Raw genomic sequence first — 112,383 nt, 5'->3', positions numbered from 1 at the left:
GCAAGTATCCCAAAAGCGTTCTATCACCTACTGAAGGTTGATGGACAATAAAGTCTAATTGTTATTCAGACGCTATTTGAAGTCACAAAAAGAGCAAATAGTTGACATATTTTGGCAAAGCCAGACAGCAGACAAAATGGGGAAAATGATCGATTTCCAGTGAAAGAAAATCAGCCTCCCTGTCTTCACAAAATCAGGAATCAGAAATATACAGACCGATATGAAAAGCTGCCATAGGCCTAAGAAAATAAAATAACGTATTTTGGTATTTTGAAGGCAACACAGAATGTCCAACTCTACAGAAATTTTGTTTGAAGACAGCACTGCATTTATTTTAAGTACCATGTCTGAATCTGAGAGGGAAAACAAAAAACAAAACAAAACAAAAAACAACCAAAAAAAATCTTTTTTAGGAGGCATTTGCTAACATCTATGAAGTTAATATCACCTGCAATAGATTGATTTTTAAGTGATCAAGTGTAGGGCAGATGAAGCCATATTTTATCTAGATATGTTGGGAGCAGTTTCTCCTTGGCTAAGGAAAATGATGCCCACATTCAGCTCAATGGCTTCTCTTTCTGTAACACAGTGACTTACGAACCCTAGTATAACATGTCAAACTTTCAGAAAATAATCTATCAGTTCTCTGTTACTGATGAAATCCATCAACTTAATGGAAGTTACAGCTATTTGAAATGAACATGTATATTTTTATACATTCATGGGGCCCATTTATACATTAATATCTGCCCACTCTCCACTGTCATGGAGGCTATTACAATGTTAATATAAAAAAATATTCAACATTGAAGGGATCCTATCTCAGAAAGAAGACTAGATAATAGCCAAACTATTTGTCAGCAGAAGAAAAACTTTCTGTGGAAAGAAAACCCCTTATCAAGATCAAACTTAAGCTGCAGAACAAAATCTGATATGCTTTTGTCTTCTTAAGACAATGGTAGACAATGACTACTTCTTATATTCATGTATTTAGTAGCCTATATAAAGATATTAGTTATCATTACCAATATTAAGAGAAACAATTAGAGTTGCTTTTTGTGACATGGATAAAATACCTTGCTCCTGATTTCTTCCAAGCTGCAAGCTACATAAAATTAATTAATAAGTTGCTTCCAGGATGCATCTTACTCCCATTCAAAACCAATGAATAACTAAATTTATCCTATTTCATGACCTTACTGTTTAAGTGAAATTTGACAGATATGTGAACAGCAAAGACACCTATAAAAGAAAAACAACAACAATATCCATCACAACAAAAAAAATTTGCATTAAACCACGGAGAAAAAAAAGAGATTAAACTCACAAAGGCCTTCCAGGCCAGCAGTGCAAGAGACAGCCTTTAAATAATTGAAAACCAACAATGCTGAAGACTGGAAGAGATTCTGATAACTGATAATCTTGGAACAAGGAGTCAACTCCTCTAACTAATTATTACAAAACACTTTCAAACAGATAATTTGATTTTCTTCTCCTGATTAGAGCCTATCTAGCATTCTTAGTTATGTTGGTCATAACAAAAAAAGTTGCTCACATCTCAGTATTGGTATCATTTATTTGCAGGTATTTTGATATATTAAAAATAATAGTGAAACTGGAAGCTTTTAAAATATACACTATTTTTAACTTATACACTAAATCTGTATTTTCAGTCTTTGTTTTACAAAACATAATGCCCTCTCATTTCCATTACAAAGTAATCTAGATTGAGTAAAGATGCAGTTACCACATCTTACCGCTATTTTCCAAGGCTTATGTTAGCTATTTGACCACCGTTAGTGCAGCAAACACAGCCGTAAATATTATAAATAATTGTATTAAAACAGCAAGTCCCAGCATGCAGACCACTACCGTGCAGTGTCTCAGGGAAGAAATCTGGTTCAGTTATAACAAAATGCTAGTGTAACTGAACAAGAAGAGATTGCCACAGCTTTGCAGAAAGCCCAAGCAGTTGTTTCCTATGAGCAAACTATTTCAGAACAAGTTCAGATCATCTCTGCCTTAATAGGATATTACTTATGCTTAAATATGTCCACTTACTTCTGCTCTTCTTACTGTTTCCCTTTCAAACTGTGGCTGGCCTTTAACCTTCCGGAGTGTTTAAAATCACTCAAGTTCAAGGCAATTAACTATTAAAAAACAGTACCATCCAAAATTATATGAGTTCTCACTTGGTTGATATGTGAATATTTTAACTTTTCTGTTTCACTGATCTACACTTTCATTATTTCTTTTCTTTCTTCTAGTTTATTTTCATAAAATAGATATGAAAATAATCTCGTATCCCAAGACAAATCAACAAACTTGGTCTGTGATTTCCCTGAAAATGTCTGGACTAGCATGTTCATTATCAATGTTAACGTGATACATCCTGGGAAGGAGAGGAAAAAACAAGACTTCTCCATTTGAATAAAACAAGTTAACGCCCTTCCCCCAGACATATTTCATTTCACTCACAATAAAACCTGAACTCCCTTTATGGGGACACTGGCCTTGCTAACTGACATTCTAATATTGTCATAGGTAGAGAGAACATTGCAGCATTTTCAAATAAATTGCTGTTTAACTGATAGTTTGTATTATGAAACACCGCTGGAGATCCATTATTGACTGAAAAAACGTTTTTGACAATTGCACAGTAATGAACTGTCTGAAAAGTTACATTAGATGACATACTTTTTAGTAAATTTTTTTTAGTAAATTTCTGGGAAGGAGCTGAGAATAAGTCATGTCTATGGGGTTCCAAAATTATTATTTTTTAACTAACATTTCTTAAAGTTAACAAATTACATGTAATTAGAAATTACATGCAAACTCCCTCTAGTTAACCAATCCTTCATGAATACCAAAGTATTAATTGTCTTTTAGTTCTGGAGGGGGGAAAATATCTTTAAAAGAACAGTGCACCAGCAATACTGCATGTTTCATTGCCTGCAACAGGAATAATAACAATATTGTGTGTGGACAGAAGCCTTGCAGTTTTCTGTTATTCCAGACAATCCAACTTCTCCCACCTTTCTCTTTTTCAACTTTGTGTCAGTTTTTCTCCTACCAATCAGCCCATGAAGGTAAGATAGCTGGTGCGTAGTACTGTTTTCTCAAAGTAAGAACCCACTGGGAGCCTGTATTCATAAAGCAGTCTTTCTGTACAAAGTATCTCACATTAGTTTTGTAATTCACTGTGTCATTTAAACACACAATAGAACAAATCTATTTGAGGTTATCTCCCGTATGTTTTCTGAATACTTTAGGATATAGGAATCTATACTCTTGAAAGTTCTGAAGAAAATCTTGTCTATGAAATCTCACATCACACAGAAAAAGATCTATGGATTAATTTGGACTTTCCGAACAAAAATTCATGGGCTTTCACTTGGAGCTCACTTTTGTCCACAATAACGAAAATACCTGAGAGCACAGCAGGAAATGGTATTTGAAATTCAATGAATCACAGAACCATAGACACCTCCCTCTAGACCAGGCTGCTCACAGCCCCATTCTTGAGTGCTTCCAGAGAGGGGGCATCCACAGCCTTGCTGGGCAACCTCTGTCAGTGTCTCACCACCCTCACAGTAAAGAATTCCTTCCTGATATCTAGTCTAAATCTACCTTCTTTCACTTTAAAGCCATTTTCTATTTTACTTCTGGCATTGCCAATATTTTAGTGATCACACAACAAACTGTCCTTCCAAAGCCACTGGTGTCATCCAGCTGAATGCAAAAGATAAAAACAGTGAAAATGACTCTATTTCAAGTATATCTTTTGTCCACATGTGAGATTTGTGCTAGAAAAATTCAAAATTTTAAATCGAATATTCAGAATGTGAAAGTAAAACTAAAATGCATTTTAACTGCTTTTAAAGAGCAACAGTAAATTGATTTCTACGGTGAATATGCAAGAGTTTTTCCATATTAATATTTAAATGGTTGAAACACTCCTGTATAAGTCATAAGTGTTAAAAATAACCATTTATAAATATTCTTATTCCCTTTGAGTCTAAAAGATTTTAAATAGCAAATTAAGTATACATGAATATAAATTTTATATCTGACTTTAAAATGTGAAACATGCACAAATTGCTAGTGAAACTTTAATTACAATCAGAGAATCACAGAATGGCCCAGGTTGGAAGGGACTTCAAAGATCATGAATCTCCAACACCCCTGCCACAGGCAGGACCACCAACCTCTACCTTTAATACTAGACCAGGCTGCCCAGCGTCCCATCCAACCTGACTTTGAACACCTCCAGGAACAGGGCATCCACAACCTCTCTGTGCAGCCTATTCCAGCACCTCACCACTTTCATAGTAAAGAACTTCCCCCTGACATCCAACCAAAATCTTCCCTCCTTCAACTTAAAACCATTTCCCCTTGTCCTACTGTTATCTACCCTTTCAAAGAGTTGACTCCCCTCCTGTTTATAGGCTCCCTTTAGGTACTGAAAGCTGCAGGAAAACTGAGAATAATAGGAAAGCTTAAAGAGATACAGAAATTTCTAAGTTAAACATTCTCTAGTCTATTCTTATTAACAGTTTAAATAGTCATGGGAGGAACTGTTCACCAAGACTACTCTGTTCTACCATGGATGTGTACTGCCTTAAAATTAAAATGCACGTACCTTAAACACTGGAATTACAGATAAGGAAAAATAACAGTACTACACTGCATGCACATGATAAAACGAACAAGCAGCAACAACAAAATCCCACCAAAACATCAAAACCGTCATATTAGAACACACTGGAACCAAAGTGTACTTTATTTACTGACATATATACTGCAAGTTGGACTAAGTCCAACATCTCCAGTTCAAGAAAAGAAGAGATGGCTTTCAGAAGCAAAAGGAGTACCTGAGATAAAAAAGGGCTTGAAGTTAAGAATCCAAGAAAGGTCAGAGAGGCAGGTCTGGAGAAAACTGAGGTTTTCCTTAGAAGAAAAGAAAGTCTTAGCAAGAGCTTTGCACAGAAATGCAACATGCAAGTTTTATATCAAAAGAAGAGAGAGAATTCAGCTCTGAGGGAACCATGAACATATAAAAAACAGCGTTATGTTTAGAGAACAAAATAGATGGTTAAGTCTCAAAAAATACCAGAGCTGAAGATTTGGATTTATTAGTTTTTCTGATTAATGCTCAAGAAAGGATCAGGAAACTTGCAGCTTAGACTGATGGTTAACTTAGGTCATGCACTCACACAAATTATGCTCACCTGAGAATTTTTGGTTCCACTACTAAAAGAGCTCAATAAAGGAAAAAGCACATACAGATTTCTACAACAAACAGAAGCTTGATTTTGTGACTGTGGCCCTCAGCACACTAGTCTCAGTCTTTTTAACTGAAGGATTGCTTAACCTCTGGGGAAAGAAAAGAAAAAACATCCACCCACCCCCAAAAATACGATCTGAGAGACCAGTTTGTGCTTATTGTGCCAAAGTAGTCACAATGGTTTTCTATTACAGACAAATAAAAATGAAGACTCAAAATTTATCCAAATTTTTATTATGGCTGGCTTCCTGTTCAACGTTTCTCTCTCTCTCTGCTCCCCATTTTTCAGTGGTTAGTAATGTGCAATTCAGTGATGCAGCTTTTCCTTTTTTTCTACAGTCCTTCCAAAAGAAGGTTTCAACTCTAATCTGCCATCTATTTTCTCCAAGTTTGTAGGAATTTAACAGTCTTTGAAGACACATTTGAAGCTGGCCACTGAATTCAAGTTACTATGGAGGTGCAAAGGCATTTGGTCAGTGAAGACACATGCACTCAACACTGATCTTGCTTCTATGGAGAGTGACACTGACATTATCATAGTATCATAGTATCATAGTATCGTGCGAGTTGGAAGGGACCTTAGAGATCATCGAGTCCAACTCCCGGGTTTCGAGCCCCCTGTGTAGTGAAGCGGCACTTCTACCCCTGCACCACAGGGGGGGGATTCGAACCCGGGCCCTCCAGTGCCGCAGGCAGCAGCTTAAACCACTGCGCCACTGGGGGCACACTATTATTTTCCATACTCTGAATTTATTTTTCCAAAACTCATTGTCCATTTATTGGGGATAAAAGAAACAAACACAAATTCTAGCTACTGAAATATGAACATAACAAAACAAACTATTCGTGTCCCCTTACTTAAATGCCCTCTTAACCTCATGCCTTCTGGACAGTACTATTCCCTCCCCTCCTACAGCTCCACACTGGCCAGTTAAACACTCTCACTATTCTGCTGTATACCACTTACTTCCATAAACTATGGGTAGAGTTCCTCATTCGACATTACTTGACTCATCAGACATTTAATAAGCAACACCCAACTTGCAATTATCTGCTCCCAACCTGTGCCCTGCTTCTAAGCCAGAAGTGCAGACACGCTTCAGAGCAGCAATCCTGCATGAGGCAAGGATGTCAAATAAGGACCAACATTTCTCTGCTACAATTTTAAGTGAATTCGTATTAGTAAATTTCACACTATTGCCAGTGTGAAAATAGCACTTGAAAAAAAAAAAAAAAGATACTATATGTTTTGTCTGCATCTCAAACGCGTTCATGTAAAATTTGTTTTTCTAACTTTAGAGTAGATTTCGCAGTAATAGATTTAAAACAAAGCAAAGGGGTATGTTCCTTACAATGGGAGATGAGATGTACTGGTTTGTAAACAATTTATTTTCACAAAGTCTTCTGTTCTATGATGCAAAGAGACAGCCTACCAGAAAGAACACTTTCACAAGTTGCTTTCATTGATTTCTTGGATTTGGCACACAGAACTCTATGCTTACATGAAAAAAAGTAATAAATTTATTGTTGGTTCCCCAGTGCCTCAAGGATGAATAACAGATCTGAAAAAAAAAGAAAATGTCATGGTATTGAAATCTACTCTCAAAAGATTAGAAGATGCTTGTATAGGGGAACCTACACTTTATGGAACTGCAGATGAAAATCAGTGCTTCCTACCCCTGTGAGTTGGTCATTCATCCTCTACAAGAACAACTTCTGGATTAACTTTTTTTTGGTCCAGCCACAGGAAAAAGATTCTCATTTTATTTCCAAATTTCTAGGTAAAGTAACTAACATTGTCTAAGAGCAGAGCCAAGCAACTTTATTGATTGCTATGAACTGGAATCAGGTCTTTGCAATTTGTCATTTTTTAATTTCTCCGCAATGCTGCTTAAAAAAGTGAATCATTTTTATGCAATCCATCAGCAAATTCTTGCTAGGCATCAGCTATCACAGACCAGATAGTCTTATTGTGTCAGATATCGTGTACATAACAGTAGAACCTGTATTTCACACCTTAAATATGAAGCAACGTAAGCATACCTCAGAGAGATGGGAAGAGATATTAAAGAGTAGATAACGGGAAGGTGCTGTACCTACTGTACAATACCCCTAACCATTCCAAAACTAGAAACTTCAAAAATATGCAGAAAGAGTAATTAACATTGGATTCTACTTCCAGCATGTCAAAAAACACATACTACCACTGGAGAAACCCCCGTCCCTTAGTTGCCATATAATTAAGATATTTTCATATGTTCAAGATACATTTTATATAAATATGTATATAAATAAAATATAAACATACTACTTTTGGATAATAACATACAGTCTACTTTCAGATTGTAACAACCATGGAATCAAAACAAGAAATATGAGGAGATGCTGACAGTGTGCCAACAGTTCAGACATTCAGTTGTTGCAGGGAGTGTTTATTGTACTGGAACAGGAGCCAATACTGTGCATTGAAAAGCCATTGGTTACGTCTGAATACTTTTGGGAAGGACCAAAGCCTAAAACTCTCCAGCTGTTCCAGCTATGTACCCTAAATGTAGTCTTGCATTACTTCAGTGTGTCTCTGTGAATCTGCAAAGAGACAATATAAGAGCAGGTCTTGTGGTTGGTTTGGGTTTCTGAAGCTGAGGAGGGCACAAAACATAGATTCCCTAGGTCCCAAGTTCTCTACTCATGATGATATTGTAAGTCTGGTGATCTCCGCTGCTACGTTTCCCTCTGCTTCTGTCCTTACAATAACTTCTATACTTCATGTTGATTTCAGACATTTGTATACTGGGTATACCCTAACCATTTATATCTGACCCAGCCCACCACAAATTGCAGCTGATGTACTAACTGCTGTCTGGATCCCAAACTCTGTAAGTTCACTAAGAGAAAAGACACAACTCCAAGCAGTGGACACTCATCTTCTGTAACCTACATTTTGAAAAAAAAAAATAATAAAAAAATCCAAAATCCATGTCTGTTATTATATATACCAATACATACCAATTGTTAACCATGTCAGAAAAGATTTAAAAACATTTAAGAATAGAACCAGTGTATGCTGGAGTCTATTTTGTAGATATCCATCGTGAATATGACTTTTCCATAATTCTCCTGACTTTGCAAGGAAAACAAATTGCAGAAATACACCCAAGAAGACACAGTAATAATACTTTCAATGGACTTAGAAATGACTATCATATCAAGAATACTGCGTACAAATGACTCCTCTATTGTATTTTATATAAATCTTTATGCAGACTTATTTGTAAAGGTCAAACTTTGGTTGATTTATGATTTGATAAGGCTTATGTATTTCAACCCATAAAGAGCAGAGCTTTAGGACACAAAAGCAATCGAAGCAGCATTCATTCCTCCCAGGCCTTCAGCACTCTATGATAGAAACTATAATCTTTACTGACTGCAGCATAATAGAAAAAAATAAGGTAATTATCTTCAAAATGAAGAAAGCCATGCTTATACTTCTTGTGACTCTTAACAAGCATAGCTCTTAAGTATAATTTAAATGTTTTCAGTGACTTTTCCATGTATGGATTATGAACATTATGTGTATACTTTTACTACCTATTAGCCCTAAAGCTGGAAAAGTTCAAGAAGTTGAAGAATCTTGAGGCTTTATAAGACAATTAAAAGCAAAATTCTAGCATTAATAAATTTGTGACATTTTGCTTTTGTAAGGGTATCAAATGCCTTTTTAAGAGAAAATAATCCTTGGAATGTCACTACTACACAGAGTGAGAAATGTACAACAAAGCTTCTTTTCAGACAATGAGGAAGAAGGCCAGAGAAGACCACAACTTATGTACAGAGTATTGTCTCAAGCCACTGCACACTCTTCTTACTTCATAAAGCAAGAAGGAAGAGCTTTGTATTTTTATATGTGTAGACTATTTTGAAATAATAATGCTCATACTTCTAATGAAATGTCAGCATCAGGTTATTAACATGATCAACATGGAAAGCCTAGGAAGAGGAGAATCTCAGGAGTGGAGAAATTAATAGCATATGTACACAGAGAGATATAAATGGTGCTGTTTCCTTTACTTCTCCTGTGCTGCTGAAAATGCAATGCTGCATCCAGCAAAAAGCTCCTCAATATATTTTTTTATCCATTAAAATTATTGCTACCTAAGCATACTGGCATTTTTACTCTAGGTTTCAATTAGACTGCTTTACATCAGATCAACCAAAAAATAAATAAGTGGGAAAGACAGGTGGAGCTTACTAGCAGACCATGATGGATTATAAAAGTAGTTTGTTAGAGCACGCTAGTACCTAATTTGGGGTCTGAAACAGAAGCAAGACTGTAGTTTTCCTTGAATGTAATTTTTAGTTTATGAACGTAAAATGGTATTTATTGAATTCAGTACATCTGAAAACTGAAAAGCATTGCTCATGATGAACCTTGCCAGATAGCAGATCGCACCTCCTGTTAGAACTGCAGTGTGCAAAAACTCAAACTCCTTCAGTTTCCAGGGAGCTCTATCAGTGAAAAGAAGAATCATAGAATATCCTGAGTTGAAAGGGACCACAAAGATCACTGAGTCCAACTCCTCTGAGAGCTCTGTCCATGCACTCTGTCACTACTGTTCCCTTGGGCCCTGCTGCTGTCCTAGAGAGCAGAGCTCAATGCTGCCCAGCTGCTCCCTGTGAGGAGCTGCAGCCGCCATGAGGACTCCCCTCAGCACCTCTGCTCTGGGCTGAGCACACCCAGGGACCTCAGCTGCTACTCATACACCTTGCCCTGAGATCCTTCCCTGTCTCCATAGCTCTCCTTCGTCTGCCCTCTGATAGATCTGATATTGCAACACCCAACTGCACCCAGTACTTGAGATGAGGCTACACCAGTCAGAGAGTGGGACAACCCCTTTGAAAAGCCCAGTCTATGATATTTCTTAAACTTTACAGAACACCGTTTTTCCCAAACTCTGTGGTTCTCCTATAAATCCTGCAACAAAGAATGAATAGTTTGGAAAGTAGCACTTCTATCTGCTTGCTTCCCTTTTGTTTCCCGAAGGAATCCACATGCACAAATCAGACTGTTGGCGCTCATGTTGTTTCTCAGTAACAACAGAACTGCTGGCAGTCACTTCAGGGTCTCACACTGCAAGCTTTTGTTCTTTGCAATTAACAGCGGCGCTGGGTGTTGTGACACATCCTCAGAGGCCTTGTTTACACCCCGAAGCCTGTGTTATCACCACGTTAGCAGCACGCTGTAGGCTGTGTGGTGTGAAGCTACACTGACCCTGTCTCATGCACGGGGGCAGCGCAAGGCCCTGGGGGCAGCTCCACGCCCTTCAGCGGCGCCTCAAGCCCAACTCGGCGCAGAGCCCAAGGCGCCGTGCGGCGAGGGAACTCTCACTGTTCTAGTGCTACTGTCAGCCACCATCCCCCTCCGAGCTGTTCCAAGGGAGGAGAGGTGGGACGTGAAGGGAAGGAGCCCACGCGTGCGGGTCCCGGAGGCTCCGACACAGCAAAGTATCGCGGCCGGAGCAACCACCTCCCTTTATCGCTCGCAGAGCTGCTGGGTGCGCCGACCCCGCGCCTCCCGGAGCCTTTTCTGGGCAAGCGATTCAACCGCAGCCACCCTTATCCGAGCCGTGCACGCTGCGCACGGACACCACCTCCGTCCCAGAGCGCGGCCCCTCCTCCCCGCGCGGAGGGGCTGATTCAGCGCGCCCGGCTCTCTCCCCGCCGCAGCGCCCGACTTGGTTCAGCCCGGGGCAGGCGCTCGCAATAAGCCCTGTCCCCTTGGAAGAGCCTCGCTTCAGCCTCTCTTTTCTCCCTCCCACCGCTGCTGCGCACTGCTCGGCTCTGGCTGGGCCCGGGCGGCGGAGGAGGCTTCCCAAGTTCCTGCTCCCTGGCCCGGGACGCGCACACGGGGCTGTCCGGCCGGCGGGGGCGCGCAGGCGAGTGCCGTGCGCGATCCGCCGATGCCGCGGTGAGATGGCATCATCCTGCGCGGCGGAGCGCGGTGCGGAGGGGTGAGCAGCCGGCGGGAGAGAAAGGAGAAGGAAAAGGTGCGTGGAGGAGGCGGCGGCAGCAGCTGGGAGGCTGCGAGCCACGGTACGGAACAAAACAGTGCCGCAGCCATTCCGCTGTGCTGTCTGGGCCGGCCTGAAGAGGAGGACGGCCGCAGCTTTCCTCTTTCCCCGAGTCTGCAGCGGGGGCCGGGGGCTGCCCTGTCACGGCACGGCGGGAGGAGGGCGATGGGCGTGGGGGGAAAATGGCGAAGGGCGCCGCGCCGAGGGCTCGCTCCGGCTTTCCGGCGTTAACCCGTCGCAACCCCGCGCCGTGCTGCAGGGCGGCGGAGGGGCATATGGCGGCTCGTGCTTTCCCCTCGGTGCTCGGCGAGCCGCGTGCTGGCAGTGTCTGTGTGAGGGGCTCCGGCCCGGCCTGCCCTCGGAGGGAGCCGCTGTCAGCCGGGCAACGGCGTTCCTTCTGTCCGAGGGCTGAGCCCTGTCGCTGTCAGCGCTCGGTTGGGATGGAAGCGGGGGCGGGGGGCGGTGTGACGGCCGGGTTCACCTTCCTGGGGTGGGACTGAGGAGGGAGACGAGGAGCAGCGCCTCTCACAGCGAGCTGCTGTCACCTTCCTGCGTGCGCGCCGGGGGAGGTCACCGCTCGGTTATATCTATGAGCCCGGCTGGGGCCTCCGCGTGTGCGTTCAGCTGGGCCGGGCTGTGTGAGTGCCAGGCCTCAGAAGACCTGTTTCTGCCACTTATTTTTCTTTGTGTTGTGGCATGAGATGTTACAGCTTGGTGTCATTGTTTGTTTACCTGGATTCTGGGGTGGTTTTTTGTTATTTTTGGAAGAAGTCATATTTGGAACGGGACCAGTTCTCAGCCAAGTTAAAGCAGGGTGATCTGCCTCTGCTTCCAGATCTGCATGTGTTTAAACTGTACATCAGAGAGAAAAGGACTGAATGCCATCTGATTTTAAGGAGAGCTCTCCAATGTTTGCATGAAACAGAAAGAGCTTTTCATATTTCTGCTGTATCTTCACATGGGACCTGTGTCATATTGAAAATTCTGCCCAGGTTGTGCAATTTTACTGTCTAGTAAGCCAGTTTTATTACTGTCACTAACCCCAGATGGCTGGGTTATTTATAAACATATGCTTGAAAGACAATATTGCTGTGGTAGTTATGTGTCTCCCCTTAATTTAGTTTAATCCTTTTTTTTTATAAGTGATTAGTGATTGGCTGTGATAATTCTTCACTAACTTGGCTTCTTTTTTATGTGTATGCCCACTGCCTTTGGTACGGTATGCCGTGTTGGCAGTGGTTTAAACTGAATTATTATTTTAACAATATTTTATTTATTTTAATAAAAGTTAAAGAAATGTCAGTAGGAAATATCTGAGGATTTTTCCTCCACTTGAGATACGTTTAGCAGTTGTAAAAGCACAGCTTATCTGGAAACTTGACAGAGGTGCTTTCAGATGGGGCAGCTAGAAAGCTGATGATGCTTGTGAAACTGTTTGGAATGCTTTTATCACTTCTTTGATGTGTGTTTTAGTCTTAAGAGTAAAGATGTGATTCCGTAAATGCATGTAGCTCAAATAAGCTTACCATTATCAGTAATATTTTTTTCAGTGATACTGTAGGATAATTCCCATAAATACATAATAATACCTGAAAACATGAAAGCTATTTTATATATCTGAGACACATTTAATCTGTCAGCATGGAACAGCTTGCTACTGAAAGGGTATACATTCATTTTGTTGGAAAGATGATTTATGTTTGTTGTTGAACATCAGTGAACAAAACATCGTGAGTTTGGATGTTCTTGTTTAAGGATTGTCAATAAAGTTAAAATAATCACCTGTCTAAAGGTGCTTCTTAAGTCTCGGGAGTATTGACAGAGCTCAGAGCCAATTTAGTTTCCTAATTTCTTGGAAGGAGGAGGAATGTCTGCTCGTTCTGTTGCTCAACCTTTTCCATTTCATGTGAAATTGAGAATTTTGGTAATTTGGAATTGCTGTGCATTTTCCTGTTTTTATTTTGTTTTTCCTCTGAGAAGAATGTACATAGGGAAGGAGATTCTCCTTTTTCCGCCTGACTCTTTTTTGTTCCCAAAATACAGAATCTGTCACACAAAGCTGGTATTGCATTCAGCTTTTTCATGCTTCAGAATCCTTACGCTGTTAAAACACTGGATTGGGAATTCAAGGAACTATTTAAAAAAGTTAATGACTTAGCCATTCACAATTAATAAATATGGCCTACTTATCCACTTAAATAAAACACTGTTAGCTTAAAACCAAAAGACTAACAAAAAAAACCAAAAACGTGTCCATCTGCTAAAATGCAGAAATTGAAGTGGCTTGGAGTGGGAATGAATTGAGTGATGGATAAATGTAGGCACCTGCATGTGTGTCATGCCTTCCTTCAATCAAAACGATTCTTACGTGACTCGTGGAAGATACTTTCAATTTGGGTAAAAATATTTCCTTTCTTTACAAAACCAGAAGAGAAGGGATAAATATGTCATTATCTTTTAAGCTAGGTTGGTACTCTGCTCACCTACTTTTGCACAGCGTAGCATTCACCTCAATTAAAAAGTGTCTTCGGAGCTCTTAACAAATTGCTTAAGACTCTAAGTCAGTAGATAAGCGGCTCCTGTGTGCCTTCTGGAATAAAAGTTTGTAAATTGGGGGCAGGGTGGCAGTGTTGTTCTGCGGTTTCTGTGGTAGTGTCAGATTAAGCAGATCATGTCATTTTTGCTGTCGTTATGAAACTTGTAAACTAGAACTGCTAAACTTCCTTTGAATTCTGAGTTACACTACAGTCACTGACATTCTTTAATTGTTTTGGTCTGTGTGCAAATACAGAGAACAAGGGCTGGTTATATCCAACGCTGTCTGTAAAAGTTTGTGTTCTTTGCATCTGTAGGCTTCTTTCTTTCTCTGTAGGTGTTAGTTCAGACTTAGGATAATGTGTTGATGTTCTCACGTAATGACCTAAAAAAAAATCATGAGTGAGGACCGTTAAACATTTCAGAGATCTCACCTGTTTTCTCAAGACATCGTTTGGCTGAAGGGGAAGTCAGCAGGAATTGATGTGATCCAGAAGCATTCTAAGGTCTTGTGGAACAACAGGGAGGGTTTTTTTGCTTTGTTTTTATTCATTCTCTCTAAGTGGAAAGTTCTAATTAGTGCTTTTGGTGTGTGATTTTTACTGTTTTTGAGGACCTGATAGCTTAACCAGGAGCATACCTGAGTTGAGCTCTGTCTTGCTTTCCTAATGCTGTGGACTCCAGGGAAGCTATGAACTGTCAGAGTGGTTGAAGTGGTGTCACAGTCATATATCACAGTCATACACCTGGGATTGTGCTGTGGTGGTTTTCTTTTGTGTCTTTTTGTTTTTTTCCCTTCCTTTTAACTTTTTAGGGAAGTTCTTGTATTACGTGTAGTTCGTGGTAGCTGCTGGACAAGTGGAATGTAGTATGAAGTAATTTCTGATTGCAGGTTTGCATGAACACATACTGCTATAGCTCTGTAACGATAGATAGGTGGCAGACAAGCTGTTTTTCATTCCCTTGCTCCTTAGTCAATTTTGAGGGTTATGTAAGTTTCTTGTGTAAAGTTAGGCTTGATAATTCAGCACTGTCATAGAATCATTTGAATTTGAAGTGACCCTTAAAGATCATGTAGTCCACCTCCCCTGCAGTGAGCAGGTACATTCACAGCTCCATCAGCTGCTCAGAGCCCTTCCAGCCTGACCTTGAACATCTCCAGGGATGGGGCACATACCACCTCTCTGGGCAACCTGTGCCAATGTCTCCCCACTCTTACTGTAAAACAAACAAACAAACTTCTCAATTACATCCATTCTAAATCTGTCTTCTTCACTTTGAAACCATTTCCCCATGTCTTGTCTCAGCATGCTCTGCTAGAGAGTCTGTCCCCTTCTTTCTTACAGTTCATGCTCTAGATACTGAGTGGTCGCTCTCAGGACTCCTCAGAGCCTTCTCTTCTCCAGGCTGAGCAGCCTGTTTTCCTAGGAGAGGTGCTCCATTCTATGGGTTATTTCTGTGGTCCTCCTCTGGGTGTGCTCCAACAGGTCTGTGTCTCTCCTGTACTGAGGACTTCTCATCTGGATGCAGTATTCCAAGTGAGGCCTCACCAGTGCAGAGAACTCATGAAAGCACTTCCAAAATCTTTCTTAAAGAAAATATGAATTCAGATTTAACTTACAAGTTTCCAGACTTGGATGCTTTATTAAGGGCTTTTGACTAGAATGAAGTCTTTAGTAAAAGCTGGAGTGAATCATGTTTAACAGAGCAGATTATCTGCTCAGGCTTCTAATTTTTATTTTGCATTTTTTATAATTTATCTTATTACTGGAATATATTAAAGATGTTTATAGAATCATAGAATCCTAAGAGTTGAAAGGGGCCTTTAAAAGTCATCTAGTCCAACTCCCCATAGTTCTACTTCAAGTGACTAGAGTCTTAACATACAGAATTGTAACTAGTTCATAACCAGAAGAACTTTTAACACCTTCACTGTTAGGGGCATTAACTTGGAATTATGTGACTATTCTGGCCAGTAAGTTTTTCTTCTCTAGTAAAAATTCAGCCTGTGAAGTCTAAAGCAGAGAATTTTTCATTGCCTGAAACCATTTCTGAATGTTCCTGACAACGCTAGCACACTCCCTTGATCTGTCTTGATATAAATGGCACAGAGTATGAAGAAACACTTGTAGCTGACATTTTCAACTGAGAATGAGGTACTGAATTGTTCTGGTTTTTTTTTTTTTTTTTTCTGTTAGAAATTCAGAGTTAACAATAATATTTTGCTCTATTTATTTGTTTCTTTTTATACTTTCAAGCTTCATCACTTCATAACCTGAAGTAGGCAGGAGAGAGCTCTTGTCTGTGCTTCTGTGATACAGGGGAAAATGTTGAAAATAAGTTTTGCACATGTTTCTGGGGCTTCTAACCATGATTTTTTTTTTTTTTTAATAAAACACGTTTTAATGGAGATTAGCAGCGGAGTCCTTTAACCAAAGAACAAACAAAATCTTTTCTTTGTTTCTCACATACTCGGCTGAAAAAGATGAGAAAGCTTTGGCTGCGTGTGTACGTCCTGTAGTAGGTGATACTTCTGTATAAGTCAAATAAATGAGCTACAGTTTTAAAACAGTGGAAAGCAAACAGGAAGTAGAATGTTACTAATCTGTAAAATTGCACAATACACTCAGGCATCAGAGCTGAAGAAAGAACACATGTCCAGTTTTGAAACACAATGCTTGTTTTTCTTGTTTTATTTTACTGCTCTTACTGACCTTGTTTTTCTGACTGGTATATTGAATTTACGTCAGTGTTCTTTAGTGTGCATGTTGACATTAAAGTATCTATGCATAAACATAACAGTCAAAAAGCAATATAAAACATAAGAGTAAAGCGAAAATGAAGAGCAAAAGGATTGCCATGTTTCCCCTTTCCCCTCAGGCTGGAAGTCTGGGAGCTCCTTTTTCTTAAATTTCAGTTCTCTTTATATCCCCTTTCCACCCCTCCCTTTTTCTTTTTTCCCTTTCCACTTCCAGTTCCTGGCTTACAGTATCTTATCAGAAAATGAGTTCTGCCTTATTTCGGGTTCTGGAAAACTTTCTGTTTAAATAGATTGTATAAAGTGTGTGTTTTGACTTCTGGATGCAAGCTACAAGGATAGGAGAAATTAAGAGCCTTGAAAATCAGGTAGAAGATCAATGTAATTCATTTGTCTTTTACAAATAAAAAGTAATAAATAAAATATCCCTATCTGCCTGTCTTCTAAGAGAAGTTTCTGACAAAACTGGTTTGCCATGATATGGTGAACGAAACTGTTTTTGCAAGGTAAATACTGGTATGGAAACCTACTTGGGCGTTTTGCTTGTAATATGACAGAAATTTTGCTTAGAATATGGTAACTCATATTCTTCTGTCAGAGAAAGGGACTTAAAAGCGAACTGGCAAAATCTGAAAGTGTTGGAATTATTTTTTGAGCAGTGGAAGTGGGAACATGTGAGGGTCATAATAAGCAAGCTTAATGATGATCAGTGCTTTCATGTTAGCATAGGAGACCCAACGTATGCTTGAAGGAGTAGGTGGAGATATCCATTAAAATGGAGTGTAAATTGAGTATGTAGTAATAGAAGCCTGACATGGTCATAGATTTCTGTATCAAAACATCTGATTAAAAATGTAAATGTTGGAAAGCGTTAGGAATATGACATACATTAGCTTGCATGCTATTTTTATATTAGTTTTATACGCTTATTTAGAAAATGCTAAATATTACTGTAGTATGGCAGCTGGCCTTGGTATTATTTGGGGATCTCCTTGCTTTAAGTCTTGTCATGTGTCATCTGTTGTACTTCTTGGTTATTTGTATTGAAGATTTGAGTAGGGTTGTCTATCAGGAAGATACAACTGGGTTGACTGGTGTATGATTCAAAATTACAGAATCATTAAGGTTGGGAAAGGCCTCTAAGGTCATCAAGTATAACAGTCCAGTTACCACCAATATTGCCCACTAAACCATGTCTCAAAGTACAGCATCTAATCATTACTTAAACACTTCCAGGGATGGTGACTTCATCAGCTTCCTTGAACAGCCTATTTCAATACCTCACCACTTTTTCTGAGAAGAAATTTTTCCTAATATTCAACTTAAACATTCTCTGATGCAACTTGAGGCCATTCCCTTTTGTCATTAGTTACCTGGGAGAAGAGGCCAACACCTAACTTTGCCACAGCCTCCTTTCAGATTGTAGTTGAGAGCTCAGTTCTCCCCTGAGCCTCCTCTTCTCCAGACCAAACAATCCCTGTTCTCTCAGCTGCTCCTGAAAGGACTCCTTTTCCAGGCTCTTTGCAGCTTCACTGCCCTCCTCTGGACATGCCCCAGGGCTTCTATGTCTTGTAGTGAGGTGCCCAAAACTGATTACAGTACTCAAGATGTGGCCTCACCACAGGGGGCAATCACTTCCCTAGTGCTGCTGCCTGATCTATATCCGATGCAGGCTGGGTGTCTGTCCTTTTTGGCTCCTGAGCATGCTGCTGACCCATGTTCAACTAAGTGTCAACCAACACCCCCACATGCTTTTCCTCAGTGCAGCTTTCTTGCCACTCTGCTCCAAGAATGTAGCACCTGCATGGGGTTGTTGTGACCAAACTGCAGTACCTGGCAACCGATGTTGTTGAACTTCATCCCATTGGCCTCAGCCCAGCAGTCCAGCCTGTCCAGATCCCTCTGAGGGGCCTTGCTACATTCAGACAGATAAACACTACCTCCTAACTTAACTTAGTGTCCTTTGCAGACTTAGTGAGGGTGCACTGAATTCTCTCATCCAGATCACCAGTCGAGATATTTAAATACAGAAATGATTGTTATATAGTCATGGAGAGCATCTGTTGCTAAATAATAGGTGTTTCAATGAAAAGATGATAGGCATTAAGTCCAGACCATTAACTAATTATGTTTAAACACTTCCTATGAGGAAGTTATTTTAGGCTGTCTGTTATTCTTGACTGCCCACTACAGGCTTTTATTTTTTTCTAGCCACCTGGGTCAACTTGCTGTCAGAAAATATTGACATACTCACCTGTGTTCAGTAAATCTATTATCTATAGCTTGCTTCAGTTTCAAACCTTGAAAGGCCATAAGAAAGTAAAATCCAAGGGAATAAATTTTAGTTTACAAAGGCATACTGTTTGGGCCTATTTTTCTGTGTGCTTGAGAATTGCGTTTCAAGCACTTTCTACCCCAACCATAGAGGAAGTAAGAATGCTTTTTTCAGGTGTTGACTGATACTGCTTCTCCTCCCAGCTTAAACGGAGGATGTTCCAAAGTTTGATATAGAAGATGTAGGAATAGAATAGAGAATAAAACAGGTAACTTAATTTGTGCAACTGGTGCAACTCTCATGCAACATCTCTAATGTTTTGTGCATTCTTTTGCTCGTTCCCGATGTGTGCCTTGTCTCAGGTCACGTATAGTAGAGCTGGAGAAGGTACAAGGAACAACAGTGATGTCTCGCTTCTATGGATGAAGACTTACAGAATGACTGAGTATTCTTAATGTTCTTCAGACTGGAAGAAAGATAATGAGTCATGGCTGATATAAACAATGGAGTGGTCAATTAGTTTCTTTTTTTTTTTTTTTCCTCCGTGCAATATATTGCAGTCTTTGAATCCTAACACTATATATTTACAATTAGAAATTTATGTCTGTATAGTTTTGTTTTTTTTGACTTGGGGAGCCATCCAGAGGAACCTGGACAGTCTGGATAAGTGGGCCCATGTAAACTCAATGAGGTTCAGCAAGGCCAAGTGCACGGTGTTGCCCTTGGATCGGGGCAATTCCAGGTGTTTATACAGACTGGGGAAAGAACTTGGGGGCCCTGGTAGACAAGAAGCTGGACATGTGCCAGCAGTGTGTGCTTGCAGCCTGGAAGGCTAACTGTATTCTGGGCTGCATTAGAAGAGGAGTGGCTAGCAGGGAGAGGTGGTTGTCCCCCTCTACTCAGCTCTTGTGAGGCCCCATCTGGAGTACTGTGTCCAGGCATGGGGCCCCCAAAATAGGAAGGATGTGGAGATCTTAGAGCGCGTCCAGAGGAGGGCCACTAAAATGATCAGAGGGCTGGAACACCTCTCCTATGAAGAAAGGTTGAGGGAATTGGGCTTGTTTAGCTTGGAGAAGAGAAGGCTCAGGGGAGTCTCAGAACAGGAGGAGGAATGGCTGTTTAGGAGGGTGGATAGTGATAGGAGGAGAGGGAATGGTTTTAAACAGAGAAGGGGGAGGTTTAGGTTCAATATTATGAGGAATTTTTTCACACAAAGGGTGGTGACACACTGGAACAGGTTTCCTATGGAGGTTGTGGATGCCGCGTCCACATTCAGGGCCAGGCTGGATGTGGCTCTGGGCAGCCTGGTCTGGTGTTTGGCGACCCTGCACATTGCAGGGGGGTTGAAACTACATGATCCTTGTGGTCCTTTTCAACCCAGGCCATTCTATGATTCCTGATTGATTGTTAGGCTTGATGTCTCTTTTGAGGGACCTACCTGGGAGTTTGACTCTGGAATCAGGGCTGGTCATAGGAGAATGTACTTAGGAACATCTTTAAGTTCTTTTACGTGGGAGCAGAATTTGCCATACCAACTAAGAAAATACACGTTTGTGGAAAAGGAGCAGTTAATGTGCAAATTCTATTACAAAGAGCCCTCAGCTTCTCAGAAAATCACTTAATACTTCAATTATTTGCATTTATGAATTGAAAAGATTTGCAGCAAAAAGGTTGTTTTGACCATGCTATGAACGTTTAGGTTATCTGGAAAAGAGGAACTGGCAGTGCTTTTCCTTTGTCACTCCCCTGCCTCTCATATCTCCCATTAAAAGTTCCCCTAAAAAGAACATGAATGGGAGGAACGATTTGGAAACTGACTTCCTTGAGTCAGATTACCTTTGCCTTTGTCTGTGGTTTATGGGCTGGTCCTGCCCAGTTCCACAACTAGTGGGGTGGAGGGATTTTGCAAAATCCACACCTCCAGAAAAGGGAAACGGGACCCCAGAATAATTAAAAACAGTGGCAACAATCTGAGGAGAAACAAACCAATTTACTAAATATGGTATCAGAATGCAAGATAACACACTATAATACAATATAATTAGAATTGAAGCTAATAAATCAAATATAGTGAGTGAGAGACTGTCCATACAGCTGAAGGACTTACACTGATACTGAAGCGATGCATGCAGTCGGGACGGGCAGTGAGGAGAGGTGAAGGAGAGGAGTGCCAAGTAAAAAAGCCCAATCAGGTGTCCTTGCCAGGAGTTCTATCTCCTCTCTGACTGCAAAGTCCCCTGGGCGATGTAGTTGCCCTCTGGTCAGGTACCCGGAACTGAAGCATTAACACTTTAACTCCCAGTGCACTACATGATGTTATGGTGAGGAATACCAATAACCAAAAATCATCAAACCATGACATTCTACCCCTTATTCTACATCGCTACATCATGCTTAATATACATAAACAAACCATAATTTTCCTGCATCACCCACTAAGTGTACCCAGGTCCCTGGGCAAAAACAGTTCCACGAAGAGTCTTACCCTTTCCAGAACCTGGATAGTCCCAAACTGCTTTACCAACATGTTCTTTACATGTACTACAGGGACCTTACTGAATTCTGTTCAGTTCATTTTGGAAGGTGTCTCGCTCAGTTTGAAGGCTGTCAAGTTTGGACTGTGGGTAGTCCCTCTCAGACCGGAAGGTGTCTTGCTCAGTTTGAAGGCTGACAAGTTTGGATTGAAAGGAATCTCTCTCAGACCGGAGGGTGTCTTGCTCAGACTGGTGGGCATCTCGCTTAGATCAGAGGGAGTCCCACTCAGATTGGAGCGCGTCTCTATTGACTAGGAAACCCTCTTGCTCAGCCCGGAGGTTCCCTGCCTTGGTTTGGAGAATCTTTCTTTGAATTTGTAGACTCTGTTTCTCGAGTAGCAGACTCTCCTTCTGGACCTGGAGATTGTCCCTCTCAGCTTGGACTCTCTCCTGGAAACTCTTCTTTTCAGCTTGGAGACTGTCTCGCTCATTTTGTATTGTCTTCTGGAGATTCTCCCTTTCAGCTCTGAGACTTTCCTGGAATCTCTCTCTGTCAGCCTGTAGATTCTGTTTCTCAGCAAGAAGACTCATTCTCTGGAACTGGAGATTCTCCCTATCAGCTCTGAGACGCTCTCTTTCAGCCTGGAGACTCTCAATTTCAGAAACTCTCTCCCTTTCTGGGATAGTATTGAATAAGGCCCGATAAGCACTAGCCAGGCCCCAAATCATTTGTGCCTCCTCAGATCTGCCTGAGCCGCAACATTTCTGTCTTAAATAATTGTTTAAGCTCTCAGGGTCTTTCAGGTGTTCAGGAGTAAAGTTCCATGACACCGAGGATGTCCATCTCTCTAAAGTCTTTCCCAAGCCACTCCACACTCCCCGCCACTCAGTATTCTCTGGTTTGGGGGAAGACTTCTTCAAAAAATGATAAATACAAATACTGAGTGAAATGATGAGTAGTACATTTAGGAAAATTGGCATTGTCATCAGATGAGCATTCAAAGAACGCATGAAGGATTCAAAGGAGAGACTGGGAGCCTGCTTAAAAATCACAGGTTCTGTAAAATTAGCAGCTCCCTCTGGAGTTGCAATCCACAGTGTATGCAGACACCAGGTACATTTTTCCATCAGTGTTTTCAATTGATTACATATACCTATAGCGCCATAGAGAAAAATGGCAAACTTATTGAAGCCCCAGTAGGTTTTGAGCAGTAAGAAAGCGAAACCAATGGTATGCAGGCCCTTGAGAAGAAGTCTTGCAAGAGAAAACATTTTTTTCTCTTTACGGAAGTCAGATATCAGTGTTCAAAGTTTACAGATATCAACAGGATATTGGCAGTCTGCCTGGACTGTCAAGGTCAAGTTTTCAGCGAACACCTGCAAAAGAGATAAACTTTCCCAATGAAGCTAATGAAACTCTCTTAGAGCAGAGAGAGAGAGATTCGTTCTAAAAAGCTAAAAAGCAGCTTTTTGCTCTAAATGCCCACATCCTCCACCATGAATGTCAATGGTTTAAGGGCTGGTCCTGCCCAGTTCCACAACTAGTGGGGTGGAAGGATTTTGTAAGATCCACGCCTCCAGAAAAGGGAAACGACCCCAGAATAATTAAAAACAGTGGCAACAATCTGAGAAGAAACAAACTAATTTACGAAATATGGTATCAGAATGCAAGATAACACACTATAATACAATATAATTAGAATTGAAACTAATAAATCAAATATAATGAGAGAGAGACTGTCCATACAGCTGAAGGCCTTACACTGATACTGAAGTGATGAATGCAGTCGGGACAGGCAGTGGCGAGGAGAGGTGAAGGAGAGGAGCGCCAAGTAGAAAAGCCCAATCAGGTGTCCTTGCCAGGAGATCTGTCTCCTCTCTGACCGCAAAGTCCCCTGGGCGATGTACTTCTTCTTCTCCTCTGGGCAGGTACCCGGAACTGAAGCATTAACACTTTAACTCCCAGTGCACTACATGATGTTATAGTGAGGAATACCAGTAACCAAAAATCATCAAACCATGACAGCCTTGCAGTGTTTGTAGTCACTAAATGGAAGTTTCCAAGGCAGTGGTGTCCTCTAGCATTAGCCAGTAATGCATGCAGGTTTTATAACATAGTTTTCTGCTCTGTATTAGGAAGTGTACTTCTGGTTATGAGAGTGTTTTTGCATTCTCGCGATCTCTGTTTGCGCTGTTGAAGTGTAAGTGAAAATTTGAAATTCTATTTTACTACAAAATTGAAGTTGTTTTCACATAGTTCACTGATTCTTTTGTAGCTTTGAGTTAAATTTGGTGTGAAATGTATTGATGTGGTTCAGTACTTACCCTTAAGAACTTGAGCTTTGGAATCTTCTGGTAGGCCTTTGTCAATTTCATGTTCTCAAACTTGTAGTTTTAGTGTGGTGACAAGCATTCTTAAAGCAGTTAAATTTTGGAATCAGGTTATCTCAGAATCACCCTGCAAAATAATTAGCAGAAGCAAGCAGCTCTGCTTTAATAACTAAGAATATTTATCACCTGAACACCTTACTAAGGGTTGTGTTGAATCCTCCAGCACTTTAAAGACTGCTTCTGAAGCTTCTGAAAAACATGGGGACAATGCTTAGCTTAGTAATATCAGGCTGTATTAGGTAAGACTGGCAGGATCTGTGCTGGGAACTGGGACGTGTGTTTTAGTGGTTGACGCTGCTGAGATGGATAGCTGAAAAGATGTTTGCATAGCACGTTATAAAAAGCAAACTGGAGAAAAGAGTGGGAACACAGAGTGAATTCTACTTACACCTTTTGGAGCTATTTTTTGAGGTAGTTGCTGAGGAGAGGTGCATCACATCGAACCTCTTACTGGCAAAAGATATGCAGAGATTCTGTCTAACATTTCAGCCTTTAACCCTGAGGCTGTTTCTCTTCTCCTCTGAATATTGACTGGTTGTCTTTCACTGACTTACCAAAACAAAGGGGGAACTGGGAAATATCTATTTTGTGAGACAATATTAATGCATTTCTTGTAGCGGATATTGCTTAATCATGGTTTCGTTATAACCTCACAAAAACAAGGGAAAAAAAGTGATGAGGGCACAACAGAAGCAACATAAAGCTCTTGATTAGTGTTATTTTATGTTTGCAATTTTTTGGTAAGTTCTACTGTGACTGCAGTGGACGTGTTTACACTAGTCATAGTTATTGTGACTAATAAGGTCATGCTGATAGGCATGAATTGTTGTGAGTGGATTTTGTAAGCTATCCTGGCACTCTTGGTATGTGCTCAGGCTGCCTGCCTATTCTGAAGCCTGTACTTCTCCATTTTCTGTATTGCTGTAACACAGAGAGCTAGATTATATATTGGAGTGCCTATGTATAACTGTGGTTAAGTTTTCATTTTGCCATGTAGGCTTTCAAAATATTTTAGGGCTATATTCTAGTATATTACTTTACTTTCCTGTTGATGCAAGTCTGATATACAGTAACTCATTAACACCAAAAGGATTCTCCATAGTGGAGGGCAACCTGGAGAATCATATCATAGAAACATAGAATGGTTTGGGTTGGAAGGCACCTTTAAGATCAGTTAGTTCCATCCCCCCTGCTAATGCGCAGTCTGTTATGTATGTGGTGCTCTGGTGGTTGTGGAGGCCATTCACTTGAACATTAAAATGGGGGTAAAAATACTCATCTTTGATTTCTTGATGTGTGTTGTAACTTCTGTTCTATTCAGAAAGCCTGGAAGCTGTTTACTCTAGTTGTCTCACCTCTGTGCATGTGGGCCTAACTGTCATACACAGAGGAGGCACTGTGATATTTTTGTCACAGCATTTTGTGGAAGAATAAGATGCATCTTCGTGATTGTGATTCACAAGCACAGTGTGCCCTAAATATCTGATCAAGTAATTTGTTCTGTGTACAATCTTTTAAACTAGGTTTCATACAATTTTTTTGTTTTGTCCTCACAGTTGTTTTATCCCTCTGCTGTTCTAGATCTTTTTACTTGTAAAAAAGCTTAGATTGAGTCAGACCCATGTCTGTGATGGCTTTTAAGTCAGGCGGTGCAGATAACTTGAGTTCATGCTGCAGTCCTTTGCTCAGCAAGCACAGGAAATATTCTTTCTCCTCTGCCTTGCTGCTGATTTTCATGAAGCTCCTGGAAACCAGGTGTATCAGAGGGCATTGCTTTGCAGTTTAATTTAACTGGATCTGGTGGTGAACAGATGCGTTTAGAGGGACGGAGGTGAAAGGAAGAGTGGGAAGAAGTGATTGGACATTATGAGTCATACATGTGATGTTTGCTTGGGAAACTAGGCTAAAAAAGGTTTCTGCCAGAGAGCTGCTAGTCTAAGACAAAACAGAACAGGCAGACGTGTGCAGTGGAATCACAGTCTGTGATTTGTTTAGACCTCTTGCATAACACTCTAAAAAGCAGGTTTTGTAAACCTCTGTACTGTATTTTATCTTAGACCTGAATATGAGGCTGGCAATGTATTGCAGTTAATGCATAGTTCCAACATAGAATCATAGAATGGTTTGAGTTGGAAGGGACCTTAAAGACCGTCTAATTTCAAGCCCCCTGCTGTGAGCAGGGGCAATCTGAAACAATGCTTTGTGAATGTACATTGAAAATTACAGAAGGTGCAATATTTTTAAGCATAGCTGGCTCTCCATGCTTTTATCTAACCGGATGTTTGAAGAAGAGTGGCAGTTTGCTTTTCAGTTCAGATCTGCATAGATCTGCTGGTAACTTGGAACTTTCCAAATAAATTGCAAATATTTTTTTTGGAAGTTGGAGCATCTCTCGAGAAGCTGTTAGCTGCCAAGAACTACAGCCTTGTCCTGCTGTCAAGGCTTTATGGACACTGAGAAGGAAACTGTCAAAGCTGAAGTTCTACTAATGTCGAAGCATTAGTTGTAAGGAAATTGGTGGCATCTCCCCAGTAATACAGTCTGTGGGCTTGGTGTAAACAGTGAATGTGTGGTATATGGGGTGAATGTTTAGTGCTAGGATCACTCTTAGTGGACTTCCACTGGAGGATTCCAGTGTTCAACATTAGAATAGAATATATCCTGCAATTACAAATGTTTTGAAACAGTTGTTCTGTCTTGTCTTCTGGATTGATTTGTTTATATAGTTACCATCTACAAGTCTGATGGAATACTGCTGCATTTATTGTATTTACTTCCTAAGTAGTAATGGCTTTGGGTTCTTGTTTTTAATTTTTCTGTATATACGCTCAAAACTCAGCAACACCCAAGGAATCAGAGAAGCCATTAAAAAGTAAATGTAGTAAAGGCATCTGCAAGAGTCGTATCTTTTTAAGTTTCTAAGTATTGTGGTAAACCCTTGAAAGTTGTTAGCTTTTTATTTTAATAACTGGTATCATTTTTATTTTATTTTTTTTTAAGTGTAGGTCTGCATGTCTGTCTGTGTTTGATTGACTGAAGTTTAAAATTAGTTCAGGTGCCACAGAACAGAACTTGTTGCTCAGCGAGGGATGAGTGCCATACTACAGTCTTGTTCCAGAAGTGCTGTGGTGGTGTGCTTTCCCTGTGTGCTGAGAATTCAAGTCAGAACTCTTAATGATCACTGAAAATCTGACTTTGTTGCCTACTGTTTAAACATTGACAAGTTACTACTGGTACTTATAATACTTCTGCAAGTGATACTTAGTAGGAAAGAATCACAGAATCATAGAATTACCCAGATTAGAAAAGACCTTGAAGATCATCAAGTCCAACCGCAGCCTAACCATAGTACCACTTAAAGCCACTCACTGCATCTTATGAGTTTCCAAGTTAATTGTTAAAATTCTCTGTTCAGTAGTTCAGTATGTCTTCTGCTTTATTTATTTATTTATTTTGCCTTTAGTTAGATCATAGATCTGTAGCTGAAATAATCTTTACATGGACTCATAAATTGGGCAATCATTCTAATGCATATTGTCACAGAAGTCAGAACTGCCATAGTCAGAAAAACATGGAGAATGTGCATGTTGTGCTTAGAGACATGTTAAGATTCCAATCATAAATGTTGTTTATTTTTTAACATACAATTTTCTCATGTGCTTCTGTGATAGATTATTAAAATATTCCTTCTCCTCCCCAAAAAATAAACCAAAAATCCCCACCCTACTCAATAGTTTAGGAGGGAAAGTAGAAGTCAAAATTACTCACAGGGTTGGAGCTGAAGGTAGTAAAGGTGAAAACAATGAAAAAATAATGCACAGTAAAAATAGTACGTGATTGAACTTAAGCAGATGAGTAAGTAGTGTGATTGGGAATTGGCAGTTTGTATTGGGGCAAAAGCAGAATATCAAAAGACAAGGAATATAACATATTCTGTGAAGAATGTGCAATATTTCGGGGTTGTACAAACAGATCTATTGAGTTAAATTGGCAGAATGTAAGCCTTTCAAAGTGAAGAAGGTAGATTAGAAAGCAAAGGTTAGAGCTGTTCGTGTAGTTTGGACCTTGCTTTCCTTGTGTATGCCAAGTAGGAGTTAATTAAAGTTAATAAAGTTAATTAGTTATATGTGAAAAGGAGGATTATAAAACAATAGAGTGCATATCTTAAAATCAGGCACTCTATTGAAAGGGATCAGGACTTATTTGAAGTATTTTGACTAAAGATATCCTTGGATGTAGTTTCTAGCTGAAGCTTCTGTTCACTGGAGGTAAATTTTCCCCCTCACATTTATTTTATTTAATAAAAGTTAGTACCTTGTCCTGTTGTCTGTATCCCTAGTCTGTCCTTCTTACTTGCCATATATATTTGGTCAGAAAGGGGAATGGAATTGATGACCTTTTAATTAGCTTGTTGTAGATCTTGACAATTCAGAGGGCTTCTTAAATGGAAAAGGATTTTTTTAATTTTAAAATGTAAAGAACAGCAAATGAATTTTTGTCACAAACATCAAGCAGGCAATTAATAGTCCTCAGATGGCCTGTTAGTATTTATAGGAGAAATCCCTTGCTGATAAGCATGGTGTTTCCATTACATCTTAGAGTAGCAAGCATGCTTCTGGAGCTCAGGGAAGTAAAACTTGGACTTTAAAACTCTGTATTTCCATAGGTGCAAGTAATGTCACAATTTTAGTTGATGACTGAAGCTATACATTTAGGGAGTGCCAGTACTTAGACTATTTTGTCCTGTAGGCAGGACAAGAGATGTAGGAATAATCTTTTACAGGCTGTTCTGCTCTGTTTAATAAAGGCTAACGTGTTTTTGTGTGTTATGCAGACTGTTCTCCGGGTCTGAAACAAAAATGTCAAACTTGGGAGTTGAATATTAAAGAACAGTTTTGAATTTAGTTAGGTATGCACTGGAGAGATACTTGAGAGTGAAAACGGTATCTGTGGAGTAGGAGTCATGGTGTTTATGGGGAAAAGTGGTATGTATGGTGGAGGAAAAACGACAAGTGATTTTTTAGGTTGTGAAACATGAGCAGGCAAGTAAAGGGAAGGGAAATTTAGAATGTGCCATAAAACTAACTGTTGAACGTGTGATTCCAGATACGTGGAGGAGCAGGCTCCATATAGGCAGTACGTTGTCATGAGGTTGTTTCAGAAAGTGTCTTGCGGGCTTCATTGGACATGAGGATTGAGAGATCAGAGGTAATAAGTCTAAGATATTTCACTGTGCAATCTTTGATTAGTCAGCCACGGTGAGAGATTTATGTGCACTGAGTACAGCTTGGAAATGGCATGTTTAGGATTCAGTAAATGATAATTCTTTTAAGATACTTGCTGTGTTTGTAGAAACACTTTAACATGTCTGCATTTATTGCTCAGAGATGCCCTTGGTGTATCAGGTACAAGGAGGATCATAGAAATTTATCAGAGGGTGAAGTTTGTGAGCAGTATTTTCAAAGCAGTTTCAAAGTTGAGTCTTTCTTGTGAGGAGAAAGTCCTCCTTTGATCTCTATTTGTGTGTAATCAGTTTCTGAGGTAAAATTTTACCGTGTGAAAAGGAAATATTTATTTATTTTTGTTTATACAGAATTACTGCTTTTCTGAAAGGAATACAGCTACATCTGTGAAGTTGTTGGGTTTTCTTAATCAGTTAGAAATAAGTTTGAGTTGCTATAACTAATTGAGGAAAATATTGCACCTTTGGTAGTCAGAGCTAAGCTGAAGGGGTCTTGGTGTTAAGAGTGTTCACTTAAATTCAATGATATTCCTGAGATCTGTGATTATTGCTACTATTGTTGATAAATGGTGGAGCAGAATCAAATCGGATTTGCATGGAATAGAAATTCTGTTTGCAGTTCTTTTTGAAGTCTGAATAGAAGAGAAAAACTTGTTTTTTAGAACAAAAAACTTGCTTCCAACTGTAGATTTTTAATGTTATTGGGGAGGAGTCGTCATTCCTATCTCCTTCTCTCCCTCCACTCCCTTTCCCGGATTCTACTCCTGGTTTTGCCACCACCTGAAACTGAAAGCAGAGGTTCTTATTGTGTGCTGTTACTGTACGGGCACTTTTGATATTGAGGAGATAAAGGTTTTGGATGAATGGTGATTTCAGGAGGCTGTAGGGATCAGAATCTCTGGTGATCCATGTGTGCTGCTTTGATCTTCAGGAGTGTGAGGTGTGGGAAGGAGAGATGTTCTTGCCCGTGGTAGAGCCTGCAATACAGCATGGCAGGTGGAGGATGTGGTAGCCTTTATTACAAAAGAGACAGCTCCATGGGTTGCGGGAAATAAAAAATTATCCACGTTTCTGGTCCTGCTTTTGGGACCTCTTTTTCTACAAGAGTAAGGAGGTTGTGCTAGCAACACTGTCCGATCCTGAAAGCAAGAGTTTGTATACGTAGAGACAGGAGAACGCAAAGGAAATGTCTGAAGGGTTGAGAACAAATTGGTATGTTTAATACTGTGATAGTTCACAGTATTATATGGATCATGATTGTATTCTGATAGCTGTTGGTAATCCTGCAGTTGGGTAGCTTATTAATCATTCTGATCAAAAACTTTTTAAGGTTTCTATTGTGTAGGATTTTATAATCAAATGTAACATTGTCTTGTTTACACTTTATAACAAGTGAAAGTAACTAATGTCAGCACTTCTACTTTCCCACGACTTTTCAAAGAGCTATTTAGTATCTAGAGATAACATTGAAGATTTTAAGCTTTAATCAGTAGGTTCAGTAGCCAAACTAGGCATTTGTTTTGAGTAACAGCAACAACAACAACTAAAAGATTTTGGGGCTGCGTTTAGCAGTAAATGCTGCCCATTGGACACCTTGTCTACTAGTAAAGTCTTGCACTTAAATATTTATAAAAGCATTTTTCTATTCATCTTCAGCAGCTATTTTTCCTTCCCAAGTAGGTTTTCTTGCAAATAAGATCAAGAAATTTCTGGTGTTTTCCTTTTGTCATTTCTGATAGTGTGGATTTCTTTAGCCTCTGGATCAGTATTATCACTTCAGTGACTTCCTACATTCTCTGTCTCCTCCCTTCCTTCATCAAGACTGGGCAACTTGTTTAGTTTAAATTTAGATTATTTCTAGTTTGGAATTTCTATGTTCACGAAAACTTTCACTTCTAATGAGTCAGAAAAGTGATGGTGTAATCACATCCTACTCCAAATTTGTCAGTCCCTCTGCTATGTGTCTTCTTTGCTTTCCCTGCTTAATTTCATAGAGTATGTGTTTATGCTTGTTCTCTTTGCTGCATCAGTGGGTTTTGGTTTTTTTTGCAAACAGTATTCTTTTAATTCAATAACCTTTATTTTTGCTTTCTTCATCTTTTACTTGGAGTCTTAATTATTGTTAGACTGCTCTGTCTTTATTCTCCCAGTAATGCCTGCCCTTGTAGAAGGCAGTCTATCACCAGTATCTTACATAATATCACTACTACTATTTTTATCGCTACTTGAAACACTTACATGACAGATTGCTTTATTTTTTTATTTTTTTATTTTTTATTTTTTTTAATGTGTATATATTTCTATGACTACTTCAGAATAGTAATTTTCCCATTAAAGGACACTTCCTGGGGGAATATGCTTTTGTTGGTACTTCTCTTCTTTGATTGCGCAGCAGCATTTGTCCTATACCCCAAATAGCCTTTAGAGGGTAATGGATGTCTCTATTTCAAATCTCTACATAAGAGTCTCCATCTTGTTTAATATAACTTGGTCAGCTTTTCTTCCTGAAGGCTTTGTTTACCTCAAAGACAGACCTGTCCAACTGTTTTTACTCTGTGTGCATCAGGCAGTGGAGTGTCTTCTTTTATTTGTTGCTTTGGATCCTGAATGAAAATTACAGATGTGATGTGAGCAGACTCTTTCTTCATAGAAATCATAGAATCATAGAATCATAGAATCATAGAATTACTCAGGTTGGAAAAGACCTTGAAGATCATCAAGTCCAACCGCAGCCTAACCAGTAGCCTATCTCTAAAAAACAACAACAAACCTCTGCTAAATCATATCCCTGATAGGGATAAGGGCTGATTCATTTAAGATGAACTTAGGTAGTTACAGATCAGAGTAATAGATAGCTGTCTAAAGCATTGTCATGTTTTGTTTTATTTTTAATCCCTGAAAAAAGAAGTTACTAGAAAAACAATTTGTAAAATTTTCTTAATCTGATTTAGAAAACTAAATTCTTTTTCCTGCCTATTGATTTTGATCAGTTCTTAATTCCTCACAAACTAAGCAAGGCTGAGGAAGTCTGCAGCTTTGGAATCTTTAAAATATGAAGTGACCAGAAGCTTCAACTGAATTCAGTCAATTCAACAGAACAGATTTTCTCTGTTCAGCAAAGCTATTTGGAATACAGAATATTACATAAGGGATTTTTCATTTATTGTTTGTAATAAAAGCAGTTTATGCACTTGCAAAAATATATTTTTAAATTTCTTTATCTAAATACTGTTTGACATTCATGCCAATGAGGTATTTTCTTTGTGATGCACTGAAAACTTGGAACTGTACCTCTGCTGTGTAAATATACCTAGGTGTACCCATATTCTCAAGTTTAAGATAGGCTTTTATTGTAAAAGGACATAGAATTTTTAGGGGCAGAAGCAAAACACCCACACACCAATGATAGAAATATAGTTGTGTACATGTCACAGAAACATGCAGCCCCACAACCAAAGCAAGCTTCACTTTGTTTTATCGCTTTGCTCTGTTGGTAGCTTTCTTGCATTCTAGTCATTTCTTCCCAGCCATTATAATCATATTTCCCTCACAGGGAAAGATAGAAAACTGTGTAGAGAATCCTCACTTCAGTGTTACCAGGGTATGGGTAAATGCATGTATGCCAAATTCAGTTTGTAGCTTAGGAGCAGGCAGAGCAAGTAATTCAGGTTAGAGCAGGCTGTATGCCTTGCAGATAAATCAGCACTTGAAACCTGAGTAGGTTAGACAATGAACAGTGTACCCTGTCTGTATGAGGACTTTGACACATTTTTTTTTTGTTGATGTTATCATTTATTTACCTTGATTTGTGCACCCTAGGTGTAGAGTTAAAAAGCAAATAAAAAATCCCACATTTTTAGAAAGCATAAAACAACAACTAGTTCATCAAAAAACCATAGCAACAAGGATAAAAACCTGTAAAAGTGATGATAATTTGGTCGGTTATGAAAGAATACTTAAGCTAATGTTTACGTTTATGATTAGAACTAGAATGCGAGCATTGGTTTCTTGAGAAGAATTTGAATTTGACTGCTACAAAATTGATTGCGTGTGTTACTCTGTAAATGACTTTGGTATCAGTGGTCTCTAAAGAGACATTTTCAAGATATTCCATTGAAATACAGAAAGAAAATTCTACAGCTTGTATGTATATTCAATCTAAAATGATGGGCCAGAAATCCCAGACCCATAGGAAGGCTGGAGCAATGAAGCTGTGACCTTGCTAGAAAAAAATGAAGTCTGGGAATAATTAAGCAAAATGTCAAGTTCTGAGCTTCCAGTACTAACAGAGGAGATAAGGACATATTTAAGACAATGTAATGCAATGTCATGAAGATGTGTAAGTGACTGGAACACTTCTCTAGTGAGGAAGGGCTGAGAAGTCTAAAACTGTTCAACCTAGAGAAGAGGAGACTAAGTGATCTCATCAATGTATATCCCTCTCTGAAGGGAGAGCACAGTGAGAATGAAACTGGGCTCTTTTCAGTGGTGCCCCTTGTTAGGACAGGAGGCCGCAGACAGAAACTGGAGGACTAACTGCTATGCTATATGAGTGCTGGAACACTGACACAGGTTGTCCAGAATCTGTGGAGTCTCTTCCTTGGAGATGTCCAAAAGCTGCCTGAATGTGAGCTTGAGCTGTAGGTGCCTGGGCACCCTTCTCTGGGCAGCCCTGTTTGGGCAGGAGTTGGACCAGATGACTCCAGAGGTCCTTGCCATCCTCAAACATTCTGTGATTCTAGATGGGGAGTGAGAGAGGGGGTGGTTGTGTGAGTGAAAAAGAAAGAAATTTAGCATCAGTAATATTTAATATATGTATTGATACTGGGAACCTCATGTGGTCTTGCCTCCTGTAGCATTGTTAGGTGTTCAGAGATAAGGGAGTGTTCTGAAACACTATGGGGCTCACAGTGGCACTTGCACTTCTTCATTCACTTTCTACGTATTGCAGTTTATGTGTGCCCAGTTAATTGAAAAGGAGGCTTGAATAGGTGGATCCAAAGACACTATGGATTTAAGATATTACTAATAATGTGAGTACAAGTAAACAACAAGAACATAGCAGAGCAGACTTTTCTCCTACTCCTAGTACGAGCTTTTTTTTGACTACATTATGAAGTAAAAATAATGGCAGCCTGATCAGATCTGATAAGTCAGCAGAAAATATCAACTTTATCAAGAAGGCTATTTGAAATATGGATGTACCTTCACAATCATCAATAATTAACCCCATCTGAAATGTATATTGTACCTTAAGATATTAGCTAACGTAGGAAGATTCAGGTAATAATATGGAACATCATAATGACTAGCAAGGCATTTAAAAACTGTGCATCTGAAATGTGAAGGTTAACAGCTACACTTTTCTCTGTGTTATGTAAAGTCTTGTGATATACAATCCAGTACTCTAGAATCTTTTACTAAATGTAATGATAAATCTTTAGATGCCTCTTCTGAGACTTCAGATAATAGCAGAAGACAAAAGTTACATACTACCAGGAAAACACATGTTCTTCCTGCTGTGGTAAAAAATGTAGATATTTCTAACATCTTAGCTTATGGTGTTTGCTGGATTCTGTTTCTGTAATGAAACATACAAGGAGCTAAGCCACTAAAGAAAAGGTGTACCAGAGAAGATATATTCATATCAGTAAATGATTTATTTAATATAAACTTTTTTTTTTTTTTTTTTTTTTAAATGGAAATAATGTGCAAATGTAATGACTGATAGAGCGTCTACTTTGTCAGAAGTTGTTTTTTTTCAGCTAGGTAAGGTTGCAGAAAAGGAGTGCACATGAAGTGGTGGAGAACGTTATTGACATGGTTAATAATATGAAAGGAAACCCTTTAAATAGCAGAGTCTGTTCAGAATTTTCAGTGACACGGGGAGTGACCATGAAAATCTTTTGTACATCGCAGAGGTTTGCTGATTAATTCATGGCAAGAGTTGTTGAACAGTGATGTATTACATTAGGTAATTGTTCACCTTTTCTGTTATGAGAAGTGGTTGTCTACTTAGCAGATGCATAGAAAAAAACAACAACAAAAGATTGTGCGGCCCTTCCAGGTAAAGGTAATTCTTTAGTAGTGAGGAAGTGGCTGCTTTATGAAAGAAACTTGTGCTACAGACTATTTGGAAAGTTGTTGTTTAGAAATGACGAGCCACGTATCACATACCACAAAAAAAAAACAAACAAACATGTCATGATCAGTGGGTGAGAGTGAAAAATTATTATCATGACTTAATGAGTGCAGCCAATGATGTTCTTCCATTTGGATGTATTCATCTTTGTGATTTCTCTTTTCCAGCTATGACAAACATTAAATCCAGGTATTAAAGTTAAACTGAATTTATAGCCAGACCTTCAAGTGACTATAGGACAAAGTGATAAACCAAGATAAAAAACAAAACAAACAAAACAAAAACCAAAAGTAAACAAACAAAAAGCCCAACCACCATGTAAGCATATTGTATCACTCTGCTCTCCCTGTGAAATGATTTTATTTTCAGTGGAAGTTTTTTATTGTACCACTAATAAATAAATAAATTAATAATAATAATACTCTTTATTTCTTCTTTATCTTGTCCTTTCTGATTTCTGTTTCTGTGTGTTTTATATCATGCAAAATATACTATTAGTACAGTCATTCATATAATAGTATAAAAATGTGCATACCAGGAGTGCGTGTTCAACATTTTTTTCACTGACGTGTACAAACAGATAGATTTGCATGGCATTGTTCCATATTGCTGTTGTTAGCAATTGATGATCACAGAGGTAAATACAGGGCATTCACCCAGGCAGTGTATTTTAAGCATGCGTGTTTTTATGGCACGAATAGAATTGTCTGTTAGAAAATATTTCTAGTTTTGTTTCATGTGTAATGATTTGAAAGGGATCAGTGCTGCCTGTATGTCCTTCAAATGGTGCCCCAGCTCACATCAGATCCACAGTGCAATAGTTGATGAATGGTACCATAGGGTACCTTCTAAGTGCTTGCTGCTTTGATAGGTGAGGAAGGTGGGCAACAGTGGTCATAAAGCTGATAGAAGATCTAGGAATGGAATTTAAACTGTCTAAATTGCTCGTGTTGCTGCTAGGACAGCTTGATTTTTCAAGCATGCATGCATTTCAGATGTTGTTTCTTTGAAGTTGTTGGTGCTTAGCTCATCTAGATTGTAAGCATATCTTTTAGAGATAGGAATGTTGATGTAGCTGCCTTGTGTTTTTGCTTTAACAGTTGTTCTAAGCTTTGTAAATGTATACTGAAGTGCCTCTGTATACTCAGTGTGACAAATTTTGCAAAGTAATTGTATTTATTTTTGTTTTAACTAGCATTATGAAAAACTGGGTTGTCATACCAAAGTAATGCTTGCTGTCTTGCTAATTAATGTTCTAATATGCTTTTTTATCATCATTATTATTATTATTTTATTTTTAGGCTTAACCCTAAACTTCTGACATGGCCACAGCCTCACCAGGAACGGATACAAGTAACAACCATAATGGAAGGTTACAGATGCAAGTAACAGGCAAGTAGTGATAATTTGTGTCACAGTGGTTTTTAGGGGGAAACGTTCTAAAAAAGGCAAGCTGAAGCAAATGTGAAAAATAGATCAGTATAGTCGGCAATTTAATTAACTGGAAAGTTACAAGTAAAAGGATAGCTGTAACATGCATAAATGAATTGAAGCTAGGTAGAAATGTTGAAATGGGGTGGACGACAGTTTAATGATCTCTTCAAATGATGAAAGCCATGAGATGCAATACGTCAGTAGTGACAGAGAATTTGTGCTTGAGAAGAAGTAATTAATGGCATAAAATCTATAGACAGGAACACCTACCACTGAAATTATACAAAAAATATTGGCAGTTAAAAACTGCAAGTATAAAACTGCAAGTAAAAATGTGTGCAATGTTATAGAAAATCTGTGGAAAAACTGAAAGAGACTGCAAAATCTGCTAGCCCACCAAAAAAAAGTCTTTGCATTAATATGCATGCATGTGGATATATGTTATATTACCACCGATAACCCTGAAGTAAGAAAAAAACATGTGATGGGGAATATATTTAAGTCTGTCATGAGAAAAACTTGGGAAAAACATCAATAAGATGCTGTGTCTTTAAAAAAGTTATCTCCCAGGAAAGATGCATCATGGTGGATTGTAGAAGGGTGACTGGGTTATCTAAGGAAAAAATACATTGTTGTGCAGTCCCCAAAATGGATATTATGCTAAATCAAATGAGGAATACTTTGCGGGAAAAGTAATCAACTGTGTGTAAGGATAGCTTGATGAATTGTCAGAATCAACTATAACTGATAGCTTAGTTTATAAACAACTGTAACAAACTGTTAAATAAGCAGCCTGTAGCTCTAGGGCAGCATATGCAGAAATTCTGATGTCCCGCTCTGTTCTGCTAATTATATAAGTATTGTTGTGTTTTCCTGGCACTGAAACTTCTCTGACTTCAGGAGATCTGTTTCAAAGACTGAAATGGACAGAAACCTGTTTGATTTTTTGGCTCAGTTTTCTCAAAGGTTAATTCTCTAATGGAAAGCAATCACATAGACATATGGGAGGCTTAAGAGAGAAAGCATAGCCCGCAGGTAAATACCATCTTGTCTTCTGAAGCAGGTTCCTGAAGTACCATTTGAAATGTTGGCAGCTAGGCTGCTGTTGTTTGTTACAGTAACATTATCAGCTGGATGAGGAAACAAGAGAATGTATTTATTTTCAGGCACACTAGTGATTTGGAGACTAAATAAAAACTGAACTTTTTTGGTCAGTTGCTGTTTCTAATTGTTGAAGGTTTAGCTGAAGCCTGAAGCTCCTCTGCAAGATCCTTTAAATAGGGGAAACTGGAGAGCTGACTGCTTATTTTTAGTGATGTGTTCAACCAGAGGTCAGGTGGTACACAGGTGGTACAGGTGAGGAGATGAAGCTCTGCATTCAGGCTTTTGCAGTGAAACATTTGTAACAGTGAAATTTTGAAACAGGCGTAAATTGCATGTAGTTAGTATGTGTAATTTGAAATAATGAAGCTTATATTTGAAAAAAATAAAATCAACATTAAAACAAAAAATGTCTGGTAATCTCTCAGGTGTATCATACTTAGCTGTTGTTCAAGAGAATAGTTGGAAGAGAAAGAACTGTAAGAACTGTGTGCCTCCGGTGGCGCAGTGGTAGAATTGCTGCTTGCAACTCCAGGGGCCCGGGGTTCGAATCCCCCCCTGTGGCACAAGTGGCAGAAGTGCCGCTCTGCTACACAGAAGGGCTCGAATCCCAGGAGTTGGACTCGATGATCTCTAAGGTCCCTTCCAACTCGCATGATACTATGATACTATGATATGATAAAATCTAACAGACTGTATGATTTTTATTTTTTTCTATAAAATAATTGTGCTGTCTTTACCCATCCTACCAATACACAGTGAAGAGAACATGTCATGCTTTGTTTGAGCTACCTGACAAAGTAGTTCTTGGAAATGAAAGCTACCATTTTAAGGTTGACCTCTTTATGTTTAGTATTGCTTTTATATTACAGAGCATTGCTGTGCTCTGTTCCATACGCTGTGCAGGTGGTACTCTTTCTAGTTTTCATTAAGTGTGCTGCTGTAGATAAAGCAATGCATTTTATTAGTTTCTAGTGCCAAACTGAAACGGAAAAAGAATTGGTTTGGAACGACTTTCTACACGGAATTAACTGCAGATGGAGAAATCAAGAAAACAGCAAAATCAAGTAGTTCTTCAAATCCAAAGTGGGATGAACAGCTGACAGTGTAAGTAAATTTATTTATTTATTTGTTTTTTTACTTTTATTTTGGTTATTTAATACTATTTATTGGTCTGCCGTTGTAGGCAGATATTTACTGAACTTGGCTGGCTACATAACTTTTTCTGGCTTTTGCTGACTGTGCAGATATAAGATGGTGCATAATGAAAATTCTTTCTCAGTGCTTATGATGTTATGAGAATATATGTGTGTGTGTGTGTGTGTGTGTGTGTGTGTGTGTGTGTGTGTGTCTGTATACACATACTTTTTTTTTTTGGAAGAGAGTGTTCCATGTATACATTTGCTGTCCGCAGTGTGCACTTAATGCTTATTTGCACTTTGGACATCTCAGAATTTCTCTCTACAAGATGTTAGTAATTATAATTATGTCATTCTTAACTTTAAAAGGGAAGAGTTCACAACTTGTTGAGTAGGTTATGAGGAAGGTCACATTTCCTTTCAATTTCCTAATGAGGGGATGCACTTACAAGTTGCTGTAAAGTGGCCATGTAACTTTTCCTGATAGTCAAGCTGCTTAATGTGGTAATAGCTTAATTTGGTTTACCGTGCTATAAGTGCAGACATACCTGAATATGACCCTGTGAAGAACTGGCAAATCTTGCACCGTGTAATTGGCTAGAAAGCATTATTGCGTAAGCAGCACTGTGACACATGACTTGACAGGAATGAAGTAATTCGATGTACGTACTACAGCCAACCAGACATTCCATCATCGATATTACCTGGGCTGTATTACTTATAGATAAGGTATTCTGGTCTATTTTTCCTAAGTCTGTTGGAATGGCATTATTGATTCAATTGACTAGTCTTCCTGGGGATAAATGATCTCTCCAGTTTACCTAATGCCCCTGATCTGAAGGGGCAGCTACAAGAGCACCAGCAATGTATTCTGTGTGTATTTTAATTTTTTTTTTTTAATCTCATTTTTTAGTAAGACTTCCATTAGAAGGCAGCCTATTCAAAACACAGAAATATACTTCCTTACAAAATTCTGCAGAAATGATTCATACTGTCTAATGTGTTAGAGTGCCTATAGAGTTAACTCTGCTGATGGGGCCTGGGGACAGTTTTTAGCATTATTTTTAGCAGTGCTGATATACCTTCATGTTTGTAGTGCTGGCAGGTATGTGACCTTGGACTGCTTGCTGTACAGGGATTCTACTCTGTTTTTCACAGCTAGAAGCACTCTTGTTGTAATGGAAACTGTTTTATGAAACTTATTCTCCAGAACCTAGCATAAGTTCTTGTTTTCCTTCTTGAGCAGGGTGGAGATCATTGCCTAAGTTCGTAACAATGTTACTGTAATTGGGGCTTCCCTTCAGTTGTCACTGTAATTTCACTATTGCATTTTTTTTTCCCCCTCTGATTTTTGTGAATATACATTCTGGTTTTATATATATTTGTGATTCATAAGTAATGTTTTATCAGCACTTTCATGGCAAGCTGACAGCTGTAGTGTGGGTTTCTGTTTGCAAGTAGCTGATTGGTTGTATTCTCTTTTTCTGATACATGGCATTTTTCTTCCTAGTGACAGGCAAATTAGTTTTACGTATCATCTTTTTATTCACGTGAAGTAGTGCTAACTTTTAGTTAGAATTCTAGAATAGTGAGGAATAAGGAAAATATATGTTTCATAAACAAGGCATGCTGTTATATAACTGAGCTTTGTTTAGGTTATTCTGACAGTTCCCAAATTCTTTTTGCTACCTGTACTGATGTACTGTAAGCTTGATCTCAAGTATAGATATTGCAGTGTTTACAGTGCTTAATTAATTAAAAAATTTCCCTTTACATTATGAAAACTTCTTTTTCACGTAATTAGTATCAAGAAATACAGTAAATATGAGAAAGTGAATTAAGCTCAAACACTCCCAGTAAGAAAAATGACTACTTTTAAGTCTGTGTATATATATATATATATATATATTAAAAAATGTATTTTATATGCAGGAATGTGACTCCACAGACTACGCTGGAATTTAGAGTGTGGAGCCATCACACTTTAAAAGCAGATGCTTTATTAGGAAGAGCCACTGTAGACTTGAGACAAGCTTTGGAAATACACAATAGAAAATGTAAGTTATCCCGAAGGATATTTTAAGTAAAATTGTTATTACTAATCTTTATATCAAAACTGGCAAACAAACTACTAACTTTATGTGTAATTACAACTGATTTTCAGTTGGTGTCTTTACTTGTCTCTTCTGGACATGTCTAACTGTGCTATCGAGAACAACTGAAACATAACGATGAGTTATAATGATTTTGAAGCAAATTCCAGAGTCTGAGTTACTCCTAAGTAAAAGCAATAGTGATTCAATAAAATGTTTTGTGGCAAACTAATACAGAATTTGCTAAAAGATCTGTTTTTTTTTAAAGTCTAAAGTTTTTTACATTATGTTTTTCTTCTTTGAATAAATATTTTTCCCTCTTAACTCAACTGTCCAGAGAGCAGCAGAAACCACTGATAAAAGAATCAATTGAAAACTTCTTTTTAGTTCATTAGTGATTGTTGTGTTCTGTGTAACTTCTAACACTTGTTGCCTTTAATAGAATTAAAACAGGTCTTCTTTATTTTGCTTTTTAAGCTTTCTTTCATGAATACAAGAAGATGGTGAATCCACACTTTAAATTCCACTCCTGAGTGGCAGTAGAATTCCAGCTAAACCAGTATTTCGCACAAGTTTGATATGCAAACTCAAAAGCTCAGTGTAGAGAGGTGGAAGAAAATATAGCTTCTGCTCTGTTTCACAAAAGCTTCATTTTCTCTGATTCTTTGGGAAAACTGAAACAGAATCCAAAAATCAGTGGAATTTCTTCAGCAGTATGATGAAGATTCTGTGCAGGATTCCATAGTTAAGCAGAAAGTTTGCTTATTTTGTAAATACGTAACAAAATCTAAAAGGATACCTCACAGTGAAATGTAATACTATTAAAATAATCCTGAAAAAAGGTTAATATTTTATTGCTGGAGATCCAGGAGTTGTATGCCCAACAATTTGGCAGATTGGTTGGCTGTGTTAGCTGTACATTGCACTAAAGCATGTGCAGTGCTTCTGAGTTTGGCATGTCAACAGTCCAACGCCCATTGAATTACTGAATAATTCAATGAAAGATTAATCTGGTCACTCAGTTGTTGATTGAAATGCAGCACTTGAAAGGCTCTTTACTGAAAATGTAAAGGGAAGTCCAAATGCAGAAACTTTACAATTAGTGCTGTTACTCTCTCCTGCTAAACACCACTAGTCTTGAATTGCTGCCCACACCCCTTCCAGCTTTTTTGCAGGCTCAGTTGCAGTACAATCATCAGTCTGATTTTGGAAGGTAACCTTTTAAAATAACAGAGAGCGATCAAATCACCCGTTGCAGAAATGACAGCTTATGAATATGCTAGTTTAACAGATCTGTGGTAGGATAGTTTCTCCTCCCTCTCCTTTCCTTCTAGGTCAGTAATTCTGTAGTAGATTTGGCAGCTTTGTGCTTATTCCAGCAGTTTACAGTACTGTGAAATCCATCCATCTGTAGAGTTGCAGTGGGTGTTTACTAATATCTGTTGCCCAACATTGTAGAGTTCAGTCTTTTTTTCAAAATAACTCTTAGGATCTCAGTAACATCTTGGCCATATGTGGCAATAGCTGATGCTGGCATTCCCTGCTTTTGTGTTTCCTATTCATTTCTGATGTTTGTTAAGAACAGAAAGCATGGAAGTGCTGGTTTAGTGCATGGATGTACAAGTTACACAGCAAGCTTTAACTTTGGCTTGAAATGCTATCAGATTGAGGGATATAGGTTGTTACATCTTGAAAAAATAATCCTTTAATCTGGGACCACAAATACTAAAAGGCCTTAACCATTTTAACCTGATTAATGTGAACTCAGAGCTTACTTTGTTTAGTTGCCTGACATGCAGTTTTTAATGCTGAACGAGTAATGGTTGATTTAGAGTGAGTTATGCAACATCCTCAGTATGTTTTAACTCTGGATTATGTGTCTCTGTCTATACATCTGTGCATTTCTTATCATACTGAATTTTCTACTGCCTCATGAATGTATTTTTATTTTTTAAATCTCAAAACAAAAAGGTGTTTTTCGGTGAAAATATTGGGTTACTTGAGGTTTTCTCTTTGTTACTGTTTAATCCTGGCAGTTGGGGTCTATGAAAATGCACTTAATAAAGTTAAAAAAAAAAAAAAAAAAAAGGAAAAAAAAGGAGACTGTGTAGTCTTTATGTTTATTCTTTCCTCAAAGCAATGTGCTTTTCAACTGTGTCTTCTGGTTACTTTTGGAAGGTGATAAGAGAAATAAACATAAGTTTAGGTTGTAGAGTAAGGTTCCCTGTGACTTGTCACATGTAGAATTTGTCTGTGTAGTTCACAAGTTGTTTAACTTTAAGCCTTCTTATGTTATGTAAGTAGTGCGTGATTTCAGAATGGCTTAGTGGAAGTAATAAACCTGGGAAGTCATTTACTATACGGTACTGAAATTATATGGATCCTTTTGTATACCTGGATCATACTGTATAAGTAAGCTATTTATTTTTACAATAAACTATGCTTTTACCCACAGCTGGTCTGAATTTCTTAGCTCCTTAATGATTTCTATGTTATTCAAATCATCTGGTTGTGGCATTTTGTACAGATGTACTTCTTGTGCAAATATATCTTTTTTTTCTTTATGGTGGTGTTTTATTCATTTTTTTAATACTGCTTAGAATTTTAATCTTTTTAATACTTTCTAATACTTCTCTTCTTCTTTTTCCATACCCACCCCAATTTCATTTCTAGTGGAAAAGGTGAAAGAACAGTTGAAATTATCTCTGGAAAACAAGAGTGGCATGGTGCAAACAGGCGAACTGACTGTCGTGCTAGATGGGTTGGTTGTTGAACAGGAATCTCTTACAAATCTCAGTTCACCAGCAACCAGTAAGTTGAAACAATTCAGTCAATATTTTGATTAATATTTCAGACAGATTTAGTAGAATATTTCTATTGAATTTTTTTTCTTTTTTTAACTGTTCAGTAGAAGTTCAGCAGAATGGAGAAGCTGTGCATGAAAACAGAGATGCTTCGGCCAGAAGTGCATCAAGGTTGGGATTTATTTTTGTGCTTTTGACTATATGTGAAGTATATCAGCAGATTTTATCTGTTGACATTCTTTTGTTTCTAAAGGTGAGAGATCTTAACTATCAAACTCTTAATTATTTTACCATAGGGTTTAAAAATACAGTTTGTATAACAGTTAAGTGTTTCAGCTTATCAATAATTAAATTTACAATTCTGTTTTTCCTATCCTGTTAAAACCTGCTTTCCAATAGTGCACGATTACCTTTTAATGTGTAGCCCTCTGAAAATAGATTTCATATGGCTTGAATTTTTTGTGAAGTCCTGCAGATGAGATTAAGGGAGTGGTGAGTGTCACGGGGTGGTTTTGTATACTTAGTCCATTTGTTTTCTTTTCTGTTGTCTTACAAGCAGTTTCTAGTCATGTCTACCAACTTTTTGCAATGTACTATCTTAACGGAAGGAAAAAGAAGAAAGCCTAAATGACTTCCTCCTCACCCAGTTCCTTTTTTAAGGTTGAGATCAGGAAGTTGTTGAACAGACTTGTACTGTGTTTAGGCAGCAGTATTCAGAATGCTGAACCAAAGAGTTTGTCAGCTTCAGCCTAACATGGCAAGAGAAAGACCTGAAGATCTCTTTCATTCTTCATTCTTGAAGTCACCATCTTTATACCAGCTCATGGACTGAATACGGAGAAAAAGGAGTAGACTATTTGACTTCTCAACCACTAGTGAGTTGAGTAGACTGGTGTTCCTTGCCGTAGCAGTTACATTGCAGTAAATGCAGATTACTTAAGTTTTTACTTAAAAGATGATGTAAGTATACAGTTACTGTGCACTTGAGTGATAAGAACAGATTTATCCTTGTACACATGATTACTTTCTTTGTTCCTTGTGCAATGAGAGGAAGTCTTACACTATGTGGTGCTTTGGAATGGTCCCTAAAAGCGTTTTTTGGAAGATGTACACATCAGTTGCTCCCACTCAACTCTAATATCTCATAAAGTAAAGCTGAAGTGGAAATGAGTAATCTTATATGTGTGTCTGAAGTTCTTCAGGATTCATGCCTTGTTCTTTAATTGTTTTTGTCTTGCACTTGGCTTCTATCTTGGCTGCAAATGTGATCTTACAAACTACTGTGAATTTACTTATTTTCTTTGTGTATTTCTTCTGCACGTTATAGTGTAGGACTTGGGTTCTGTGCATATCTATTAAATGTGTTTGTACTAATCTAAGCTGATGTTTTTTTATGTTTATTTTTACCAAGATCTGCTTGTGATGTTCCTAATGGGAATGACAATCAAGTACCTTCAAACTCTGTAGTACAGAATGCATTCTGCATAGAAGCCGTTAATGGAAATAACTCACCATCTCCTACACATGTTGCAGCCAGACCCAAAAATACAACTGTACCAAAACCACTCGGAGCTGAGCTTGTCAACAGCACTGGTAGGAATGGGAGAATTATAAGAACATTTATGTTAAAGCTTTTTGTCTAGTTGAAATAAATCTAGAACTGAATCACTTTTTCTGCATGTTTTATATTGGACTTCAAAAAATATTGAAAGAATGTTGAATTTATAATAGTGTATTTCCACTCCATTATTACTTCTGCAGTAGATCCAGTCTTTAAGTGTACTAACTTTCATACTTACTTCTGAATTCTTACATTGGATGAAGTAAGAAGAACTTGCTTCTCTGTCCCAGATTACCAAATGACATTACTGATTGCTGGGAAGCAGAATGAGATTTCTTTCATGTAATTAATTTGAATAACTCCAGTTAGGTTTCTTTTGCTATTGGATAAATCTGCTGTTCGGTGCTGTTAGGAACTGCTGTTCCTAGAGTTAAAATGTAGATTCATTTTTGTTTTCCATTTTTTCAAAAGCTATGCCGTTCAAAACAGATATTGGCAAAATAGTAAATTTCACACATCTTTTAAATACAAAAAAAATCCAAACAAACCACACCTTATCGTAATTAGGGGTAACATATGGTACATTAAAAGAACTTGAAAAGCAGGTATTTATGTTTGTTCTTCAGGCAAGGCTTTGTATCTGATCATGACTGTGTTTTTAAAGCACTTGACTCAGCTGGACTGAGTGAAGTTACAGTGACAGCAGAGGAAAAAGATACTTTTAAATAGAAAGATGCAAGCTGTTAATAAACAGGAGAACAGAGACTGTTAAGCTTCCTCAAAAAGAGAGGAAAATAAGGGAATGGTGGCAAGATGGTGGAAACAGTGATAAACTTTAAATGGTAGTAATTAAACGAGGCCTCTGTGAACCAGAGCTCTTTTTAGAGAACTTGAATTTGATTCCTCTCTCTTTTCAGTTGAAGGCCAAAGGGCATATGTATTATTTAAGCACTGTTCTCTTTTTCTTCAATTGCTAAGAGATCTGTTTTAAATTTGAATTTGAATAGTGTAATTGCTGTAGTAATTGATTTGATCAAATAGTAATATTGATGAAATCATCACTGAACTTGCACTGAGACCATTTTCAACTACTGTATTGGTTAGTGGAGACGTTTTTGTTTTAAGGAAAAACATAAAATTAGTCTTTGGCATTTGTTGATCGCACAGATTCTTTTTTTATTTTTCCCCTTGTACTTAGCAGAACTGTAATTTTGTATCATGTTGCCAGAACTGCTGTTTTAGATCTAATTGGTGAGGTAACCAGCTGGTGTATCATAGAATCATCATAGAATAATAAAATGGCCTGGGTTGCAAAGTACCACAATGACCATGTAGTTTCAGTCCCCCTGCTATATGCAAGGTTGTCAACCACCATACCAGGCTGCCCAGAGCCACATCCAGCCTGGCCTTGAATGCCTTGAATGTGGGGCATCCACAACATCCTTGGGCAAAATGTTTTACATATCTGTTTTGGAGATCAGCTTACTAAAAGAGCTGATGATTTGTCAGTTATTTTGATCCTATCTTCCTTCTGTAATCCCATTGACTGTTTCATGTGGATGAACTGAAATTACTTTTTTAAATGAAAGTTGAAAGTTAAGCTGGCTTTTTTCTATTTTTACAAAGTTGTTGCTGTACCTGAAGCAGACATTTAAAGAAAACTGATCAGATTGTCTGTAGTTGTGATTTTCTTTTAATCTCATGCTTTATATTTTGTTTAAATGGTATGAATTCTTGATATATCTTGTAGTAGTTAATCTGTTTTCTGTGAGCTGGAAGTAGTGATGTATTAGCCTGGAATAGCTGTGTTCATGATTCAGTGCCTTTTACAGACTTTCCACATATCCTGCTGCCTATACAATCATACTTGTTACTATTGCACGTAGTAAGTAGTCTTAAGTTTTTATTTATAAGAGTACTGTACAGGATTAAGAGAAATGAACTCTTTAAAATGATGAAACACCATTTTATAGGCACTAGGCTGGAGTTAAATTTTGCACATTTCTATCAATGGGATTAAAACTGTAGAGATGTCTTAGTATTTTGGCTTCAGTTCTTAGAACTGGAAGCTTATAATGTACTGTCAGTTAGAAAACCACTTGAAGTGTGTGTTGCATATAGTATTTTGTCTTGAAGGAAAAGATTTACAGCTCTAAAGGAGGTACAAACTGGCAAGGTTAAGTAGAATTGTCACTGGTTGGTGTTGATTAGGGATTCAGAAAATTAAAGCTGTGAATGATATTACACTACTTCACGCAATGTCCTTGACTTCTAATAGGGTCATATTAACTACTGTACCTGATTACTGATTTCACTAGTTTGAGACAAAATCTTGTGCCAAGATACTGTTCTGCTAAGATCTGCAGATGGAGGAGACAGATTCTATAGCAGGGTGTGTTGTGGCAGAACAATGGGGAATGGTTTCAAACTGAAAGAGGGGGAGATGTAGATTGGATATAAGGAAAATGTTTTTTGCAGTAAGGGTGGTGAGGCACTGTAACAGCTCGCCAAAGATGTGCCCCATTCCTGGAGACATTAAAGATCAGGCCTGATGGGGTTCTGGACAACATGATCTAGCTGTCGGTGTCCCTGTTTATTGCACTGGGTGACCTTTAAGGGTCCTTTCCAACTCAAGCAAATCCATGACTATGACTGGTATTGATGCATTGCCAGACAAGTGGGCTTGAGAATACTAAGCCTTAGCCCGTTTTTCCTCCCAAATCTGTCTGCTTTAAACCTTCTACGAGATTATGCTTGCTTGACTTGGATGACATTTGTGTTGTTCTTAAAAAGGCATAAATTAATTTACTTTGATTCTGTTATCATTTTTGTAATTTTTTAGTTTATATCAGTCACGTTGGTATTCTGGATCTGCTGAGATAGAGTTCATTTTCTTCATGGCAGCTTGTATGATGCTGTGTTTCAGACTTATGAGCAAAACCATGCTGATAGCACGGTTATGCTTTAACTGCTGCTGAAGCATTTCTTCACAACATGAAGTCCTTATCTGTTTCTCATTCAGCCTCTTCTCAGCTGATCAACAGATTGGGAGTGCTCAGGAGGTTGGGAGTGGTAACATCCAGGCAGATGACCTGAACCAACCAAAGAGATGTTCTTTGTCATACAATGTCATGCTCAGCAATAAAAAGGGAGAGGAGAAATTTTGGGGTCGTTAGTCATCTTTCTGCATGGGAACTGGATTGCTGTCATTCTATCCATGGGAGGTGGTGAATGATTGCCTTCACATCACTGATTTTGTTTCATTTTTTTTGTCATCTCCTAATTCTTTTCTTACTAAATATATATATATTTTTATCTCGGCTCACAAGTTTTCTTGCTTTTACTTTTCATCTTCTCTTCCCCAGTCATGCTGTGGGTGGAAGTGAGTGAGTGGCTGTGTGGTACTTAGCTGTCTGTCATAGTTAGCTCACGACAGTTAGCAAAATGTAATTTTTTAGGACATATTGATCTTGCTAAGGATGCTGGGGTGATCTATTTATTTATTTATTTTTGTAAATGAGATACACAAGATGATATTAAATCTGTAAGAACTGTCTTTATTTCTGCATTGCATGTAGTTACTTGGCTCCCAATGCTTTTCTTTCTTGTCATGCTATTCAAGATATGTTTTTGAAGTTGGTACAACTTCTCAAGTAAGGCAGTACTGTTTCTTGGGCAGTGGGTGCTTACTTTTTGCTAATCTCAGGAATAACGTATAATGTTACATTAAGGAAGGTATGCAGAAACTAAGAACTAATCTTCACAGGGAAGTATAGAGAATGGCTTGCAGACTAAGATTTATTTACAGCTTCAACTGAAGCTGGTGCACTGTGGCCTTTTTGTAATCTGCAAAAATGTGACTTATGGCACGTAGGTGTAAACTGAATCAAAGCAAGGAATATGATTAATATAGTTTACTTCAAAATCTGACCAAAAAGTTTAATTTTTTGGAATCTGATATGCAAATATTCTTATTTTCCATTTCTCAGTTAATGGTGAGACATCTTCCTCTGCACCAGAAACTGGTAATTCTTCTGTCTCTGAAGCTATGGTAGGTTCAGAAGCTCCCATGTCTACAGATTGCACTAACACTACAGCAGAACCTCAATCAACAGAAGAAGCAGCTAGTTGTTCTGAAAGCCACACTTCTACGCTATCCGTTGTGTCTGCTGGACTAGAAGCTTCAGCTACTACAGACTGTGCTCAGCCTAATACCACAAACAGTACAGCAGCAGATGCAGCAAAACCAAGGGAATCCTCTTCAGCCTCAGGTGCATCAGGAGAGACTTTAAGACAGCAGACTGTTAATGCTGGTACAGAACCTTTACCACCAGGGTATGTGGTCTTGATTTTAACACTTATATTGTGTTTTGTCTTAATGTGTATGTGAAGAAATTACAGTTTAATTCCCCACAGGGATTGCTAAATACAGATCAGTTGGCAGAGATGGGGTTATATGATCTAAAATGAGGTTTGTACTATTCTATAACTGGCTGGTAGCTTATGTCCCAGAAACCAGCAGCTGATCATTTATTTGTTGAGACAGTAATGTGATCTAAATAGAGGAATTCTTGGGCATTATGGATATGAAGAAGATTCATTTGATATATTTAATCTTACTTGGGTCATAATTAATTGCTGCTTTGGTTCTTATACTGTGGGAATGTAGTAGGGACTAAAATATGAAGAAACAAAATGAATAAAATAGTCTAGAAATGTGGGTTCTTGCAGTGTAGGTGTGTAACCAATAATGTTAAAAATACAATGTGTGCATGTGCTCAGAATAGCTAGAAACTTCTAGCTCTTCCAAACTGAAACTACTGCTGTAGTTCTAAACCTTAAATGCAAAATCAAAGATGAGCCTAAACCTCAAATAAAAGCATAATATGTGCTCAAATAGATATACTGATCTCAATAGAAATAAATTTAAAAAAAAAACAGATACCTCATGTTTGGGTGAAAAGATGTCTTCAGTTAAAAATGCTGACATTTTTGTAATAATCCAAATATTAACTATTTTAGCATCTTTTTAAACACAGAAGTAGTTACTTGCTGGAAGTATATATATACTGTGCCATTGTAGCTGATCTTTCTGAGATCTGTCATGTATCTGCTCTCTCTGGAACAGGTTCAGTAAGTAGTTAGTGACTTCACTTAATTTGCTGTAGATAAACATGAAAACAGGAATCTCAAAAGACAGAAGTACTGTAGATACTTTGTTGAGGAAATGTCTCAAGGTTCTTAATTTTCAATTATTTTGACAAAGAAAATTCTTTATAAGAGGGAACTTCTGTTATGTCCCCTCCCCGCTTTTTTCTTTAATATGCTTTCTTGTTGCCAGGGTCTTGGATTCAGGCCTAGTGGACGCTACAGCTTAATTCATTACTTTGTCATTCTTCCCTGATTGTGCTTTCTCCCTCCCCAGTATATTTGAATGTCCGTTACATTCAGCCTTACTAACTATGTAACATGCTTCTACTCCTCTTTTATGACTTTATAAACTTGACATTTAACCTCTTGAACTGCAAAAGCATTCGTAGAAATTTGATGAATATCAAGTAGAATGTCCTGCCTGCATTTTTAGGAGCTATGTAATTATGTTTTTAAGAAAAACATATGCATTAATAGGAAATGAGGATAAATAATGCATCATGACAGTCCTCAGTAGCATGAATCTTGAATTGCTCATGTTCATATCCATCTTCATTGTAAGAGATTTGCAACCAAAACTGAAGAAATAATCCCCAGGAATATCAGATAGAGATAAAGAAATCTAACATAAAAACATGGGAGAGTTATCTGCTAGCACACATTTGAGGTTCACTTTGAGAGATCCTGTTGTTTATTGGATGAGACATGCTTGGAAATGCAAAGAATTTGTTTCTAAACTTTTAAAATGAAGCATCCAAACCTGAAGCAGATAATTACTTGTCTTCATTTTCAGATACCTTAAATAGAATTTAAAATTATTTCTATATATCAGTGTATGTTCATTTTAGGTTCCACGTCCCTTAAAGAAGTCTTCATGGTGATACCTATTCAAGCAGGAAGTAAATGTATTCTTTATGTATTCTAGTGTGCATCGCCTTCAGTGTTCTAGAATGAGGTTTGGATTGCAGTGTGTTCATTCAGTAGCAATTTATTATTATTATTATTATTATTTTTTTGCTTACTGGGAAATAAGCCTTAGGGAAGTATTTTCACCTTGACTTACGTGAAAGTATTTTTTGTCCTGAAGGTGGGAGCAAAGAAAGGATCCTCATGGTAGAACCTATTATGTTGATCACAATACACGAACCACGACGTGGGAAAGACCACAGCCCTTGCCTCCTGGGTACTGTAGACTTTTCTTAGTTTAAAGTTGATTATGCTGCTACATTCTGTTTTTCTTCTAATGCGAAACAAACAAACCCTACTGTCTTGGTTTTAATAAGCAGTTTGTTGAAAATGTATCATACATTAAGAAGTCTGAACATGCAGTTAGCTTAAAATGTGTTATTTTCCCCAAGAATATTGGTGTATCTATATGTATCTCATTCTGATCACTTGTTCAAAAACAGCTGCTAAATTATGTTGTTCTTCCTTTAAAACTTAAGTGTTAAAATAACGAAGATTTTACCATCTTTATGTAGATGGCATCACTAGTGTAGTGCAATGGTTACCAACCTTGGATTCCCAGGCAATATTGGATTTTCTGTGAAACATGCCAAACATTAATCATGTCACAGGAAATTACAGTTAAAACTGGGGGTGACAGCAAGAGCCAATGATGCCATTTCCTGGGTGTTTGCCCAGTTTGCTCTGCTCCCCAGCCAGTAGAGCTGGGGAGTACTTTTGTGTACTTTAAAAATTAAGATTATGCCTATCATTCCAGTACTTAACTCAAATAATATCTAGAATTTTAGCATGAAGAAAAAATGAGCTACGCAGTATTACTGGAAAATATAGCTGTTAATGTTTCTGTTTCTTGAAAGCTGGGAAAGAAGAGTTGATGATCGTGGTAGAGTTTACTATGTGGACCATAACACCAGAACAACAACATGGCAGCGACCAACAATGGAATCAGTCAGGAACTTTGAGCAGTGGCAGTCTCAGCGCAATCAACTGCAGGGAGCTATGCAACAATTTAACCAACGATACCTCTATTCGGTAATTCAATATTCTATATGCAATTCAGAAATGAGTAAAGAGATATAGCTACCCTTTGAATCAGCCATGTTAACCTCATGATACTTAAGACTTTTAGTGATAGTAGTAACTGGTAAAAGTAAAGCACTCCCTTAACTGAAAAGGAGTGTAAAAACTGGATTATGAGCACTATATGTATTAAATGGCATTTGAAAATTCTTTAGAGGAGTCTCTCATTGGTACAGGTGGTAATTCTTTTTCTTTGAGCTCATTTTGAAGCTTAGGGGCCTGGTTCCTGGAATTTCAAACATTCAAACATTTCTCTTATGTAGTTTTCTCACTTTAATCTTTGGAAGAAACTGTCACGAGCAGCTTCAAAGACTACATTAGCCTGGAGAAGAGAAAGCTCCATGGAGCTTCTGCGGCTTTTCAATACTTAAACAGAACTGTAAAAAAATGGGGAGTGACTTTTTACCTGGGCAGATAGTGTTAGGACAAGGGAGAACAGTTTTAAACTAAAAAAGGAGAGATTTAGATCAGATGTGAGGCAGATTTTTTTATATTTTTTTTTTACTTTGAGAATATTGAGGCGCTGAAACAGGTTTCTCAGGGAAGCTGTGAGTGCTTTATCCCTGGAGGTGTTCAAGGGCAGGTTGGATGGGGCCCTAGGCAGCCTTATCTTGTGGGTGGCAGCTCTGCTGATAGCTGAGGAGTTGGAACTAGATAATCTTTAATGTCCCTTCCAACTCAAGCCATTTTATAAATCTATTATGGAGTTACTGAAACAGTTTTGTTTGTTTGTTTGTTTGTTTTTCATTTATGACTAGATAACTTGAACAGTTTTTTATGTTGGTTTGGTTTTGTTTTTGTTTTCCTCCACAGCACCTGTGTATCACTATTCTAGACATTTCATTGTAAGACTTGAGTTCACTCTTAAATAAAGATCCAATTTTAGAGACTTCATAAGTGATACATAGCACAGCTGGAGTGCTTTAGAAAGGAAAAACTTCGTTTTGATTTCTGATCTAGGACTGTATGCATCGGGAAGCCTAACTTTCCTCTAAATTTGATAAACCTCTTTAAGGTATCCTCTGTGAAGTAAAGGACATTGCAGTATTCTTATGTTTAACACTTCTCAGCTTTTTGTTACATAATTAGACATATCACCACTGATTAGATGTATCACCACTGATTTTCTTTATTCCTGTGTTGTGCATCATAGTTTATTTATCTTACACAATTATAAAAAGATAGAATGATTAAAGTTGGAAAGGCTTTCTTTCTGTCCCTTCACTGGACCCTCTCCAGTAGTTGTATATCTCAACAGTACTTCCAAGTGTGGCCTCCCCACTACTAAGCAGAGTGGAATGATTACCTCTCTTGACCAGCTGGCAGTACTTTGCAACCCAGAATAAATTTAGCCATCGTAGAGCAAGGACACATTGCTGGCTCTTGTTAGACTTGTCCACTGTGACCTTCAGGTACTTTTCTACAGAGCTGCTTTCCAGCTGAGAGGCTCCCAGTCTGGATTTGTTCCTTCTTGGGTGCAGGACTTTGCACTCATTTGTGTTTGACTGTACAAGACTTCTGCCATCACGTTTCTGCATTCTGCCATGTCCCCAGCACGACCCTTTGATGTTTTAGCCCCGTCACTTTCAGCTTCATGTAATCTGTGAATTTACCAAGGGCACATTCTACCTCATTATCCGGGTCATTAATAAAGATATAAAACAGGGCTGGACCCAGTATTGACTCCTAGAGTCTGTCTGCTACTGGATTCCAACTAGACTTTACACCACTGACAGCTACTTTATGGGTCTGATTTACCAGTTTTCAGTCTGCCTCACTATCTTCTCATCCAGGATGTACTTCAGTGCCTTGTCTATGAGGATCATATGGGGAACAGTTTCAAAGGAAGGCCTTACTGAAGTTCAGGAAGACAGTATCCATTGTTCTCTCCTCACTTATCAGGCCAGTCATTGCATCGCAGAAGCATAGCAGACAGATCAAATGTGACTTCTGCTTAGTAAATCCACTCAGACTCTTCCTGATAATATTCTTGGCCTTCACGTGCCTGGAAGTGGTTTCCAGAATTAGCTGTTCCCTTGTCTTCCCAGGGACTGAAGTGAGGCTGACCAGCCTGTAGTTCCCTGGGTTCTCTTTCTTGCCTTCTGTGAAGAAAGGCATTTACTCTCCTCCAGTATTCAATCATTTCTCCCAATTGCCATGATTAACTGAAGATTATCAGCAGTGATCTCAGTGACATTTGCCAGCTCCCTCAGCACTCCCCTGTCAGGACCCATGGATTTATGAACGGCTCTGACCTGATCAGCCTCCACCAAGCGTATATTTTCAGGGGCCTGGACTAGATGATCTCTAGAAGTCCCTTCCAACCTCCACAATTTTATAACCAGACTTTCTGCCTGGTCTCTGGGACCCGGGATTCCTAAAGGCCAATCTTGCTAGTAAAGACTGATACAAAGAATGCCTTCAGCCTTTTCTGTGTCACATGCCACCAGATCTCCTGTCCCCTTCAGCAATGAACCCACATTTTCCTTAGTCTTCCTTTTGTCACTGATGTACTTAAAGACGTATATATGTCTTGTTGCCATTGACATTCCTAGCTAGTGTCAGTTCTGTTAGGGCTTTGGCTTTCCTGTCCTTATCCCTGAATGCCCAGAGGATGTCTCTTTATTTCTTGGAGATTACCTGTTCCTGCTTCTGCCTTCTGTGTGCTTCCTTTTTGAGTCTGAATCTAATGAGAAGCTAATTGTTCATCCATGGAGATATGGGGATTGTGAACCATTGCTTTTTGCCACTTGAAATTTTTGTGTTTTTTTTCCTAGATTTGTTGACTTGTTTCTAGTAGGTACTGAAATTTTACTGAATTCTCAGCTCAGCTGGAGAGCTGTTTGCTCAAATCATGCCCTGTCATTATAACTTTGTGCCAATCTGTTCATGCTGTCAGAACTGTTAGCTTCTTAGACATTGCCTAAAACATAGGGACAGACTTTATCATCTCCTTTTGGTAAGTTGCTTGAGATCAGTATTAATAAAAAAGTGGCAGTTGCCATTCAAATGTGAGATAATTTTTGTCTTTTAGGTAGGTGCTTCTATACACTTCTCAAACTGTTACAATCAAATGAGGTAACTTGTCTTCCTCTGACACACCAGAACTCTGCTTATATAGCAGCTTCTGAGTAATATAGTTTATTTTCTAGGAAACAGTAATTTAATCCTTTTAATAAACAAGTCAAAATTTCAGTTGTCTTGAATGGTCAAAAATAAGCTGTGTGAGGAAAATAAGAATGGTAGGGCTATGATTATTATAGTTATTCTCGGTTTTATTTATTTTTCTGTTGAAAGTACTAGTGGGACTTTCCTGAAATTGCTGTTTTTCATTATCTTGCTGTTGTTTTATGCATCTCGTTCTAGCTTAATTCTTTTTTGTCTTGTTGTCATAACAGCAGCTAGTCCTTTTCCTTGTTTATAATCTTTTTCATGGGACGTAGCACCACCATATTGCTACTTATACACTTAATGTAAGGAAGTAAGTGTAGAATAATTTATACTTCAGCCAAATACATTGTTTCTTGGATCAAGCTGTAGACTACTTCTGTCTAGAAATGCTATTCAGATATTTCAAAATATTTAATGTGATAAGAGTTGCTTCAGACTTTGTTTTCTTATCTTGTAATTTGCAAATAGCAAGTTGCAGTATAAATGTCTGAAGTTATTGTTTTTAATAAATATAACATACTTCGACTATGTATGTTCAAAGGAATTAGGAGGGAACGGTAATAAGAAATAATGTGAGAAAAAATGTAGAATTTTAATATTCATTCAAAGTAGATGTCTTAATAAAGGGTTTTGGAAGACTAGTCTAAATTTACTTAAAAACTGCTACTTGTGTATAATATGAAGGTTCTAAATGATAAATATGTTCAAAATGGTCAAATATTGTGGTTTGTTTCCTTAAATTTACTGTTTAATTAAGAACATAGTATTTGTAGGCCACGTATAAATAATTGGGCACATTAAGAAGATGAGAAAACTCTGAACTATTCTGCCATTCAATTCCTTGGCAGTTAGCGTTTTCCATTGTGTGCTATTGTTCTTACACGTACTACTGAGAAATCTTTGGTTACAAGGTCATTGTGACTACATTCATTCCGAAAGCAGAAAATGATAACTTCATTTACTTCAGAAATGATAGTAATTCTCTTTTTGTATCTAATAGCTTGATTTGGAGTATATCCATTGCATTTTCTTATGATACTTGTTCTGCTTCTGTATCGCAGGGTAACACCAAAAGTACTGTAGCCTTTCTTATATGAATTTGCGGTTTGGAAACTCTTAAGTGGACTTGAGATTTTTTTCTGTTACAAATGTTACTTAAAAGTAAAGCAGTAGTGGCAGTAAGGTGATCCTTAAGATACTCTGGAAAATGTAGATCAGTTTCCACTTATCAAAATTTAATTCTGTGGTAAAGAAGTGCACATAACTAGGTAGGCGAACTTCACCATCGTAAAGGTTTTAGGAAGGATGCTTTTAGTTATAAATTAGAGCGTGGATCCTGTGGTCTGGGGTCATTTCTGCCCTTTATATTCTATTCATGCCATATTTTGTATCCTCAGGAGCTACTAGAGGACTTCTGCAAGTATACAGTGCATTAGAAATTTAGCATGCTTCTTCAAAGTATTTTAATCTTGTCTTAAATTGTTTTCCCCATTTAACCTTGCTGTATGTTGGTATTATATAAAAGACATCTGAATGTTTTAATGGAATTGTTTTAATAAAGAAAGAGAAAGACTGAAAATAGCTATATACCCAGAGAGAGACTTAAAATGGCATGATGTCCAGAAGGTGTGATCTTCAAGTGTTTAAGTGTTAAACTTAATCATATTGTGGGAAAGAAAAATGACTAGTGTTTGACCTAACTGGATGTACTCTTGTTTATATGCAGGCTTCGATGTTGTCAGCAGAGAACGATCCACTTGGGCCTTTGCCACCGGGGTGGGGTAAGTCAATTAACTGTTGACTTCAGGAGATGACAGTTAGAGAAATTTGGAATGCAATTATTGTATAGTTTGTGTGTGTTTGTTTGTTTGTTTGTTTTCTCTTTCTCCCTAGAAAGGAGAGTGGATTCAAATGATAGGGTGTATTTTGTAAATCATAACACAAAGACAACACAGTGGGAGGACCCTCGAACCCAAGGGTAGGTGTGTATATTGACTGTATAAATGAAAAGATCTTGCTTAATTATTGCTTTAAAAGTCGTGACATAGGCAGGAGGCAAACATTACTGCCTGCATTTTTTTTCTGCAGTTTACAAAATGAGGACCCTCTTCCAGAGGGCTGGGAAATCAGATACACTAGAGAAGGTGTAAGATACTTTGTTGATCATAATACAAGAACTACCACCTTCAATGATCCTCGTACCGGGAAGTCTTCTGTGTAAGTGAGGAAACGTAAAAGTATTTTCACTTGTTATACTGTAATGATGCAATTCTTCTCATATCAGGAAACAGTCTATGCTTCTATCTAGAACTGAGCAATAAATTTTGAACATGTTGTTTTCTTGTAAACCTAATTTAAACTTTTAATTGTCAGTTTCTTTGTGCCACACTTCACCATATTACTGTAAGGTTCAGTAGTTTTTATGCACTGTTCAAATACGAAGATTTTAATTACACTATAAATTGGGAAAGGAAGTGATGTAAACCTGTACATCGTAAGTTCAACTAATATAAATAATAGACAATTGTAATGGAAACAACAAATGACTGTAAGATGCACTGCTTGTAGTTACACACACTCTAATAATATTAATGGCTAAGCAAACAAGTTCTCAATACTTGTCAAAATTTTACTTGCAAATATTCTATTTCTAAATAGGGTAATCAGAAGTGTTGGCCCAGCTGATGGTATCTGTCTTAATGCCTTTTGTGTACAGTAGTATTTTTGTAGCTTACCTTTGATGTGTCAGTGGCAGTTCCTTCAAAGAACCTGTGGGTTGGTCTAGTATAAATTTCTTCTTGGATCCACAAACCTCTGAAGCCTTAATAACCTATGTTAACCCTTGGTGATTATGATGTGATTAAGTTCATACTGCAGCCTTTCTCGGTGAAGACAATATAGTAGATGTCTTTCCTTTATCTGGCTTTTAATTTTTACAAAATTGATAGATATTTGAAATCCTCAGAATCTCTACCCTTGAGTAGTATCTTTAACTTGAGTAGTATCTTTAACAGCAACAGCAAAAAGGTACGTGTGGCAAGGGTGAGGAAAGGAAGACTGGCCAACCAAATGTTTTGTTTATTTGGGAAATAATACAAAAAGGAGTTGTGACATATATTAAGAATTTCCATTTCTGATCGTATCTTATGATTGCAATCTTTTGTGCATCTTTGAAATCTGCAAACTCTTGTTTAGTGTTGAAAGTTCTGTTTGATGTCTGTGTGGTTAATGTGTCTCAAATATATTCCCTTACAGAAATAAAGGGCCACAGATTGCCTATGAGCGTAGCTTTAGGTGGAAACTTGCTCATTTCCGTTACTTGTGTCAGGTACTGATTAAGTAATTACTTAGTTTTTGAGACTTTTTGAATTTTCATATACGTATTTTCTGCCTTGTAACATTATTACTTTATGATTACAGTCCAATGCACTGCCAAGCCATGTGAAAATCAATGTATCCAGACAGACTTTGTTTGAGGACTCTTTCCAGCAAGTAAGACCACAACATTTGTTACGTTTCTAAGCTGAAGTTTTTCAGCTTCAGTCTGTAGCCAGTGCATGTTCCTTCTTTTTTGTAGTGATCAAAATGCTTGCTGCCCTTGTTTCATCAAAGCCTCTTTGAGTAGGCTTATAAACTAGAAGTGTGTTATCAATGAAAGTGTATTTCACTTCAGATCAGAGGAAATTCTGTTTTTAGGTTAGTTTTCTAAACATCTATAGTATGTGAGATGAAATGCCTTTTACCCAGTTTTCCTTTAAGGTTGGGAGATAATGTGTACCTTTGGAAGAGTACAAGAAAAGGGCAACCATGTAGTGATAATTACCAGATAAGCTCTGCTCCTTGCTCATGGTCTGCTGCTCAAGGATTTTGAATCTGAGTTGGTACTTTTGTGTTCAGTTCCTTGACTGCGTGTTCCACGAGTTGCTGTAATTGCTTTTCAAATCTCTGTAAACATTTGTCCTATATGGTCTATCTGTACCAATTAAATCTAAATTTGAGTGGGCAATTGCATTGAAAATACATCATTTATAATTTAGTATGAATTTTGTTTGTTTGATAGATTATGGCATTAAAACCCTATGATTTGAGGAGAAGATTATATGTTATATTCAGAGGAGAAGAAGGATTGGATTATGGTGGATTGGCAAGGTAAAATAAAATTTATTTGGAAGTGTTATTTTTTCCTTTTTTTTTTAATGGCATTCTAATCTTGATTTCTTATTCTATTCAGAGGGTAACTGCTTGCTTCTACAGTCTTGTCTTGGTTAGTTCTTTAGCTCCCCTTAATGTATTAAGGAGGTAGAACTGGCACCTTTGGCAATTGTTATGGGTACAAATTATATTAGTAAAACTATGAGCTCACTTCAGTTCATTAACAAAGACTAATGCTTATATTGGATTTTAATTTTCTTTTGTGCCAGTAGATTTCTCTAGACAGAGTTATTTCAGAAAGTTTCTACCATAAAGTCCAGCTTTGTTGAAAATAGGGATTGTGGAGTACATAATTTTGCTTATTTGGGAAAAAATCAAAGAGACAAATACCATATTAGGGTCTGATATAAGCAGAATGGCTGTGAGCTAGGAGAGAGCGGTGCAGGCGTGAAGTAATGGTGGAGGACTTTGCAGGCTGTGCAGGAATGCCCAAAAGCTGGAGCACGAGTTTTTCTAGAATCTGAAGTGGATTCAAAGGAATTTTAACAAGAAAATCATAGGTAAAGTGCATTTCCTTTGTTATCCATGTAGTGGATAACCGCTGACTACTGTAGCCAATTACTTGACTGTAGTGTTGCTATTAGGATGAAAATGTCAGTTACCACTGCAGGTCCACAGAAGCCGATGTAGTGGTAGGTGATAGAGACGGTCTTTGCTGTGTTGTTTTGTTTTGTTTTGTTTTGTTTTCCTTTTTAAAATGAGTTCTGTTTCAGTTTTGTTCTGTTTCTAGTTAACTTACTGTGTTAAAATGTTCAGTATTTGTAAGGAAACCTTACAGTGTTTGTGAACACTGTGAATTTTGGATGCGTGTGCTTATGTTTCTGAATTACACCATTATAAAAAAATGTTGGAGGACTGCAGGGAGAAATCCACTTTGTAACTATTTATTTATTTATTTATTTTAAATATAAGTTTTGTTTTGTTTTGTGTTCCTATGATGTTGACCCTGGGCTTAAGCTGAGATACAGGAGAGTTTAAGTAACCTGTTCCTGAGAAACAGAAATACTCCAAAGAAGAATAATTGAACTGAAGGGTATCGGTCATGAAGTATGGCAGAATAAATTAAAAAAAGAAGGATGCAAGTAGTAAAATTCCATAGATTTTGTAATAAATCTTACCACATCTTACATGGGATGTGAAGCTAAGAAACAGCAAGGGCCTCCATGTAACTCAGACAAGAATTCTTAAATAAGTGCTCACATACTGACTTGCTCATGCAATACTGTGTTAACACAAGTATTGAAAACCACTGCACCTGATTAATCATCCTGTCTCTTAGCAGGCTAAACTCTGCGCGTATCCCCTCCAGATTTTTACCTTGTTTGGCAGGACCAATCTGAATTCTGGATCCTGTGGCTAGTTCTAGCTGCTAACATGAAAAAGATGCTGCTTCTACAAATGTCTTGCTGATGACTAATGTCTTTGTTTCTTTTCTTCTTATCTGGCTGTGATATAATTTAAAAGCTTATTAAATTTGATACTGCTATACAGAGTTAGTATTGTCTCATTACAAAACTTGCATAGAATGGCATACAACATTCTCGTGCTTATTAAAAGAAGCACAGAATCTAATTAGGGCTGTAGTGTCCTGGCTGCCTTTCTCTGTTTATTCTTTCTAAGTAGCCTCTCAGTTAGAAGCATAATTTATCGAGTTGTGATCTGTGACTTAGATTTCATTGAACTCTTTGGAGGAACACATCTGCAAACCTCTCATATTTATTCCCCGATTTCAGGTAAATACAGGGATAGAAAAGACACCTTAGAAATGTGACAGCTGAAAGACGGTCAGAATAGAATTCTGTTCTTGCAATTATTACAGGATAGATCTTTCTCCTTTTGCAGCTTTTTCATAGCCCTTTTCAGTTTCAAGTGTTTAGGGTCTGGTATTAAAATCCTTGATTATATATGTCTGCATTTGAGGTCACTGGTTATATAAAAATGCTAAAAGTGACAAATATTTTAAACATAGCTATCTTGATACAGAAATACCAGATTCTATTATAATTTCAGGTCAGCTGAGTTGCAGTCTTTGAAACCAGGGAATAAAATGTATTAAGCCTCAACAAAAAGTATTTTCACATCGTTGTGTCCTGTTGGCTTAAATAATGCACAGTAATTTGTTAAATTGCTGTAACTCAGTGTTTGTTTTGCTGACAGACTGGGAGTGGAAATAAGATGGTGTTTGATTTTACCTGGATTGTTCAGAACTTTTTAAATCGAGATTTGAGTCAATATGCTGTAAAACAAGCATGGTGAGGGTGGATTCTGTGTAACTAATGGGCGGCTAAAACTTATGCTGTGAAAGTGTGTTCAGGGTGAGAACAGTCATTTCTAAATGTTGGAAATGAAGACTTTGTAGCATTCTGTTTTTTATGGATTGATTGTTTTTATATCTAAAACGTGTGTAAAGCTTTATTTTTATATGGTTGTAATACAACTCTGTTTATATTATTTTTCCAAGTTTGCATATATTTTGACCATTTCATCAGATGCTTAAAGGGAATGATGATAAAGATGTGTATATGTGTATTTGATGTTTTTTATGTGTATACGTGTTCCTTTTTTTTTTTTTTTCCATAGAGAATGGTTTTTCTTGCTTTCCCATGAAGTACTGAACCCTATGTACTGCCTGTTTGAATATGCTGGCAAGAGCAACTATTGCCTACAGATAAATCCAGCATCAACAATCAATCCTGACCATCTTTCGTATTTCTGTTTCATTGGGCGTTTTATTGCCATGGTAAGTTAGAGTTTTAAAGTTTTATTGTTTCTTGTATTTATACAACTGTTTCTGAATTGCATTGTTTTTACAGCTTTAATTTGAGCAAGCCCACGCAAAACATTTCTTCAGCATTATGTTTCTTAAATGCTGAATTTTGCTGGGATGGTGATGGAAATAAATAGGAAATTCAAAACAATGTTTTAATTTTGTGAATTCAATGTGTGTTCTTCATGTAAGCAGTTGCTTCATTGTCTGAATACTTACACTCTGAAAAATGTGACTAATTTTATGTAAAAAGGTTCCTCAGTTAGACTTGGTAAATACTGTTGTGTTAGAATAAATGAGTTAAAAACATTTTGCAGAGTACATTCTATCCAAATATGTGTTTAAATTAAGGTTCAGAGGTTGCATACATGGAAAAGCAGGAGCTTGCAGGGGAGTTTATAGCATCCTGAATCACTGCCATCATGTTTCTCTTAAAGCTGTAAGCTAAGCAGAGATGTTACATCAATTCTCCTAGTATCACTGAGCCAAGTATCTCTAATGGAGTCTTGCTAGAGCATATCTTTTTCCTTCCATCTAGAGATAGAGGGAGCCACAGTGCCATTTAGCAGGAAGATGTGGTGAAGCAAATTATTTGCTAGAATTAAATACTATTTTTGTAGTGATTTTTGTTCATAGGCATCATATAAATGCCTGTTAATTGAGAAATCTACCTCATTTTTAGAAGAGAATGAGAATTTAATTCAAGTATTTAAAGTCATTAATAATCAAACTTTTCTTTCTTGAAATAGCTTGTTATTTTCATTTAATTCTGTAAAAAAAGAGACTTTTATAATAGTGCCTAATGTAGATAGTTTCAAGGTTTGAATGGCACTAACTGCTCTACTTCTAATGGCTTAAAATAGCTCAAGCAATAACCTAAATGTGAATCATTTTAAGTGTTCTAGATAAGTGCAGTTATAGCTTCTGTTGTCTCAGAATTCTAGAAGACTTGCTGCTTTCAGATCATAAATACTTCACTTGACTTTAAGTACTGAAATAGCCACAGATGTTTTTGACTGCAGCGGAGTTAAGTGTAAATATATGTCTTGTATTACTCTGTGTTACTCTCTTACTTGTGTTACTCTTAACAAAATGAAATTGTTAAATGGTAGGTGACACCTGCATGCCACAATTGTTATGTTTGCTGTGAGATTACCGTAGCTATTGAATGAGATGATTTAAGAGTGTACTTGTACAAAAACAAAACAAGCAACAGGAAATCATATGGCTGGATAATGCACTCGGTGTTTATTTTGTCCATTTCTACCAGTTCACTCTCCCATGAGAATTATAGATTAGCTTAAAAGTAAACAAACAAAATAAGGCCTCATGCCTTTTTCATGCCTTCATGCATGCTAGAGTAATCCTCAGAGGGGAAATGAGAATGTAGTGCAGTCAAATGAAATGTTGTCTTTTTCTGGAGAAAATGGGCTGTTACACTGGTGCTTTTTCTTACTATTTCAAGTTTTAAGGAGTGTCAAGCAGTAGGCCATACTGCAGCCTATTTTTAGAATGATTTAGAATATACTTGCAGCCCACAAGGCTGATGGTATCCTGGGTTCCATCAAAAGAGGGGTGGCCAGCAGGTGAAGGGGGGTGATTGTCCCCGTTTATTCTGCCCTCACGAGGCCCTATCTGGAGTACTGCATCCAAATGTGGGGCCTTCAGCGTAGGAAAGATGTGGAGCTTTTGGAGAGGATCCAGAGGAGGGCCATGAAGATGGTCTGGAGTCTGGAGCATGTCTCCTATGAAGATAGGCTGAAGGAACTGGGTTTGTTCAGCCTGGAAAGGAGGAGGCTGCGAGGAGACCTCATTGCGGCCGGCCTTCTAATATTTAAAGGGAGTTTAGAAATATGAGGGAAATCAACTTTTTACATGTGTAGATAGTTATGGGACAAGAGGGAATGGTTTTAAACTGAAGGAAAAGAGATTTGTATTTGATATCAGGGATAAGTTTTTTACTGAGATAGTGGTGAGGTGCTGGAACAGGTTGTCCAGAGAGGTTGTGGAAGCCTTGTCCCTGGAGGTGTTAAACAGGCCAGGTTACATGGGGCCCTGGGCAGTCTGATTTAATACTTGATCTAGTGGTTGTTAACCCATGCATGTTGTAGAAGAGTTGGAACTTGATGATCCTTGGAGTCCCTTACAACCCAAGCCATTCTGTGATTCTCAGATTCTGTGATTTTTAAGAGAGATTTCAGTGAAGAATGTATTGTGGATTAGAGTGAGAAAAAACTAGAAGAACACAGCTACTACTGTGAAAATACCAGCTTTCAGAAGCACTGAGTCTGTATAGAGGTTAATAGTGCATTGATGTTTGCATAATATTGTGATTCAGCACTGCTAACTGGGTCACATTGTGTGTGTATGTAGTGAGGCATTATTTTAGTATGATTTTTGATAGGAAGGAGGAGAAGAGAAAGGAATACAAGTCCAGAAATTCAGCAATTCAATAAAAACTAAACAGACTTTATTTTTTTCCTGTTTCAACAGGCATTGTTTCATGGGAAATTTATTGACACTGGTTTTTCTTTGCCTTTCTACAAACGAATGCTGAGCAAAAAACTTACTATTAAGGATCTAGAATCTATCGATACTGAGTTTTACAACTCACTAATTTGGATAAGGTTTGTAGATTCCTTTTTTGGAATTTTTATGAATTTCTCTGTTTTAGTATTTATTGTAACCCATTGTGTTTTTCTTTTCTCTTTCTTTTCATTCATTCAGAGATAATAACATTGAAGAGTGTAACTTGGAAATGTACTTCTGTGTAGATATGGAGCTCTTGGGAAAAGTAACCTCACATGAGCTGAAATCAGGAGGTTCCAATATCTTGGTAACTGAGGAGAACAAAGAAGAATATATTGGGTAGGAAGGCTTAGATTTCAAAGAAAGTGTTTCATGTTTTAACTGTTGCTTTATTGTTATTATTATTATTGAAATGCTGTCTTGGTACATGTGGCATCTTGATGGTTTTTGCTCTTTTTCTCTTTCCTCCCATTTCTCCCATGCCACAAAACGTTCTGCTTTCCCCCCCCCCCCCCCCAAAAAAAAATAGACATCTTAGCAAGATGAGGACCTATATTGCTGCTACTGTTAATATACATGTAATGAGAGACCAGGTGAAACAGAATGAGCAAATCTATTTTAATTAACTTCTCATAATGGAAAGAAATGTGTTTGACAGAAGATTTCAAAACTGTCAATGTGGTAACTTGAAATTGAGAAAGGTGTATAATGTGGCACAATGTAGTGTGGCTTAAACTTTTGTCTTTCTTTTGTTGTACTGCTCTTTCCTGCTTTTTTCCTATGGCTGTCTTTTGTTTTGAACCCTTTTCTGATCACCTTGAGTGATCTCTGAAGTGCACATACAGAGATCTTTTCCTGTCATAATGCATATGTTTCGTGCTGCACATAAAGTTCCCACCTTACATTAGTAGCCTTTAGGTTTGCAGCAAAATGGTTTCTATAGTACCTACCTATATTTACTGTCACTTTCTTATACTCAGAAATGGCTTGACTATTTTAGTTGAAACTTAAAAAAAAACCCACGTTACCTCTTCCTTCGCCTAAATCTTAGCATTAAGTCAGATGTTTGGAACAGAAAATGACTACCTCTTGCTGAAGCTGGAAGTATTGGGAACCATAGTTATAGCTATTATAAGCTGCAGCATCGCTGCAGTATATTTTAAAATTAGTAGAAATTGTTCTTTTTGTCCATTGATATGCTAGGATTACATGCTTTAAAGCTAAAGCAAATTTTGCCATAATAGAATCACCAAGGTTGGAAAAGACCTAAAAGATCATCCAGTCCAACCATTCACCTGTTACCAATAGCTCCCACTAAAATGATAATAAAGTACATAAATAATAAAGTCATAGTGTCCAAGTACCATCATTTTCATGGAATAATTGCTGAATTTAGATGAATGATTTAACATAATAAATCTTTTTTGTTGAATGGGAACCTAAATAACATCCTGCTGTTGTTACTGTCTTTTGGAGAGTTGTATTAGTATCGTTATGTTCTTTATAGGCTGCAGGTTTGTACAGCGTAAGAAAGTAAAATAGGAGGGAATGTTGCCTCACTGGGCTACATACATGATTATGTACATTTGAATTATGCTGAGTGCTAATTGATGTTTAATTCTTATTTCTTTTTCCCATCCCAGGCTCATGGCTGAGTGGCGATTTTCTCGGGGAGTTAGAGAACAAACCAAAGCTTTTCTTGATGGTTTTAATGAAGTTGTTCCACTACAGTGGCTACACTACTTTGATGAAAAAGAGCTGGAGGTGAGGTTTTCTGTTCAGCGTTTTTGCCATTTACCACTACTTTTGGTAAAGTGAATAAATGGATAGCCAGCTTGAATTTCTCACTTGTGGCCTACTACATTTTATACCACGAGGGACATGGAGAATGTAATGAGAGGCAAGGGTAAATCACAAGACAGTATCCATATTGAATCTGTGCTTTGCATTGCCCAGTGGATGTGAATTTTAGATTCTTTTTTCCATTTTTGACTGTGTTTTGCAAACTTCTATGAAAGGATCAAAATATGAGGGAGATATTTTACAGTTTATTATACAGTTTATTATAATAATATAATATTATATTATACAGTTTATTGTAGAAAACTGTTCCCTCTAGAGGACCTCCTTCTAACAGGTGGCAGAGGGGTTGATTCTGGTGTGTGGTGACTGCTTGGTTTGCTGTTCATATTCTGTGGTAGATTCTAGGATCATTACTCTTCAGGACATAAAACTGTAGGAACCTACAAGGTTTGATACTAGATTTTGTCAACCATTAGTGCACAACCTAAGGGCTAATAGCAAGTTTCTAGTTGCACAGTTTTCTTAAAAGTCCGTCTAATCTATGCATGCTGTTAGGGTTCTGATTTGAAACACGGATGAAAGGTTTTGAAGTATCAGGCTTACTTGCCAAGGTTGCCTGTTTATAATGAGCAGTGTTTTGAAAGTGTTTTTTTTTAGGAGGCTTTGCCTTTAGGATTTTCATCTTTCATTGCTTCTAACAGTGAATATTTTACGAACTTAAACTCTGCAGTGTGTTTTAGCTTGTAGTAGCAGCGGTAGTATTAACAATGTAATTGTCATCATCTTGGAGGCAAGATTTTAATGCGAAAGGTATTGTCCTGGTTAATGTTGAACTTCCTTTTGTGGGAAAGGTTGTATCTTTTATTATTGAATTAGTAAGTGGAAGAAACCTCAGTTTCTGGTATGTAGGCTTTCAGACCACATAAAAACACAAACAATGTTGGAGTTCTGCAAACTTAGGATAAAGAAAAATCTAACAATAGCATAAAATAGAAAAAATAATTGCCAGTCCTTTGTTTGGAACAAGAATCTATGTTATTGTTAGCATGTCTCATACAAGATACTAAAGCAACTCTTAATTTGTGTATGTAGCTGTGTACATTGTCAACTATCACTGTCTTTTCTAGGTTATGCTCTGTGGTATGCAAGAAGTTGATTTAGCAGACTGGCAAAGGAACACTGTTTATCGTCATTATACGAGGAATAGCAAGCAGATCATGTGGTTCTGGCAGGTATATTGATCAGTGAAACTTCTAACTTTGGGATTTTACTCTGTTTTCTAACATGAATGACATGTAAAGGGGAGGGATGCCAATTGAATGAAGGCTCTCACTTGTTCCTTTCTTTTTATTTTCTGAGAAACAAAGTTCTTGGGGACCGTAGTGTAGGGTGGGAAATGGCAGTGAGATACCTGCATCATATTTGAATGGCTGAATCACAAATACTGATTTTTAGATCTTGTCCTTTTAATTGATTGTATTACGGTAGAGCTTTTTTTGTTGTTGGCACTGATGTACCTTCTAAATGTCTGTAATGTGTGTAGTACATCAGAAATGCCACATATTATTTATGATGATCGTTATATTAACTGTGCCAGTCTTGTGCTGACCAATTACAAGTCACATTTTAATTGAGTTAAGAATTATTTATTACAAACAACAAGCGAAACAACAGACTCTTGGGAGCTATGTATTTCCCTAGAGGGGACTCCCAGCTGGGCATTTGCTGTCTTGTGATAAATTGCTATTCTAGATATGCTGTTGATAAAGTTACTCTAAAAGTGATTCAGATCAATTGTTTTTATCTTATCCGTGTGTTCAGTGCAGTGCGAGATTTAATGATGTTTCTCAGGAGAAAAAAATAAAACCATTAAGGTCATTACTGAAAGATTCATGATCAGAAGTTCAAGCAGCTTGAATACCATAACAGCATTTATTGAATGAACAAAATATTTGTTTTGTTATCGAGGCTTTTGAGTTAAAATTGCAGCTGTATCAATTTCCTCTCTCTCTCCTTTTCACCTTCCCAGTAGTTCTGTTTACAAAGTGTAATAGCTGTTAAGGATGGTGTTTTCTCTCACTGGGACTGTCATAAGCAGGGAATACTTGAGCCTTGAGATGCTCCAAGCCTGGGGCTAGGCTATTGCCATGTTTAATTATAGCACTGGTGTGTTCTGTGTTTTAGTGCATTAGAATGAAACAAAGACTCTTCATATTTGCTGATAGCTGTTGACCAGCTTTCATGTTGTAACAGTCAATAGTGCATACAATGTGAAATCACTGTCTTTTTTTACCCCCCACCCTCAATTTTACTGAAATGGAGAAAGATGAGCTTTTCTCAAGGTATCTTTTGAAACAGAACGATGTGTTTTCAACAGTCTTGTAGGTTTTTTGTTTTCTCCAGCTTTGTCCATTATTGTTTTTTTACTAAGTAATTTGAATCTCTGTACCTAGTTTGTAAAAGAGACAGACAACGAGGTTCGCATGCGACTTCTGCAGTTTGTCACTGGCACTTGTCGATTACCTCTGGGTGGATTTGCTGAACTTATGGGTAAGTGAAGAATGACCCAAACTTTTAGACTGTAACTGTTCCATTTGCAAATGAACCAGGCTGTAAGTGGATGTCAGGCACTTCTTGTACATCAGCTTGGTTCTAGCAGGTCTTTTTAGATCAGCAATCACGTGGAATAACTTTATAAATGATTAGAAAATTAGCTTATTTCTATTAGCAGAATATTCGTGTAACAATCTTGTGTAGCAAATAGCATCCAATGATTTCTGAGTGCTTTATCTGAATTGTTTTTTGTCCAATAGATGTTGTGTGTGTTATTTCACAAATTCCAGTTATTTTACTCTTATTTTCTAGGAAGTAATGGGCCTCAGAAATTCTGCATTGAAAAAGTTGGTAAGGAAACTTGGTTACCAAGAAGTCACACTTGGTAAGTTGTTACTTGTAAACTTTCTCTACCTTTAGTGGTTCCTCTATTCTGGTCTTGCATTTACCAAATCAAAAGAAATGCGATTGGAATCATTATCTCTGTCTTCAGTTCTGATTGCTCTGACATGCCAATACTGAGAACTCTTCTGGTTCCCTTAATCTTAAATTTTGCTGCTGCAACCTTGTGACATTAATATTCATTACGCTTTTAAAACTGGTACCAGGAAGATAACTTGGAGAAGACTCAGAATGAAACAGAATTGTGGCAGAGGCTTTTTGGGGCCAAGCTTAAGGAAAAGTTAAAACTTATTTCCAGGCACGTGTAGAAGGGATAAGGCTTTGGCCATTTCATGTTCCTGCTGGAATTTGGAGATGGATCAAATGAGACATTTCCTCTTACGAGTATTACAGTTTCCCACATCTCTGTAAAGAGCTTTCTTGAGACCTCAAAGGTCTTGTTTCTTTATCTGATGTGATACCAGCCTTTTGTTTCTAAATGCGTTGATCTAAAACTTTGTTTTTACCATTCATGGAAATGTTAAGGTAGTGAAATGGCATTGACTGACACTTCTTCATTTCTAATTGCTACACTGGAACATTTTTAACTCCTACTATAGCAGTCAATAGTGTTCTGCATGGCATTCAGATGACTTTAACACAGTTTTTTGTTGTTTTTTTCCCCCCTTGCTTAGTTTTAACCGTTTGGATTTGCCACCCTATAAAAGCTACGAACAACTGAAAGAGAAGCTGCTCTTTGCCATTGAAGAGACGGAGGGATTTGGTCAAGAGTAGAAGCAGCTTCTAGTCCAAAAGGAGACTTTGCATATTAAAAGGCTCAGCCAACTAAAATTGCACACTTAATTGTATATAAGCTTTTTGTTCTGTACAGTGATCTTTCTGGAACTCTAAAAGTATAATTGTTCTCCGTTCTTCCACAGAGATATGCAAAACAGTTCAGCCTTTTCTACTTTTATTTATTGCCCTTCCAAAAGACCAGAAAAATCCCTCATAAATGTTGAAAGCAGACAAGAGTCTTATTTAAAATATATATTAAAAATATAAATATATATACTAATAAGCTCTAGTTTTATAGAGCTTTAAGTGTATGAAAAGTTGCAGCCATTTAAAAGGGCCTGGATTTGCTTTATCTTGGCTTTATTATTTAGAAAAAAAATATGTTTAAACTGCTCCGTGTTCTCTCTTAAGAAACATCTCCAAGTTTGTTTTATTGCATGGCTGTTCTAAAAGGTGTTAAAGGCTTAGGCCAAACGTATCCTAAATATGTAGAAAGATGCTGCTGGTATTTGAGACGACAGAATATGATGTTCTGTCAGTTTAATTTTTTTTAAAATACATTAATAGCTGATATATCTCTCTTTACTACACTGATGTAGCCAAGGTCATTAATAAAGCCTTTATTACTTGCACAAGAGTAATGTACAATAAGATGAATGTGATTTAATGTTGAAAGGAATTGGTGCCACTGTTCTGACTTGTTGTAGGAGCTGAACAGAATACTTTGATTCATTTGAGCAGCATTGAAATTTGTTTACATATTACCTTGGGTTATTACCACGAGGATGTTAGGTAATCTTCAAAGGAAAAATAATAATAAAAGAGACACTATTACACATTTTTCTCCTTGGTCTGTTGTCTTACAGGGTTTTTCTTTTTCATTTCCTTTTGTCAATCTGTGGTGTGTTTTTCACAGCTTCATCGAGTTATTAATGTAAACTGAGATATAAGGGTAGACGAGAGGTAATGTGAACTTTGCTGCTTTCTACGCTCACGTTCAGTTTCTGTTATCGGATCTAGAAAACCCAAATAAAATTTAATTGACACAAGCTTTGCACAGTTAAAAATATTTTGAAGTATTAAATACTCTTATTTCTCATAAGTTCCTGTAGGAATTCAGATGTACCTGAATTATATCCAGAGCCTGTCATTCTTTACTGTAGGCCAAGTTTGTCCTACGTGCATAATAATTGGTGATTTAACATTTATTATTATTATTATCTTGGTGTTGAGGGCATTTGCTGAACTGAAAAGATGTTTGAAATAAGTCATGACACCTTATTCATGTGAATTCTGTTAAATGCTACTTTTTAGCAAACTGTGCTTCCTTATGATAGAGTAAAATATGTTTAAAACTACCATTTGTATTATGCTTTAATATTAACTGTAAATTCCATTACATTTAACTTATACAGAATTTTTGTACACACATAAAAAATGATTTCTTAAAATAAGATTAAAAACATTTCTGTAACATATCATATTGCACTGTTAAAAGTGTACATGCATCAAAAAACAGCTATATCTGTTCTTGTATCTTTCTGATACAGCGACTGAATTCTGCCAAACCTTTATTTTTCTACAGACTGGATTCTCTGGAGCCTTTGTATTCAAAAGGGCACAGTTTACTGTGGAGCTGCTAAAGTGTACGTAGCTTTGATAACAGTGGTACTGCACCTGGCCCAAGGAGAGCACTATCTGACATGAACTTTCCCTGAGAGTTTCAACAACTTGTATTTGAACGATTTTCATACTGCACCGCATATCTTCTGCAAAGCTGTTTTCGTAAATACATGGTTAATTTCGAGTGTGGTAGCACCAGAATTATGACTTACACAGGTTAGAGCGGAGGAAGCTTGAAAGAAGTCAGAGGCAGGGCAACAACAGTGTGCGTGGCTTACCTACACACTTACTTACCTTACAGTTCAGAGGACTGAAGTGTCATACAGTTGAACGTTATGAATTTGCACTAACGAATGACTTGGTAACCCACTACCAACTGCTGAACTTTGTGAATCTGTGAGTAAGTTATCGAAACAACAATAATAAAAAAAGACAGCACATCACGAGAATGTAGTTGCTTTATTGATTTGCTAACTTCAGCTGTCTCATAACTGCAACCTTTTCCTATGGGTAAGAGTTAGTGAGCAAGGAAGAAAAAACAACGACCACCCTGTCGCATTCTCTACACGGACATAATTGGCTTCAAAGGACTGACTGCAGGTATGAGTCTTAAGAGGCAAAAAACCCCAAACCCCATTCATATAATTGTGTGTGTATGCAATGAACCTGGGAGTTGCAGTAATAGAATCATAGAATCATAATCCTGCACTGCCATTGCTTTTCTGCTTGTCTTGCTCTCGGTTGATCTGTACAGGGAGGGGAGAGAGGTCCAAAGAGGGTGAAACAGCTCCTGATGTGGTAGTGCTGAAGGAGCTGCTTTGTAGTTCCTGGGTTGTTTGTTCCTTTCTTCCTGCAGGGAAGTAAATAAGGAGGCTTTCCCTAAACTCTCAGTGATCTCTCCTAATGGTTTTCCTCTTTGTGCACATATTGCTTTCTGCAGCAGCAGAAGCACAGAATTAAGGTGCTGCCGCAGTGAGGCTCATAGAAGTGCTTTTGCATACAGTGTGCTTTTAAGTGCGAAAGAGTCCCTCTAAAGGCTGTTTCATCATACAGCAGGAGAATGCTTTAGAAAAAAAAACAAAAACCACCCAAAAGTTCACAATTATATCACGGCTCTGCATCCCTTTTCCTTAAAAGCTGTATTAGTTACTCACAGCTGAAGTGTAAAAACTTGCATCACCCCTTTCTCCTATGTATTTATACCTTGCTTGTCCACATAGTTTTTTATTCCCATCTAAGTTAATAGATAAATTTAATGTAATAAAACAGGTCTTCCAGTAGATAGTTCGGTTGAAACAAGAAACAGAAATAGCAAGTTTGGGCTATAATTTTATTACCAGCTTGAAGAGAAAAGAAGTAGTATTTACGTTTTTTTTCCTATGCTGCTTACATCTGAGATACTGAATTCCCAGTATCTTGTTTCTTATTATATAGAATTAAGCAACTCCAAAGCTTCTTTCTGCACCTGAAATATAAAAATATACTTGTAACAAAATAATACTTCGTGGTTACAGGCTTTTCTAGCAAAGCTTCTTATCATGCAAACACCCCAAAGCTTCACCACAGTTCTTTAGATTAGTTATTCTAAGACTAGTCAGTTACTTTCCCCTAGTTTAAGATGCTGAATGTTTCAAACATGGATGGGAATAAACCTCTTAAACTAGACCGTTTAGTTTAATGGACTCATTCAACATGTTGCTTAGTTGGATCGAATGCATACAGGCTGGTTACTGTTTCGTTTCTTAGCTTCCTACCTGCTTGTCCTCTTCTGTATGTGCAGGATAATCCTTCGCTTTGCTTAACCACAGAAGAGCCATCTTTTTGTTGTTTAACTTCAGGTATGTCTTCCCCAAAAAGAGCAAATTTTTGCTGTAGAAATTTGGGTCAGCTGCGTACAGAGACAAGAGAAAAGCATTCCATGATAACAAGCAGCACACGATCAAAGGCACAAAGTAGCATCACTCCTCTAAATTCTTATTTCAGAAAAGGATTAACAGTATTCTGGCTTTGGGTCAAAAGGAACACAGCGTATAACTAGACAGAGGCTGAGGGCAGCAGCGCTGCTTGCTCCCATCCCCTCTTCCAGCTGGGGGACCCACTCTGTAGCATGCAGGAACTTCAATAGTAAGCTGTAGCTGTGCCCATAGCACTATTAGGGTTAAATACTCCAATACTTGTTAGATTCTTTCAGTCATTGACTTTCTCTGTCCTTAGCAATTCAAGTTCCAGCAGGCAGAAATCATAGCTACACAGAAGGCTATGCTAACATCAGTTAAAAAAAAACAAATGTGTATATATGTATATATATATAATATTGTAATATATAATAATATAAAGTTATGTAAAATACACAGGTTGCTCCAAAAGTAATGCCTCTTGTTTCCATGAAAACTACATCAAAGAGCACAATGACGCTGCTTAACAGAGCACATTCGCAGCTACAGAACACTATCTGCATGTCACTACCGTTGTTTAGGGCCACAATGATGATTAGGGGCCTGGAGGATCTCCCATACAAGGAAAGTCTGAGGGACCTGGAACTATTCATCCTGGAAAAGACTGACAGAGGATCTCATCAGTCTTTACACAGATCTAAGGTGCTGGAATCAAATGGATGGGACCGGGCTCTTTTCAGTAGTGCCTGTCAATGGCACAAGGGACAGCAGGGACCCTGACACCGAGGGGGGCCCGCAACCGTGACGCCGTTCTAGCGGCGGAGGCCGACTGAAAAATAACACCTTCCCTGACCGGGAATCGAACCCGGGCCGCGGCGGTGAGAGCGCCGAATCCTAACCACTAGACCACCAGGGAGCGCGATAGCAACTCCTCCAGTGACAGTACTGAGCACAACACTTGCAGTGTAATAATACACCCTGCACACCTCACCATTCAGGTGCTGCTACGTTTACACGCTATTCAAAACAATTACAAATGAGTTTATGCACGAAAACTTGCAACAAAAGAGAATATCGTGTCTGCAAAGATCAACAAGAAATTACCTTGCTCTGCCATGTGGAAGTAACGAAGAGCCTGCAAAAGATAAGGCTGTCTTTAATACGGGGCACACTGAGCCGAACACAGCAGTCAAACCAAAGCAAATCAATGCGCATGCTCAACATAGCTGAGGAAGGACATTTGTTTGCCCTATCCATCGCCTTATCTGCAGGAATACAGCATGATGCTCATTTGGTGTACAATCAGATCGGACCTCTTCTCAACAGCACTACTTATCCAGCTATTTCCTGCCACTGTCATTCTTGTTTAAGTAAAGCACTTTCTATTTGTCCTTAGAAAAATCTGATGCTCTACTTCCAGTCTTCAACTTGACAAGATCATTTTTATTTCTACCTTCCACTGCATCTACAGTCTGCACCAGTCTTAGCAGCACGGCTCACCTACAGACTAAGGACCAGATTCTATTTCTTCAGTGACTTTAACTGCTGCAGAACTCGATGTTGGGGTTAGCAAAGATCTGTGGAAATCCTGGCTGACACCATACTCTTCTGAAGGTGATTTTCAGCACAACTCAAAAGCCTGACATTCCATTACCAAGTTCTATTTCTTCTTTTCCAATCAGCTCTTCAGTTGCTTTCTGTTTATCAAGCAGTCTCCTGCAATTACTGCTTAGTAACTCCTCATCCCACTCATAACTGATGGTGGGCCAGGGATTTTATTGTTCTAACAGGACACAGAGATTACAGCAGCTACAGGAAACTTTCCTGTGACCAATCTAATTTTCAAGCTGTTATGTATCTGCACATAAATACTGTGCACATACCTACTGCGTTAGACACCCCCCATCAGACACAGACATCTGTACAGTTAGATTCACTTTATTAGACATAGCTGCAAACTCACAAGTCCATACTTATTCCATCAGAACTGTTTTGTATAGAAAATAATCAACATTGCTTGCTATTATAAGAACTTAGAAGAGGTCAGTTCTGTCAGGGAAATTAGTAAAAATACATCAACAGCTTTGTGGGGTGAATAATTATGTGAAATATTTTCCTACTGTACCTCTTCATACGTGGAAGTCGGAGGTGTTGCAAATAGCATTGCAGCTATCTTTCGTTGGTACCAGGGCAGTTCAGCAAAGGAGTAACACCTGGAGCAGAAGGAAACATTTGTATATAACCTACACATTACTGCTCTGTTTGGAATCAACGCTCTCATATCTTAGATGTCATAGGCTGCTGCTGCCAAGAGCCACAACAACTGCGGTCACAGCACAAGTTCTTACCACTGTTCAACCCAACTCCAAGTCTTTGAAATTGCTGCAAGAAGTTTTGGTGCATCTTTTAGTGGGAGCTTTGAGGACATGAGGCTGGAGACAATTATTAACCACCAGACAGCCTTTCAACTTGAAGTATTTCAGCAATTAATGCATATTTCATATTGCTCTAAAATACTTGCAACAACCAAACTCAACTTACATCAACATTGCCTACAAAAGCAGGCCTGCAGCCTGACAGACTCATTTATAAGAATGAAAATAACAAGAAGAATCAAACTGAATATGGCTCAAGAGTTGTCTGTTACTGAATTCCAGCTTCAGACAAAGACGCGCTGGGACTCAGTAATGGATACAGTTAATAATACAATATGTAATTATTTTAGTGCCAAAAGCAATAGCAGACCCCATATTTCTCATCATCTTTTCTACTTCTCCTTCAGAATGACATCTTAAGTGCTCTTCCAGAGCAGATCTCCTATCTCATAATTGACATGGCAAGGCTCATTCAGTTGGGAACGTACATATCAGCCTAAACACTTGGGCTGCTGCAGTGGTTAGGTGGTGTGGGAAGAAGTAGTGCTGAAATACAGAAGAACTGAGCTCTGTAAACTAACACAAAACTCCAGAGCTGTAGACTGTAGTTTCCACTGACATCCAGCAGCCTCGAAAAGCTACAATCTACTGTCAATCTCTCAGTCTCAGCCTCCTTATAAAACATTCGACAGAAGCAAAAGCTGCCGCACCAAATAAGTAGAAACACTGTCTGGAAATTCTCACTAACAAATAACAGATGCTGCATTCAACCAAACTGCTTCCACAGAAAAAGTGGAAATTCTCTGTGTGAGAATTTACAGCCAGAAGCTTCGCAGGCATAACTAAATCTTCCCATCCAATAGGTTTCCACTGAATTATTCCAAGCACTTCCACAGTTCAATAGTCCATTTATATTCCAGCATTTTCCTTTGCCATGTTCTGGACTATATTCTAGCATTTTTCTTTGCCATGAGTTAACTTACCAAACACCTATTAGATGAACCGATGTTGCATCTTTTGGATTCAGTTCAATGGCTCTCTAGTGCAGGAGGAAAATAAAATTGATTATTAAAAAAATAAATAACAAATGCAAAAGATTTAAAGACATTAAACAACAAAAAACGTGCTGACTTGTTGACCTACTATTAATTAAACCACAATAACCACATGTAGAATTCCAAGGACACAGTGTTTGCTCCATGCACCCTCACCTCCAAAACCTTTAGACACTGACAGACTTCTGAGCAGTTATGCTTAGTGGGTCAGTCTCACACGAGACTCGACATGATGAGATTTTGATCTTATTTCTTGTGGAACAAAATTAGTCAGCAGACCTTCATCTTTTCCAGCAGTTGTCTTTCACTGGTATCTAACGCACAGTTACAGTGATGGCCATACACCCTTTTCTCAGTAGCACAGCTAGACTTTAGATCGGCCTAAGAGACATCAGCAGCACTTCAGCTGTCTCAACACTCTCTTCTACAGGGACTTCATTATCACAGGAGCTAAGTTGTATCCCTCATTCGTTTGGAACCCAGAACCAGCACAAAAACCCTCACATCAAATTGACACCAGGAGATTTCACATTTGCAAATTTTCACCAAAATATAATTCCTAGCTCGCATACAATCTATGTATTAGATACATTAAGGCAGTCATTTAAATTACCTCAAAGTGTTCTTTGATAATAAAGGCATTTCCAATTTTAACCTTGATTCCTTCATAATCTCCAACGTCACTGAGACAGATCGCATACCACTGTAATTGAATGTACAAAATTAAGATATTTAATAAAGCACTATAATTACTAAACAGTACATCAAACAAACAACAGAGAACAGCTACCACCACCAGCCAGCACAAAGTATTTGTTATGAATGCTTTTAGCAACGCCAAGCAACCTGCTAGCATGAATGGAATCAACATCCTCTTCTTATCCAAGAAGCCAACACCATTGGTCATATTCTGTTACCTCCCTGCATGAAAGAAGTGGCCCCAAACAACAGCAAAGCCAGACCTGAAGTCTTCCCAACAGAACTCTACAGAACTACTGGTACACACATACAGTATGCTGGAGGGGTGGTGCATGAAACAGTTTCCAGCCTACACCAGAGGAAACCAACCGTAAACAGTATGATCCTGTACTCATTGAACCAGCTTTTATTTCCTGTATCCTGTCTGAACTCTAATCTTAAAAAGACAAGAATTAGAAGTGAGAGGGTGAGAATCACTCATTTTAAACTGAAAAGTTAAACCACACAGAAGCTTGCTGAAACAGAACAATGACGTTACTTGAGGTTTCAACTGGCAGAAATCAAAGAACAAGATTTCAGTTTTACCTTATTTTGCTTGGCTTACCTTGTGTGCTGCAGAATTTGCTTCATTCTTTTCTAGTGCCCTTTTTGCATACTCAAGGGAATCATACGCCAGTTGTTTTTTCTCTTCGGCAGAAGTAGTGCTGAGCTGAGCTAAATCTCGTGACGCTCGTGCCAGCCGCCATAACAACTCTGCATCCTCACTAGTTATGAACAGAAACATCAACATTCTAAAGTAATAATGGTATCTAAGCAAGCAAAGGTCTCAAATCAGTCTTTCGATACGTATCTCAAGAGGGTGATACAACAGTATTATCATCTGGCATTTGGGCTGCACGGAACTTAAAGGTAACAAACAACAAATAGAAGCCTGACATTATACACTGCCTAAGGATATAACTATGTAAGCAAGGAGCTTCCTCATTCAGACCCAAATCCCCAAGCTATTTTAAAGCATTTTCTAAGTAACAAAAAACAAACAAAAAAAAAAAAAAAAAAAAAAAAAAGAAAAAGAAAATCTCCCTGCAAAAATGAAAACCTGCAGTGCTAACCCTCAGTTCCCACAGCTGCATTCAGCTAACAATCAGATAGAATCATTAAGGTTGGAAAAGACCTCTACCAACCACCCACCTACCACCAATACTGCCCACTAAGCCATACTTCTAAGTACCACACCCACACAGTTCTTAAACACCTCCAGGGACAGTGACTCCACCACCTCCCAGGGCAGCCCATTCCAACACCTCACCACTCTTTTTGAGAAGATATTTTCCCTAATAGCCAAACTGAACCTCCCGTAACACAACTTGAACTTCCTCTCATCCTATCCTTTTGACTTTTCCTCATTCAGTTTTCTACCAGGATGGAAAAGAATGCTTTCCTACTTAAAAAGAAGTCAAAAGCGAGGCTCTCCAGCATGCCATATCAAGAACATTAGTTGGAATCTGGTACAGGAAAGCTCAGTATAAGAAAAGTACAAGAAAGACATAGAGCTATTGGAGAGGGTCCAGAGAGGGGTCACGAAGATGGTCAGGGGGCTGAAGCACCTGCCTTATGAGGACAGGCTGAGGGAGCTGGGCTTGTTCAGCCTGGAGAAAAGAAGGCTGCGGGGGGACCTCATTCAATACCTGAAGGGAACCTATAATCAGGAGGGGTGCAAACTCTTTGAAAGAGTTGATAATAGCAGGACAAGGGGAAATGGTTTTAAGTTGAAAGAGGGAAGATTTAGGTTGGATGTCAGGGGGAAGTTCTTTACTAGGAGAGTGGTGAGGTCCTGGAACAGGCTGCCCAGGGAGGTTGTGGATGCCCCATCCCTGGAGGTGTTCAAGGCCAGGTTGGATGGGGCCCTGGGCAACCTGATCTAGTAAACGTGGAAGTTTGGTCGCCCTGCCAGGCAGGGGGGTTGGAGTTTCATGATCCTTGAGGTCCCTTCCAACCCAGGTCATTCTGTGATTCTGTGAAAAGTCAAAGTAACATGAAAATATTCAGTGCAGTTAAGTACCTATTTTTATGCTGAACCAGCAACCGATAGAGCTTTTCAGTTTCTCCACTCCCATACAGGTAGTCTGCTTGCTCTATAACATCTGCCGCTTAAAAACAAATGAAAATTGTGGAAAGAAAAGGACAAAATACACATAATTAGGATGTTAAGGCATATACAAAATATTCTAGAGCAAGGCAATTTAACTGAAATATAAAGAACAAGTTATGAATTTTTTAGGCCATCGTACACAACTGCATGGCAGACTCAGATAAGCTACTTACATTGAACAACTAGGCTGAGATACAGTGCCAAATACATGGCATTAAGAAATGGCTTTCAGTAACACAGAGAGCTTAGGGTGCTTAATGGATTTAACATTTAATAGCATTAAGCATCAGACAGAAGCAATTTCTTTGTGAAAATGGCAGGAAAGGAAAAAAAACAACCATGAAAAATATGACCAGAAAGTCAAATGCAGTAGTGAATGCTGAAATATCTTCATTAGTATATGCACAGAGTTTCAATGTATTTACTTTATATATATATATATGTATATAATTATAAATGTAATTAACGTTATGAACACCATGAATATGATTTCACAGTATTGCTAAAGACAACTGCAGGCTGAGTAGGGTTCATTCTTCGCAAGTCAAAACACTGCTCAGAGATCTTCTAGATGGAATCATGATAAATCAAAGCTACGTTTGTATCCATTTATGCCCTAAGTGTCCATTGCGCGTATGACATTTAAGTCCTTTTTTTTCCTATAGAATCTTTTGAAACTGACAAGAGAGACGTGGGATCACTATTTCCACAACTAGCTGGATACAATCATAGATTCATAGAATCATTTGAGTTGGAAGGGACCATTAAAGGTCATTTAGACCAACTGCCTGCAATGAGTCCAGCTTCCCAGCAGCAAAGTGATGCAATAAGGTAAGTATGTAAATGAAATAATGTAATAAACTGATCTCTTATGTATATAATACACGAAATAGCATTTCAAAGACAATACACAACAAAAGATTCTAACATGAAAACAAGTGGAATTATGAGGAAAAAAAAAAAACAATCCAAGCTTTTTTCAGGTCATCAGCTGAACACGGCAGCTGCAGTAAGGCTGTTGTGTTTTACAGCAGCGTGGTTTTCATTATGGAGCTAATATTACCCTCCGGGTAATATTTGAACTCTGCTCTCCCTAAATGCTGACTACCAACTAACACAGTCCACATGGACATTGGACTGAGTGCCACTGAGCACATCTTCCTAACTCTGTGGGTTATGTTTGCTTCCTGACGTGTCCTGAACACCACCGCCATAATGACTGAGAATTCAAACTCCTTAACAAAGTGCTTGCTAAGTATTTTAGACTTTATTTAAGTCATTAGGCTTTTACCTCTTAGGGTATCTATCAGGTATTCCTTTTTACTCTTATTTACACACATTATTTCGCATAGAAAGGACAGTTACATTTCTCCTCTCAGCAGTGTAAGTGCATGACCAGCGTGAGAGCACTAACAAACACCAGAGCCAAACTTCCTCGTGCATTACCTTTGAAGCTGGCATGAACCACAGCAGGGCCAGAGACCAGCCTGAAAGCCTCATAGACCACGAAGGACCCCGTGGAGAGAGCAACACCCCTCCTAACGCTTTTCCTAAGCACCTGTGCGGGATCATAAGGCGAGCATTAACAAACACTGTAACTCCGAACTAAATCTTTTCTCTTGCTACGGTTTCAAAGGAGCACCAGGACACAACTTCCACAGAAGCAACCCCTTGCACCGCCTCCCTCCGCTCCCCCACCGGCTGCACACAGCGCTGCGGACAGCCCAGCACAGCGGGTCTGCAGAGCTGCCGCCGCCGCCCGGTACCTCGCTCCCGCCGAGCCCCCGCCAGCCCCGCGCCGCCTCCCTCAGGAGCGGCCCAAGGAGCGGCCCGAGGCGGGCGGGGCGGAGGCGAAGGGGCTGCGCCAGCGCCGCCACGACAGCGGCCATCACCCGGAGCCGTCCGCCGGGGGAGGAGAAGGTGCGAGCGAGCAGGGCCGGCGCTCAGCGCTGAGCCGCGCATGCTCTCCTCAGTGCCCCGGGGCGGAGCGGCCCAGTTCGGCGCGGGCGTGGCTATAGGAGCCGCTGGGTGAGGGTCCGCTCGGCGCTGCGCTGGCCCCGATCCGGCTCCGCAGGTGAGCCAGGGGCTCTGGTGCAGGGGAGGCGGCGGTGGCTGTTCCGTGGGAGGCCGGATAGGGCGCTTCCTGCGTGGGACGGGGCGTTGCTCGCGGGGCCTGAGGGGAGAGCCCGTCCGGGAGTCAGTCCGTCGTGGGACTCGCTTCGTCTCCGGTCCGGACGGCTGCCGCCCGCCCGCGGGGCGCAGCGGTGCCCTGCAGCGGGGATGGGCCGGGACGCCCCGCTGTCTATAGGTGGGAGGGGGGGCACGCTGAGCGCCTGCCGCGGTGCTCGCCTTCCTGTTGGGACGCGGCTCACCGGGAGGAGCAGCGAGCGGCACCCCTGGGCGAGGCTCTGCCCCGCCGCGCCCCGAGCTCCGGGAGCTTCGCATGCCCATGTGTGAACGCCCGAGTCCCGGGGCCTCTTCTTAAAGCTGCTTTCTCGATGTCTCCGGGCTTCAGAGAGGAGCTTTGTAACATTGTCATCTTTACTTTAACAACAACGTAACAGATTTCTTGCATCTATGGAGCTGTTCTTCCAGCGTTGTCTTTCCTTTTGGCGTAGTGTGTTATCCGCTAGGGCAGCGTTACAACGTGAGAACTCTCTACTTCTTCTGTAGGCACACGTTGGAAGTGCGATAACAGCCCTTCAGCACTGCTCCGTGCGTTCATTTGCTTGGGTATTTCGTGCCTCCAAAAGTCCAAGTTAAAGAAATTCCAACGATGTTACAAAAAAAGAGTGTATGTTAACACGAGTATTTAGAGTCAAGCTGAGCCCCAGGTGGGGGTTTTTCTCCACTTAATTTTTTAAATATTAACTTACATAATAAATATTTTGTTATATATACATGTATAGATCCACCTACCTATAGAGTAAGGGAGGTGAGGTTTGTTTCCAAGAGCAGGCAGAACACTGTGCTAGCAGTACTCATTGCAAGCAGGAAAAGTGTGCAAGAAGGATGTGCAGAGAAGCAGACAGAAGTCCTTGTTTCTCTGTTGTGATGTTAGGGAGAATGCAGTGTTGCTCCTGTGTGTGTATTATGTATAACAGGATTACTGCTGTAGGGAAGCAAGTCACTGTAGCTGTACAGGTGTGATGGAAATCCATTTCTGCAGGGTAGATGTGGGGTAATTTGGCTAATTCTTAAAATCTCGTCTCTGCGGGTGTGTCTGCTTGATGTTATTACCTGGGATGGAGTTTTGTCTCTGTTCTGATTTACAGTAAGGAAGTGCAGTTGCTGCCTTGATATCCTTTAAGAAATACCTGCTATTTAGGGAAAAAAATGAAATGGTAACCTGTGTTTTCTCCTTCCTTATGAATTCTGTTTGTTTTTCAGTGGAAATCAGGATGCCCTCCAACATAAATAATACATGGCCAGGTTAGCACTTGTCAGCACCAATTCCTGGTAAATCTAGCAGTGTTATGTCTTGGATCAATTGGACTACAACTAATAACATTAATAACATTAACTTTACACTGTGCTGTGGCTTACAGAAACTCAGGCAGGAGGTGAAAATACAGTTTCATTAATTGATGCTAATGAATCTTAATTGAATTACTTCATTCAGTGCTTAATGTTACTTTGCATGTGGTCCTTCTCAGGTGTTTGGGTGACTTTGCTCAACGATCAAAGGATTTCTGAAGGATTTTTGTTTTGGGTCTGGCTTGCTGTGTCTGAGTTTCTGGTAAAGAAATCGTCTGGACGGTTTGGATCAGACTTTATTCTGTGATTGAAAGGTTGTTTCCTATAGATCCTCCTCACTATTCTATCCAAGGCACAATTAGAATAACAGAATCATAGAAAGGCCTGGGTTAAAAAGGACCTCAAAGATCATCAAGTTCCAACCCCCCTGCTATGTGCAAACCATCACTAACCACCAGACCAGGCTGCCCAGAGCCACATCCAGCCTGGCCTTGAATACCTCCAGGGATGGGGCATCCACAGCCTCCTTGGGCAACCTGTTCCAGTGTGTCACCACCCTCTGAGCCGGATGAATTAGTTCTCATTAGGTGGTAGTAGCAACTCCTGGATTTTCTCACACCCAGGGGCATTATCAGGAATCCCACGCAGTAAGTGAGCAGTGCGTGGGCACTTACCTTATGGCTCCAGGGATAGGCCCATTTGCTGTCTGTGTGTGTTCATAGCCACTGTGTGCGTTGCCTCCCAGGAGCAATGAATGCTGAGTGCACGTAGCTGGTGTTAGAGGGAGTGGAAGGACAGCTGACTGCAGAACTATTGCTTGACTACAGGAGGGTTTGCATAATGTCTGTACTGTAGTAAAGTGTAATTCTCCAGCTAGCAGTTGGAAGCTAGTGTTATTGTTTGCACTGAGATACCAGACTCCTCCAGCCTATCTCTCTGCATGGTGTTTTTATTGATTCTTCCTAGAGAACCTTTAGCAATTTTGGAAAGCACAGGCTTGGTGGAAGCCCAGCACTGAGCTTATAGGCCACAGATTCTGCTTAATTTAAAACACTGTCATCATACTGGGAGAGCAAAGCATTCAATAAATGGGGCCAAAAAGACAATTACCTAATTGTTCTTAAAAATCTTTAAGGGCTTGCTGATTGTTTTTTATGACTTAATTGGATTGTTTGTTTTTTTTTCCTGTAATAAATGCTGTTACCTCCTATTAATAATCTTAACAGCAGTGCTGTCATGGACAGGTTACTTATTTAAAGAGGAACTGAAGTTCCTCAAACACATGCATTTGAATCTATTACGTTGATAAACAGGAAGGGTAATTCTTTGGTTTAATTTCCTTTCGTTTCACACTTTCATGCTTCTTCTGAAGCTGTAGCTGTCTGCAAGGAAGCCTGCAGGCAGACTGCTGAGTTAAGTCACCATACATCTTTATTAAGAATTGCTATCTGCTGACTGAAATGCATTCACAACGGGCTAGGCTTGAAATGGACCCTGAGAAGGGTCAGTCTAAAACATGGGATCAGCGACAATTTGTTTCTGTAATAAAATAAAAGCAGTTTTGATGAGATACTTTTTCTTTCATCTGGATAGCGTTTGTTATCTGAAGTCTACCAGTGGTTCTACACCTAGAAACTGATTGCTTAGAAAAAGCTTTTTTGTGAGGAGGGTGCTGTGAGGAACGCTCTCCAATAAAGGTACGTCTGAAGGATGAACACACATGGAAAGGATCAACAGAAGGGTATTTCAAAATGGCCGTTCGTAAGTCATAATGCAAACAGGAGATGCAATAGTTTCTGGTCTTTGCAAATTTGTTTATTTTAGGTTTTAATATATTTCTAAATATATTATTTGGTTAAAAATAACTTGATGATAGATTTTTATGTATAGGAACTACCTATTAATAGTTGCCTGACTTGTTATACCAGTATGCTGCTGATCCAGCGGATAAATATTTAAACTGCCTGATGAAGCTTGTATAAATAGATGATTCATTGCCCACAAAGCAAACAAATTTCTTCAAAAGTACCTTCCATTTTTTTCCTCTGCATAATCCCCATTAAAATATGCAGTGTGGTCATTATGGTTTTATCAGCACAATCTCATGTATTCAATTAAGAACAATGTGATTCCTTCCTGTATGTTAAGTAGTGAATGTGAGGAGAAGGCACTTATGCTTGGGGTTTTGTGTGACTCTTAGAATAGTTACAGGATGATTCAGATTGAAGCATATTGGTTTGACATTCTTTTATTACTCAGCTTCTCACTGCACCAGCTACTGCAGTGTGGTTTTATCAGCTGTATTGTGCCTGCAAAGAGAGAAGAAAAATGAGCAGAAACTCGGATTTGGGGGTATGATTTTTAAAGAAGCCTTTAATTCTCGAATTCAGGGCTGAAATTAGGTTATGAAATCGCCTTTGCCTTTGTGACCTTCTGTGAAATGGCAGCTTCCGTGAGGTGTTTTGTTTCCTTCAGTATCACAAGGTTACACTGAGGCTTTTTGTATTACACCAATCCATGTGTACTGTAGTCTGATTCCAAATTTTCATCACCTTTAGTCTTGGTGGAGGAAAGCTTCTGCTTTTGTCATAGTTTCACTGTCAGCTTCTTGCAGCATTTTATGGGTATATGTTCTTATTCTGTGCTCTTTGCACATGCAACATTGATGAAAAGTTGCTGAATGATCATGCTGAGTGTCCTTTTGTCTTGTTCAAGTTAGGTATTTCTGCTTATCGGATTGGGAAGCACCTGTTTTTAGGAACGTACCACCACTCTTTCATGGAAGCAGTATTTGGGCAAGTCTGAACCCTCCTCTGCTATTGCAGCATTGGCATGATTGCTGTGGTCTGGCAGTCCAGTAACTGCAAGACAAGGCTAGTCCCTGACTTATGTTTTGCTTTCATTATGACAGCTCAGGGAGGAAGCTGTGTAATGTATTTATTTGATCTAATCATGTTCTTGCATGGCCTATGCCTGTTGTGGGGGCACAAATACATCTTCCTTGTGACATGTGAATTTGCATTGTTGGAGTTCAGAATCTGCATGTTGCAAGCTCCACTGTATTGTTTAGCAGTTTGGTCTTCCCTTATCCAGAATTTCCTGGCTTTTAGGAGCCTGTGTTGTGGTTTGACCTGGCATGTAGCTGAATGTCTTACAGCCTTTTGCTTGCTCCCCTTCCTCCCAGTGGGATGAGAGAGAAGATAAAAGAGATAGTGAAGGGGGGTTGCAGAAAGTAGAACTCTTAGGTTGAGATAAAATGATTTGCTAGGATCAAAAAGGAAGAAAAAAATAACAGTAATGATAATGTATGCATTTATAAAACAAGTGGGGCTCAAAGCAATTGCTAACTGCCCTGGCTGATGCCCAGCCATTACCCAAGTAGTGTCTGCCTCCTTCAGCCAGCTCTGCTCAGTTTTATAGTTTTCCATGTGAATCCTGCATGCCATGGGATATCCCTTTGGCCAGTAGATTGAGAAAGACAGAGGTTTGGGTTATGTTTGGCCAATGGGGATCATGTTTTACTTTCGCAGTAACAGCTAATTGAATAAATATGTCTCATGTTATGTAACTTACTGTCAGCTCATCCAGCAGGATCCTAAACAGTATTATCTGCCTGTGTAGTTATTCCACGATCCAAATCTGCAAGTAATCCTGTCATGTGTCTGGAATATTTTGCATCTCGCTTGCCTAGTAGACCTTAGTGTGTTGTGGAATGGTTTTTCAAGCCATTTAAACCATTAGTGCAGCTGTCATTCCTTATTTTTACCATCTTGAAGAGACTGCAGTTTGCTAGGATCTGTGTTCTATCAGGTTTTTAAAGGGAGAACTCTTATCTGACAGCAGTTGTGGTCCTTGAAGGTGCTTGTAATCTCTGAGAGTCCTACCACCCATTATTGAACTTGCTTTGGAACTTTCCAGCTAACACAGGCTTTCAGATGAGAAGAATTGGGTGGAACTGAGTCACTCTTCCTTCTGTGCAGTGTGGGGTTATGAGGATTCATGTAGCATATGCAGAGCACCAGCAGATGCTGCTGTTTAGAAGACTTGAGGCCTGCATGTTTGGATCCTGTGTGCTCTCTGCAAGTTCTGCAGTGACTGCAGTGTTGCAAGTGAAGTATCTGTTGTTTGCTGACTGCTGTAAATGTTGCTTTGGGTTAATGACTTTCCTTGCCAGTGTGTATAATTTTAGCGTTTGTGATGTCATTAAAAGCAGGTTGTATGCAGCTATTTACTATGAAATATCTCAGCCTGATGTCATTATGGTCAATCATTCTTTTTTCAAGTAAAATAGAAAAACTATTTCTTGAAATACATTGAAATTGGCACAGATCTCTTTGCCTCTTTATAAAAATACTGATACCTTATATTCTTAAAGTATTTGAGGAAAGTAACTTGTGTTAATTTCTCCTTGCATTTTCTGAAACAGAATGGAAGAGACTTAAAGGAGCATCTCAGGAGATGGGAAGTGTTACTTTGATATCAGGCTTTCAAGTTGCGTATCTACTCAAGTGTGCTCGTTAGAAGTTGTTCTTTTAAGATGCTGTGGACACAATTAAGTGGTCTCAAGAGTGCATGTATTTCAGAGCTGGGAAGAAGGTTTTGTTGTTGTTGTTTTTTCTTTTCTGTATTAAAGGATGCTTTTTGTGTAGTGCCTCTTTTGCTACATCAGTTTTGTTCCCATATTAGATGCATGGTGGAGGAGCTCAGTGCTGTGTGGAGAAGGAGTGGAACTTGCAAAATGGAAGTATTCATTCGAGAAAATACTTGTGGTGTTAGAACTGGGGCACACATACTCAGGCTGAGTAGAAAAAAGTTGACCAGGTTTTTTTAGGCTAACTGGAGGCTGTCCTAAGTGATTATGGAAACATTGCCCAAGACATGAGAATTATGTCTCAGTCCAAGTTTGAGTTCTGTTGCATTTCCTGAAAGCTTTTCTACTTTCTATGGCAGCATCAGTGTCTGCTGGAGCATCATTTCGTCAGCCAAGGTGGTTTGTCTGGAGGCAGCCATCAAGGAGTCATGCTCTGCTGTGCACTGGGCAAAGCCACTGACTGATAATGAGCTCTGTCTGGCTGCCAGGAAAGCAGTAGGAATGGAAAATAAGAGTAGAAAAAGAAGCAAAACACTTTTTAAAGGTATGCTTTCTAAGCCTACAAAGCATAACTTTAGAAAGTGTATGTGTACTTGCAATTTAGTGCTTGACTTTTTTCCCTCAAGGAAAGTAGCTGGAACTTAGTAAAATTTTGGGAGTGAAAGGATGAAATTGTTTTTAGGTGTTTGGGAGGTGCAGGATGATTTCTGTAAATCTGATGTTCTTCTTGGAAATAATGTATGTGCATGATTGTTTCAGCAGTACTTTTGTTCTTTGTGTTTAGTTTCTTTGTTCAGTGATTCCTAAGGGGTTCATCTTTAGGGTAGCAAGGTGGAGATGGAGAGGCAGTGTAAGAACTGTGCTCTCATGGAATACAAGAGGAAAACTCTCTGCAGAGTTGTTGTTTTTTTTTTTTCCTTCTCTTTTCAGTTCATTGTTCCTCTTTTCCACCTTCATTTCCCTTTTTGGCTCTTGAAAAAAAAAAGAAGTTCCTTTGCATTAGAAGCAATCTAAATGCAGTGAGAGGAAAAGAGATGTTGAATATGGTTTCGTGTTCACCCGCACTATAATGTATATAGTGCAAGTGAACTTGTTAAAGGGAAGCAAATGCTATTCCTTCCTTCTTGTCTCATGCTTTTTCAAAATCAGTTAATGCAGTTGGATGCTGTGCCTGGGCTGTGAACTTCCTGTAAAGACAGAGAACCTTGGAGCAATGGAGTTTTTGGGATTTCCAAGATAAATTGCTTGTGGAAAGATGTAGAAGTTCAAGTTAGAACTCACCTCCCAAGGAAAGGAGATGCTGGATATGGTCAACTGTATTCTTGAGAAGTAAAATTAAGAGTCTTATAATATAGAAAATACCTGTTGCGCAGACCTGGTTTGTCATGCAAATGCTCGTTTTCCACATTGGGTGTCATTGTTTCTTAATGTCTGTAAATCCTTGCTGGTATATTTTTGCAGTTCCAGTAGAAGATAATTGAAAGGTGAGAAAGCAATCAGGTTGTCTGCTTTTATTTGCTTGTTTTTTTTTTTTTTTTTTTTTTTTTTTTTTTTTTTTTTTTTTTTTTTAATGAATTTCTGTGAAGAATTCTTGGTTGTTATTGGACTTCAAAATTGCTCATCCATATTATTAAAACTACTGCAGTTCTTAAAAATTTACTGAGGTAAAACTCACAGTCTTTTTCCCCATGTAACTCTTTTCCCAATCCTGCTGTGCTTATTTATTCATCATTTTGTTAAAAAAAGTTTTGATTAGGGTGTATTTAATATATATTTATATATTTTAATAATTCATTGTGTTATTAACATCTGCATCCTGAGTTGCTGGCATTCATGTGGGTTTTATTGGATGAAATTTAAAGTTTGTGAAGTTTTATTGTTAGCAGTCCAGACCACTGTACCTACTTTGTGGTGTTCCCTGTTCCTCAGGTGTTACAAGAAACTCGGTCTTGTATAATATGTTGCAGGCTTGCAATCCATATGTGGAATGCCAAGAATATGGCAGTAATACTTTAATGCTGGACCATCATAGATCTCTAAGATGGCATTTAGAGCCTTGAACCTCACTTCTGACGGGCTAATGATTCTAATGATCAGTCAAATAATTAATTAACTGTGACAATCCCTGTGTTTGCTTTGTAATCCATTATTATTTATCCATTATTTATATTGTTGCTTTCTAGCTTAAGAAATGGCGGCACAGTGTGTGACTAAGGTGGAGCTGACTATTGCCTGCACAAATCTTTTGGATAAAGATGTTGGTTCCAAGTCAGACCCGCTGTGTGTTCTTCTCCAGAATACGAGTGGTCAGCAGTGGTATGAGGTATGGTGCGATGGTTCTCATGAATCTGTTAGAAATACGGTCTAGCTTGTTGGACTTCTTAACTGCATGGGGAACATAATGCTAATTCTTACTTCCAGTAAATACTTAGACCTGATGTACACTAGCTAAGGCATACAGGACTCTTCTAAGCGTTTAAAAGTACTTTTAGAAATGAAGTATTCCCAAACAATCACGTAGCCATTTGACAGTCTGCTATTTTTACGTTGATCTTTCTGTTCAGGAAAGATGCTCATTACCAGCAGCAAAGGAAGACAGGCCTGCAGATAATAAAGAATGGATTTTGTGTGCTATGGTTAGTTGCACTTGATGCAAGGTTGGTAGGAAGATGTGTCCTTATACTAACAAGAACATCTGACAGCTTTTAATAGTCAGTTATACACGTGTAGTTGGCTGGTGAAATTCTGAGTAAAGTGGTGTCTTTCTGACTGCAGGTTGATCGCACGGAACGAATTAAGAATTCCTTGAACCCTAAATTTTCCAAGAAATTTCTAATTGATTACTATTTTGAGATTGTTCAGAAACTTAAATTTGGAATATATGATATTGATAACAAAACCATTGAACTGACTGATGATGACTTCCTAGGAGAATTTGAATGTACACTGGGACAAGTAAGTATGCAGATTTCCTATAATATTGAGAAAATAAAAGTCAGTGCAAATCATTTACCACTTGCACCTTAACTTTATCACAATGTTCACTTGTATTTGGTGTATCAAATAATTTCCTTTTTTTTTTTTCTTCAAATCTCAGTTCAGTTTATACTATTTTTTAATTTTTTTTTTTTTTGCAAAAAGTTTTAAGATGCTGCCTTAAAATTTGCTTTAAAATGTTGACTGTCCAGATTGTTGTTCTGAAAGTAAGTTAGACTAAAACTCAAATTATTTTTTTTTTATACACTGAAGTAAAAAAAATAAGGAGAGAGAAATTGGTGTGTAGCAATATGTGCATGTTCATAAAGGCCACGTTAATGTTGGCAATTTGCTTTTCAGTTAAGGCAGGCAGTGATTCTGGTTCTACTTAGGACTGTAAATAGATTTCACTCTAATTTCCCTGCCAGGTTTTACTATTGGTGCTACTGCAGTTGAGCATCTTCTTATCTTAAAAGATGTTCTTAAAGCATCCTTTGAAGGCATTTCTACTCAGAAGAGTCTTCTTGGCATTTCCCTCCCTGCTGGCATTGTGAAATGAAGTTCATAAGTAAATAGATGTGCTTCTTAGAAATGATTGCTTGGGAAATGTAAAATAGCCATCTAGAAGCACTGTTGAGGGAGAGGTGACATTGCTTGTATTGTTTTTATAAATCTGTTTACTGAAGATGTTTGCGTAAATTGACTCAGTGTGTATGAAAACCCTGAGAACAGTTTGAGAATGGAATCTAAGATATTATTTTTGTCCAGGTATGTATTGTGTTACTGCATGGCACTTTATTTCAGTTTCATCTGAAACTCTGTATGTTTTTTGTCTGCATTGGTATTTTTGAGTTTTCAAGTGTACCTATTATCTATTTTATCTATAGGAGACCATAGGAAATAAATGTAATGCTGTTGTCTGTCATCTTCATGATGAAGGAAAAGCTCTTCAAATGATAGTACATTGTTGTCTTATTTCATTTATTTGGAAATGTTTATTTGCTTTAACAGTGCTTTATCTTGGCAGATTGTTTCTAGCAAGACTCTAACGAAACCATTAGTACTTAAAAATGGCAGACCTGCTGGGAAAGGAAGTATTACGGTAAGGCATAATATTCTTCAGCATTTATCCTTAAATATTTTTTTGTTGCATTTATTTATTTTGAGGCTTGAGCAGAGTAAATCTCATCTACAGTGCTATGAAAAATGTCACGTAGTTTTGTTGTTTTTTTCCTCTCTGCAAATATTTCTTTGTCATCCAGAGGGAGAGTTGCTCAGCTTCTGCATCTGGAAGACTCGTTGCATCCATTCAAATAATCACGGCAATAATCACGGCAATAATCACGGCAATATCTTCAATGTAGTGTCATTGCTGTAGTGGATCCCAGTGTCAAACCAAATTGTTGCTCCTCCTGCCCCGATTTTTTACTTTTTACTTTCTGAGCAAAAGTGTCTCTTAAAATGTAATTATTGTAGAAGTATTGTGAACAGATAAGACAAGCATCATTTCTAGATACAGAATAATTGTTTTTTTGGTTTTTTTTTTTGCTTATCTAGATTACAGCAGAAGAAGTAAAGGATAACAGAGTTGTCTTATTTGAAGCAGAAGCAAGGAAACTGGACAATAAGGTATTTAAGTGATTGCTGTTTTTTTGATAAAGCAGTAAAATCAGAACGTCGTCAAAAGACAAAACAAAATGTTCATTCTTGTTTTTTGTTTTTTTTTTTTTTCTTAATTGATTATATCAACTAAGATTTTGCTTACACTAAAAAAAGAAATTGAAGGAAGACAGCTTCAGAGCAACTTCATTGCACGTGTTCAAATGAATTATAACACTCCTAAATATAATGAATGTGTTGCAGGGATATTTTGTGGACAGCACCTCAATTTAAATGGGTGGTGTTAAGCTTAATTGTAAAGGTAAGGGAGTTTTGCTAGATCCATTGACTTGAGTATGTATATAACTGATTATCTGTTAGTGCTCTAAGAAAATGTTAGAAAGTTCAATTAGAATGTGTAAATCTGTGAAATGTTTTGGTGCTTGTAAAGTGTTTGTGTTTAGGGAAAAACTTTTGAAAACAAAGCTTTACTGTAATTTCAATAACAGAAAAAATATTATCAGTTTTCTTGGCTGATTTAATGATTTATTTATTTATTTATAAATTGGATCAAATCATTACTTACTATGTATCCTAATACTTATTCCTCTAAGAATTAATTTGCTTGAACTGTTGGGTGTGTAGTATGTAGTTGTAGCAGAACTTTATCTTAAAGTGAAGTTCTGTCTTTCAGAAGGGGTAATATAACCAAAATGACATTTCTTTATATGAAGTGTTTATTCCCTGAATATTTACTTTTTTAAGAGACATTTAATGGTGTTTATGCCACAGGGTGTTCTGGGATAATTATATGTTCTTCAAATACAGGATTTTTTTGGGAAGTCAGATCCTTATCTGGAATTCCACAAGCAGACTGCAGATGGAAACTGGGTGATGGTTCACAGAACAGAGGTAGGATATTCTTTGCTCACAACCTAGAGCTGAGTTTCTTTGATTTTCAGTGTGTCATACTGCCTTGCAACCAGAAGAGTATGATCCAGTAGTTCGCATGTGGTTTTGTTAGAAGTCTCCGCATGTGTTCCACTGACTTTCTCTTCTCACAAGACAGAAAGTTTACCTTACTTTGATCCTGCTTTATGCCATCTTTATTTATTTATTTATTTATTTAGAACTTTCAGTAATTTAGAAGATGATTCTGTCTGTATATAGTGCCTTTTCAAAGCATTTAAGAGCTGCTCTAAATGTAGAATTTGGACATGTGACTGTGTTTCTCTTTTATGTCAGTGTCACCTAGCTGTACTAGCTTACTAATGAACTGAATTATACAGAATACTTGCATAGCAAGGGTATTTCAAGGGTAATGTGGAGTTTGGACTGCAGCAGCAGCCTTCTGGCTGGGAGGGACAGAGGTTCCATGGCAGCGACTGGCAGGATAGGAATAGGTTTGAAATGCCTCACTCTAATGCAAGCTCAGGCCCTAGTCAAAACCTATATAGTGTGCCTGTTGAAAAGGGTGTGACCATATTTGTGTGAGACAGATGTCAAAGTACAAGTTCTTTTGTGTGGGGCTTGTAGAGCCAGTTTCTCTCACAAGGCAATTCTTCTGCACAAAAAGTATATTTTCCACAAGGATTTCAGTCATCTTCTGTTTAAATAATGAATCCAGAATTTGCTGTTCCAGGCTGGAATTGATTGAAAGGCTATTTCTGTGTGTTACAGATCTTGAAAATCTTTGTGTTTATTTACGTATGTTCATTTATTTGTATTATTTTCTGTGGTGATTTTCAAAATAAATATTTCTACGTCTAAATATCAGCAGTGCTGGTAATCTAAATGCTACTTGCTAGGCATTAAGTATTTCTTGTTATGATTTGTGGTGTTGTTTGTTTTTTGTTGTTGTTGTTTGTTTGTTTTGTTTTGCTTTATGAAATCATCATTATTTGTATTTGGACAGTTTCTGGTTGACAAATTGGTTAGCTTTCAATTTGAGTGACCTTGTGCAGTAAAGTGTCCTTTTTTCCTTAAGCAATATTATTGCATATATTTTCATAAGTAGCATTTCGGAATAAGCACTGGTTGGAGGAGAGGGAGGAGGAGGGAGGGGGAGAAGTTGAGAAGTTAAAATAATAATGCCATTATATATCTAAGTATGAAGAAATGTAAAGCTTTGCAATATTGTTGAATTGTATAGTAGGTCGCAGTGCAGTCTAGAAAACAGAGTTGAAAAGATCCCATCTCTGTTGGGCAATGATACTGCATTTTAAGAATGTTTATTTATATCCTATACTATTCCTATATATTAGGATTTGGATTTCAGGAATTGATTGACTGCAGCATTAGTCAACAGTTGATTACAAATGTACACTGTAAGAAGGTATGACCAGTTATAGATGACTACTCTTTACTCTTGAGATCTATACTAATTGGGCTTTTTTTCTTCCAGGTTATTAAAAACAACTTGAATCCTGTTTGGAGGCCCTTTAAAATCTCTCTCAATTCTCTGTGCTACAGTGACATGGATAAGCCTATTAAGGTAGTGTATAACAAATATGTATATGAATTAATGGGAAATGTGTTATTCTAGTTACTGTTTCTTTTTGTTTCAAACCAAATGGAAATCTTAGAGCTTTTATTATTTAATTTGGAAGTCATTTAGGTATATGCAAAGTTAGAATATGCTTTATTCTGTGCTTTGGATCACAGTAGATAACACTAATGTAACTCTTATTGTGCTCCATGATGTGATTAATTGCACTTTTTCTTAATATACAAGCTGAGGTAACAAATGTGGACCAGGTGTATCATCTTGTAAATTCCAGGTCACACAACTTTTCCCTTCAGATGAAACTGAACCCTCTGTCAGAAGGGTAACCAAGTCTGAAGAGGACTGATCTCTAATTCAGGCATTTCAAATCTTACCTTGAATGAACTATGTTTAACTTCTGAGTGTGTTTTTTTTTTTTTTTTCTTCAGGAATTTCCATAGTTTAAGGATGGAATTAAAGATAAGTAGCCAATCAAAACTGCATTTATAAGCTAACATGAGCATCATAGGAACCTGTTATTTTAGAATTTGGAAAAAACAAACAAAACAATAACTACAAATGAAATTATTGTACTTTCTGTTCTTTGGGGAAAAGCAAATGAGAGTATGAACTGCATGTGACTGGTATTAGTACTGTTGCTTGAGGCAATCCCGGAAAATGCTTAACAGCCATGGGGGTGTGAATGTTACAAGCACCTGTATATGTTTAGATACATAGTTATAGAGCAGTTTAATGAACAGTTTCACAAGTGCAGAACCTGAGAACTTGCTTCCCTTGCTGTTACTTTGTTTGTTTTTCTTTTCTCATTTATTCTTTTTACCTTTTACTTGAAATAGCTGTTTCCTTGAGTAGGTCTTGCTTCTGAGTATGTTATAAATATGTAGTTTATTTATTTTATTTTTTTTCCAGTAAACATCTCCGATAAAACAAAGACCACTGACTAAATTAATTTCTGACTTGCAAGCAAACAGAAAGGAGGCTGAATTTCAGCTTCTAGTGTGTAGCAACTTAGAAAACCAGGAACTATCACTTCAAACATTAAAATGCAAACAAAATTGTATCATATTATTGAAGGTTTAAATAATACTTTAACACTTTTGTATGCGCGCAGTTACGTACATAATGGGCTATGTGTCATAGTAAGTAAAAGTACCAGTTTTTTCCTAATGAGTGGCTTTTCATCCATTTAATTGCTTAGTTTGTGTATTCCCAGCAATGCACAAACCAAGTTAAGTCTTTGTCTTCTGGATTTATTGCTGTGTTATTTGTGAGTGTGTTTGTAGTCGTCAGTGAAGCTTTTCTGTGCTGAGAAAGTGAACTGTTGCTTTGGAGAAAGCATACAGAGTTCTACTGGGGAAAATTCTTATATAGTTTTTTCACATGGCTCCTTAGTGTTACCATGCATTCAAGAGAGAGTATATGTGGAACAAAATAAACGTTTCTGTCTTGCCTGGGCTAAGTTTTGAAAATTAACTTCATTGGATCAAATAGGCAAGACAAATTAATTCCTTTAAAATGCAATTGTTAACTGTGAACAAGAACTGTAACTTTTGGCTCAAGAAGCATCTTCAGTTTTAGATCTCAAGTACCATAGCTATTGGATGATTATTTGATTGGTTTACTTTTGGTGTTCAAAATAATACACCTGGCACTTGGTGTGAACATCAGTCTGTTGATATTGTGGTTGATTATATGAGATTCAAGTTGCTGTTCAGTGCATGTGCATGCGTTTTGTATTTGTTAGTGCATTCAGAATGCTGTAGGAGTAGTGCAAACTGCAACACTGAGGCATGCTATCCACAGCTTAGAATCTCCACATCATGTTTTGTGCTGCAACATTATTTCTTGTTTTCTGAAAGATAATTTCACTCATGAACTCAGACCTGTATGTTCACACTGTTTGGTTTTCATTGTTACTCCTAAATGAAGTGGCTGATACAGTTGAATTGTTTCTCAAATATAGCAAGACTTTTTCAGTGTTGAAAGAAAGGTGTGAAAGCATCTGTGCAGTTTTATATACATACATATATAAATATATTCTCATACTCTGGAAAAGAGTTTTTTTTTTTGTTTGTTTGTTTTTTTTTTTTGTTTTTTTTTTTTTTTTTTTTTGAGGTTTATCTTTTGATTCAAAATAATCAGAAATTCCTTCTTGGGCTCCTGATTTTAATATTTTAATTTAATTTTTCTATGATTTGATCAATTGCAGTAAGCTAACTAGCATGTCTACATGTAAAAATGTAGTAGAATATCAGAAGTTGATGGAAATAGCATGTGAAGTTACATAGATTTTTATTTGGGAAATGTTTGGAGTTTTAGCTTTCAAAAATAAAGGCATTATGGTGAAAGTAACAGCAATAAAATTCTGTTCACTTAAACTGATATGTTCTCAAACAAGAAAAAAAAGTCTGTTTTCTCCTTGTTCTGTCTTGGAGGTGTTGAAAGATGAATTATTTGAATACTGAATCCTTACCATTAAATGCTGAATACAAGGAGGGAATTTTAGCTGATATTCAGATCTGTGAAGCATGGATCATAGAGACTCTAAGTTTTCTAGCATTAGGAAAAAATAAAGTCCTTTCTAGATTTAAGGCTGAATCTTCTTATACTTACAGATTCTGAGTTCTCTCTCAGATTAATGTATTATTTAAGTATTAATAAAATTCTCCTTGTAGCTTAAAAGAAAAAAAATGTTGAATTGTTAGATAGATATTCAGTGTTAAATTTGCTTAATACTTATGAAAAATTTAGCCTCCTAACCCATGATGATGGTGGGTAAAATGCATATAGATTGTATTCCAACTCTTTCCAATATCTTCTTGTTCCTAAAATGTTGATGTTTTCCTCCCGTGTGAGACCTGACTCTATTTGGCATTCTCAAGTCTTCACTTCATTGGAGGATAGGATCTGCAACTGGGTAGTTTGGCTTTTACCCTGTTGAAATCCATGATCATTAAATGCTTATGCAAACCTTAGACTACAACACAAGAAAAAGTCAATGATGGAAGAGTTCCAGGAATGTTTTGGATGTTCATTGTCATGTAAAAATACCATTGCAGCGTTTATTGCTTTTGTAGGCTTACTTCTGTTATTAACACTGGGTAATAATGCTTCATTTTAGGTTGAATGTTATGACTATGATAGTGATGGGTCTCATGATCTCATAGGAAGTTTCCAAACCACAATGTCAAAACTGAAGGAAGCATCTCGGTCCTCACCTGTAAGTCTTACATAGTCAAAGCTACTTATATAATTTTGAGATGTTCTACTGATTTCAGGGCAAAATTTGCATCACTTGTTTTTTTTTTTTGGTACCTGAGTTGTTTTACATTACAGCTGAACAGTGCTACCGTAGTTGAAACTGTCTGGATATTTACACCGTGAATCTACTGTTTTGGGCCTAATATATTGGCTAGAGTTGTGTTTTGTTTTGTTTTTCTTTTTTTCTTTTGATATTAAATATCTAAGTGCCTAACCATCTGCAGAACTTAATTTCATTAATAGTAACTCCCTTTTGAATCCCCTAGAAAAGAAAACCCACAACACTCCCCTGCAAAAAAATAAATGCCATACTTGCCATAATTTTTTAAATTAATTTTTAACAACTGTAATACTTCCAAGAGTCTTCAGTTGGTCATTAGCACTCCTTTAATGTGAATTTACTTTTAGTGTTCTGATGAGTAGCAACAACTCTTGCAAACCTTGTAATAAAGTTTCCACTTCAAATAAATAAATAAATAAAAATGAAAGAAGGTATAGTAACCATAGCAGTAAAGTCTATGCCTTATTGATATATATTTTGCCATAATATTTTAGCACCTTTTAATTTAGTTATGAAAATTTTCAGAATCACTCCTGCATTGACAGTAATAAGATACACTGAGTGCCTGCCTGTACTTTTGTAACATCTTGAGTGTCGTATTTGTACTAAGTTCTTCAGAGCTGTTAATGATGAGGAGTTAGCCTTGACTCTAGATTTTTTTTCATTGTTGTTTTGATCCTTGCCGGGCTATTCTTGTCCTGAATTCATTTGTACCTGAACATAAATTCATACCTGTTCCTGAATTCATTTTGAGTTACTACAGGGTTCCACTTAGTGCTTCCTAATCTTCTGTGTTATTTGCAGAGAATTCTGGTTTCCTTATATTTTCATATATATATTTTCCTTTATTTTCACTGTCTCAGTAATATGGAGTATAGATACAAGACAATGCAAATGATGTGCAGTTGCTTTTTCTTTCAAAAAGAACAGATTTCTAATCTCATATCTTCTGAATTGTTAAGATCTGTAAAATATTTCCATTGTGTGCTGAATGTGGATCTCCCAAGTGTGTTCTTGGCTTCTCACAATTATGGTATCAGCTACATTTCTGGACGATATTATTTCTAGCAGGAATAAAGAAGGGGCACGTAGGCTTCTCAGGTGCTGACCTGGTTAGTGTACTCAGTGCCCTTTTTCACTTGAGATTAATTGCAAGGTGATTTTTTGTAAAGTGTAGTTTAATTTAAACCACAGAAGTGGAGCCTGTTTTTCTGGCAGCAGGTCAGAAGGTATGGCTGAAATAGTTCCTCTGGCTACTTATGAACCAAACATACTGCATTATGCCAGTAATGACTGCATGATGGCAGTACCTGCTTAACATAGCTAGCTACAGATCTCACCCTTTGGTTAAGGTACTGTTTTAGCTAATGAAGGGTGTAGAAATTGTTTCTGGAAAGCTTATATGTATACCTTTTATTTCATTATGTAACTGGCACTGCTGTGGGAGCAGTAGTGATTTGCCTGAGTCACTGTGCCTTTGACAAAAAGAAAGTTGTACTGAGATTCTTCATATAGTTGAAGCACAGTTGTCTAAATGAACCTTCTTGTAAGCTTTTGATAAGAGAGAGTTATCTGGTTTTTTGATGGGAGGATAATAGGATTTTTCTTGCTGATATTGGGCTGGCTGTGCTTACTTTTGATAGTGAAGCAAAATGCATTTTCTAATACAAGCCAAATGTATGGGTGCTAGAGGGAAAAATTCGGAAGGTGTTGCATAAATACTACTTATAGTACTTCTGTTTTGTTTTGCATTTGTGCAGGCTGAATTTGAGTGCATCAATGAGAAGAAAAGACAAAAGAAGAAAAACTACAAAAACTCTGGAATTGTGAGCATTAAGCACTGTGAGGTAAGTAATATATTCTCGTATTACTTTGTTTTTAATTGTTCAGGTGTAACAGCTCTCACCAAGTATACCTTCATCCTCAAACTGTAAGAAACTTCAAAATGTGTGAAACTGGCAGACATAGTAAATGTTTAAGGGCTTTGATTTACATAAAGAATGGAGAGATTTACAGGGGAACCGTGTCTGCCCTTGAGTGTGTCCCTCACCTCCTTCCCCTTCAGTACTCTATTGAATGTTGCTTACCAGATTGTAAGGCCATTCCTGAAACACTCAGCTTCATAATTAAAATCTGCCAAGTCTTAATAAGTTTTGTTAATGATGTTGATTTTGGAGTTGCTGTGCTGTCTGTCTGTAAGAACCTCTGGAACAAGTCTGATTCCAATACAAAGTGTAGCTGATGACGTTGACTATAAATATCCTTGCTACCGTGAAAGTTAGGAGTGGAAGTAGTGATTTGTACGAGTAAAGATAAGAAATACGAATCCTCAGAAGTGCTTCCAATGATACTTATTGTTTTCCCTTTCAAAAAAAAAAAAAAAGTTACTTTCTATCTTTTGTTTTCAGATCATAGTAGAATGTACATTCCTTGATTACATCATGGGTGGGTGTCAGCTGAATTTCACAGTAAGTTAAATCATCTATATAGAACAACTTGAAACTTTGGGGGCAAACTGAAGTGTATTGTTGATTGCCTGTGTTCTTCATTTGACTGTTATATGATTTTGTTCTGTACTGTGGAGGAGTGTGTTGAATTAATCTTGGCTGGTCGCTAAGCCACATTATAACTCCCCTACAGGGAGTACAGGGTGTGAAAATAAGATGGAAAAGCTTCTGGGTCAGGCTAAAAATAAAATCATTCACAGATTACTATCATGGGCAGAATAGACTTGGGACGGGTTTATTCAATTTATTGCCAGCTAAAAATGGAGAAAGATTGTGATAAATACTAAATTAAACTTAAAAAATACTTTCTTTCCACATGCTCTTTCCAGGATCAGCTTTGTTTCTGACTCTTCTGCTTCTTCTCTACAAAGTGGTACAGGGATAATTGGGAAAAGGAGTTGTAGACAAGTTCAGTCTCTTTTTTGTTGTTTTTGTTTTTTCATAATGACTTCTCCTGCTTGCCAATCCCATTCTAACTAAAGATTTACCTTTTGCCCTGGATTGTGGGTTTCAAGACCCTTTGCTAAAGGAAAGTAAAACCCAGAAGCTACCATATAGGGTTTGGCTTTAAAGTTGTTCACAAAACTAATACAACATAAGTGCCTCATCATCAGTGAAGAGATGATGACCTCTTGAGGTCAGAGAAGGTCTAGAAATAGTTCTTCCGTTGGGTCTGTTTAGTTGCGTGTCTGAGCAGAAAGAGGTATTTGACAAGAAACGAGCTTATGTTCACAGCTGTTGAAGAGCTGCTGTGAATGGTAACTGAAAGAGAACACAGCCAAAAAAAACCTGACATGAAATAATTTCAGTGCTTCCAAGAGATATAGAGCTTCTACTATTTTTGTGGTGGTATTTTTTTAAGTGTGTTAAACTTCCAAGGAACTTGTATTTAAGTACTGGGCCCATTAGATTTCTGTAATAACAGTTTATAATTCTTTTGTAGTTTTTACACTGGCTTTGTATGTGATTAGATGAACATTTTCACCTCAAACAGCAGCTTGTTTTGAATACTGCATTTGACAGGTGGGGATAGATTTCACAGGCTCCAATGGAGATCCACGCTCTCCAGACTCCCTTCATTACCTCAGCCCTGATGGAGTTAATGAATACCTAACAGCCATTTGGTCTGTAGGGATGGTCATTCAAGATTATGATACGTAAGTTTTAATTTTTTTTAAGTCATTTTTGATAGTTTGAATAGATTTTTGTAGTCAGCAGATGGGCCAGTGAATGTTCTGAGCTGAATGTAGAGCTAAAAAAGACTCTGTTGTCACTGCACAATCACATAATCTCAGGTAGAAATTTGATTTTCAGCAGGACAAGTAAAGCTTTCATTAATTTAAATAAATGTTTTATTTTTTTTCCAATTTGGTGTTTAAAAGCTGGTTTTGTTTATAGAACCAGTTACAGGGGGAACTGCACCCTATTTTGCCTCTTAATTCATAACTGCGTTTTTAATGACCAAAGGCAGTACTGATTAGCTAAACTTACTGAACTGGGACAGCTTTTAGAGGAAAACAGTAATTTCGTTTTCTTTAAAATTGCCTTTTTAGAGATAAGATGTTTCCAGTCTTTGGATTTGGTGCACAGATTCCTCCTTCCTATCAGGTAATAGAGCATGTGAATCCACTCTGCAAGTCAATTGAAAACATGTATTTTAGGAAGGAATTGTGTGTATATTCCTGACTAATTTTTGTATATTAACAGGTGTCACATGAGTTCCCTATAAATTTTAACCCATCAAACCCGTTCTGTAATGGTAAGTCACAGACAGTAACAACAGACATAGGGATTAAAATGTCTAATGTGAAAGGATGGGGAAAAAAAGTGTTTGAAAAGAGAACTGCAAAGCATGTTGCTCAAATTAATTAGATGAGATTAGTCATCTTATTATCAGGAAACAATTTTATAAACTACATCTTAATTAATAGAAGTAGTATTTGGTTTCTCTTCTGAAATGACTTGGGAAAACCTTTTTTAACAGCTAGAGCCACAGTACAGGTTAACTCTGCTGATGTGGATTTTTCTAATTTGGGTACTATGCTGTGAGTGCCTGTTCAACATGGGCTCTCTGATCTCATTGTTAACTACCACAAACTACCAGCCAAAGAAGACTGCTGAAATTTGTTTGCATCTAATTGGATTTACAGTGTTTGGCCTTTCTATTCTTGACGTAAAACCAAGCTGAACGCTTCTATTACTTGGGAATAATTTAATTTTTATCATCATGGTTGGCTGTAAATATTTGCACCACTACTTTAGGTAACTGATAGTGTTTTTAGAAAGATTGAATGCTTCAACATATTCTAATATGCAAGGAGTAAATTGAAACTATTTATATTCTCTAGGAATCCAGGGCATTGTTGATGCATATCGTGCTTGTCTTCCTCAAGTGAGGTTATATGGACCAACCAATTTTTCTCCAATTATAAATCATGTGGCAAGATTTGCTGCTGCAGCCACACAGCAGCAAACAGCATCTGTAAGTTTATTATAACAGTGTATTTATTTTTTTAATTTTCTTTCTATTCTTGTTTATAAGTACCATTTTTCTTTTAAAGTTGTAAGTGTAAACTTGTCCTAACAGCTGTCAGTTTATCTTGTGAATTGATTTTTGCTGTCTTTGAAACTAGATAAAATCTAACTTATTCTACCAGGTTGTTTGCAATTCTCATTAACAGAGTAAACTTTTCAGAGCTGATACTTAAAAATACATGGTATCTTAATGGCATTTTCTGTTCAGAGCTCAAAAGCATATAACCAAGAAAAGACAGGGATAGTAAATGGATGCTAACATAGATAATGAACTCTCCTTATCATAAAACTGTAGGTGCTGTGTACCTTGCCCTTTCCACCTGTTACGTATAAAACTGCTGCTGTGAAAGTAATGCCTCCTATTTTATTATGGTGGCCCACTATGTTAGAGGTGATTGTTGATGACATGGCAGTAGGGGTTGTAATTTCCCTCCAGTGTTCTGTTAGGTTTTGTTGCAATATGACAGCAGAGGGCAGCCTGACAAAATACCATCTTATATGGAAGTGTGGATGAAGTAAAGGTGTGTCATTGAATTACTTCATGCACTGACTAACATTTATCAATGCTTGTTGATCATTTATGGAGACCAAGCAGTGGATTTTATTATTGTGAGGTGGTGGGTGGTGCATACCAGCACCCTGAACTTCCAGGGGTCAGACCAGAGAAGAGCAACCTCTGTCTTGCAACATGATAACAGCGGACTCCACACCAGTTTGAAGACCTCAGAATGCATTGCCAATTTTGGCTGGAGTGTCCTACCACACCCAATGCATAGTCTGGATTTGGTGCCTTCTGATTGTTTGGGCCTAAGAATGATGAACTGCATTTGCAACATTTTTCTAGGATCTATGTCATCATAGCATCTGTGAAACAGTGGGTCATGTCCACTGGTACAGAGTTTGGGAGCATGGCATGCAGGCTCTTCTTCACTGCTGGCAAAAATGCATAGCTGATGTTGGTGATTATGTTGAAAAATAATGTTTTGTAGTAGAGAATTTGCTCTATCAAATTGTGTATGTTCTTTGTATCTGTTGTAGCTCCCATGGAAATAAATAGGAAGCATTACTTTCAGAGTGACCTACATATGTGCAAGTGTCTGACTATATTAAGAACTGGTATTTCTGAAGAGTCATTTTCTGTTTCTCTTGGTTACATTTTTCTGTTTATCTTTTCTTAAATGAATGAAGCAAAGTTTAGGGTTTCATAAGGGTATTGTTAGAACAGAAGGGGGAAAAAAAAAAATAAGAGTTTCAAATGCAATCTGTATTCTGTCCGGAACTCAATAAACTGCCAATATTTCAGGACAGATGCTTGGAAAGTAAGTTATTTGGGTTTATTTGAGGATTTTGGAGAGGAAAGGAATCATGATAGGATTGTTTTTTCAGGAAGGAGTGTTGAAAGATGACTTCTTTTAGAAGATTTCATTGTCCAAAACAATTGCTTTGGACTGTGCAGAAGCCTGAGCAAAACACAAATATTTGTAAACTTCAGTGAGTGCAGTGAACTTGTTTAAAATCACACTAGTATATAGCCTATGCATGTTTTTTCTAAGCCTGTATCCCTATGTGTTTCTTTCTATCATAACACGGTGTTTATTGATTTGACAGCAATACTTTATTCTTCTGATCATAACGGATGGTGTGATAACAGACCTTGATCAAACTCGAACTGCCATAGTTAATGCTTCAAAATTGCCCATGTCCATTATCATTGTTGGTGTTGGAGGAGCAGACTTCGATGCTATGGAGTTTCTTGATGGTGACAATGGAGTTCTTAGGTCTTCATCAGGAGAACCAGCTGTCAGAGACATTGTCCAGTTTGTGCCATTTAGGAAGTTCCAAAATGTAAGTAATTTTAATGGTGAGGTATGTAAAAACTATGGAGGCGTGCTAGGTTTCCTAGGGCATCCTATACATAGTTTGAGCTTTTGCAGTGACCCTAAAAAGATCTGAAGTCTGAGATACATATTTAACAAGCTCTCAAAAGTAAGGGCAGAAGACTTTTAGCATCTGTAGAGTTTCTGTTAGGCGAGCTGATTCATGTTTTAAAGGGTACATGCCTGGTTTGGGCACTGCATTTCTGAAAAGCTGTTACATCTGAATTACCATTGTAAATCCCCCTGAGATTAGATTAAATGAGAGGATGTGTTTTTCATTTTGGAGGAAGACATTACTGTGATTCTGTTCTTATGGAGAAGTGTTTCTTACTGTGGTCGTATCCATTTCTAAAAGCAGATGAATGTCACGTTTTAATGTGGTGCCAGAATGGAAGCGTAAGTTGGTAAGGTGGTCATCATTAGAAGTTGTCTGTAGAAAAACAATAGTGGTAGTTTTCATTAAAAAAAAAAAAAAGGTATCTACCTCTTACCTCCCAAGACATGAATCAATTGAGTCTTGATTTTTTTTTTTTTTTTTTTTTTTTTTTTTTTTTTTTGCTGTACAACCCAGTAAAATCTGCACAGGCTTACGCAGACCAACATGTAGATGTCCTGTCTTGGGGAAAGGTGAATTAAAAACAAAAATTTGAAGACTTCTATAGGATGGGTAAAATAAACTGAAATAAGAGTGATATTAGTATTGTGCGTGGTTATTTATAAAACATTTTTTGTTCCTAGAAAAAGTGACAGTTTTTTTTCAATAGTTGTTTTATCTTGCAGTAAAAACAATATTAACAAGGAAACTTCCATTTATCCTTGAAGGGTACAGTGTAAATGTCAGACGTTCGCTTCACTTAGTAGTGGAGATACTTACTGCCTGTCTTAGAATTTTCTTTAACAGCTGGTAGAGATGGAAACTTGATGTTCTCTATTTTTTTTCCTAAGTCTCCAAAAGAAGCTTTGGCACAGTGTGTTCTGGCAGAAGTCCCTCAGCAAGTGGTGAACTACTTCAGCACCTACAAATTGCAACCTCCTAAGAATCCTGCTGCAAAGTGAGTGGGCTGAGTGAGGAAGCTGAGACTTCATAACTTCTTTACTTGGTGTACCTACAGACTTGAGAGTTTCTTAAGATACTTCTATATATGTACATATGCGCACCTCTGTGGTAATGTGTGTTAGCTTTTTCCTGCAAAATAGTTTGTCAAAGAGTGTCTTCTGAGGGCCAAAATTGTTCTTGTTTTAGTATTTGACATATGTTTATGGGATAGATCTTACATGAATGTGTTTTATTTTGAATAGTAATAGAGGGGGGGAAAAAGTAAAGATTGGCTATGCAGAGAGAGGGAGAAGAGTGATGGAGAGCAGAATGGCTGCCCACTTGATATACGGCCAGTGAGAGTGATCAGTTTCTTTCTTGAGTGGGTATCAACACCAAGCACTGCAGTTTCTCAGTGACTGTAAAACCAATCTGATGTGAAAAAGAGGGCATATCTTCAGGCAGGTAAGTTTGTACAAATGCTACAACAAATCTGGAATACTTCAGGCTTCTGTGTCTACTAAAGCACCATAAGAAAACTTTGTTACAGTAGTGATATACTTACATGAGTGCCAGAACAAAGTATATAAGTCCTGTTTGCATACCTACTTCACATTTACTACTTTAGTGCCTTTGACCAGTGCCTTAGATCTAAGAATGTGTGAATATTGGCAAAATCTCTAAAAATCTTGTAAAAATACAGTGTTTGAGTGAGAACTTCACACACACAAAAAACCAGGAAGTTCAGGTGTTTTTCTCTCTTTCCTTTAAGTAGGGAAAGTCATATGCCTGTTGATCTTCAAAGTGAAGTTAACATTTTAACTGAAAATTTTTGTTTAATGACTGCATGTTATCATACAAAGCTGGTTCTTGAAAGCGTAACCTAGTTTATATTGATTTTTGTTATATTTTGAATCACACATTTTTCTGATGAGCTCTCAAGAGCTGATGAAAAGTGCCTGTGCCTGCATAGAACAATCTTTCCTCTTCCACCCCCAGTAGGAAGTTCTAAGAAAGTATCTTGGATTTTGGATGGTCTAGTTGTAGCATGTTACAACAAAATGAGCTAAAACTGAATTTAACCTTCTTGGGCACCCAAGATGGCACCAGGTTATAGTGTATGTTTGTTTTCTGTCTGCTGGAGTTGCACTGTTCTTTTTCCACATATGCATAATTCTACCAAAGATCTGAATTCATGTTAGTGTATTAACGTTCATGGATGAATATTCAGATGGCTTTACACATCCTGTAAGTTGGTCCAAAGATTCTGTAGGCAGCTGACTAGCTACCAGTCATGAAGTAATATGATATTTATTCTCCATTCTGTTTTTCTTGGTGGAAGAGGGACCTAAATTGTTTCAGGACTGAGATATTAAAAAAATATATATTTTGTTTTGTATTAAGTCAAGCACTCTTTAAAAAATACATATATAAAAAAATAATAAATAATATATATATAAAATTCATATTTTGGTCATATAAAAATATATGGAGTCATTTCCTTTTAAGTGAAGTGCAAATGCATTAGTATTTCAAACATAAGATAAAATAAACTCATACTTGATTTGCAACAGACAATATTGATATCAAGGAAGTCGTTATGAACCTAAATCACACTGCTTTAAATTGATGAAGTACGATTTTGCAGCAGTGCGCTTTCACAGTCATGTGCTCCGTGCAGACAGAGAGCAAATGAGATGGGGAATCAGGACTTTGTCGAGATTCATTGAAGTGGATGTGTGCTGCTGATTGGAATTCAAAAATTCCCTTTGAGCTTTCTGCCAAAAATGATGCTGCATCTCAGTTATGTTACAGTTCTGCTCGTGTTGCTGTGGAAGTGCATTTAAATGCATTAACATATGTTAATAAGCATAACTGTAGTAATCATCTGCTGTGTATAAAATATAACTTAATCCTGTATTCACTGAGCTTTGGAAATTAAATAGCGTATCGATAATGCCTCATCTCAAGGTGCCCTATCCTTAGTAAAATAAATATGCTTCAGACCTGACAGTGACTAGAACCATTTTCCAAGTATACTCCTCTTTGGGGCATATACAGCTAATGGCATGTTGAAAAACTTGGAAATTTTCATGCTAGGCTGAAGCAGTATTTGGAGCTGAGGTAAGCACAAATTGGATCAAGAGGAAGGGGAATTTTCTCATTTGCCTTTTTATTAAAGTTTTTTTTGTTTTTACATGTGACAAATGCCATATTAGTTTGAGAGAACAAGCAAAATATTGTCAAGTTCTGGAAAGTGTATGCACTTGTAGATCACTTGCACCACCTTGTGATAAAAATAATGTATAGCAGTCTTTGTAATCAAGAGCTTTTTGATGTTTAACATCTTAATATATACATATGTACGGCAGAGAAATAACCTGTGACCAGCGTTGTTGTGTTGTTTTTTTTGTTTGTTTGTTTTTAAAGTACTTTTCATATGTATTTCAGTTCTGAAGCTAACTGGTTTACAATGCTATACATTAAAATTGCCATTTCAGTATACTGTCTTTTGTCATACTTTTGTATTCACCGTTCTCTTTGGGACTTTGAATTCTGCTTTTGTAATTGCTGTAATGAGGACTGCATAGGCTGAGCAGCTTAGATAAGTAAGCATTGTTAGAGGGGAAAAATGCCTTCTTACTAGGTGGTTGTGAATGTGCAGTCTGTATTTCATAAAACATAATGTACTGACTTTATCAACCTGGTATTCTGAAGTTGGATAGGTTTAGCAGTAGCTGTCTCATCCATGCTGAAATATGCACTTATGATCAATTTTTCCAAGTCTTTTTTCTTCTCCGTGGCATCTGTGTTTTAAGTAGAGAAGCTCAGAGATATGTTTATTTTTAAATTTCAAACCCATTGACCCTTCAGTGACAATCAGGTGTAGTCAACACAGAGATTATTTACTGGGAAACTGGGACTTACTAGAGACATAGTGTCGCAGTGGTATGTTATGCCATATAGCACCTTAGTGAACCATGCAAGGGCTCTAGAATGATTCACTCTCCAGGGAGGTGGTTGAATCGCCATCCCTGGATGTGTTTAAGAGCTGTTTGGATGTGGTACTCAGGGATATGATTTAGTGGAGGGTTGTTAGAGTTAGGGTGCTGGTTAGGCTGCGGTTGATGACTTGATGATCTTCAAGGTCTTTTCCAACCTGGGTAATTCTATGATTCTATGATTCATTCAGCTTCTGTACAAATGAAAAATCCACAGGGTAAAAGCAGTTTCACAAGGTTTAATGCACAAGGAGCAATGCACAAGGAGCATATCTTGAGGTGTCTTGTGCTGCATGGTGTTCTTTCTGTGCAAACCCTACATATAGTTGAATTTTGAACTACTGGGCCCTTCCTGCCCCTCCCCACTCAGAATTATAGATGGATTCTAGGAAATAATTCAACGAGTCAGATGTCAGAAAAACAAACAAGGGTGACTTGGTGTAGCCCTGACCTTAAGTGCTGACACTTCTTTAATACTGGATCTAAGAAACAAGAGAGCTTTGCATAGCTGGATAGTTTTGGAGATTAAACTGGCAAGCTCCTCTTGGGAACCTCAGCTGCTAAGAGCTGCAGCGAAGCAGCAACTTGTGGGATGCTCTGTTGCTCCAGTGTAACATTTGCTGCTGCAGTTTCAGACCTTAATAATTGGCAATACATGACTGAACTTCAGTATGCCAACCATGGAAATGTTTGTTTTGAAAACCTGATAGAATTTGTATTGGCAGAAGGGGATTGTATCTTTTGCTTCACTCATCAATATAGTAATGCAAAAATATGGGGGGGTTATGTGCTTTTCCCACTTAATGTTTTGAAAACTGCCCCTCAAACAGTCATTTAAAAGCTGTGTATTGAACTGAATTCATAGATCGTGTTCACAGTAGGCCTCACTTGTAAAGCAGTATTGTAGTACTTCTCATTTTGATCCTGTACTGAGATGTCCCAGATGGACAATAAATGAGTAGTTCTTTGTGTAGTATTATACCATTTTCTGCCACTGTTGCATGGCATCCTTTTCTTACATATCAAATAGCAAGTGACAGACCAATAAAAATGGTTCTTCTCATGTTAAACCTTGACCTCACTGTTAACATGACAGAATTTCTTTTTGAGGGAGATTTGTTTTTCAGCCACGTCATAAGTTGTTTAGAATACACAGAGTTCAATCATCTAGCTTTTCCTCAGCCAAGGTGCCCACAGATTCTGCAACTGTGCCTAAGACTGGTGTTCAACAGGATAGACGGGCACAATTTGTAGCCCACAGGAACATGAATAGCCTGCAAAGGAATTCTTTTTCCACTCTGGTATGGTGTTTTCCTTGTATCTTGGTTGTCTGGTCAGCTGAGGAACTGTAAAATCTGCCTATATGATTTCTCTGCAGACCTCCAGATAAGGATTGTAGTTCCCAGCACTATGTTTGCATTGGGGTATGAAAATAGACAGGGAGAGTAAACAAACTCATAGAAGAATTTAGAGGATTATTGGGGAGGGTTTTCTTGCATTATGTTGGGGTTTTTCTGGGTACTTGTAACACGTTAAGTGTAGAATGAAAGCTGTTGAGAATTAAGCTTAAAACACCGCTTCATCTTTTTAATTTATATCTCTTTTTGCTTTGAGTCTGTGCAGAAGGTTGATTTTGGTAGCTGAGAGAGAGCTTTCTAGGTAAAGGATTTGCTGTAGTTCATATGTATGCCCATCCTTTAAGGTGTGTGGCTCATTGGTTGCTATGAGGCAACCTCTGTGGTGAAAATGAACAGCTGGAGCATTCAGCCTTTTGGAATCATGTAGCATGTGGCCAAAAAAATGTAAATCCTGCTTTTTATAAAATTGCTCTTATTTCTAAATTGTCCACTCTAGATAAGAGATTCTTCAATAAAATTAGCCAGTATCAAATGCTTGTTCTTCAGAGAGCAGTATTAATATCCAGCCCCTTGAGAAGATGAAGTGTGTAAATCAACAAGCAAAAGTTAAAGATTGCTCCCCAGGGGCATGTAGGGAATATCTTAAATCTGCTCTTCTGACTCACCAGAGTAAATACAGACAACTGCTTTTGCTTTCAGGAGACTAGCAGTAATTACACAGCCTGCTTTCCCATCCTGTATGTTGTGACTTTTCTATTTATTTATTTATATGGTTTTATTTTGTAGCTGTCTGTCCTAAGCTAAGACATCCTAATGCTGAGCATCAGAGCCTTCTGCGCTGACCTGCGCTGTCATAAAAGCGTGTCACTGATTAGCAGTATAATGGGAGGAGAGAGAAGGATCGACAGAAACATAAGTAACCTCAGCAATAGTAGTGAAGTAACAAGGAACAGGACAGCTATAGGAAACCAGAAAAGAAAGTAGAGCAGAACAGACATGAAAATTACAAGCAAACTAACAAAGAGGAAAAACAATAAGAAAGAGAGAATAAACAGGAGAGGGAAAAAGAGAAGCAGGAACAAG

At 38.0% G+C, this 112,383-nt stretch overlaps 3 protein-coding genes and 1 non-coding gene across 9 annotated transcripts; 2 read left to right on the top strand and 2 right to left on the bottom strand.

Moving 5' to 3' along the window:
• Positions 1-11,004: 11,004 nt before the first annotated feature.
• Positions 11,005-72,781, top strand: WWP1 (WW domain containing E3 ubiquitin protein ligase 1). 4 transcript variants are annotated; one of them, XM_072327534.1, is made up of 24 exons: positions 11,005-11,331; positions 36,474-36,564; positions 38,676-38,814; positions 40,779-40,903; positions 43,613-43,750; positions 43,851-43,914; positions 45,155-45,336; positions 49,294-49,639; positions 51,543-51,638; positions 52,279-52,453; positions 57,399-57,453; positions 57,566-57,650; positions 57,761-57,889; positions 58,928-59,000; positions 59,093-59,164; positions 59,733-59,821; positions 62,465-62,624; positions 65,145-65,278; positions 65,379-65,519; positions 66,824-66,944; positions 68,111-68,215; positions 69,437-69,533; positions 69,849-69,921; positions 70,613-72,781. In XM_072327534.1, exons 2-24 carry the CDS (start codon positions 36,495-36,497, stop codon positions 70,710-70,712), a joined length of 2,769 nt encoding a protein of 922 aa, XP_072183635.1. In that variant the 5' UTR covers positions 11,005-11,331; positions 36,474-36,494; the 3' UTR covers positions 70,713-72,781. The 4 variants fall into 4 exon arrangements, with proteins under 4 accessions (XP_072183635.1, XP_072183632.1, XP_072183633.1 ...); XM_072327531.1 differs by having other exon boundaries at positions 43,848-43,914; XM_072327532.1 differs by having other exon boundaries at positions 11,005-11,377; positions 43,848-43,914.
• Positions 72,782-72,784: 3 nt separating this feature from the next.
• Positions 72,785-82,491, bottom strand: RMDN1 (regulator of microtubule dynamics 1). 3 transcript variants are annotated; one of them, XM_072327538.1, is made up of 11 exons: positions 82,281-82,490; positions 81,961-82,072; positions 80,425-80,512; positions 78,967-79,126; positions 78,277-78,366; positions 77,592-77,647; positions 76,359-76,446; positions 75,338-75,368; positions 74,093-74,226; positions 73,729-73,803; positions 72,785-73,188 (listed from the first exon to the last, which is right to left on the bottom strand). In XM_072327538.1, the coding sequence occupies exons 1-10, from the start codon at positions 82,401-82,403 to the stop codon at positions 73,765-73,767; spliced, it is 921 nt and encodes a 306-aa protein (XP_072183639.1). In that variant the 5' UTR covers positions 82,404-82,490; the 3' UTR covers positions 72,785-73,188; positions 73,729-73,764. The 3 variants fall into 3 exon arrangements, with proteins under 3 accessions (XP_072183639.1, XP_072183640.1, XP_072183638.1); XM_072327539.1 differs by lacking the exon at positions 72,785-73,188 and having other exon boundaries at positions 73,266-73,803; positions 80,425-80,506; positions 82,281-82,491; XM_072327537.1 differs by lacking the exon at positions 72,785-73,188 and having other exon boundaries at positions 73,274-73,803.
• Positions 75,078-75,149, bottom strand: TRNAE-CUC (transfer RNA glutamic acid (anticodon CUC)). The gene has a single exon. It is a non-coding gene; the product is annotated as a tRNA-Glu (tRNA).
• Positions 82,470-107,182, top strand: CPNE3 (copine 3). Its single transcript, XM_072327536.1, has 16 exons — positions 82,470-82,588; positions 90,766-90,905; positions 91,358-91,537; positions 92,586-92,660; positions 93,116-93,187; positions 93,986-94,069; positions 95,562-95,651; positions 98,785-98,883; positions 100,746-100,832; positions 101,394-101,453; positions 102,516-102,649; positions 103,046-103,100; positions 103,200-103,251; positions 103,841-103,974; positions 105,636-105,872; positions 106,850-107,182. The coding sequence occupies exons 2-16, from the start codon at positions 90,774-90,776 to the stop codon at positions 106,958-106,960; spliced, it is 1,602 nt and encodes a 533-aa protein (XP_072183637.1). The 5' UTR covers positions 82,470-82,588; positions 90,766-90,773; the 3' UTR covers positions 106,961-107,182.
• Positions 107,183-112,383: the final 5,201 nt, after the last annotated feature.

Source organism: Excalfactoria chinensis, chromosome 2 (genome assembly GCF_039878825.1).
Source record: "Excalfactoria chinensis isolate bCotChi1 chromosome 2, bCotChi1.hap2, whole genome shotgun sequence".
Taxonomy (NCBI): Eukaryota; Metazoa; Chordata; class Aves; order Galliformes; family Phasianidae; genus Excalfactoria; species Excalfactoria chinensis.
This window is presented reverse-complemented; position numbering and strand designations above follow the sequence as displayed.

What these genes read in the sequence shown, in the direction of transcription:
- CPNE3 (XM_072327536.1), top strand. Translation starts at nt 90,774, where the DNA reads ATGGCGGCACAGTGTGTGACTAAGGTGGAGCTGACTATTGCCTGCACA. An exon ending in TGATGGTTCACAGAACAGAG is followed by an intron (nt 94,070 to 95,561) that starts GTAGGATATTCT and finishes TTTTTCTTCCAG; the next exon opens with GTTATTAAAAACAACTTGAA. An exon ending in GGTGTCAGCTGAATTTCACA is followed by an intron (nt 101,454 to 102,515) that starts GTAAGTTAAATC and finishes TGCATTTGACAG; the next exon opens with GTGGGGATAGATTTCACAGG.
- WWP1 (XM_072327531.1), top strand. Translation starts at nt 36,495, where the DNA reads ATGGCCACAGCCTCACCAGGAACGGATACAAGTAACAACCATAATGGA. An exon ending in CGTACCGGGAAGTCTTCTGT is followed by an intron (nt 57,890 to 58,927) that starts GTAAGTGAGGAA and finishes ATTCCCTTACAG; the next exon opens with AAATAAAGGGCCACAGATTG. An exon ending in AACAAAGAAGAATATATTGG is followed by an intron (nt 65,520 to 66,823) that starts GTAGGAAGGCTT and finishes TTCCCATCCCAG; the next exon opens with GCTCATGGCTGAGTGGCGAT.
- RMDN1 (XM_072327538.1), bottom strand. Translation starts at nt 82,403, where the DNA reads ATGGCCGCTGTCGTGGCGGCGCTGGCGCAGCCCCTTCGCCTCCGCCCC. An exon ending in CGACTTCCACGTATGAAGAG is followed by an intron (nt 75,369 to 76,358) that starts GTACAGTAGGAA and finishes TATCTTTTGCAG; the next exon opens with GCTCTTCGTTACTTCCACAT. An exon ending in ATACAGAAGAGGACAAGCAG is followed by an intron (nt 73,804 to 74,092) that starts GTAGGAAGCTAA and finishes TTTATATTTCAG; the next exon opens with GTGCAGAAAGAAGCTTTGGA.